At 40.9% G+C, this 144,179-nt stretch overlaps 2 protein-coding genes across 3 annotated transcripts; one reads left to right on the forward strand and one right to left on the reverse strand.

Moving 5' to 3' along the window:
* Positions 1–33,752: 33,752 nt before the first annotated feature.
* Positions 33,753–91,223, reverse strand: proza (protein Z, vitamin K-dependent plasma glycoprotein a). Of its 2 annotated transcripts, XM_056249974.1 has the most exons (10): positions 91,205–91,223; positions 90,871–90,961; positions 77,151–77,320; positions 75,368–75,392; positions 74,650–74,763; positions 72,276–72,404; positions 68,242–68,357; positions 61,777–61,891; positions 60,557–60,882; positions 33,753–34,360 (listed from the first exon to the last, which is right to left on the reverse strand). In XM_056249974.1, exons 2-10 carry the CDS (start codon positions 90,944–90,946, stop codon positions 34,154–34,156), a joined length of 1,278 nt encoding a protein of 425 aa, XP_056105949.1. In that variant the 5' UTR covers positions 90,947–90,961; positions 91,205–91,223; the 3' UTR covers positions 33,753–34,153. The 2 variants fall into 2 exon arrangements, with proteins under 2 accessions (XP_056105949.1, XP_056105948.1); XM_056249973.1 differs by lacking the exon at positions 91,205–91,223 and having other exon boundaries at positions 90,871–91,030.
* On the forward strand, positions 53,508–56,134 carry LOC130084506 (uncharacterized). Its single transcript, XM_056249972.1, has 3 exons — positions 53,508–54,660; positions 54,832–55,148; positions 55,292–56,134. The coding sequence occupies exons 1-3, from the start codon at positions 53,843–53,845 to the stop codon at positions 55,660–55,662; spliced, it is 1,506 nt and encodes a 501-aa protein (XP_056105947.1). The 5' UTR covers positions 53,508–53,842; the 3' UTR covers positions 55,663–56,134.
* Positions 91,224–144,179: the final 52,956 nt, after the last annotated feature.

The following is a 144,179-nucleotide window of genomic DNA, read 5'->3' on the forward strand; positions in this document are numbered from 1 at the left end:
TGCTGTGATTCGGCGTGGGTCGACGTGCCCGTTACCGGGATTCTACTGTCTGCTTTCTGTCTTCCTTTTTTAGTGACTGAGAAAATCATAATCTGAGTGAGAGTTGGACGCGCTCTAGTGTGCGTGGGTGTGTATGTGTGTGTGTGCTGCAACAGCCTTAACTTCTGTTATTCTTCCTAGGCTCACCGTGTGTGTTTGTGATTAGTTTAGTTTCATTTAAGTGTGTGTAGGTGTATGCGTGTGTGAGTTATTCGTTTTGTTTATTTTTCGTTTTGTTTATTTTTTTCCTTTTGTGTAATTACGTGTGTCTTCCTTTTTGAATATCAGCTGGTCGTTTGTGACCCCGTTCATGTATATTTGTATATTTGGCTCCGTTAAGGTTGAATATTTTTAGGTTTGTATTAAACCCAGCTGTTTGTTTGTTCCTCCCCAGGGGCTGAGGAGCTTCGGCGGAAGGACCTTCTCTGCATGGTGGTGCTGCTGTGGGGTAACACTTTTGAAGTGCCGGTGTGTGACTTGAGCGCACGGTGACGTGTGAGTGTGTGGGTGCGTAGGATCGTGCTTTTGGGAAAGCCTATAAGTGGTCCTTCCGCCTGTAGCCCCAGCCTGGGTGAGTTGTTTTTTTTCTTTTTCTTTGGTTTGCCTTGTTGGTACGAACAACTGAGTTTTCTTGAAGTTCCTTCTACCCTTGTGGGTAGGGGACGGTGTTGTATGAGCCATTAGTGCTGCCCCCCTGAGATTTTTCTTCAAGTGTTATGTGTACATGTGCCGAGTACTCTGGTTTTTAAAAAGAGGAATTACTGTGTTTTTACAATTTTGTATGATAATAAAAGATTATTTGTAACCTGATTGTTCTTGCGTCTCTGACCTCCCTGACACACACGAACCTGTGCGGCCTAGTGTAACTACTGGGTATATTCCCTGATTAAGTCAGGGTGGCGTAGTCGACTATCACAAAATTATTTATCATCCTAAATTATTTATTAGAAACCCAGAAGCCGATCGGATCGCCACATCTGTAAAGCTGCTTTGAAACAATCCATTGTTAAAAGCACTATATAAATGAAGATGACTTGACTTGACTTGTGTAGCAAAAGAGTAGACAAGCTTTGGGACATACAGTACTGTCTACCGAGCCTGAGCTTCTTCACATCATGTCTTCCGAGCCTGAGCTTTTTTCTTACATTCACTATCTAAACCACCTAGGCTGGAGGGGCAGGTAGTGGAACAAGTTGAGAACTTCACATATTTGGGGACTGAGATTGATAGGCATATATCCTTTACTCACCATGTGAATAGCGTCTATAAGAAGGCTCAATAGTGCTACTTCTGTCTTACATTAAAACCCTTCAACCTTCGCAAAAGAAATAAGCACTATTGAGCCTTCTTATAGACGCTATTCACATGGTGAGTAAAGGATATATGCCTATCAATCTCAGTCCCCAAATATGTGAAGTTCTCAACTTGTTCCACTACCTGCCCCTCCAGCCTAGGTGGTTTAGATAGTGAATGTAATAAAAAAGCTCAGGCTCGGAAGACATGATGTGAAGAAGCTCAGGCTCGGTAGACAGTACTGTATGTCCCAAAGCTTGTCTACTCTTTTGCTACACAAGTCAAGTCAAGTCATCTTCATTTATATAGTGCTTTTAACAATGGATTGTTAAAAGCCCCATATCTTGATAGCAGTGTATCATTTTCTTGTTGAATCAGTTATGACCTTTAATAATGCATCCTGATTGAATTTTCTTTCTGCTGAAAACAAGAAAAAATTATCCAGAGTAATCAAACAGGCATCTAAAATTATTGGGGCCCCCCAGATTCAACTTGTAGATCTCTATAACTGTGCAGTAAAGAGGAAAGCAGTCTCCATTGTTACTGACCCCTCTCATCCTCTGTACCCCTCTTCAGTTACTGCCATCAGGTTGCCGCTTTAAAAGCTCCTTTGGCCAAAATGAAAGCTTACAGGAACTCTTTTATTCCTACTGCAATTTCTACTTTAAATGAGACCAAAAAGTTGTATTAGTATATTTTATACTATTTAAGCCTTTATTTATATATTTATAAGGTACTTTCTTTGGATTAATCCTTTGTTAAAAGCGCTACAATAATGAAGATGACTCAGTTTTGTTTTGTGATGTGTGTGTGATTGTACTGTATATATGTGAGCCTTTTAACCTAAGACAAATTTCTATCACTGGTTGATAGATAATAAAGTTTTTTAATTTGAATTTGAAAATGTACAAAACTGTATAGAAACCTTTATATTGTCTTGATGGCTTTTTATTATTTGGAAAGGAGGATCGAAAACCTCACAAAAATGTAGTGCCTGGACGAAATCACGATGACTTATTCATTATAAGCTTCAGAATGCTTTTAACCCATTGGACTCATTCATGTAAATCACAGGCCTAGCGCCGATGAGTCTGGATCAAATTGCCCCATTGTCACTTTAGCGGCATGGTAGAGGCTAAACAGAAACACCTCCCAACTCTGTCGTGAGCTTCAAAAAGATCTTAATCAACTCAACTCCCCTCCCACGGCAGACAAGAAGGCCAGGTGACGGATGGAAATCTGAGAGACTCCCCAATATACATACACAAACATTCTTTCCATTTAACTACATTTAATATAAGTCATTCCAAAATGTATATGATATATTCCTGTGTGTATTCCTCACCTTGTCTGGAACTCATCTTGTCTGGAACCCATCTAGTCTTGAACTCATCTAGTCTGGAACTCATCTTGTCTGGAACTCACCTTGTCTGGAACCCATCTAGTCTTGAACTCATCTAGTCTGGAACTCACCTTGTCTGGAACTCACCTTGTCTGGAACCCATCTAGTCTGGAACTCACCTTGTCTGGAACTCACCTTGTCTGGAACCCATCTAGTCTTGAACTCATCTAGTCTGGAACTCACCTTGTCTGGAACTCACCTTGTCTGGAACTCACCTTGTCTGGAACTCAACTTGTCTGGAACCCATCTAGTCTTGAACTCATCTAGTCTGGAACTCATCTAGTCTGGAACTCATCTAGTCTGGAACTCATGTCTGGAACTCATCTAGTCTGGAACTCACCGTCTGGAACTCATCTAGTCTGGAACTCATCTAGTCTGGAACTCACCTTGTCTGTAACTCATCTAGTCTGGAACTCATCTTGTCTGGAACTCACCTTGTCTGGAACTCATCTAGTCTGGAACTCATCTAGTCTGGAACCCACCTTGTCTGGAACTCATCTAGTCTGGAACTCATCTAGTCTGGAACTCACCTTGTCTGGAACTCATCTAGTCTTGAACTCATCTAGTCTGGAACTCACCTTGTCTCTAACTCATCTAGTCTGGAACTCATCTTGTCTGGAACTCATCTCGTCTGGATCTCATCTAGTCTGGAACTCATCTAGTCTTGAACTCATCTAGTCTTGAACTCATCTAGTCTGGAACTCACCTTGTCTGGAACTCATCTAGTCTGGAACCCATCTAGTCTTGAACTCATCTAGTCTGGAACTCACCTTGTCTGGAACTCATCTAGTCTGGAACTCATCTAGTCTGGAACTCATCTAGTCTTGAACTCATCTAATCTGGAACTCACCTTGTCTGGAACCCACCTTGTCTGGAACTCATCTAGTCTGGAACTCATCTAGTCTGGAACACCTGGTGCTCCTGCATTCCCCTCCACTTCATGTTCAATGCTGTTGAAATGGACTCCAACTGTTTTCTCCCACTGCAGTGCGGCCCAGTGCAACTGTTGCCATCCTCGGGCTTATCACTTTACTACTGTATGTAGAACACAAACATCACTTAACCAAACCTCATTCCAGAGGTCATTAGTGTGTATATGATTTATAATTTAGTATATGATTTTATAATTTGCATTAGATGTTGTTGAACTGAGGTCTGTTAAAAATAACGAATAAATAATCATACAGTTTATTTGTTGAATTCAGAAGAAGGTATTTCACTTTATTAATTTCAGAGGAACAATAGTTTAGTTACTGTTGCCTTTTTAATAAAATTCCTTGTCTCTTCCTTGTGTGAATAATAATATGGTAATACAGGCTCTACAAGTTACAGATAACTCACAAATGATTAAAGGTGCAGTGTGTATTTTTTAGCGACATCTAGCGGTTCGGTTGCGAGTTGCACTTAGGGCTCAGCCCACTGCTCACCCCTCCCTTTCGAAGAAGCTACGGTGGCCAAAACGGGACAAACATATCGTCGTCTGAGACAGCAGAGAATAGCCAGAGTAAGCCAAGAGTGTGTAACATTGTCACTGTTTCTGTACCACAGTCCATTATAAACCACATCATGGATAAAGTTTACAAAGTCATAGTCAGGTGAGGATCAAGGGTATTAACCCTCTGGGGTCGGCAAACGCGCCGGCGCGTTTTGCTGGATTTTTTTCACATAGCAGCAACTTAGACTTAAAATACTTCGTCATTTTTGGTCATATAAATAAAATAAATACATGATTATAAACTATAGAGGGTCTTCTTTTATTTGTGTACACTCACATTATCATCACAACCTTGTGTTTTTGTAAAATAAATAAAATAAACAGGGTGCGCTTTCAGCTCACTCTGTCTCCGCAAAAATCTTTCTGAAACAAGTCTGGAAAATCAACTGTAACTCAGCTAATACTTATCACACAAACATGAAACATACATCTAAATAAAGCTTTAAATTTCTACTTTTAAATAAAACAATTCACATTTAAAAGAAATATTCTCATGCAATGTAATCTGTATGAAACTAAAGAGAAGTACAGTTTCTCCTGTCTCACCTAATTATCGCTAATGTGTTCACAACCACTCGCAGAGCGCGCTATTCATAAGATAATGTGTGAGGTGATCTATGCAAAATAGATAAACACCCCCAGGCAAATGCCTAACAAGCAGAAAGTTTCATCATTAGATTCATTCACTTTCCTGCGCATTTGGAAGATGGCACGGTACACCGGCGAGGAAGCTCTTCCTGGATAGTGACGACGAGTTCACATTTTCCTCAGAAGAAGAGCGTGACTGATGACGAACGTTTGAATTTTGAAGAGCGACTTGATCCAGCCGTGGATACAATTTCGGATGAGTAAGTCTTTTAAACTTACATTAGTTGACAAGCTATTTTGTAGGCTACATATATTACTGGTTGGACTATTTGTATTTGTATATTACTGGATGGCCAGACTTGCCATCCAGTATTCAGAGAATTGAAATGTAAAATATGTCTTAATAGGCAGGTTTTAGTTACGTTTAAATTGTCTAGGCTATATGCTGTATATGTAAAATTATGTTTAAACTGTCTAGCCTATATGCTGTATGCTGTATGATATGTAAAATTATATTTAAAAAAAATATTATGTAGGCCTTTGTTTAGATTATACTTTTGACTATAGTGTTTATGCTGACTCATTTCACTATAGTGTTTATGCTGCCTCATTATCATCAGCGAAGCGTGTGCTCCCAAAATATCTGTTGTAAATGTGCTGAAATGTGTAAATATGCCCAGTTGATTACGTGCGCAAATGTGTTAGGTGTGCTATCTCCGGTAATGGCCCATTGACACGCGTCTACCATTATTGACATCAGTTATTCATATAGGCTAATGGTACTATACTTTGAAATATTTATGTAATAATAGTTTTCAACTTTTTTTTTTAAAGGAATGTTGTTGCATCACTACCTTCACCTGCAACTCGTAGGGAGCGCAGCAACACAGGCGGAAATCAGAAAGAGTAAGTACATACAGTATTTACCCACTATTTTACAGATGTTAGTTCAATTTTGTTTATATTAGTGATAATACAATATGTATGTGCCTGTGTGGCTTTGCAAAAAATGTGTTGTTGTTGTTATGCATGCACAATATTACAGTTATTACTGCTAGTTATTGGTAATGTTAATATAAAAGAGCTTATTTTCTGTTGTTTTATCAACATCGGTTGATAATCGGTTATGCACGTGCTGGAATATTACTTTTTTCAACCTTCATTAATATTATTATTTTTATAGGAATATGGTAGCATCCCTCTCACCTTCACCTGCAACTCGCAGTAGGAGGGCACGCGGCAGGTGTTCAGTTTTGAGAACAATTGAAAATGATACTAAGTACACTTTTTTCCTTTCTTTCAGATATTAGTATAATTCTGTTTACATATTCCATACAAAAATCATGCGTCTGTATGGATTGACAAAAAAAAAGTTTTGTCAATGCCTGGGCAATATTACTTTTAGTGTTTGAAATATTTTTTTTGTGTAATAAACATGCTCACAATTGTTTGTTTGTTTTACAGCTACAAAGATGATGGTGATCATCAGACACCTGTTGCAAAGAGGGCTAAGACAAACATTCAGACAAGCAACAAGCAGTCCACTCTGTCATGGGAAACAGAGACTGACATTGATATGGTTCCACATACTCTGAGATTCCTGCCTGCACAGGAACCTGGACCACAACTGAGACCTGCTGACACACACACTCCTCAGAATCTCTTCAAAAGGTTTTTTTCTGAGAATGCAGTGTCAACTCAAACCAATGCTCAGGCTGCTGGTGCAATTGCAAAGGGCCGCAAATATAAATGGACAGATGTCAGCATCAGTGAGATGTTCCGCTACATTGGGCTGCTGTTTAACATGACCATGGTGAAGGTGAGCTCTATCAGGGACTACTGGCGGCAAGACAGTCTTTTCTCTTCGCCTGTTGACTTCAAAGTTTACAAAGCTTTTGTGCAATACTATGTGAGTGAGTAGGCTATACACATAGGTGGATGAATGGGCTCATACAAGCATCTATCTTCAGTAAGACTCTCGTCTCACTCTGTGTGTACTGAACACTTTAACTATTTTTATTTCATCTTGCACTCTCTGTTTGCACTTTTCGCCCAAATGTTTCTTTTGATCTGTCTTTTGTAAATAAATCCAGCCTTGTTGAGCAGAAGAGACTTCTTCCTTTTTTCCCCCCTTTTTTTTTTGACGTACAGACCTAACATTTTTGAACGGTAGTGTAGGTCTAAAGTTTTTAAGTAAAGTTTTTATGTAAAGAAAATGTATAACCAGATTACTACTTTTAACTTAAACTTGATTTTGTGAATAAACTACAAACAATACATTCAATCATTAAGTCTCCTCACATTCATTCTCTATAGTTCCCTCTGTCACATTTCTCATTGATATTCCCAGGGGAGGGTCTTTGTCTCTTCAGGTGTGAATCACTGCATTATTAATGATGTTTCACCCCTCCCACGCATACAGCCATTCGGACACTAAAAGTGTGTTACAAAAGTTAAATGGCTATATTGTTTTGTATGAGTTAGTGCTCAGGACAATTTTCACACCATTTTGAAGAAAAAACTCTAGGCTACAAGATGTAGCTCTGAAAAGTCTTGTGAACCAATGTTTACTATGTGTTATATGGTATTATTTCAGTGACTTGACATTTAGTTTAAAAAAAAAAATTATGCATAAACATTGTTTTCTCATAAATACAAACATGTACATACATGCTGCTCACATATTACTGTAGCCCTGTTTGTGCTGAATACAGTGTAATCCGACATTAGCCATTACAATGTTTTAAAACAACTGAAAAAAGCAGAAATGTCAAGGCATGTCAAAACTTATCCAGGGACCCAAAACCCCCTCAGACCCCAGATGGTTAATTCATTTTTTATTCGTTTCAGCTATGAAAATGTCCTCTCTCCCTCACAGTTGGATACAGGTAATGTGAGAAAAAGCCTGAGAGCAACAAAAATGTTGGGGAAGGTTGTCTGCAGTCCATTCCTCAGCACAACCTGCAATTGGTTTGCAGGTGTCTTATATTGCTCACTGCTGACAAAAGACCTAAACTGGATCAGCTCATCAGCTAAAGCAGAATCCATGTCAGTTGGATATGAAGATGAGAGAGCATTGGCCCGTTTGCGGAGATCAGTGTCATCACAGTCCATGTCAAACAAGACACCAAAACGACTATTTATGTCTCTGTATGCATCCAGCCGTTTGTTCAGTCCTGACAGCAAAATGTCAATAATCGGATTGAACGTCTCAACTTGGAACTTTTTACTTCCCGTGAGAAGCACTTCATTGTCCACTGTCTCATCATCAAAGGCTCTTCTTTTACTCACGCGGTGAGTCTCAAACACCTCCGGGTGTCTCAAAGTCAGCAAATTGCCCTCTTAGTGATGCAACATTGTACAGCGATTCCAAAAGGTGCACAGCGGTCATTAAGTCCATATCCCTCTTTTGGAAGCCGTTGCTTGTAAGCTTAAATCGATGCAGCACAGTGTCCCAAAATATGGTCATGAGCGCAGTCTCCAGCTTCCCAAGCTTGCTACACAGCCCAGCCGCCTCGCGGCTTGTTTCCTGTCGCTCTTCGTTGTCAGAGGCTAACATCTGTAAAGCCCCTGTTATTTCAGCATAATTTTAATGCAGAGCTTTTGTGGAATCTCCTGTGCTGCTCCATCTTGTACAGGAGAGGGATTTTAGCGTCAGTGTGATGCCGACAGTGAACACCTTATTCCATCGATGGGTGGAAGCAGAGCAAAAAGCATATAGAGCTTAAAGTAAGTAAAAAAACTGGCTTGCTCCTCGACAGCTATTTTAGACACAATTCACACCAACCAAATTTAAAGAATGTGCCGCACATGGAATGTAATGAATGAGTGTGTTTTTTTTCTTGAGTTGAGCTTGCAAACCATTATATTTCCCTGACATGTTTGATGCGTTGTCATATGCTTGGCCACGGCAGTTGGAGAGATCCAGCCCCAAATCTCTGACCATCTTCATCACACAGTCGGCCAGACTTGACCCAGTGTGGCTGTGAATGGGTTCAAATGCGATAAATCACTCAACTACTTTTCCATTCTCACTTACAAAGCGGAACACAAAAGTTAGTTGGTCCACGTGACACATGTCAAGTGTAGAGTCTACATTAACAGAGAAATATTTTGCTCGCTGTAGTTCTGTAGCTATAACTTGCTTTGTTTTGTCACCCATTAAGCCAATAAATTCATCACAGATAGTTGATGACAATTATGAAGTCTTACCACGACCTTTCTGACCATACTTTAAATGCTCCATTAAAAATAGATAAAATTGTGCGAGCAGCTCGAGGATTCCCAGGTAATTACCATTATGTGGGGATCCCAATAGTTCATCATCTCTGCGGAAAGGAAGCCCCCTTTCACCCAGAAATTTAATGACGGCAACTATACGCTTCAATACATCCTTCCAGTACTGTCCTTCTTCTTCAATTTGTCTCCCAAGAGAAGCATCCGCACTTGAGAAAGAGTAAAAAAGTATCCAATGAAAAAACTACTCAAGTTATTGGTTACTTATCATATATAGGCCTATATATATATATATATATATATATAAAACATGTTATTATTTATATTTATATATATGTATATATATAAAACATGTTATTATTTAGATATTGCTTTTATTTAAATGACTGTTATCATTTAGGCTATCTTTACCACAAAAACAGAAGAGACAAGCATTATTTCTGGCATCTGTATCCCAAAAATCATTGCCTGTCCTTTGGTTTGTATAATAGTAACTTATACAACTACAGTTGGATTATTAAATCACTGTCGAAATAAAGTAAATCTGCAGAGTTTTGCATTCAAAGGCATGTGGGAAAAATTGACACAGAGAAGAAAGAGTTAAAACTCTTCACATGTGCTCGCTCTCATGACAGCTACTGAACACGGCCACTTCATCCAATGCTCATGAATGATGTTCTTAAATCTTCCTGTTACGACTGATATGAGTGTGAAACCGCTTCCGACGATTCAGTGCATGCAGGAAACTGAACAAATCATTCAAACTGATTCGCGAACCGATTTAGACAGATCTGCCAACTTGTTTGATTATGTCTTTGAACAGAATCGACTCAAAAGAGTGATTCATTTGTGAATTGAGCATCGTTCATGCCCAGAAAAAAAAAGATACAGCGCGCTTGGTATAAACTACGCATTTAACAACAACAAATTACATTAAAGTAAAATGACGAGAGGAACCTCGCCCTACGTAACGAAGTAAAAGTACAGTTTTTTCATTTGAAAGGTACTCGAGTTAAACTAAGTAAAAGTACCCACCTTTAAATCAACTCTTAAAAGAAAAAAAATCCCATTACATTTAGCATTACATTTTTAATTGCAGCTGCTTCTTTCTCTTCCTTCTCCTTTTCCCCCTCTTGGCAGCCCCACTGGGCTTTTGGTTGCTGTCCACTTTTTTTAATCTTAACTCGTTCTTAAAAAACTGACCTTGAATCAGTACGATTAACCTGCTATGCCCGCCCACCTTTATCATTAGCCAATCTAAACAGTGCATGCGGCCTGCTTCCAATCATCACCTGTCCAGCCATCAACTGACATATAAAACAGTGTCAGTTGAACAAGAATCACGATACTTAATTTTTTGTAAACAACTGTTTTTTTCATTCTGATTGGATAATTATCAAGAGAGAGACCAAGCCTTGTGTATAATATTTTTATGTAATGAAAAAAGAAAAGAAAAAAAAACTCAGGTCACGGAGGGCCCCTCTCTGCGCAAGGGCCCCTGGGCACATGCCCAGATTGCCCATATGGTAAATCTGGCCCTGCAGGTAGCAATCACAGTTGGTGTGAAGGTGAAGTGAAAATCGCTTCTTTTTAGCAGCACCCTCCACCTTGACTTCAAAATCCCGAACGTGTTCTCAACTCCCACCCGTAGTGAGCTCAGGTAGGCATTAAAAGATTCTTGTTCAGGGGTCAAATGTGCAGAATTTATGTATTCTTTCAAGAGACAGTCAAGGAGGGGGTACGCAGGGTCCCCAACTATCAAAAGCCTAGTGTCTTGTCCCTCGATGTTCTTCACACCCTAAAAATAAGTAGTAGTATTATTTAATAAATAGTCTTATTTAATTAATATTCCGTTTAAAAAGGAAAGCTGTCACAACCCTCACCTTTGGTAGCAGATTGGATCTTTGGAAGAGGTCAGACTGGCGTAGAACATTGGCATCATGACCACTGTCTGGCATTTTACAGCTGATGCTCCAAAAACTATACAGAAGAAGTGTGTGTGTGTGTGTGTATATATATAAATCCACTTAAAGTATGCACATAGTTAATATAATTGTCTACATAAATGCAGTTTTTAAAACTAGCATGATATGTTATTAATCTTAATTATTAAACATTTTATTTACTTATTTAAAAAAAAACATTTCAAATAATTCACGATAAAATTTATTTTGCTTACCATACTTTGTGATCTACAACAGCTTGCAAAACGTAAGAAGGCCAGCCTTTACAGTTAACAAAATCTTTGTATCCGTCTGAAGGTGGAATGATGGGAATATGTGTTCCGTCTATAATTCCCATTATTTGAGGTATGTTGTGCATCTCCTCAAACCTCTTGGAGATCTCCAGTGCTTTCTCCTCATTTGGCACCTGGATCAGCTGTTTTATCTGACCTCTCACCATGCCTTTGCAAAACATGTAGATGAATTTCTTCACTGTGCTTTTATCCAACCATTGTTAAAAGCGCTATATAAATGAAGATGACTTGACTTGACTTGGACGCTTAATTGATTGAAGATGACACGCTATTCCGCACAGCTGCCGAGTTTATACAGGACGATTGCGACTCGCATTGTCAATGGTATTGGTGCCCTCACTGTAACTTCATCGGGTGCCATGTACCCCTCTACCATTAAACATAAGGTCATAAATGACTGTCGTGTCATCCTAAAATTTTCCTTCCACTCCTCGTCCATGAAGTGGTGTAAGACAACGTTGTCCCACCAGTCCTTGCTTCAGACTTTCATCCACAAACGCCTTGTTCTGGGCTCTGGCATGGGCATTTTAATTGCTTGATAAATACATGCAGCACGGCACAAAACACCACGCGGCTAATGTTAATTCTGAGTTTTAAAACCAAAAAAAGAAGCAATGGTAAGAGGGTGACTGCTGTGTGCATCGTGGAACCACGGGAATCGTCAAGTGCACTGTGCATAACTGCGCATGTCTAAAGATCGAATCAGATTGAAAGTTTGTGACATGTAAACGCGCACATCAACCCATTACTTTTTGTGTCGTCCATGTAAACACCATGTTCGGATTCATTAATCAGATTGATTTTAATCAGATTAAACCATGTAAACGCAGCTAGTGTACAAAAAGAGCCTGAGGAATGTCTTCTTTTACGCACGCCTGTACCCCATTAAGTCCGAATGCCATTACAGTGGCTCCATCATAACACAGTGCCACTAACTTTGTTTTGCAATCGTAGCTGCCCAACACTTCAAGTACTGAAGCTGCTAGATCATGAGCTCGTTTTTTTTCCTGTGACATCCTCAAACTTTAAAAATCTTTCTTTTACTCCGATGTCAGTAACATACCAGAGTACAAATGACAGCTGTGCAGTGTTGCTGCAATCAGTGGTCTCATCCACCATAACTGCGACAAACTTGGTGTTGTTAATCTCTTTTTTGATGAAATCATTTAGGAGATTCACCCGTTGTAAAACCCAAAAGACTTCGGAGTGGCTACAGAAAAAAAGAGACTGCAACCGGCCCATGCGAAAACAAGGATAAACATCGGCAGGGCTTTTGAAAGGTGGCGTGAACTCTGTGTTTTGAAGGGGTTTAAAACCGACGCAGAGACGGCTTTTTTCTGCTGGACAGGTAAGACATTTCAATAGTTCAATTACGTAATGGTAGCACACCTGTTCACTTAATTCACACAGTTACGAAGTTTCCTTTGTTGTGCCTTTCTCGTTTTGCTATTATGGTAAATATGAATTATTTTGTGCTAGCTATGAGAGGAAGCAAATCACCTCTACTCCAAGAAAACCAAACCCTCCTCCTCCGTTGTCAAGTATTGGAGCTGAATCAGATCGGTAAAGTGAAATTTTTCCTGTCGTAAGATGTTAGTGGAAGATTTATATTATGTAAAACATGTTTATGCATAAAAGGGATTCAGTTCATACACTGTTTATTTCATAGCAATATGATTGTTATTTGTCATTTGTTACTCGTACAGAGAAACCGATTTTTCTGTGCCCGGAGTTGGTTTTTTGGAAAAAGATCATGATGAAGAAGAGGCATTGCAAGCAAGGTTTGTACATTATTGTCACAAGGTGACGAACCAGCAGCGGAACTATATATTCCACGGAGGAATGTTTCCGCCCGGAGCGCTTTCGACGCAACACCCAGCCAGCCTGGTATGCGTCGCTGCCATGGCAACAGCAGCCGCTGATGACAGAGTGACAGCAGGTGCGGCGCATCAAGGGGCTGTTTGATGATTGGGACACACAGCGCTTTGAAACAGATAAAAACCAAGCTTTGGGAGATCAAGAGGGGATAGTTCAGTGCAGTGTTCTGTGTTCGGTGTTCGGGTGCTGTGTCCTGACTTTGTTCCGTCGAGGAAGGCTGAGAGTTTCTGTGGGACAAATTGACTGGTGAGATCGACCCGCGGAAGGGAGTCCGCTACGAAAGATTGGGTGGTGTGGAACAGAGAAGCAGAGGAGAAGTCGCCTTGGAGATATCAAGTCCCCTTCTTGGGTAGAGATAAGTGCAAACCTTTTACTGGCCGTCTGGTATGTGATTTATACACCAAGATACTGTATATGAAGAGAAGCGATCTAGGAACAGGAGTCTAGACACCGTAATGAGAAGACAGCTGTTGTGATGCCTGATTGAGGTCGCTATATATTCTTCCGTCTTACTGTCCCTGCTGTTCAGAACAAGGAGGTGGGCTGTGGCCTTATATTTCACAGAGTGGTTGAGAGTGACGTGAGTTGATGCTGTGCCCCACCGTGTGTGTTTGAAGTGAAGTTACTGCATGCTTACTATACCGAATTCTGTCACGTGCCCATCAGCCTTGCCCTGTGTTGCAGTTTGGAGTTGCTGAGGAAGAGATTAAGTGACGGTGGAATTTCAAAGCTTGCTGTGTTCTGATTCATCATTTATGCTGTTCTGAAGAGAGGATGAAATCCAGTTATCTGCTGTTCTGAATGTCCCCCATCTAAAGCTGCTGCATTCTGTTCCATCATCACTGTTGTGGAGAGCGGAGGAAACCCAGGTATCTGTTGTTCTGAGTGTTGTACAGTCCAAGCCTGCTGTGTTCTGATTCATCATTGATACTGTTCTGGAGAACGGAGGAAAACCAGTTCATCTGCTGTTCTGAGTGTCCCCCAGCTAAAGCCGCTTGCATACTGTCCCATCCTCACTGTCGTGGAGAGCGGAGAAAACCCAGGTATCTGTTGTTCTGAGTGTTGTACATTCCAAGCCTGCTGTGTTCTGATTCATCATTGATGCTGTCCTGGAGAACGGAGGAAATCCAGTTATCTGCTGTTCTGAGTGTCCCCCAGCTAAAGCCGCTTGCATACTGATCCATCCTCACTGTCGTGGAGAGCGGAGAAATTCCAGTTATCTGTTGTTCGGAGTGTTGTACATTCCAAGCTTGCTGTGGTTTGATTCATCATTGATGCTGTCCTGGAGAACGGAGGAAATCCAGTTATCTGTTGTTCTAAGTGTCGTACATTCCAAGCCGGCTGTGTACTGATTCATCATTGATGCTGTCTTGGAGAACGGAGGAAAACCAGTTATCTGCTGTTCTGCGTGTCCCCCAGCTAAAGCCGCTTGCATACTGTTCCATCCTCACTGTCGTGGAGAGCGGAGAAAACCCAGGTATCTGTTGTTCTGAGTGTTGTACATTCCAAGCCTGCTGTGTTCTGATTCATCATTGACGCTGTCCTGGAGAACGGAGGAAATCCAGTTATCTGCTGTTCTGAGTGTCCCCCATCTAAAGCCGCTTGCATTCTGTGTCATCAACACTGCCGTGGGCTTTCCGTATCCCCTGTATAGGGAAGAACCAACCGTACTCGAAGTACCCACCTGCTGTCTAGTCGACGCCCCTTTCACAGCCGTAAGCTTCCTGCATCCCCTGTATAGGGAAGAACCAACCGTACTCGAAGTACCCACCTGCTGTCTAGTCGACGCCCCTTTCACAGCCGTAAGCTTCTGCATCCCCTGTATAGGGAAGAACCAACCGTACTCGAAGTACCCACCTGCTGTCTAGTCGACGCCCCTTTCACAGCCGTAAGCTTCCTGCATCCCCTGTATAGGGAAGAACCAATCGTACTCGAAGTACCCACCTGCTGTCTAGTCGACGCCCCTTCACAGCCGTAAGCTTTCTGCATCCCCTGTATAGGGAAGAACCAACCGTACTCGAAGTACCCACCTGCTGTCTAGTCGACGCCCCTTTCACAGCCGTAAGCTTCCTGCATCCCCTGTATAGGGAAGAACCAACCGTACTCGAAGTACCCACCTGCTGTCTAGTCGACGCCCCTTTCACAGCCGTAAGCTTCTGCATCCCCTGTATAGGGAAGAACCAACCGTACTCGAAGTACCCACCTGCTGTCTAGTCGATGCCCCTTTCACAGCCGTAAGCTTCCTGCATCCCCTGTATAGGGAAGAACCCAACCGTACTCGAAGTACCCACCTGCTGTCTAGTCGACGCCCCTTCACAGCCGTAAGCTTTCTGCATCCCCTGTATAGGGAAGAACCAACCGCACTCGAAGTACCCACCTGCTGTCTAGTCGACGCCCCTTTCACAGCCGTAAGCTTCCTGCATCCCCTGCATAGGGAAGAACCAACCGTACTCGAAGTACCCACCTACTGTCTAGTCGACGCCCCTTTCACAGCCGTGAGCTTTCTGCATCCCCTGTATAGGGAAGAACCAACCGTACCCGAAGTACCCACCTGCTGTCTAGTCGACGCCCCTCTTCACCGCTGTAAACTTCTGTACTTGGGAGATCGAGAAGAGTACAGTCCGCTCAGAGCCCGAGAAGGATAAGCCGTGCTTAGAGTACTTACCTGCTGGTCAAATCCGCGTCCCCTCCATAGCCGAGAGCCTCGGCACCCGAAGAGTCTGAGGGGTTGAGTGGACCGAGTCCCCGCCTGTTGTCCAGCCGACGTCCCGGCGGCCACTGGATGCTGGGGAGGAAGGAGGAGTTTTAATTAGGATATACAAATTCTTTTAATCAATAAAGCCTGTTACATTTTACTTTTCTTGTCCGCCTGGTTTCTGGTTTGCTCCTCAGTGGTACATTCTAAAGGGAGGGGGTAGATCCAGTCGACTCTCCCGACCTGTGACATTATCACTAGTAGTTACATAGTTTCTTTTTTTCTGATATAATATAAGTGTGTTTGTCTTCAGTGTATTCTGATGTGATGCATTCAGCCTGTGCCCCTGATGTAATCAACATGTGTGTCTGTAAACTGAATGTCCCAAACAGTCAATACACACAGGATAGTCCATCTATTCTTTCCATTGTACGGTCTCCAATAGGAAGTCCTGTCTTTAATTTGATAATATTACATTATTATTACCAAATGTAAGGTCTTTTCACACATACCGTAACTTGGATTAAAAACTAGACTGAAGGCTACGCTACATGACCATCTTTCAATAAGCATTCTTCCTTTGAACTTTGATCCAGTACATGAGTTTTACGTATTCGAAGCAAGAATTAGTGATCCACTCCATAAGTGCTCCGCTGAATTCAAGAAATCTAACAAGTGTCATGTTATTGTTTCATTACAGCTTTACATCTATGATAATTAGCGAGAAGTCATTGCAAATTGATGACAATCAAGCTAATGACCTGAAGAACACTGTGTAAGTAAAAATGTAGTTTATGGTACTATATATATTTAGCAGTTAGTTATTTAGGTTTACCCATACTCAGTCAATCCTGTCTATTCATCTTTTACAAAGTATAGATTGGGATAATGAAATGGTTACGCTGTCAAAATATGGGGATGAGTATAATGTTGATGACAGTTCAGATGAGGAACATCTTTATGTTTGCGGTATGTTCTTTTTATTGTTTATGAATTTAAAACAAAAAAGTGACACATTTATTTCAGTTCTGATACAGGAAATGCTAAAACGTTTGATTACATTTCAGAATGAGTGGTTCACAAAGTATTCCTTTCACCATTGGTGAGTTCCCTGTGATTGGGCTTGATGAAACTGTGCATGACGGAGTGGATTGTACCGAGTCTGTTGATGAGGCCTTCACTGAGCAGGAACATATTCTTCGTGAAGATGACCTTGTGGGGAAGCATGCTTCTAGTGTCTATGATGACCATTTGAAACTGCTTGCACATGTTCTTCAGTTTCCATTGAATGCGTGTACTTTGTACTTTTAAAGAACACAGCCTAAATATAAAATGTGATGCTTCTCCACCCTTCACAATGAAAGGATGAAAGTAGTTTAATGAATTTAGGATAGATGTTTGACAGTTTTAAGTTAAAACACAGTTCTGTTCCAGAGGTCACAATGTTTGGACATGGAATTTGCAACCAAAATTCAAGTATGGCATGCAAGGAGGGGCTTTCATGCTGGCAAGCAACATCTTGCTGTCTGGCAACAACTATGCAAAGATAAAACTTCTTTTCCAGTTCATGAACATGTGCGTAGTTGCCAAAAACACATTTTACAGTATTCAAGATGCATGCTTCATAAATGCTGTAGAGGAATTCTGGACAATTAAGAGAGCTGAGGTGATTCAGCGCCGTCAGTCCAAAGATGAGGATGTGGTCCTAGGTACGTCTTAACCTCTGCGGACAGTTTTTGCATTGTTGATACATTTCAATCTCAATTTTCCTTTTTATTCACTTAATCATGTGTTTGTAAACTGCTTACTAAAGTGTGTGGATGAATGTTGCGTGCCTCTACTCCTGCTTCCAGGACACTGTGCTGCACTTATACAACTATGGACAATGACTCAAAGGACATAGTTCATGTGGTAACAATAGATAAAAGAGAGAACCAGAGAAACTCTATTATCATGGAGAAAGAGGCTTTTACTCAGACTGTTGACCAGCTTTATAAAGAACTGAAGCTGAAGGAGGTACAGAATGTACACAGGCAGATTGTGCTTTGACGGGTAAGCAATGTCTACCATTTGTAATAGATTACGCTATTAAATGGTTTAAACCTGGCGTGTCCAAACTAACCCAACTGGTTGAAAGAAGAGTTTGAGAATGTGCAGGCCAAGTTAGCAAATGACTATATCAGCCTTGTGGAACATGAGATATTCAAAAGCACAATGAGCAAAGCGTTATCAGAAGCAGAGGGACGAGCTAGAGATGCCTACTCAAAGTACCAGTGTGCTCAAGAGAGCGCATCAAAACTACATGAGGAAATCGAAGCACAGAAGAAAGAGTTGGATACTATTAGGGCCACTCCTGGAGGGCCACTGTCCTGCAGAGCTTATCTGCAACCACACTTCTGAACCAGCTTATACAGATCTAACTAGGCACACTAGAAACATACCATGAACTGTTCCATGAACTGTCAGCAATGCTAAATTATAATAATAATAATAATAATTTAGCATTACTGACAGTATTTGTGTTTTGTAGGGTCTGGTGTGCTTCATCGTGTGATTAATAAACACACATGGACCTTTGGACAATGTCACCATGGCAGTGTGAGGCTGACCACAATAAGGACTGGAGGAAACCTGTCTCCGTTGCACACGAGGCCTTGTCCAGGATTGCTCTTGATGCAAGATGGCTCAAAGGAACTGACAAGTATCTTAGATTCAGGAAATTATGTACTAATATGTCTAAGTTTATCTATTATGAACTTTATCTTGTGTTCACAGCTATTTACACTTATTGTTAAAGGTCAATAGATAATGTATGTTTGTGTTTTATATGTAACTGTCACAAGGTGACAAATCTAGCGGAACTAATTTCCGCTAGGAGTGTGTTTCCCCCCGGGACGATTTCACCGGCACACCGTGCTGGTTTGCTTGTTGTCAGTTGCCATGACAGCGGCAGCTGATTAGCTAAGCGGTACCAGGTGCGGGTGTTTGGTGTGGGGATCTGTGATTGGGAAACACGGCCCAGAGAGGCAGTTAAAAGGAAAAGGAAAAGGCATTCGAGGGTGGTACTCCCCCGGGAGAGATCGATTCCTTTGGCTGTGGCTTGGGTTTGCTGGGATCTTTGGAGCGGCTGTGAGGATCTGACTGGAAAGGGGTGCAACGGTGATTGAGGGAGTGCAAGCTGGAACGTGAATTGGATGTGAAGTGAGTGAATTGTGGAGATTGAGTCAAGATTGGAGAATGCCATCACTCGAGGGAGAAAGATAAGTAATGAGACACCGGATCCGTGTGAATGCATGTCTTGCACTGAATTGGATAAGGAATTGTGAAGTGTATTGACCACAAATATAATTACCACTAAGAGTGTGAACTGATTCATCTTTGAACCCCTGATATCTTCTTCGGAGTGTGAAAGAGTTTTGAAGACGCTGTGTTCCATGCGGTGCGAAATCCTCTGCATCTCATCAGCTTCTGAGTGTTGATTCAGCGCAACAGTGGAGGGATTGAACATTGGGTGAGTGCTGGCCTTATTGCACTAAGATTTGAGAGTGGATTGCGGTGCCTGAATTGAAGTGTCACACAGTATTGGACTTGACGTGAAGTTGCAGTGTGTGGATATACATGTTTATTTAACCGCCAGTGTTCTCCAGTTCACATTCTCGCCAGTGTTTGCGGAACGAAGCCCTCAGGTTGGATGTGTATGTTCCACTTCGGCCACCAGGTCCTGTGATATGGGAGAGGAGTGTGATTGTCCTGTTTAACTTGTCCTGTCTATTTAAATAGAACGTTCCTCTGCCACCGCCTTCTTGTGTGCTGCCTGTTCGGAGGAAAGACACACCCCAGCCTTCGTGTCGCCGTGGGAACCACCCAGCCCAGCCGTAAGCCTGATTCCCCATTATACGAAAGGATCATGTTTGTTCTTGTATCAAATGCTCCGTCTATTTAAGATTCTTCTGCCACTGCCTTCTTGGGTGTTGCCTGTTCGGAGGAGAGACACACCCCAGCCCTAGTGCCTGTGTGGAGCAACCCAGTCCAGCCGTAAGCCGATTCTCCATTATACGAAAGGATCCTGTTCGTTCTTGTATCAAAGGCTTTGCCTATTTAAATAGAAGATTCTTCTGCCTCGGCCTTCTTGTGTGTTGCCTGTCAGAGGAGAGACACACCCCAGCAGCAGCGCTGCTTGTCCCGAACCACCCGCTCCAGCCGTAAGTCCATACTTCACCGAAATAGAATTGAACCTGCACACTTGTCTCTGTCCTGGATTATACAGGGTACCCTTGTCTCTGGCTGGAGCCGTCAAGGGCGGAAAGGCACTCGGGGGACCTCACACCTGCTGCTCAGTGACGCCAACGGGGGAGAGCACCCTACACGGAGGAGACCTGCCTACCCGACTACCTACCTGACCGGCAGCGAGTCCTCCTCCTGGACTCCATCGCCCCCTGTGCCGATCACCTGCCGAATAGCTGACGCTTGGGAAAAACTTACCTGCTACCCACCTGTCCTGTGGAGAGAGTCCCCTCCTGGCCCGTGGTCCCGGCCCTGGTCTGCCCGGACCGTTGTCCGCCTGTATTACGCCGAAAAGAGCCTCCTCACCACGTTACTTACCTGCACGCCAGACGGGCGTTCGGCTCCCTCCTCTGTGGCTGCCAGTAACCCGGGCCTTCTCTGCCCATCATAGCACTGAGTCTGCTTTGCTTAAAGTATTAAATGACATTTTGCTTGCAGCGGATAGTGGAAAAAATTCAGTTCTGCTGCTTCTTGATCTTACAGCTGCATTTGATACAGTTGATCATGATATTCTTCTCTGCCGGTTAGAAAATTTGTTTGGTATTCGTGGTATCGTTTTGCAGTGGTTTAATTCATATCTTAGAGACAGGTTTTTTTCTGTTGAGTTGGGTAAGTTTTCTTCGTCTGTTGCTCCTATTATCTGTGGAGTGCCTCAAGGATCCATTTTAGGGCCTCTCCTTTTTAATTTATATATGCGACCTTTGGGAGACATTATTAGGAGACATAAAGTTGCATTTCATCTATATGCTGATGATACCCAGCTGTACATACCTTTGAAAGCTGGCGATACCATTCAACCCTTATTGGCCTGCCTAGGGGACATTAAAAATTGGCTTTCCAACAACTTTCTTAGACTTAATGAAAATAAAACGGAAGTAATCGTCTTTGGCCCCTCTAAGTCAAGAAGTTGTCTTGTAAATGAGCTCGGCAACCACTTCCCCTCAGTCTCCTCCCAGGTCAGGAATCTTGGTGTCATTATGGACTCTGAACTCTGTTTAACTAAACAAATTAATGCAGTTGTCAAAAACAGTTTTTATCAGTTACGGATAATTTCGAGACTGAAATCATTTTTAAGTCTTAATGATCTGGAGAAAGTCATTCATGCTTTTATTACTTCACGTCTCGACTACTGCAATTCATTATACTTGGGTCTTCCTCAGTCATCCATTGCACGCTTACAGATGGTACAAAATGCTGCTGCTAGGTTGTTGACTGGGGCAAAGAAAACAGATCACATTACACCGGTTTTGGCCTCTCTTCATTGGCTTCCTGTCTATTTCAGAATTCAATTTAAAATTTTGTTGTTTGTTTATAAAGCTCTCAATGGTCAAGCTCCGTCTTATCTCTCAGATCATCTTATTCCCTTTTCATCCTCCAGATCATTAAGATCTTCTGATAGAGCTCTCTTAGTTGTCCCTCGTTCACGCCTAAAGACAAAGGGTGATAGGGCTTTTTCTATTGCGGCCCCCCGACTCTGGAACCAACTACCAATGGACATTCGTCTTGCAACGTCTATCACAACCTTTAAAATGAAGTTGAAAACTTATTTTTATTCCCAGGCATTTTAAATTTTTTATGTTTCATTGTTTATTGTATCGTATGTGTTGTTTATTTCATTTTATTCTTTGACTTTGTTCAGCGCTTTGGTCAGCTTTGCTGTGATAAATGTGCTATATAAATAAATTTTACTTACTTACTCACTTACTTCTCCTCCCTGGAAAGAGAGACGAAGCCCGTATTAAGACTTTTAATTCTTGCTTTTATTTAAATAAAGATGGTTACTTTTAGAAAATCTTCTTGTCTGTCTGGTCTCTGGTACGCTCCTCGAGGTGGTCCTGGGTTTGAGGGGTGGGCGCAGTCTGGCTTGGCTCCCCCCGACCTGTGACATAACTCCAGGACCACTGCTGATCTAGAGTCATTTCAAAATCACATGTTGATGTACACCAGCAGGAGATTTGCATCTTCGCCACACGTTTATGAGGCTCGACCCTTACTTGCTGCGCTGGACGACAATCATCACGATCAGCGTCCAGTATTGGTGAATGCAGAGGGCAACAAAATGTGAGTAAACTTCAATGGTAAAATGTCTATTGCCATTGTCTAATACCATGCCAATATGATCTTTTGATTTAACTCTACCTTCATGTCTTAGGTACAGGAGGCTGTACAATAACAAATCTAAAAGGTGGTGTGTTTATGCATTAAAAACAACCAAAGGCTACATGCACATCCCAGAACTGCAGGTCTATTGTTAGGAAAAGACTAGATTCTGCGTCAGGTTTGTCTAGGAGGACATTGAAGCCGGATGACCCCAGAGCCCTGGGCAACTGACCCGCCGCTCCTCCTCCACCAATTGCAGCGTAAGCTCAACCTCACAGAGGAGATGCAAGTATAGCCCTACTCGCACGGGATTAGTATTATCCGGGGACCTCGTGTGAATTTGAAATCACCCCCCACATACGGGATAAGCGAAGCCTGTGATTTTACTCGAATTTACTGACTTATCTCCCGGATATGATGTCAATAGCCTATTGCTTGGAAATGTCTTGTCGTTATTATAGGTCTAGCTGTATGATATATCATAAACAGAAGAAAGTTCATTACCGCATGTCATCCATCTCCATCTAATCATTCTTTTTGTTATCGCTCTTCTGATGGTTTTCATCTTTCTCTTTCTGCAAATTGTATAGTTGTATGGTGTATAGCGATATGACCCAGCACACAAAATACAATCAAAACACTCTCAAAATACAAAAAATAAAAAAGCGCACAGGAAACAAAACCCTTGAAAAAAAATTGTAAACGACCCCGCCAAATCACAGAGATGCCGATTCACACGGGACTGATTTCATCACAGGACCTCGGTGTTCGGGGAAATATGGTCGGTCATTTGCGGGGGAATTTTTACTTTACAAATTACAGACAGGGCCGATTCGCACAGGATTAAGATCTCAGACAACCTCCGCAATTATTACAAATTACTAGAGCTCACCAGGTGATACTTATCCCGTGCGAATGGGGTTTATGACATAATTACTTACATTGCTTGTAATGTGTTTGCTGCAGAGGTCCAATATTTACTGTGTTAATGTTGTCTTTCTTTCAGGATCTCGCATGATTTACTCAGCATGATTTACTCACCCATTACAAAACACAGTTTTCAAGGTAAACATGACTAATATGACATTCATTTTTATTATGTAATATCATTGTGTTTTTAGTTATACAAATATACTTTTTTACCCCTCAATTTGTTCATGAGGCCATTATAACTGTCATGAATATATTTCTTGACCTCAACTACAGTGGTACAAAATGAATTTGTCATTAAAATGTTATAATGGCCTCATAACAGCCAATGTCAAAACCAGCCGTCTGACAGTTTAATGTAATGTTAACCCATAAAGCTAAGTGCTTTCTTAAGTCTGATAATTAATCTGCTATGTCATGTTTATGACATATTTATGACAGGTTGTGTTGTCCTGGTAATGTCTAGTTGTCATGACAAAGATACTGCAGGTTATGATGTATTAGTTTATGTCAAGTTGTCATAAAGACATCTCAAACAATGTCAAATTTGCATTAAAAATGTCATAATTGAGCGAATGACACTTAATGACAGTTGTCATAAACATGCTTAAAACCTCCTTCATATTCATGATGTGTCATGTCATGATTATGAAAGTGTCATGTTAATCTTATGCACACCCCTTCAAGTAAAGTGTTACCATTTTAATAGTATTATAGTATTTAACATTATTATGTATTAATATTGAGGTCAAAAGAAATGTAACTAAAAATAAATAAATAAAAGTTGACTTCATCTTCAAGTTAACTTCTTTGGACTCAACGGGGACCAGCCCAAGAACCCAAACGAACGCTTCAGCGCACGCCTGGCAAAATCATCAGGAATCTCCCACATCTGGACTGGTTCAGATGCAGGAGATGATGAATATATATCATCCCATATGATTGGAAACCGATAGAAACAGATTAGGGTTAAAAGAGTCTATCATGTGGACAACCCGTTCACGCATGATTATATAAAACAACCTCAGTCAGGGTTATTTCCCTTATTTCAATGCTCTTAACAACACATCTGAAAGTTGTTTTTTACACATTTTTCAAAGAGATTTTCAGATGTCCACTTGACTGGACAGTATACGTTTTTGGTTTTAACTAAAGAAATACAGTAATAACACAGCAATACTGTGTGTATTTAACAAACCAATTAATAAAATGATATAGAATCATGTGAAAACTATCAAATACATACAAAAAATATATAATACAACTTAAATTATTGCAAAAGCCATTGCGTTTGTTCCTGTTCCACCAGCAGACGGAGAAGACCTTCATATAAGCTGAACGCTCAAGGTTTATTCATGGTGAATGGATCATCTTACCGAAATCTCTATCATGTCTCGTGAAATCACTTAATCAGAGGAAAGACGTCAATGAAACAGCTTGTGAACGATGTCACAAAATGTTTCAGTTAGCAAGAAAAATTAATATTATGCTCAATTATACCATATTATACACCATATTACATATTCATTATAATTTGTACTCTTCTTCAATATTTAATGTGTTATTGGAATAAATCTGTCAAGTTTTTTAATGTTTTTTTTTTGCACAGCCAAGATTTAAATGTTTAAACGAATTGGAGAAGAAACATGAGTATGTAATTATATAGGTAGTATAATAATTTCATTATAATAAAAACTTCCACGTGTTTAATTTAAGTGTTTGTATACAAATCAGTTATTTGAACCTTAAGTACTCTAATAAATTAATGTCAAGTAATGTCTCTAAGCGTGTGATGCTCTGTGGGTTGTGGGAAAAAGCCGAACATGAATACACTTCTTCAAACCTTTAGTGTGTGAGTGAACAGGCTGTCTTTAGATGAGGTGGACATGTGACACACACACACACACACACACACACTAAAGCTCTTCCTGTGAGTCTGTTGCCAGGACACTTCAATGGGGAATGTGGATGTTCATTCTGAGTGCAGAAAGGAGTCGTTTTAGAAAAGACAAGGGTTTACCCTTTTGAAACAAAGTGTGATTTGAGAAGTCACAGTCAAACCATGCGTAGCAACACCAAAGGACACACACTGCATGTATTCTGGAGCACAGCCATGCATGATGTTAAAGCCGTAAGCAACCCTTGCCTTTCTGTTGCTGTGATGAAGATCAAACACAAGAGTTTATGTGTGTTAACCAGGACTGAGAGTGACCACATCGGCACGTTTATTAATCGCTATGAGTTGACCAACATAATGCATCAACATCACAGGAAGAAAGAAAGAAAGACATGCTGGATTGAGAGACATTTCTAGGAAGATACAACTGAACCATTAACCGTTTTCCCACATTGTTTCATTTTTGATCAAATGTACATATTATCAGTAAAATAATAATGTTTTTTGGTTGAGATTAGCTCATGGAGGACTTGTTATCCTCTCAGTGACAGAAGCTTTTACTCAATATCGACCCGATCTGCTTGTAAAGTCATTACGCCAGAACTGATGCAGAAAATTAAATCAGAATATCAGATCAAATGCTCTTCCTGAAACCTGATAATATACGAGTGGATTGTGATGTTTCTCAAGTGTTCACTGTAAACAGAATGAGAATATGAATGCACTTTGACAATAAATACCACAATATAATCCAATGTTTGAATGCATTCAATTTCATTTTATATATAATGTAGAAAACGGTGTAAAATAAAAATATATACAGCAAAAAGGTAACTCACTTGATTAAAAAACATACATATGTGACAATTTATTTCATGCCTTATGTCATGTATACTATTTTTTATACATTACATGAAGCATGAATTATTGTCACATATACTGTATGTACACATTTACAATTTTAGAGATACAATTTTAAGCTTGAATTTTGAAAATATATTTTGAAAATGTATTTCAATATATTCAACTGTTTTTATTACAGTTTTGTTTATATTTTTCCTCAGGCTCAGTCCAGTTCTCCTCTGGCCAACGAGCAAACAGCGTATGATTATGATTCAGGCAGCATTACAGGTCAGAGGTCAGATTGGATAAGATTCAATTTTAAGTAGTAATTCAAAACTTGCAGCTGTTTCATTAGAATTAAATAATATAATATGAATTTAAGTGATCAATCTGTAACAAAGTTCAAGTTCAGGGAAGGAGGAGGTGAACATTAAATGTAACTTTAATTGTAAAATAAACAAACTACAAAACAGCAGGTAAAATGTCCTTTAAGCTCTCGACCGCTTCATAACATTAATACAACATTAATACAACAGCTCACCTATGAACGTGATTTCTGTCTGAGTCCCGTCAGATTCCTTGAAGACGATAATCCCATGATCCCACACTCGTCCACAGCGTCATCATGCTACGCCTTTATAAGTGTTCAGGAAAAAAGACCCCTAGCGGTGAAACTTACATACTGTGCCTTTAAGTTGGCTATACACAGCGTGTTTTCTTTCAATTTTTTTACCATCTTTTTATGTCATCGCATTAAAGCACAGCTGGTAAAATGTGCTAGGCCTGCAGAAAACACTGGTCGAATAAAACAATAGAAACCATCACAGAAGTTCTGAGGGTTTCCACTAAAAATACCAGTAAACATTACAAACCATCAAGCCTGACTAATAAAACCATCACCAAATGGTTTCAGCAGCATGTAGAGGCAGAATCGGGCTACTTGTAGGCCTAAACTGTTTCTGCATGTTGATGTTTTGTCCCGTGGTTTAAAAGTTTGACAAATAATTGTAATTCACTGAAATACATGTATTCAAATATTATACATTCTACCAATGATAAAACTGTGAGATTATGAATTTTGTGAGAAAGAGGCCTTTGATCTCCTTTACGGTTTATGATTACTAGAGATTTTCAAGATGAAATTGTGTATAATGCATAACAGTGACTGTAAAATATGTATTTTAGGGAGTGGCATGTGTTGAGTTTTGATATTATAGGGTCACTGGGCTTGTTTTGAGCTGTTTTCCATTGGCCTTTGAGCTGGTTTTGTTACACAGATCTGACACCATTATTCCATTAGGATTTAATGGTTTTAACATGCCACCAATAGAAGGCATCAATTTACCAGTAGAGACCCATAGGAACCATTACAATTCCCATTATAACCATTAAAAATTCTACAAGGGTTTCTATTGTTTTTTCTCAGCAAGGCGGGAGAGAAAACTGCTAACATGTACAAGTGGAAAACGTCTAGGTTACGACTGTAACCTCTGTTCCCTGAGAACAGGGAACGACACACTGCGTCGATGACGGTATTGGGGAACGCCTCAATGTGAACCGTTGTCTGAAAAGCTATCCAATCACGGCAATCGAATTTGACCAGCGACAGCCTATGACGTCACTACTAGTGCGACCCGGAAGAATAAAAGGGGCGCCTAGAGAACATGTCATCCTCTTCGTCTTCAGGGACTGTTCAGCAGGCATCCCCGAGGCATGGCTAACGACGCAGTGTCTCGTTCCCTGTTCTCAGGTAACAGAGGTTACAGTCGTATCCTAGACGTTCCCTTTCGAAAGGGAACTCGCACTGCGTCGATGACGCTATTGGAGAACAAGGGGAGTGCATGCCAATAATGGTTCATGACAAAAACGTCAGAACTGGCAGTTTCAACCTGAAATGCCAAGAACACACTCCTGCTTCGGGTCACATACAGGCAGTGACATTATTCCCTACAGTCACTGCCCAAGCTATAAGCCTCTAAGAGGCCTCTAAATAACGGAAGGCCTACCAAGGCCACTCGAAGCTAGAGCGCTATCGACCCTTTAAACAAGGGGACTGCAATTATCAAAAGTGTCAGCCCATGGCATGCTTAGGCTCTAAGGGAGTGTACTCAAACTAGTCCCAATGGGAGGGGTACTAAAAAGAGCCCCAGTGGTGCAGGGTGAATAGACTAGAGCTGTGGGTAGCCAAAAAAACACTAAGCCCAAGGAAAATGGAGGCCTCAGCAATGAGGCCAACAACATTTTCACTTTATGACTTGAAACTAATTCAAGGGGCCTATATAACCAACCTAAAGACTAGCTGGGAAATTCTAGCTACAATATGCAGTTCTGAAAGCAGAGACCTCAGCATTACAGCTTCCAACTCTCTCTTCCCAGAGAGAGACAGGTCTGATAATGCCCAGAATATACCTGCATGGGAGGCTTACCCATGCTGCTATTTATTCTGCCCTTAACATCCACTAGCATTATCGCCTAATGCAAAGGCTGGCCTAGGCTACACAACTCTTGTAGAAAGAGGAGGCCATTACTAGGGAAAAAACTAGACCATACAGAGATAAGCTGTAGATGATCTAAACCTAAAAGAGCCTACGCTCAGATACTGAGGGAATCGGGACGAAAAAGTTTCTAGCAGATCGTCTCCAACAAACTACTAGTACACATGCCTAAGGCAGATATTAAGGCAGCCCTCGTGGGGATGGCACTTGAATATCCTATGTCTGAAGTTCAAAGCTATAGTCTCATAACAACCCTCTGAAGTGAAAGGAGACCTGCTATACAAATACAAGGTGGCTATCCAGGTGGCCCGATGAGGGCCGATGCTTGGCTGGTCTATCTGGAGCTTATACAAAGTGGTGGCCTCAGGAGACAACCCGAAATGGGAGGAAGCCATCCCACGCTGAACAAAACCTGTTTGAAGCTCACGTGCATGGTGGCCTCACTAGAGATTCCTCTATGAGTTCCTCTTCCTCCAAGAAGCCAACCTGTACATTTCACTGGGTGACCAAGATTGGCTCCAGATTCGTGGCCACCATCGACCTACCAATCGAGGCAGTGGTTTTTCTGGTGGCCCGGAGAGCCAGATCTGTGGTGCGGCGCAGCTCGTCCACTGCGTCAGGGGGGAGAGACCCTGCCCCTGGTCCAAATCCTTCAGCAGGTCGGCTTGGTGTGCCTGTAACACAGACATCGTGTGTAAGGCAGCCCCAGCCTGACCCGCCGCCGCATATGCAGACGGCAGAAGGCTCACAGGAGCTGGGGAGTTATGGCCAGAAAAGAACCGCTCATCCAGCCTGCCACGAACGGCTCCTTCCTTCACGTGCTCCCACGGCAGCTGAAGCTTCGCTGAAGCGCGCTCCATAACACCCAACAGCTCATCATACGCGGGGCAGGGAGGCTGTGAGGGTTACGGTTGTACCTCTTCTTCACACTCATCAGCATCTCCTGCTCTCTTGGGCTGGGTGCCAGCAGAGCACTAGCTGCTGGATCAGAGGATGTAAGAGATAACACATCCTCGTCCAGCAGCGCACCCTCGCGAACTTCTGACGGGCGTGAGAGAGAAACACTTCTCTCAAACTCATCAGCGAGCTCCATCTGGGAACCCCATGATCCAAATCTCCGCAGTGCCTCAGCACGAGCGGGACCCGACCACTGGCCCCAGATGCCTGTCCCTCTTTCCTTGAGAAGAGGGCCCGACGAGAGCGTAGTTTTCTAAGAGGAAAACTCTCTCATTCTGCACAACCAGGTCTCTCAAGAGCTGATCGTGCGTGCTCTTCGCCCAAACAATAAACGCACAAGTTGTGTGTCATCAGGTGTCAGAAACCTAAGACACGGATCCACACACTTCCTGAAATGCTTTTCACTTGCCATAAATGTTCTTACCTTTTTCAGGTGATTGAAAATCAGACAAGACAGTCCCTGAAGACAAAGAGGATGACATGTTCTCTAGGCGGCCCTTTTATACTTCTGGGTCGCACTAGTAGTGACGTCATAGGCTGTCGCCGATCAAATTCGATTGTCGTGATTGGATAGTTTTTCAGACACCGGTTCACGTGGAGGACGTTCCCCAATACCGTCATCGACGCAGTGCGAGTTCCCTTTCAAAAGGGAACCGTAAAGACTTTGAAATAAACAAACACATCTTTTGTGTCTTAATCATCTTTTCTGCATATATATATATATATATATATATATGCCACTGGCTATATATATATAATCATAGCATATACTGTAAATCAGTGTTTGGAAACCTTTGGGGTTTTTAATGCTTTAACATCACAACTCACCTGTTACGTCCTTTGGGAAGTTTATAGTGTTTTCTTGGGGGTTTGTGTTTCTCTTTTTGGTCTCTTTTGTCTCTCTTACTTTCACTTTCACAGGCTGTCGCTGATTGGCTGTATTACCTGTCAATCACTCGTAACGAGTTGAGTGGGTTTGCCTTGTGAGGCGGGATCCTCATCATCCTGATGCTTGACACCTGGAGAAGCCCTACCTCTTAACCTGCATGGTATATGGAGGTATATTACTATACCTCCATTTGCCATTGCATGTTTAAAACAATAATATCTTAATAAAAACCTAAAGTAATATTGCCAAACTATATATCATTTGAAAGCTTAAAATCTCTAGTTTTCATATTTCGTGGCTGTTATCTAAAATAAATTACAGAGGAGCAGTAATTTATCAATTTGCAACAAGAATATTTCATATTCATTAGGAGTTTAGGCCTTTATTTTGAAATAACAATAAACACGAAAAATCATGAAAGATAGGTAGAAACCTCAGTTTGTTTTCATGCCATGAGTTCAAAAGATAACACCAATTCCATTTTATGAGAAAAAAAGGTCTGAAAATGTTTTAAATATAAAGAAAAATGTATGGATTCTCGATTTCTGATTGGCTGCGAGCTATAACGCTATAACGTAGTCTTTTTATGCATTTATTAGAGGTTGAATTCAAATCAAATACTGCCAAACCACCCATACTACTTCTGAATAGGATGTCTACTTCATAAATTGTATGAAAATTATGGAAATACATGGTTCAGATCACTCAAAACACATATGAAAATGGAGGCGCCCTTATATGGGCAGTAATGGAGTCTAGTGAAAAAGTTGGGTACTGCGCCCAAATAAAATCTTACTGAAAGCTCATTTTTTTAGATATCAACCTAAAATTTGGAATACAACTTGTTCAGATTTTTGTCTTTAATTTTCTTGCAGTTTTAGAGTAAAATGTATTTTGTAATATATATATTTTATATAAAATATTAATACTTATATTTTTACATTACACAATTTCATAAACTCAAACTTATATAACTTTTTTTCTGTTTCATTTTTTATCATTTCTAGACTTCTACAATAATCTGGAAAATGTCTTCTTTAAAACAAGACCAGCCATAGGTCTATATTCCAAAGCATTCCTGAATTACAACCATTTAAGTTTGGATAGTGATTTTTATGTCTATGCAAAAAAAAGGGGGGTGACAGTTAACAGGTTAAGACGCATGCTAACACCAGGAAGAGAGAGAGAGAGATTTTTGTTTTTGCTTTGAGATGTTTTGTTTTCTCTCCGGTTGATTTAGTTCTGTTAAATGTTTGTTTTGTCTGTCATGTTACGCTTGCTTTTTGTTTTGAGTGCTCCCTGAAACTTCTCATTCGTGAACTCTGATTCTGTTAAACAGCTTTGCAAAGCTGGGTTAAGCGGGAAGGAGGAAGGGACTAGGTAAGATTGTCACGTGACATACATTTTGCACACTCAGTTTTCTTTTGTGTCTATATTCATTAGGTTAGGGATTTGTGCCACCCCCTGTATTTTTGTTTTCATTAGTCAGTATAGTTTATTTACGACGTCTCGGACGTTGAAGACTTTTTCTTTGATCTTTTGTTTTAGTTTAGGTTTAGATTGAAATGGTTTAGTTAGTTTCGTTTTGCTTATGTTATTGTCGTTTGTTTGGCACAAGTCCTGTTTTCCCTTTCTTCCTTTTTGCCTTGTTCACATGTAATATAAATTACTTTATCCTTATTAAATTACTTTTTATTCTATTTTGGCTGTGTCTCTCGTGATTCTCAATTCTTACAGTGTTCCATAGAGACGTTTGTCTGAACTGGTCTTGTGTTCCCCTTCTAACAATCCCAAGACGGATGAGAGCCAAAGAGGGGTCGTAACACACCTAATACATTAACTAAAAAAAAAAAAAAAAGATAGGTCCCTTTCTCAGGATAGTGTATTTCAAAGACAATAGAGTAAATTACAATAAGCTTTACAGATCTTTATTGGAAAGGTTTGTCATGCTTCAATAATTGCACATTCACCTGTGGGACAATCCTTAAGACACGAACAGTTTACAGGCGCTACACAATTAAAGGAAAATAATCATTCATTCAAATTAACTGTTTAATAGACATTTTTAACTAAACACCTTTAAATAGACTACAGCAACACTGTCAGAACCTCTAGTGATTTTGTTTAGTCGTCCGTTCAGAATCGTGCAGCTCTACCAGACTTCAGTTTTTATCTCTCTCTTTATTATTATTATATTTATGGCGAAGAGTCACTTATCCAAAGAATCACAGTAGTATCTATATGATAAAAAGCAGTCAAGGTTCCTCAACATCACTCGTTTACATATTTCTGAATGGCTGTCCCAAAGTCAAGCTTAAAAAAAAGAAAAGAAGAAAAAAGAGAAGGTACATGTATCAGTTCCCTTATTTATCCCATCTGCACTGTTCATGCTCGTTAGTTATGCAATGGTCGTATATTACTAATTGAGTGTTTTGGTACAAAAAACTAACTAACATAAGTGAGGGAAAATTAAATAGTTAAAAAAAAGAATGTCATGACCCATTCATACACATTCATTGTGTTATTGAGAAATATGTATCAGTGCATGTTATTTCAAAGAAAGCGAAGTGTCTGCCTCTGCTAATAAAACAGGAGAAGTTCAGGACCTGCACCACACTTCTGACCCGTTCTGCTGTACTTCATCATTTGCTGAATGGCTGAGCACACCATAAGTTATGTGGGTTGAACTTTATTTTACAGTATGTGTACTTGCAGTGTACTTAGCAAGAAAGCACTGAATAATATAAGCTAACTACATGGGTTAAGATTGGGTTCAGCGATTGGCTCAGGGTTAGTACCTAGTTTTTACCCAATTATTGTAATTACTTCATAAATATATAGGTATAAGTATAAGAAGTATATAGGGTTACACTTTTTTTTAAGGTGTCATTGTTACTGTGTAAATATATATTTAACAAGGGTCATTTTGACAAGGACATTTTTTTATCTTTCTTTTTTTTGTGTGTTCATCAAAGAGGTCCAAGACCCCATGGCTTTTGTTGCACTTGAACCACGAATACACACAATTATTTTTTATGGATTCAAGGTTTTGTGGTTGACATTTAAAAAAGTAACAAATCCTTCCCTCGCCGGTCAATTTGACCCCATAGGAATGACTGGAATGTGAGGAATGCTTCAGTACACAGAGAAAAACCTAAAAATGCTCAAAATTCAAACTAATAATACTAAAACTTTACCAAAAAATCATTTTATAATGTCTACATGTGTATCTGAATGCACTTTTCTGAAGAGAAACTGACTTTAGGACCCAGAAGAACAGCTCATATAGAGCTATAAGGCCATCTAGTGGCAAGAGTCATGAAATATCATGTTTTATTATTTATTTTCCACAAGAGGTCGGCAAAGACACTCAATGTAAGATATTTTGAACTGAATTAAAAGGGTTATGCATTAAATTGTGTTATTTTGAATTTGAAAGTTGCTTAAATTACTAAATTACTTTGTATTTATTATTTATTTATCAAATCTAGTAATTTAAAGGTAAATAAAATAAAAATTCTCCCAAAAAATTGCATAATAACATAGAAAAAATATTATCAAAATGAAATAAAATAAGCTTTCTAGACAAAAAAAAAAGAAAAAGAAAAAAGTAGGGCTTCGGGTCATTTTGACCCGCGAGTGAAAGATGCGTTACAGGACGCAAGGGAAGGATGAGGGTGAAGAACTGAGTAATATTAATTAACATGTACTTACTAGTTAGGATTAGGATGCATGTAATTATGCATAATTTACTGTTATTACTATGATAAGTACTACATATGTAACACGGACACTGTAAAATAAAGTGCTACCGTTACGTCTGTAAGTGTGAACACTGGTAATATGAACCCGGGTGAAGCGTGGTTTCTCTCTGGTTAGGCCGTCATGAAGGAGTTGAGCCATGGCAGGTAGCGGGACACTTTCTGCAGGACGTATCCGCTCTTGCAGTCGGCTCCCGAGGGCTGGGTGATGATGCCGGTGAGGAAGAACACCTCCCGGTACAGCGTGACCACAGGACTGCCGGATCCAAACACACAATCCGCTTTAGACCGAGGCAGCGTGCAGGCCATCTTATTGGTGACCTAGAGGCAAAGTAAACAAGTAAGTCATATACACTATAACAACTTTAAATGAGTTGGATTCCCCCCGTCACCCCCCTGGACTGTATATGTCAGTCCTCTGTTACACAGCTCTTACAAATACAATTCGTTTTCCAAATGTCCCTTTCTTACTGCTTGCTGTTGATCTTTGTTCTAAAGGTTTCATCTCTGAGATATTCATTATAGTTCATAATAATTCTCTGTCTGACAGTTTTGTCCACCGGCTGGGCAAAAGACCATGATATTGATATAGGAGAATATAGACAGTCTATATTATAAGAGATATACAATATATTAGATAAACAATATATATTCTATATTATAAGAGATATATATATATTAGTGCTGTCAAACGATTAAAATATTTAATCGCGATTAATCGCATTAATGCCATAGTTAACTCGCGATTAATCGCATTTAATCGCACATTTTTATCTATTCTAAATGTCTCTTGATTTCTTTTTGTCCCATTATTTTTTTCTCATTTTAATGCTCTTATCAACATGGAAAAGTGGATCGGCTTGCTTTGTGCAAATGTTTTTTATTGAAAACAATATTGGCATATACTGTTCAATTTCACACTAAAACATTATCACTTGGAGCAAATAATCTCTCACACAATATAACACTGTCCATCAATAAAAGGGTGAAATAAATACTGACGAGGTCCTGATATTGACGAGGGGGCGGAGAATTCGCATCAGCTGTGTGTGTGTGTGTGTGTGTGTGTGTGTGTGTGTGCTGGCCATCATCAAGTGGTATTCAGACTGGACGTGCTGCGATGATGATAGCTCAGTTCACAACGACAAAACACACAGATCACTTTGGTCTTGTCAATAGAACCATTTGGCAACTTTTTAAAAGTAAACTTTCCATTCAGAATCTTATTGGCATCCATTTCGGCGTCTCACGCTCGTCATCCACTCAAAACTGGACGTTTTGAACGTTCCTATAACATTCAGAAATAACGTTTTTATAACTTAATGGGAACGTTATGAAAACATTCTTATAACCTAAAATTGTTAGCTGGGGAAGAGGAGAGATTCGCGATTGCACTGAACACGTTTTAAGTGCAGGCATATTCTCTGAGTGAGCCCAGAGAAAATTCTTACAAGAGCAGCGTGTATCTGAGAGCGCGCGCGACTCGAGCAGAGAGATTCGTGCTCGGCACATTATATTCCGCGCGCGAGCAGAGAGATTCGCGCTCGCGCATCCGGCTCGCAAGCCCAAACAAGTGTGTGCAAGCGTGCCTGTTGTTTTGTTTCCGGTCTAGCTAGATCCGCTTGCGCTTTCAAAACGTCCTCGCGCGCCGCAAGCCATTGAAATGAAAGGGTTTCATAGCGCAGCGGCCCGCATGCCGTCCTGTTACAAAAGCATGTGAAAAAAAACGTACTCGGTTACTCACGTAACCTCGGTTCTCTCTAGAGAGGGAACGAGTACTGCGTAATAGCTTACGCTAGGGGAAAAACTCTTTTCCGCGAGATATTGAAGCCAAAAATTATCCTTAATTTTTTATTAATGTAAAACGCTTTGCAGCAGCAAGCAGACAGGCGAAACAGCTCGCGCGCCTATTGGTTGCTCTGCAGCAAATGCAGCAGCCTATCGAGAGAGACTCTGCGTGACGTAATGACCAATGGGGGCAATTCGCGCCCATATCGTCACGTCCCGCCAGAAGGGGCGTGGTCTCACCCTATAAATATGCTCGTTAGGCTGATACAAGCTGGTTTTTACGCAGGATACGCAGTACTCGTTCCCTCTCTAGAGAGAACCGAGGTTACGTTAGTAACCGAGTACGTTCTCTTACGAGAGTATCTCTCGTACTGCGTAATAGCTTACGCTAGGGGAACACAATGCAACACGCCGTGCGTACAGGGATCCAACACCAAAGTCCCGGGGGCCGAAGCCCAGGGCTCATGTAGTGCATAATCACCATAAACTCACATAGAGTGGAGGAAGAGAGGCTGGAAGCGTCATTCCCTATAAAAAAGCACCCAGCGGGGCTATCATATGACAATAAAACGCGCAGCCAGGGTGAAAGCTTTCAGCCTGATCTGGGTGGCCATACGTGTGTCAACACTCATGGGGCTGCAGTAAACTCAGCATCTGGGCCGCACAGCGGGGCAGATAGCACTGAATTTTAGACCGCCAAAAGCTTAGCTTGTAAGGCGGGTACCTCCAGGTTATAGTATTTTATAAATGTAGACGGCAAGGCCCAGCCCGCGGCCGTACAGATATCTTGCAGGGAAACCCCGCTCGACCATGCCCACGAAGAGGCCACGCCTCTCGTGGAGTGCGCCCTGACACCCAAGGGGCACTGTAGGCCCTTCGCAGAGTAAGCGAGCGCAATGGCATCCACTATCCATCTGGATAGGCTCTGTTTTGAGGCGGCGAGTCCCTTGGAGCGCCCGCCAAACAAAACAAAAAGCTGCTCCGTCTGTCTGAAAACAGACGAGCGTGACACATAAGCTCTCAATGCCCTGACGGGGCAAAGGAGACTCGCATCCTCCTCCTCACTGAGAACCGGAAGGGCGGACAGGGAAATTACCTGGGCCCTGAACGGTGTATTGAGGGATTTCGGGACATACCCGTGCTTTGGTTTGAGAATGACCTTCGAGTCATTAGGCCCAAACTCCATACACTACGCGCTTACTGAAAGCGCCTGTAAGTCCCCTATGCGCTTCACTGAAGCAAGAGCCATGAGAAACACTGTTTTGAACGACAGGTGTTTCATGTCCACCAGCTGGATTGGCTCGAACGGGGCGCCTTTCATGGCCTCCAGGACCGTGGAAAGGTCCCACGTCGGGACTGAAGGGGGCCTGGGAGGGTTCAGCCTCCGAGCTCCCCTAAGGAAACGCACGACTAAGTCGTTTTTCCCCAGCGACTGGCCAGACACCGGTTTTGCAAACGTTGCTATGGCCGCCACATATACTTTGAGCGTGGATGGGGTCCTGCCCTTATCCAGTAGCTCTTGAAGGAAGGAAAGTACTTCCGAAACCCCGCATTCCACAGGTGAAAAGCTCTGGGCTTGACACCATGCAGAGAAAACAGACCATTTCGAGGAGTAGAGCCGCCTGGTAGACGGAGCTCTAGCCTGCGCGATCGTGTTTAACACTCCTTCTGGGAGGCTAGCGGGTACCCGTTGATGGCCCATGCGTGCAGGGACCACAACTCCGGGCGAGGGTGCCAAATCGAGCCCTCCGCCTGAGAGAGGAGGTCTCTCCTCAATGGTACAGGCCATGGGGCAGTGCTGGTCAGCTGCATCAGGGCAGGGAACCACGTCTGGTTTGTCCAGAGCGGAGCTACGAGCAGCACTGGGCATCCGTTCTCCCTGATTCGTTCCAACACCTGAGGCAGGAGCGAGACAGGAGGAAAAGCATATAGGGGGCAGCGGGGCCAAACATGAGCCAGCGCGTCCTTGCTTTTCGAGAAAAACTCCGGGCAATGAGCGTTTTCGTGGGACGCGAATAGGTCCACCTGTGCTCTGCCGAACGTTTTCCACAGCAGCTGGACCGTCTGCGGGTGCAGCGACCATTCCCCTGCTGGAACATTGTTCCTGGACAGTCTGTCTGGTCCCACATTCAGGTGACCAGGCACGTGCGCTGCTCTCAGTGAGAGCAGGTTGTGCTGAGCCCAGACCAGGAGGCGTTCCGTCAGCCTGTGAAGGTTTCGTGACCTGACGCCGCCCTGGCGATTTATGTATGCCACCACTGACATGTTGTCCGACCGGACCAAGACGTGGTGGCCTGTTACCTGGGGACAAAAACGCCGTAGCGCTTTGTCGACTGCTTTCATCTCCAAGCAGTTTATGTGAAGGAGCTTTTCCCGTTCTGACCACCGGCCAGCTAGCGGTCTGCCCTCGAGCAGCGCTCCCCACCCCGAGGTGGAGGCGTCCGTAGACACCACCTTCACACTCGAAGCGGTCCCCAGACTCACACCTGACTGATACCAGTCGGTTATTTTCCAAGGTTCCAGAGCTGAAACACACTGAAGGTCGACCCTGAGGCGAAACAGACCCGCTGTCCATGCCCTGGGTGGAACCCGCGCTTTCAGCCACATCTGCAGTGGGCGCATGCGGAGCAAGCCCAACTGGAGTACAGAGGCTGCTGAGGCCATCAGCCCCAGCATTTTCTGAAACCTTTTGAGCGGAACTATCGCGCCGTGGCGGAAGGATTTCGCGCCGCGCTGAATATTTAGCCCGCGCTCTGGTGACAGGCGTGCTGTCATGGACAGCGAGTCCAACACGGTTCCCAGAAAGGAAATTTTCTGACTGGGAGACAGTGAGCTCTTCACCCAATTGACTGTGAGGCCCAGCTCCTCGAGGTGCTCGAGTAATGCGGCCCTGTGTTCTATGAGCTCCGATCGTGATCGAGCCAGAATCAGCCAATCGTCCAAGTAGTTCAGGACTCGCATGCCCTGAAGTCTCAGGGGTGCGAGCGCCGCGTCCATGCACTTCATAAATGTACGAGGTGCTAGGGACAGGCCGAACGGCAGGACTGTGTATTGATATGCCTGGCCCTCGAAGGCGAATCTCAAGAATCGCCTGTGATGGGACGCTATTTGTATTTGGAAATAGGCGTCTTTCAGATCTATCGACATAAACCAGTCCCCGTGGCGCACTTGCGCGAGGATTTTCCTGGTCGTAAGCATTCTGAACTGGCGTTTCACAAGCACTCTGTTCAGCTGTCGTAGATCTAAAATGGGTCTGAGACCCCCATCCTTTTTCGGTACCAGAAAATATCTGCTGTATAGGCCCCCTTCGCTCTGAGCCTGAGATAAAGGTTCTATAGCCCCTTTGCTCAGTAGTTTCGCTATCTCGGCACGAAGTAGATGAGACACTTCGTTTTTCACCGTAGTTTCGACACGCGCCGTATAACGGCGCTGGCGTCGAGCGAATTGTAGCGAATAGCCTCTCTTTATAGTGTTCAGCACCCATTCTGATACCCCGGGAAGCTTTGACCACGCATCTGCGTGAATAGCTAGAGGCAGAATGAAATCCGGGCTCCGGCCGCGACAAAACGGCAGCTCGAGAGCCCGGGCATACTGGGAACACAACACCGTGTTTACAGCGTTCGAGGCGGGCGGCCTGGCCGCGCTCAGCTTTTTTATGGCAGATTGTGCAGAAAAAGCGAGCGGGGGAGATCCCGTAGGAATCGGCGTGTCTGTGAGAAAATGTGGGCGCGGGGCTGCGGGCACATTTATTACACTGAAAACATTGTCAGTCATGGCCGACTGAATGTGTGTTGGTTTCGTTTTTACAGAAACCAAGGGACACGCAGCATGTAGTGTGAGCGGGCATGGTGACATGGGCGCGTTTACTACATTGTTTGCACAATCGACCTGAGTCGATTTTATTTGTGCTAGCCCTGCACCGTGGCGGGCTGTGTCTGGGTGTGGGAATGGGCACTGGGTGGGCATTCTTACAACACTCATAACACCATCGGCCGTGGCCGGATTGTTTGTGCGAGCCCTGCATTTTTGCGGGCTGTGTTTTGTGTGTAGAAATGAGCCCTGGGTTGTAGGCATTTTCAATACACTCATAACACCATCGGCTGTGGCCGGAATACCAGAAAATACACCATTTATGTGATTTATCTGGGTCGCCGTGGGAACAGCATTTGTGTGCAGGCAAGCGGGCATGGTACTGGCTTGCTTACTGCAAAATACACTGGAACAGTCACATTTTCTGGAACTGAACAAGCGAAAATTTCAGTGGAAGTCTGGCCACGGCGAGACTGAAACACCGTCGATTTCCTAGGAGGCTAGGAAGACTTGTGTTGGTTTCGTTTTACAGAAACCGTGGTAGTGTGTGTGGGCACTGGGTTGTGGGCACATTCACTACATTTAATGCACAATTGACATGCGTCGATTTCATTTGTGCGAGCCCTGTACCGTGGCGGGCTGTGTTTGTGTGTAGAAATGAACACTGGGCTGTGAGCATTTTATTACACTTATAACACCATCGGCTGTGGCCGGAAAACCAGAAATACAATGATTACATGATTTTTCTGGGTCGCCATGGAAACGGCCTTTATGTGCAGGCAAGCGGGCCGTGGTACCAGCTTGTTTGCTGCAAAATACACTGGAACAGTCGCATTTTCTGGAACTGAACGAGCGAAAAGTTTCGGTGGAAGTCTGGCCGCGGCGAGACTAAATTTTTATCTGCTGCGAGAGCCGGGATCGAACATGGGTCTCTCGCGTGAAAGCTTCAGGTTCTGCCACTGGGCCACAGGGAGAACTACACTAGCGCAAGCAGATAAGAGAGCGTCATCACAGTTTTGTGTGTGTCGCCGTTTGTATGCAGGTGTGCGTGTTATACAACAGGCTCATTGCTGCAATAATGACATTTTCAGCCGCTCAAACTAGGAGCTGAGAAATGTTTGAGAAATGGAGATTAGTCCGGCCTCGGCGGGGACTAAAACACACTCTTTTCTCATTTGCCGGTGACGCACGCCCATGGGGGGCGGGGTAGATTTCTTATAACGTAAAGAAAGCTAGCCGCGGTTTTTAGGGCTCGCGGTCTTGATGCTGGCCCGTTTCCTTGACGAGTCGCGGACAGAAGGCGGAGGTCCACAGAGCTCGCCTGTTGCGCGGGCACCTCCCAATCGAGGCCGATGCTTCCCACGGCCTGAGAGAGCAGACGCATCAGCTCAGTCTCAATGCCGGCTCTCTTACCAGTGGTCTGGCGGGAAACCCTAGCGGAGGGGAGATCCACGGAGCTCGCCCAATCCTCACTATCGGATGCCAGAAGAGAACACGCCTCGGTGGGTTCGTCAAACTCGTGGATGGACGCGGCGGCAGGCGGCGGCCGTTGTCCGTCAGTGAGCGACTCGAGCGAAGCCGGCGAAGCTGGCGGGCGAACCGGCGAGCTTTGGCGGGCTGGAGAAAGCTCGGGAGCGCGCTGGGCGCGGCGCTTCTTGCGGCGCGGCACCACGGCGGGCTGCGGTGAAGGCTCGGAAAATGATGCCAGGCGAGTCCTCAGAGTCACCATGGGCAAAAACTCGCAATGAGGGCATCCGCCGTCAGCGAGCGCGAGAGCCGCGTGATCCTCACCCAGGCAGGAAACACAGATGACGTGCCGGTCTCCATCGCTGAGCGGGGCGCGGCACGAGCCACAGGAAGGCATCTTTAAAAAGACGCAGCTCTTTTTGTGAGAGAAGTGTGAGTCGCGTCAAGTAAGCGAGCAAACACTCTCAACAGAGTAAATACACACAGAGTATGAAAGGATATAGAACGCCGGAAAGCGCAGCAGGTACGGCAGTTGAAGGCGGCGAGGCCAGCGACTCCAGAGCTCGTCCCGCTGAAAGGCTTGCTTCGACGGCGCGGCTTCTCACTCCGGATCCAGCGATGCGTGTGCTTCGCTGAAGAGGTAAAAATCAGCTTGTATCAGCCTAACGAGCATATTTATAGGGTGAGACCACGCCCCTTCTGGCGGGACGTGACGATATGGGCGCGAATTGCCCCCATTGGTCATTACGTCACGCAGAGTCTCTCTCGATAGGCTGCTGCATTTGCTGCAGAGCAACCAATAGGCGCGCGAGCTGTTTCGCCTATGTCTGCTTGCTGCTGCAAAGCGTTTTACATTAATAAAAAATTAAGGATAATTTTTGGCTTCAATATCTCGCGGAAAAGAGTTTTTCCCCTAGCGTAAGCTATTACGCAGTACGAGAGATACTCTCGTAAGAGAACTACAAAGTTTGCTAGGCCAAAAAGACCGTTAATCGCGCGATAAAAAAATTAACGCCGTTAAAATGGGTTTGCGTTAACGCCGTTAATAACGCGTTTAACTGACAGCCCTAATATATATATATATATATTCTATATTATAAGAGATATAGATATTCTATATTATAAGAGATATACAAGGAGAGCTGAAAAGCAGTTCAGGGTAAACTCCTCGTCTACTGTAGTACCTGATTACATCATGTTGCCGGATTTTTGGTGTGAGATTATTACTTCCTTCTGTTTTTGCACTTGGATTGAATTTTTTTGTTACCTTTTTGTGGATTGTGGACTCTTGGGATAAATATCTTTCTGGATCTCCTCTATTGTGTATTGCCTCCCGAGGGGAGTTGTTTGATTGAGTTAGACACACTCATCTAAAGCGCTGCCTAACACTGTTGCTGAGGTTTTGTTTTTCCCTCTGAAGTAAAGAGCCAAAGACTTTTGTGGTGTCATTGCATTCATATTCCTTTGCACTTGAGTCCAACCTCCTCCAGCATCCAGGACACACACACACACACACACACACACACACACACACACACACACACGAGTTTGATCCCCAGCTGGATAACAACATGTTACTCACAATGGCAGTAATGGCTTTCTAAAAAAGCGTCAGTACTGCTCTCATGCTGTGCTGTATATCCGCTCAGAAGCTCTTCCGGGTCTGTTTAACGGATTCGTTTAACCGTGAATTACTGTCTCTGGGAGGCTTTTGTCTTTCAAACACATTAAAATGCACAAATTCACATCATTTAATTTTTACATGCAATGCAGGGGCTCCCCAATATTTTATAGTAAAGTTAATTTCACTGTTCTGATTTCAGTTAATGGTCACATGACATGCAGGTAAACAAATACAATATCTATATTTTTAATCTTCTTTAGCAAGTATTTTATTTTGTTTGTTTTTATTTGTATTTATTTTTTATGATTTAATTAATAGCTTTTCATTAAACTCACGAACCCCAGTCGGGGATACCCTGACGTAATGTAATATTTAATGCACGTCATGTTGTTGATTACAAAGAATGGAATATTTTTTCTTTCTCATTGTATTTTTTTATCAATATTGTACATCATCCTTAGTTAGGACAAAAGCAATCGAAAAGTAGTCAGATTACCTAAAACGTGTAATGTAATGGATTGCCGTGAATGTACTGAAAGTGAGAGGAAATGAGACACATTCTCTCTGCTTGCAAGTGTGTCACTCACGAGAACCAGTTACTTATTAAATTATTAATTACATCTTCAACTGTGTAATTGGGTTACTCTCTCTGGAAAGTATTCACTTTTTCTAATCACTTCTTAAATCCCAAATCAACCTCGACCAGTTGAATAAAACACAGACATGAAACTGCTCTTTGAATTCTTTTAAATAAATAATATAAAATTGTATAAATTGTTCTTGAACTGACCAAAGTATTTAAAGGGAGAAAGTTGCATTAAAAACATACGTTTTAAGGTCAATTTGAGTGTTAAATCCACTATAGTTGTATATATTTTTTTGTTCATTTGTGTGGATCCCCATTAGCTATGCCGGAGAGCACAGACTAGTCCAGTGGTTCCCAACCTTTTTTTGTCTGAGACCCCCTTTTTCCCAAGAAAATATTTTAGGGCCCCCCTTCACATTTAATGATATTATCGCTCTTGTAAGCTTGCAGCAATGATGACAAAATGTGTTGTTTTTTTCAAACAAACGGTGTTTATGCACAAATAATAGCCTATAATATTGAAAATACAATAACAAAAACATCAGTAGGCCCTTTGTAATCTAAAAACGTAAGCCTAGGAGAAGCCTATAAATTGGCCCTATTTGAAATGCAAAAACAAAAATATTCACACTGGTGTGTAGCTAAAAAAAACAAAGAATATAGGCTATTACTAAATGACTGTTGTCTGGGGCCTCAATACTTGCATGTTATTTGTGAGGCTTTATCAATGTGAGGCTTTATTTTTTACGCTTTTGGCGCTATAGCGAGCGATAATAAACCTGCATTTATTAACAGAATAATGCGTGTTTCGGAAGAACATTGTAGCCGGAACTACATCTCTCTGTGTACGTCTATAACGAGTCATGCAGGTACTGGGCTACTCCGCCGCGGCAGCGATCCGAACCAGTGTGAAATAGTCCCAATGTAAACACTTATAATAGGTGTACCATAGTGGTTCAGGATAAGACAAAACAAAGGGATTCATGATGAACTCGCTCATATACATTTTGTACATTTTGAACAGAAAGAAGTTAAGGACTTTTATTAATGCGCTCATTGCTTAAACCTTTCAAAATATGACGCGACCCCCCACAGAGCTCGCTGAGGCCCCCTTGTGGGCCGCGACCCCCATGTTGGGAACCGATGGACTAGTCTCCCTGGGGTCCACACAACACATACAAACATACATTATTTAATATCACAAACGACATTAAAATACGGTCAATAACAAATCAGGGTCCAAAATCAATGTCTAAACAAACACAGGTCTAACACTTATAACACACCCAACTAACTGCTCCTATTAATATGATAATCCTTAGTGTGCTTTACCTGCCTTTTAAAATTTAATTTCTGTGTTATTCTAATGAATGACAATGGTAGAGAATCCCATGTTTTCATTGTCCTACAAACTACTGTACGTTTGAGGAAATTAGTCTTTGCTTTGGGGAGTGAAACTCTGCCTTGTGAAATATGTGTAATAATAATAATAATAATAAGTTTATTTTATATAGCGCCTTTCTCAAACCCAAGGTCGCTTTACATAATGGAAAGACAAGTATACACACCAGAAACAACCAAAACAATACAACAAAGACAAGTAATCTGTGTGAAGCTATGAGTTTGGTGTGGAAAAATGTTCCTTAAACAAAAAGGTCTTGAGATGAGCTTTAAAGAGGGAAAGTGAAGGACAGTCACGAAGAGATTGAGGGAGGCTGTTCCAGAGTTTGGGGGCCAAGACACTGAAGGATCTGCCACCCAGGGTGGAAAGTCTGGAGCGGGGGATAGCCAAGAGATTTTGGTCAGAGGATCTGAGTGAGCGTGATGGAGTGTGCGGGATCAGGAGGTCGCGGATGTAGGGGGGAGCAAGGTTATGGAGCGCTTTGAAGGTGAGTAGTAGTACTTTGTATTTGATCCGGGATGGAACTGGTAGCCAGTGGAGTTGGTAGAGAATGGGGGTGATGTGTGCTGATCGTCTGGTATGGGTGAGGAGTCTGGCTGCCGAGTTTTGAATATATTGTAACCTTTGAAGTGATTTCACAGGGAGACCAAGGAAAAGTGAGTTGCAGTAGTCTAGACGGGACATAATGAAGCAGTTAACCAAAGTGTGTGCATCACTAACAGAGAGGAAGGGTTTGAGGCGAGCAATGTTGCGGAGGTGAAAGAAGGCAGTCTTAGTGAGTGATTTGATATGAGGATCAAAGCTAAGGGTGGAGTCAAGCAAAATGCCAAGGTTTTTGACAACAGGGGTAGGGTGGGCAGATGAACCATCAATATTGAGAGTGAGACGGGGAGATTTAGAAAGGATGCTTTTAGGGCCAATCAGCAGAATTTCAGTTTTATCTGTATTGAGTTTAAGAAAATTGTTTTGCATCCATAATTTTAGGTCAGAGAGGCAGTCAGTGAGGGAGCACGGTGGTGAATCAGTTGGAGAGTGAGTGGTCAAATAGAGTTGGATGTCATCTGCATAACAGTGGAATTTAAGACCGTGGCTGCGTATGATCGGGCCAATAGGGAGGATGTATATGAGAAAGAGGAGGGGCCCAAGTACCGAACCCTGGGGGACACCACGGGTGACAGGGGACTTGGAAGACTGATGAGGACCAAGCGTCACAAACTGCTTTCTGTTGGAGAGGTAAGACTGGAACCAAATGAGGGCTGTACCAGAAACACCAATAGCAGACAGACGGGTGATTAGAACATTGTGGTTGATGGTATCGAAGGCAGCACTAAGGTCAAGGAGTATGAGAATGTTAAGTGAACCAGAGTCAGCAGACAGTAGAAGGTCGTTAACGATGCGCAGAAGGGCAGTCTCTGTACTGTGACAAGAACGGAAACCAGATTGAAAAGGCTCATACAGGTCATGGTGATTCAGAAAGGTGTGTAGTTGTGAGGCCACCACTCTTTCCAATACCTTGGCCAGGAAGGGGAGGTTGGAGATAGGGCGGTAGTTACATAGTGATGTGGGGTCACAGTCCGTTTTTTTGAGAATGGGTGTGACTGCAGCAGTCTTAAGGGCAGCAGGCACAACACAAGAGTTGAGGCAGGTGTTTACAATAAATGCAATGGGTTCAGATAAGGATGTGATGCAAGTTTTAAGTAGAGGGGTGGGGGCAGGGTCAAGCTGACACGATGTGGAGTTAGACTTATTTATAATGTCAGTGACAGTGAGGGAGTCTATAAGAGTGAAATGGGAAAGCTGAGGGCCCAGAGAGGAAGGAGAAGAAGAGTGAGAGATAGCATTTGGGTTGAAGCATTGGTAGATTTGGCTAATTTTGTCATCAAAGAAGTGTAAGAAGGCCTGGCACTGCTCAGGGGTCTTAGGACAGGCAGTGACAGGGGGTTTAATGAGTTTGTCCAAGGTCCTGAACAGGGTTTTAGGCCTGGACATAGAGGAGGTTATGAGTGATGAATAATAGTTTGAGCGGGCAGCATCGAGGGCATCCCTATACGTCTGAGTGTGTTCGGTGTAAAGCATGGAGTGGATTGTAAGGCCAGTTTTCTTATGTAGCCGTTCGAGACGGCGGCCAGCGGCCTTAAGTTGCCTGAGCTTAGGGGTGAACCAGGGGCATGTACGATTTGCTGGTACAAGTCTAGTCCTAACTGGCGCTAAGCTATCAAGCAGGCTGGTCAGGGTGCCATTGTACAGAGCAACCAAGTCATCCGCAGACGAGAGCTCGTCAAGGTCAGACAGTGGCGAGGCCTGTATAGAGGCAGCAAACATGCTGTGGTCTATTGACCCAATGTTACGACTTGTAATAGCTGTTTTCTCTGAGGAGGGAGGAGGAGTGATCATATGAAAGCGGCATTCAATGAGCTTATGGTCAGAAACACCAGAGATGGAACCAGAGACAGAGATGTCATTCAGACCAGTGGAGCAGAGCAGATCCAAAGTGTGGCCATGAGTGTGAGTTGGAAAGTCAACATGCTGTGTCAAACTAAAACAGTTCAATACAGAGTTAAACTCTGAGGTGTAAGAACAATTTATATCCACATGGATGTTAAAATCCCCTAACATAATCATAGCCGAACAAAGAGATGAAATAACAGTGAGAAGTTCATTCAATTCAGACAGAAAATGTACAGATGGTTTAGGGGGACGGTAGATCAGCAATAGTATAAGGGGTGGAGTAGAAACAACCTTCACAGCAATATATTCAAAGGATGTCACTTCAAATGGCCTAAGTTCTTTAACAGTCAGATCTGAGCGGTGCACTACAGCCAACCCACCCCCTCTCCCTACAGATCTAGGTTTGGATAAGTAGCAGTAGCCAGGGGGGGTCAGCATGTTTAAATTAATGCAGTCACTGGGTTGTTGCCAGGTCTCTGAGAGACAAAACAAGTCACATTTTTTGTCCACAATGATATCGTTTATTATGGCCGTTTTGTTTGTGATTGAGCGTGCATTTAGGTGGGCAATGTTAAAGTTCTGACATGATGACGAGGCAGGAGGAGGCAGCCTAGGAGGGCGACGAAGGTTGTCAAAGTTAATTCCCCTGATCTTTGGCTGATATCGTCGGCAACGATCGGGTGTGTAAACAGTTGGGATTTGAGCATCATGTCCAAAGATAAGAGTCGGTTGTCTTTTGAAGCGATGAACATAACGTGGACGCCGAATAATTCCAAGCGAACAGCAGTGTTTATACAGCGCCGGTTCTAGGGGGGCGTGGCAGCGATAAAGTTTGAGAGCAGCAGAGGTGTAAACTGGCTCCATTTCCAAGTTACAAAAAACACACAAGCACAGCATAAGGCGAGTTGCGAGGACATTAATCGAGCTGCCAGCGGGAAACATGACATCGACACAGTAAAGTTACCACAAGTGACACAGCAACACCACGCTAATACTACATGTTAGCCAACCAGGCTCACAACACAACCCAGTCCGCAATGTAATCAGCGCAGTTTAATACGCCAACCACTGAACAGATTGAGGACAACAAAGAGGCAAGCGGGTAGAAACACACTCACCTCTGTAGCAGTCACTGTGAGGGGAGATAGGAAGAGAGCTCATGCAGGGGAAGAGCAGGCGTGCCGGACAGTGGCAAACAGAACTGGAGGAGCAAGTTTGTAGCAAAGTTTGTAACATTAATCCACGGATTGATACGGCAGTGGCAAAGCAACAATGTTCCAGCGACAGTGCAGGAAGGATTCGGCCGACACCGGGAGGAGATGTGGTAATCCACACAGCCACCTACATAGAAGGTACAGTGGGGTAGCGCGAAGATCAGCAAACAGACAGAGCAGTGTGAGTTGGATGAGTGCCAGTGATGAGTTGGAAAGTCATCAGTATCCGCGCGATATCCAAAGTAAAATCCACAGGGAAATTACAATAATACAGTCCAGGCAAACGACAGTTCAGCAAGTTCAGTTCAGCAGTTCAGCAAGGAAGATGTCACAGTAGACGCGAAAACAAACAAACAACAACAAAAAGTTCAAGCGAGAAGCGGCAGCAAAGCGCGCACAGCGTACTCTCACCGGAAACCGGAAACTGAAACTGCATAACATGTCCTAATTCTCCCAGAAAGATATGAGTGTACGCCTCTAAATCGCATTTTAATTGATTGTACCGATCCAATGGGATTTTATACTGTAAAACCTTCCAGTCACCCAGTCTTCTTAACCAATTAAGATGCAGATGCATGCTGTTAATATGTGTGCCATATGGACATTGTAGAGCAAGTCTTGTTCTGTACTAGCTGGAGTTTACTTGAATCTTTTTTGGTGGCATTAGCCCGAATGATCTGGCAATAGTCCAGCTGTGAAAAGACAAGAGTACCTAACACCATTTTCATTATATCCGATGTAAAATGTTCACTGCATCGCCTTACTACAGCCAACACCTTACCCATTTAATCGACCGGGTTGTTAATATGGTTTGACCAAGACTATGTATTGTCAAGGGTGATACCCAATAACTTAGTTTCCTTCACTTGCTGAATAAGTGTTTTATTTATGTATAGTCTAAGCTCTCGTTCAAACCCTAAAGAATGCTTTGAACCAAAATACTATACTCTTGGTTTTAAATGTATTAAGTATCAGTTTGTTTTCTAAAATCCACTTTCCTATAGTGTCAAACTCCTCTTTCAAGATGGCAGTCAATTCAGCAGATTATACCGCTTATACTGTAATATCATCTGCATACATTGTTAATTTAGCACTTTTTAAAACGAGAGGCAAATCGTTAGTAAAGATTGAGTGGTCCTGAATAGCTTCCATTAAAAAATACTCTTTGCGATCTATTTACTAATTAACTTTCCATCCAAGCAACTGCTGAAGGTCTAAATCCATAACACTACAACTTGTCCAGAAGAAGCTTGTGATCAATAAGATCAAACGCTGCTGTAAAATCTAATGAGACCGCTCCACATATCATTTAATTATCCAAATCCCTGAACCAGTCGTCCGTCATCTGTGCTAGAGCTGTGCATGTGGAGTGTCCCTTTCTTAAGCTTCTGTTGTCAGATTATTTTCTGAGAAGTAACCTTGTATTTGATCAAATACTGCCGTCTCTAAGATCTTACCTTGTAAGCCTTGTAAGGCTTTGCATTTAATACATGACACATTGGAGCCGCAACATAATCTATGGAAATTCGAATCAATTTGTCATCTATATTATCTATCCCTGATTGTTTACCCTTACACATAGACTTTATTAACTTATTAACCATTTCTACTTCTAATTAACTGAACTCAAAAGACAATGTTTACGCCTCATATATTTTTTATGTTAAAAAATGGTCAAGTTGTTGACTGTTCCATATGATAATTCTTTCCTCGATTTATATACCTTGCTTGCTACCAAAATAATTATTCAAATAATTAGCAATTTCTTTGGGTTTTGTAATAAACATACCGCCACAGTCGATCAAAGTAGGTTGTGTAAATGTTTTCCCATTATACTATTTACTGTGTGCCAAAACTCTTTCCCATCATTAATTTTCCTATTTAACTGTAGCACATAATATTGTTTCTTTATCTTTTGATTAAGTTTTGTCGCATAATTCCTCAGTTTACAATTTTTCGGTCTATCAGTTATACTTCCAGTTTATTGTGCTGTTTTCTTAGCCTCATCTCTTTGAGTCATATAATCTTTTAATTCATTATCAATCCAGGATGGTCTATAATTCCTAATCATCATTTTCTTAATGGGGGTGTGATTATCAGTGACTTTTTTGAGAAATTGAAAAATTGTTCTATAGTCTGTACAGTATTAGAAGTAACTGAAATTAAATTACACAAAAAGTAAGAGATTACTTTTGCAAGGGAAAATGAATTAAACTACTGTAATTAATGACTTGTCTGCGTTCTAACAAGTGTTGGGTGTAATGCATTACTGTTTTATCAAATCAAACGTCATTAATAGCGGCTCTCTACCGTGATTTATCATATTATCATATCAGCATAACCATATCAGATCACCCTTTTTATGTGGACTCCAAAAGTGATAAAATATTAATATTAATTACGCATAATAATAATGTATTATTTTAGTGAACAGGAAAAGCCCTCACCCCCCTTCACATCACCACTGAATAAATTTTATGATGCTTGGATTATACAATTGTACTAATGTACGATTATAAGCAGGGTTTGAAATTAACTTTTTCACTCACCGGCAAATTTGGCTACAACATTTTTAAGTTACCGGCCATTCAGAACTTCTACTAGCCAATATATATATATATTATAAAATTTGGATTTCATACATTCATTTCTTATTTAAACTAAATCCTGTCATCCAGCTTCTCCTCTTTCATCCTCATCACCATTAACCCTCTGGGGTCCAAGGTGTTTTTGGGGTCCTTGAGATGTTTTGACATACTCTGACATTTGTGCTTTTTTCAGTTGCTTATAAACAAATTACTGGCAAAGGTGTAATTACACTCTATTTAGCACAAAAAGGGCTACCATAATATGTTATCAACATGTATGTACATGTTTGTATTTTTGAGAGAATATTGTTTATGTGTGGTTATTAGCAGAGCCGGACAGTAACGGAGTACATTTACTTGAGTACAGTACTTAAGTACAATTTTGAGGGATCTGTACTTTACTCGAGTATAATTTTTGGGGAGTACTCATGACTTTACTCAAGTACATTTGAGAGGTAAATATTGTACTCTTTACTCCGCTACATTTCTATCCATAACCGTGAGTAAAAAAAAAAAAAAAATTCTTCTAAAAAAATAAAATAAAATAAATCTCGGAAACCCTTAATTTGTTGTTTCCCTCTCAAACGTGATTGGATTGTGCAGGCGCCACTGATTGGGACAGCCTATCAGCAATCACCTTCAGCTTTCCGCCAAAATCAACTCCATGGTCAGATTTAGATTAGACAAGAGACGAACAATGGATGAAGACGCAGCAGGTCCATCCCGGGAATGTGTCAACCCGTGGCCCCACCTCGCCCGACTATTTCAATTTTCGGAACAATTGAATGATAGTTTTCGCTTCAAGTGTTTGCTGTGTTTACCCAAACAGAACTTCATCACTGCCTACAAAAATTCATCCTCCAACTTGCGGAAGCATGTCAAGGTACGTACATTAAAATAAACTTCCTTACATTTCTAAGCTAGATTCTACTAGCTACAAAAGTGCACTAAATGATTGGCTAGGTGCGATAATGCAGCTTTTTACATTCTCGGTTAGTTACGTAACGTTTGAGTAGTCGAAGCCACATGCACCCGCCAATTTGCCAGCTGTAGCTAGACATTCAGATGGCTAACTTTGGCCTGACAATAGCATAAGCCGAGGCAAGCTAATCGTGTAACATAGATAATCAACTGAGGTCCTTTCAGATTCATGTTTTGATGCCCCTGACAAATAGAGAGAGCATATTTTATTTAAATAAAATATTTAAATAATATATTTCCTAGTCTGAGCTCGAGTACGAAACGTCTTTTGTACCATACAGAGCGAATAACTAGAGGCAGGGGCTATTATTATTATTTTTTAAATAACAGTTCAGCTGGCCTAGACAGGATTACAATAGTGTTTGTAGAACTGTAACGTTACGTCTTAAATGCCTATTCAAGTGGGGGAACGCTCTTGAGTGTACTTATACCTGTCTTGTTATACCATACAAAATTGCTGTAACGTTAGCCTACAATTGTATTTAAATACATGAGAGATATGTTATCCAAAGTCTTGTATTTGCCTGACCTAATATTGCAGCACTTGTTAGAATGTCAGAAGCACCTAAATACTTTGCTGGTCCACGTAAATTAAAGTTAGTTGCACAAGTAAAACCGATTTAAAAAGTTAGTCTGGAGCCATTGGAAAATTATGAACAACCAGCACTTCATAAATAACCCTCTGGTCTTCTTCGGTCAAAAATGCACGCACAGACACACACACACACACACAAACATTATTGTGTTTGCTATTATTTTAGCATAATAGGTGTTCCTGATATCTGTTGCGATGCAACAATACATAAAATAATTACAGTTTGTATGTATATAGTTAAAATAATATTTATTATTAATATTACATTTATTCCTCTTTTTTAACCTTCAGTTTGATAATGATTGTTTGCTGTTATGTTATTTTATTATGTTTTTACTGTTAGATCATAATTGCTGTTCCCTTCTGAAGTTTTATTACCATTTATAGAATTAAACTGAATAAAATACCAATTAATTGCAAAATGTCTGTATAAAGTGTTTTGAATTATTACTATCCATCCCTTATTTTGTTAGAGTTTTTAATTATCAAATACTGACTAACAAAAATGCTTGCATTGTTGTGTTCCCTTTCTAACCAAATGTTATGGTTGGTTGTAATCACAATGCAAAACCTGATACTTATCTAACAGAAATATCTAAAAATATTAAAAAGTAGTCTTTTAGAATGTCTAAATATATATAAAAAATAAAAAAAACCAATAAAATGGAGAAATCATGTCTAAAAAAAAGGCGAATATTGCATTTATTAAACATTTTTTAAACTAAAATATATATCAATTCTAATGAAAAAAATAGCTCATAAAAATGTTATAATCATTGCATAGTAACATAGAAATCTTAAAAAAATTCTAAATAAGAATAAAAAAATATTATTGAACAAGAATATATATTACATTGGTTTTCCTGAAAAAAAAAAAAAAAAAGGCTTCGGTCACTTTAGAACGGGAAGAAGCCATGTGTGACCCCTAAACGAAGAGGACCAGAGGGTTAATAATACTGCTATGTAGACTACATGAGAGAACAGCCTGGGTATCTTTTCTAATATTTATTAGTTTATTATAGTGTCAACTGAAATATTATACTGTGTTTTACAGAGAAGGCATGAGACGCATCTGGAGGAATACTGTCAACTGACTTCAACAGCCTGCAAGAGGCCATCAGAAGGTGGAACAGGCTTCAAGGCGAAGCAACTGAAGCTGCTGGAGACCAAGCAGGTGTCTCAAAAGACGGTTGATCGGGCTATCCTCCGCTTCATCGTTCAAGGTCTCCAGCCCTTCTCCCTGGTTGAGAAACCATCCTTCCAAGACCTTATTGTAGAATTACAACCGAGTAGTGCCGTCATGTCCCGCACAACTGTGCGGCGCAAGATTGATTCAGCTACATCTAAAATGAAAGAACGTCTCAAGAACAAAATGAAAATGGTACCATACATTGCCACCACTACTGATTGTTGGACGGCCAGGAGAAGGAGCTTTATAGGTGTAACAGCCCACTGGCTCGATCCTTGCAGTTTTGAACGCCGTTCAGTTGCCCTTGCTTGCCGTCAACTAAGGGGCTCCCACACATTCAATGCCTTGGCAGCTGTTTTGACCGACATTCATGCAGAGTATGAAATAAGTCTAAAGGTTGTTAGAACTACAACAGACAACGGGTCGAATTTCGTCAAAGCGTTCCGTGTCTTTGGTCAGCAGGATGAGAATAACAATGAAGAGTTAGTTGCAGAAGGCACAATCGAAGAAGTAGTAGTAGGAGAAGATTGTGATGCATCTGATGGTGAAGAGGAGGTGGAATTCATCGATGTGGAAGCCATTCTGGAGGAAGATGATGGTCTTCAGTATCAGCTGCCGAAACATCATCGGTGTGCATGCCACACACTAAATTTAGTTTCCACAGTCGATGTTGATCGGGCTAATAAGACAGAAGCTTACAAGAAATTGTCCAGATCAGCCTTTTCTAAGTGCCAGGCACTCTGGAATAAAGCATCAAGGTCTCCTCAAAATGCAGAGCTTATAGAGGAACACTGTAAGCTTCACTTGGTACAGCCTAATTCAACTCGATGGAACTCCTCTTTCATGGCCGTGGAACGTGTGGTCAGAATCATTAGAGACCAAGGAGAGGGGTCTGTGAGAACGGTCTGTGCTGCACTCAATGTTCCAATGTAAGTAGCTTATGTTAATGTATAATTGTGTTCTTATTTTGTTAGAGTAATGCTTACCACATTATCTGCTGTAGGTACATAAACAAATAAATACATGTCCAGCATTGTACAGTGGTTCTGTTTACATTTTGTTGAAATATGTGTTTGTTTATTTTCTTCTGTTTCTATTAGGTACAGTCCGGCTGACATAGCCTTTTTAGGGGAATATGTCACCACCATGAGTCCAGTTGCGAAGTCCTTGAACATACTACAAGGAGAAGTCAACGTTCAGATGGGCTGGCTGCTCCCGACAATCACCACCCTCACAACCAAGCTTGAAAAGTCCAGACCGTCACTCAGATTTTGCAAGCCTCTTGTTGATGCTCTTCTTGAAGGTTTGAGGAAGCGGTTTGAGAGCATGATGTCAGAGCCAGAGCTAATTGCAGCAGCCATTCTCGTTCCAAGGTTCAAAACCTCCTGGACCAGCAATGACACAGTCCTACAGCTTGGTAAGGAAAATATTTTTTTTTGTTTGTTCGCTTGTTTTTTTCAAAAACCTTTACATCCAACAATGCTTCTATGCAGTTGTTTACTTAGAGTAATAATAACAAAAATATGAGTTTGTTGGTGTGATTCTGTGTTTCTAATCAAGGTCTTAGTTACATCAAGGAACATCTGCCAGAACACGATGAAGGTCTTCGGTCTCCTGATACCACATCAACCTCTTCTGATGAAGATGACTTCTTCACCAATGTCAAGCAGACGCATTCCCATGAGATAAGTAAGCAACTTGATGGATACCTATCCGCTACAGCTGAAGGAGTGAATACACTGGCCCCCTATCCAGCTGTGCGTAACCTCTCACTAAAGCTCAACACAGCCCTTCCAGCTTCAGCAGCGTGTGAACGGCTTTTTAGCATAGCAGGTTTGCTTTTCACCCCAAGAAGGGGATCAATTCATTCACAGAATTTTGAGAACCAACTTCTTCTCAAGTTGAACAAGGACTTCATGACATTTGATTGAATTGAAGTCCTGTACACACACACACACACACACACACACACACAGATTGTGATCAGCTGATTGCCTGATTTTCTTTAATCATTATTATTTTCTCTTCTTTGCTCTATGCTGCGTGTATAACACTGTCAGGTTCAGAGGTGTGTCACTCAGGACATTGCTATATTGCCTCCTTTGCTGGTTTAGGTTTATTGATTTCATTGATGAAACTCACATGTACACACAATTGTTAGCTGAAAGTTCTTTTCTGATATTACACATTAATGTAAGCCGAGCATTTGGTTTGATGTTCTTTAGTATGCGGTGTGTTTAACACAGTCAGGTTCAAATGTGGGTGCAAAAAATCCATTCAAGCTCTAGCAGAGGTTTGTCAGAGCGTTGCCATTGTGCTACTGCCTTGTGAGAAATGTTAAATAAAGCAACATGGTAAAAAGATGAAAATGACTTGATTTTACTTTCAATTCCTTTTACATTCTCCAAGGTATTAACATTTTTCATAACTCCATGTGTAGGACATTTCTGTACATAAATGTAAGCACTGTGGCAGTAGTAATGCAATATTTAGAAAATTTACTCTTGTACTCTTGATACTCAAGTACTTTTAAAAACAAGTACTTCCGTACTTTTACTTAAGTAGACATCTGACTGTAGTACTTTTACTTGTACTTGAGTAAAATTTAGCAAGGGGTATCTGTACTTTTACTCAAGTAACGAAGCTGTGTACTCTGTCCGCCTCTGGTTATTAGGGGTGTAACGGTACACAAAAATCACGGTTCGGTATGTACCTCGGTTTTAAAGTCACGGTTCGGTACGTTTTCGATACAGCAAAAAGAAAGAAATGCCAGAGAAATTTCTTATTTGTTAAAAGAAAAAAATATTTTTAAATAACTGAGTTTTCCTACATCTTGAAACTTTCAGGTTTATAAATGGGGTCAACTTTGAAGGATGAACAAATAATGTTTTGGTCATCACATTAAAAATAACATTTAAATATATATATATTTATTTATATATTATTTGAGTTTTGAAGAGCTGGAAAAAGATGTGTGAAGTACTTGAAAGCAGTTCACTATTCCAGCCAAACTGGTTACAGTTAGTGTTAGCCTACTATATTAAATCCATGGTGAATGTTGCTGGTCTGTGGACGTAAAGTATTACTAGTTCATTCACGGCACAATGTTTCTCCTGGTTTCCACGTCAGCGCTGTTTGATCTAGAGATCTACGGTTAATAACGGAGAAATGTGAATGCTTCTCACTAGATCTCGCAGTGCTGTTATTACTTCAGTGGCGAATTAAAATGTTTTCTTTACTGGATCTCTTAGCGCTGTGTTGTAACAGTGTCGCTTGATCGAGATCGGCTCGCGCTGCACAGATGTTGCTGGTCAAACGATCCGTGAAGCACAATATAATGAGTAGCGCAGTTTCGTTCAGCTTTCATTACGTTTGCCATTTGATGTTGCGCAACGTTGTGGTGATCGCGCCAGCGCGAATTTTGTCGGCAAGAAAAATGGTCCAAGGAATCGTTCGGTTTGTATGCGTACCGAACCGGAAGCCTCGAACCGAAACGGTTCAATACGAATACATGTACCGTTACACCCCTAGTGGTTATTGAAAAAACTAAAACTTAAAGTTTCTGAAATAAGGCCACAAAACACATACTAAATATCTGTCCACAAGACTTTTGACTAATGGATGTTGTCGCCTTGAGTTTTTTCTTCAAAATGATCTGAAAATCATCCTGCCTTATCATTCACATAAAACAATAGATTGGTTTAAATTTAAAAATGACACTTTTTGTTTGGAAAGGCAATATGCGCAGGGGTGTGACCTGCTGTGATTCACACCTGAGAAGACAATGGGCCCGCATAATGAGCGCATAATGGGGCTGCATACTAATGACCCTTTCATTCAGGTGTGTCACTGAGCCACAAGAATGTAATGATAATATATATATATATATTAAGGGGTGGAACGGTACATGTATTCGTATCGAACCGAAACGGTACGGGGGTCACGGTTCGGTGCACGAATTTACACGGAGAATACACGGTATAAAAATAAATAAAACTCACGTGCAAATTAATTAATGTAATGCGGAACTACTGTTAGATACGCGGGTTCTTTAGGGACACATAATCTGTACCATCGTTGGATTCAAACGTTCAAACGTTGGCTTTATACGCGCGTCCTATTCGCTTTGGACTAGCGTCGAACTAGACGCGAATTTGACGCTCTCGCAGAGAGAGAGAGAGAGAGAGAGAGAGAGAGAGAGAGAGAGAGAGAGAGAGAACAGTGGAAACATAAAAAACATACTCCGTCATTTTGTTCATCATTAAACCTGCAAAGTGTTTACTTATATTTGTGTACACTCGCAATAAAACACAACATTGTGCTTTTGTCACACTGTAAACTCTTGTCAAACTGTAACCTACAACTGTCACCCAACCAAAATCTCACACACACACACACTGTTTTAAAAGCAAAACATATTTATCCGACTCTATTTCAAAACAGTCTGTGGGTCCCATCTTTTGGACATTCATCATATTGCATTGGTTTCCATTTCTTGTCCTCGGAGCACTAATCTCACACATTCTACATTGATTAAAAAAAGAAAATCGAATGTGTTTTTAATGGTAGTATTATTTTATACAGAAATCAATTATTTATAATTCAGAAGAGAATAATGTTACATTGTCAATTAATAATGTTAATTAAAATTAAGGAAAACAAATATATTGATCTGAAATATAGCAAAATAATTTTAAATTAATAGTACAATTACCAAACATATCGCAAGGTCTTTTTGTCTTTTTATTAATTTAATTAATAACATAAATATATAAAACTATTGTCAGTGCACTACAAATAAACTGGTTCTATGCCTTTATTAATAAAACTTATTTAAAAAATACAATGCCTTCTGCATTTTTGTTTTGCTTTTCCCTCCATTGTACCGAAATCGTACCGAACCGTGATGTCTGAACCGAGGTATGAACCGAACCGTGACTTCTGTGTACCGTTCCACCCCTACTATATATATATATATATGCCTATATAATACAAAATTGATTCACAGTTCCAATTATTTATTTATTTTTCAAATTGTGCTTGCAAATTGTATAATATCAAATGTAAACATTTCTAGTAATTGTGCAGTTAATTCTCATACTGTTTTTACAGAAAAATTGGGAATATATCCCAAATGTGTCACTAATAAAACACAATACAAATAATTTAAAGAGGAGGCTTATATTGAGCTTTTAAGATTTACCTAAGATTTATTTATATGTAGCCTACATATATTTTTGCTATTTTAATAAAAAGGTTACAATTACAACAACAATTAAAATTGTAACTATATTTCAAATGTAATCTTTCTTTGTATATACTAAAGTATACATTTTATCATACATATTTCACAGTTGCGGATTAATTAGTTTGTTCGATTGTAGGCTATATTCAAACACTAAAATAACATCTTAGCAAACAAGCTTATTTGATGTGGCAGTATTTTACAGTAAAAACGACATCTTGTCTTTCATATGTAACATATCGTTTTTATGATTAGGACATATAAATGTTAATTTGCAGTTTAATACGTTGCTTATACAAAAATATTTTATTTCAACATATTTCAGTCGATTTTTACTCATCTCAGTATTGGAATATAGTTAGGTAAAAGCTGTTCATTCATTCACACACAAAAATGCGATTTATATTCAAACAGTCTTTTTGTTTACAGACACTATTCCATATCGCGATTAGCACAAAGCACTTGAAAATAAAGAATGTACCTATTCCTCAGCTGGATCCGTTGCTCCTCCAAATGAAACTACCTGCACTTCTGAGGTAATTTTTTTTCCAGGATTATTATTAAGATAGTATTATTCCTCACAGCGTCGTAAATATGAGTCTCTTTCGGTGGGTTATCCAGCTGATGTGGGCGTGGATCGCCTCAGAGCATTTTGTGTTTGAATAGAGCGCGCACTCCGTGGGCGTGGTCAAATTAACTTTAATGAGCTGAGACGAGAACGACTATCATCTCTCTCTTTTCGTACAGATTACATAAAATGAGAAAATTTGTTTTTTTATATAAATTACTTCATTTAAAAGAAGATAATTCAGGCTTCATGCCTGTGTGCCTGTATACCTGTTTGACTGAGTATTTGCAGAGTTACAGTTCATTTTTCGGACGCGTTTCAGGATGGACTTCACTGACAGAGAGAACGCAGAACGTGCATCATGATTATTTTTCTTTATTAGGCGAAAAGCATAACACTTTGTTTTTATTGTGAGGTTCCACAAAAAAAATACAAACTTAACAGGATCGAAAGATGTACAACACTTATATGTAAGATCAAAATCAACAGAGTAATTTGAGTCTCTTTTGCACTGATAAGGAAAAAAGTGAGCTGGTATCGCCGGCGAGACCGCCGACCCCAGAGGGTTAATGTGTTTTAGGTGGACAGATCAATACTGTACCAAAGAACATCAAAAACATGTAGGATGTTGGAAAATAAAAATGTCTTTTCTGTTCACCGAATGCTTTTTAATCTCCGCTATTGCTTCAATGCAAATGAACAAGTGCGCCGTTATTTGTTGCGTAGTGACGAGTGTGTTCGAGTAAGCCAGATATGTGCAGATTCTGTGCAAATACACTGTATTTAATATATGATGACTCAAATCTGCGCAGATTTGTCTTACACAAACTTCCCCAGCGAAGTGAGTACATATAATAAGTATCACGCCAAATGGGCTTGTGATTTGACAGCGTTACCCGCCACTGTTAATTTTTACCCACACTGTTAATTTTAAACCCTGATTATAAGAGAACAATTTGTGAAATGAGAAACCCTGCAACTCCATAAAATCCTGACGTATCCCCACACAAACCTGTCCGGAGTGGCGCTGGGAGCAGACCGGCAGCTTGTCGTAGGACAGGTGGTTCAGCCAGAGGTTCCCCTCGAAGCCGGTGTCCCCGGAGACGTCCTTCCAGCCGGTGACGACCCCCATGAGGTCTCCGGCCGTGAGCACGCTGTCGGAGAAGTCCCGCTCCGGGAGGCACGCTGGGAGAACCAGCTTCTTGAAGACGATCCTCTCCCTCAGCTCCAACACGGCCAGGTCGTTCTCCGGCCGGCCCTCGATGTACAGCGGGTGGATGTGCACCTGCTTCACGTGGAGAGTCTGCTCTCCGGCTTCAAACGAGCTCAGGCGCTTTCCTGCAGATTACAGAACGGACATTAAAGGGGCAGTCTGTAAGAATAGGTCATCAAGAAGGACATCGAAATAGGTATTTCCAATTCAAAATATGGGAGATCGTGGTTTCTCCCGCCTCCTCGGACTCAACGCTCCTCACACGGGTCGCCAGTTTGAGCTCACGCAACAGGAACGAGCGCAATACACAATGAAAATAGCCAACGTGCAGAATCACAGACCAAAACAATAACACACATTCCAGCCTGGACACGCACATTTCACAGTAAAATAACCGGATGTATAAGTGTTTTTTAGAGAAACGAGTGTGTGATCTTAGCATGTTTCCTCAATACATGAAAACATATAATGGTATTTTTATGCTTTAGTAGAGTAAAAAAATTGCATACAGCACCTTTAAGGCCTTGTAAGAATCCCGCACAGATAAGATTTTTATTTTTTACTTTATTGGAATGGTAAGAAACTTGCTATGTGAACACACACAAAAACGTCAAACGTCAAAAACGAATTTCCTCTAGTGGAAGCGTTCGGTACTGCAGCCGAACAACATCTCACTGAAAGCTCATTTTTTGAGATATCAGCCTCAAATTTGGAACTTGTTTAGATTTATGGCTTTGATTTTCTTGCAGTTTTAGAGTAAAACTGTATATATTTTAAAGAATTGTGCGATAACTTTATTTTTCTGTCTGGATCATCTCAGTGAGGGTTTACGCATGTACTGTATGGAGAATTTAGCGTTTCAGGCGTTTTCCAAAAGCTTCTCATCCACACTAAAACGTCAGTAAACGCCTGAAAACGCCAGTGTGGACGGAGAGCGTTTATAAACGGAAACAACGTTTTCAAATGTATCCGGATTAATGTAGACATAGACGCCTTCGTATGTGTGAATGTAAACTCACCCACGGACACCTGGAAATCACTGTACTTTCTCACACACTGGGCTGAGGTGAGGACCAGATTCTCCCTGAACACGACCCCGCTGCAGAAACCACTCGACCCCTGACGCAGCATCGCCTTCACAGACACACAACATCTTATGAGTGACAGCCGCATGTAAATGTGCAGTAAAGTATTGTTTTGTGTGCGTACAGAAAATGGGTGAATACTATAGTGATAAAGAGCCTTTTCTGTAAAGGGCTCCCAACTCTGGAACATGTTGCTAAGTGAGTTTAAAGCAGTACGTGAAATTAAGTCTTTTACATTGAAGGTAAAGCGGTGGTTTAAAATAAATCAGAACTGTACGCATATTTACATTTAATAAACGTTTGTTTTAATTAGTTATTCATGCCAGGGTTGGAAGTATCCTTAAAATAGGTACAGGTCAAATGACCTAGAATAGGTAGGTATGTGTGTGTATGTGTATAAATAACATGATGCATCAGTTTTATTCTATGATTAGTATTTTTTTATTTTTTAGAAAAGGGCACCTTTCTAGGGCATGAGACGTAAATTAGCTTATGCTATACTCTCAATGTGCAATACATATTTTCCAGTTTTCGACTGGAATCATGTTTTTGGTACTGTCCCTGTATAAATAAACCTATAAATAAACAACTGAAAGATGAAGGCTGTGATATTAATGTTGTCCACTAGAGGGAGCCACAGGATAATATTTTTTTTTTAACTTCATTGGAATGGTACGAAAAAATCATGGACATGATTCGAACAGGTTAAATGGTCCTGAATAAAATAGTCGCACTTGTGCTCCTCGTGGTCAAAAATGAGCGCATTGGAAATGAATAGGAGTGGAATTTTGGTACTGCAGCTAAACAAACTCTTACTAAAAGCTAATTTTTTTAGATATCAACCTTAAATTTGGAACATGACTTGTTTAGATTTATGGCTTTGATTTTCTCAGTTTTAGAGTAAAACTTGATTTTGAAAATATAGATTTCATTTAAAAAAAAAATATAGTATTTTTGTGCATTTTTCATAACAATAAACATAAAATTCTGTAACTTTTTTTAAGTTTACTTTTTTCACTTCAGCAATAATCTGCCAAGTTTCGTCTTTAAAAAGAGATCAAACTTCAGTCTGTTTCTCTAAAGCATTCAAGATTTACCACAATTTTATGTTGGAAATTAAATTTTCAGGTCTATGCTCAAAAAGTGAATAAATGGATTATAAATACAGCGTCAATATAATGTAGTACTATAAAATCCCCTAAAAATACAAAATATTGAATCAAAAACATTATCAAACTAAAATATAGTCATTTATTTAATAAAAAAAAAAAAAAAAATCCAACACGCGAAGAGCACCTAATCCTAATTGACCTTTTTTTTTTTTTTATACAACAGAAATGAACCATCACTGAACTTACTTAAGCTGGACTGTGACGCTATTTTCTTCTGGAAACAAACTTTGTTGCATTATTTTCCTGTTATCACTGTAAAGCTGCTTTTTTAAATATCGGTTTCCATCCCTTTGAACAGATACAGGGCTCCAGACTAACTTTTTGCCTTGGTTGCACTGGTGCGCCTAACTTTTTTATTTAGGTGCACCAGCACAAAATTTAGGTGCACTCAAATTTTTCCTTGTCTCGCGTCGCCTTTAACGCTACAATTTCAAGGTCACCTTTTTATCAGCTCCATATAAATTCATATATATTATGTAAATGCTTTTAAACCAGAATAAGGTGTAGTTTTTTTTTTATTATCATTTGAAGCACAATTATACTGTAGCCTATATAAAAATTAGTGCTGGGCAAGTTAACGCGTTATTATCGCGTTAACGCATTTATTAATTAATGCCGACAATTTTTTTATCGCGCGTTAACGCAGTTTTTTTTTTTATTATTATTTTGAAAGTCCGTTGCTCACTGGCTCTGAATACACATAGGCCTACAGTCAAACCATGATCACAGGAGGGGTGCGATGTTGGTCAGCCAGCAAATAACCCACCCAAACAAGCAGTGGAGAGGCTTTGGCAGGTTCTCTCAGGTGAACAGAAAGGGAGACAGCGCTCCGCGAGTGAATGACAGGCGCTCTATGGATAGTAACCATGGCAACGGCTTCTGTGCGCTACGCAGCTGTAGCCTTTTTAACTTAAATTAAAATTATACATAACTTTACCTGATAGGCCTGCGTTTAGTTTAGCGGGGATGCTCTGCCATGTGAATTCTCTCCTGTTGATGTCCTGATAACTATTTAGATTCTGGAAACTCACAAACAGCGAGCCGAGGATCAGTCTCTCTTCCAATAATTTGTGCTGCGCGTCGTGTACAAAAAGTTAGACTATTCAACTTCGGGAACGCGCGGGCGCGTGCGTGAGGCGAGCATGACCGCAACAGTTTCACAGGAACGCACCCGCTTGTCGCTGCACCTGTGCTCGACCACTTCACCTCACTCTAGGCTGATTTATACTTCTGCGTCGGACCTACGCCGGAGCCTCTACACTATAGACTACGCGTTGGTTTCCATTTATATCTGCGTCGTTGTCCGCGTTGACGTGCAATTACACATGCAGAGGGAGAGTGTGAAACCCGGGGAACGGTTCTAGCAATCACAGCGCTTGCGGTACGCGTAGAATTGACGTTACATTTTGCACGTCAGGGTACGCACGCTACACAGCTATGGCGTGAGTTCGACGCAGAAGTATAAATTGGGCTTTACCTCTGTTTAATGTAATCTTACGTGGGAAACCATGGCATGCCATGACCAAACCTAAGCTGCTATCAGAGAAGTAACGTTGGTCGACTTATATCTGTAGTAGTGATCATGACCCTTTGACTACATAGACTGTTTCTGCTGCTCCCTGATACAAAATACCTGTTCAGAAAAAAACAAGAAAACTTGACTCGTTTTAACAAGCTAGATAAAAGGTAATGCAGTAGCAAATAGCTTTGTTTAAAATTGATACTGTGTAAAGGGAATACTGCTGGTATAAAAGCACCTTATTTGTTTAAAGTTTTTGCAAACCACATGTTATTGCACTTTTGTAGCAGTACATTTAAATCAAAAGTGCGCAATACACTACTTTAGAATTTATTATTCAATTTTGCGCGTAACAATGCGATTAATCGCAAGAAAATCATGCGATTAATCGCGATTAAATTTTTTAATCGTTGCCCAGCACTAATAAAAATATAAATCAAGTTTTCAAGTTAGGGCAGGGTATTGACACAAATTTCACAATTCGATTCAAGATTGATTATTCTGGATATCAGGTACAATACATGGCAAATTTTCTCAAGGAAAACAAATCTCAACTAATGCTGTAAACTGGGAGTCAGTTGTTGCCAACTATGCTTCATTAGCCTACTATAATATTGAAGGTAAAAATTACCTGATCTGTACACAAACACTTCAATTACACTTTTATCTATTTTTATAATAATAAAGTTATATGAAATTATAAAAATTTTCAAATGGTGGCTGCATAAAAACTTGCCAGATTTTTTCAAACAACATGCATTAAATATTGAAAAACATTAAAAATTATAATGAATATGTAATATGGTGCATATATTAGACACAATGCTCCTCTAGAGTTAATTTTTCTAGCTAGCTAACGAGTTTATGGTCACTGGATATGTTTTTTCTGAGGTAAATGTGACGTTCCATTACATTGTTTGCAAGCGTTTTACTGACGTCTTTTCCACGGTTGAAAGAAACACTGATTGAGCGATTCCATGTGAAAGATACGGATTTCGATAAGTTGTACTCTATCTTTTAACACACTTTCAGATGCTCGTTCATGTTTATTTCGCGCTGTAACTGGTATTATTAAGGCGGAAAAGAAGATCATGTGCGCGCCGCGCTGCTGCTTCTCTTGAGCTGAGCTGAGCCAGAGCGATCTCACGCCACAGCGTCAAAACACTATTTATGTTTTTGAATTTTGTAAGAAAATGGACCTAATTTGAAATCTGAGACTTTTGTTTCATATCAATAGAAACAAGCACAAAGATTATTGCGATTTATTGGATGGGATGCTCGCTACAATGTTCCATTCATTCATCAACTGAAAACAGCATAGCCCAACGGTTCGTAAAAATGAGAATCGATTAAAATCGAGAAATCAATATTTTTTACCTAGCCCTAGTTCAAGTAGCCTACATTTTTAAAAGTTTCTTCGTCGTCTGATTTCTTGCGTTTATTTAGCTGATGCTGCTGATTGCCGTAACTGATTCTCTGGTGCTCAAGTCGCAATTTATTTCAATCACACAGCAGCACGGAGCATTTTAGTCCTACAGGACTATCTGAACCACAGCCAATCAGAGGCAAAGACCCGCCCAATCTCTATCTCTGATTGGTTTAGACCACGATATGATCCAACCATGCGTGCAAGGAGAACAAAAGACTCGTTTGTGGAGAGGCAGCGGATGCAATCATGCGAGAACGTTAGGTGCACTGGTGCGACCTAGGAAAAATTGTCGTCGCACCCTTACAAAATTGGTCGCACTCTAGAGCCCTGAGATATAAATGCCTAGATCTAGTTCATTTGTGTAACTATGGTGTACTGACAGTATAGTTTTATATAAGTTGTGTAAATAGAAATCTGTGAAATGCCTATAGATCATTAAATGTTTAATTAACTTAATTAAACCCAATAAAACATATTTTTCTCAAGTTGTCGCACACAATTAAATATGATGCTGTCCATTTGAAATGAAGAGACAATTTTATTTATTTTTAACTGTGATATATTATAAAATTTCTATAAAAGACATTGACTGTTGTGGTATGAATAATAAAACAAACACTTATGCGTTAAACTGCAGGTATATTTAGAAATAAATTATAAAAATGAAAAGGGCCTTATGATAAATGCTTCCGATAAATAAAAGTTGAGCTGCAAATTATCTTCACATTCATTTGAAATTGTCCTGTGACATCCTATGACATGCGATTCATCTCGATTTAAATGTTGAATATGAGTCCATGCATATTACTATCAAACCCTGATTTTCAGTGAAGATTCAAGAAGCATTTGTATGTAAAAACCTCATCATAATATACATTTCAGTTGCATCTCTAATCCTCCACATGTGCCGCTTGGGGCTATATTTGATTTATAGTATTTATTTGTACTATTGCTTGTAATTTTACTATTTGTTCTTATTTTATTACTGACCTGACTGTTTACTTGTTTTTAATCATGTTTTTAATCAATATTAGTTAGGTTAGTGTGTTTTTGCTGTAGTGTAGAAATCTGAACAGAGGATTGTGATATTTCATGGGCAGTGTTGAGGGAAACACATGACTAACACACTGGCGGATGAAGACTGGTGGAGGATGAAGAGGAGTGTGTAGAGGAGGATGAAGAGTAGTGGATTAAAACACTGGAGGATGAAGAGGAGTGTGTAGAGGAGGATGAAGAGTAGAGGAGGATGAAGAAGAGTGTGTAGAGGAGGATGAAGAGTAGTGGATTAAAACACTGAAGGATGAAGAGTAGTGGATGATGAAGAGGAGTGTGTAGAGGAGGATGAAGAGTAGAGGAGTGTGTAGAGGAGGATGAAGAGTAGAGGAGTGTGCAGAGGAGTGTGTTAAAACACTGGAGGATGAAGAGTAGTGGATTAAAACACTGGAGGATGAAGAGTAGAGGAGTGTGTAGAGGAGTGTGTTAAAACACTGGAGGATGAAGAGTAGAGGAGGATGAAGAGTAGAGGAGTGTGTAGAGGAGGATGAAGAGGAGTGTGTAGAGGAGTGTGTGTAGAGGAGGATGAAGAGGAGTGTGTAGAGGAGTGTGTAGAGGAGGATGAAGAGTAGTGGATTAAAACACTGGAGGATGAAGAGTAGTGGAGGATGAAGAGGAGTGTGTAGAGGAGGATGAAGAGTAGAGGAGGACGAAGAAGAGTGTGTAGAGGAGGATGAAGAGTAGTGGATTAAAACACTGAAGGATGAAGAGTAGTGGAGGATGAAGAGGAGTGTGTAGAGGAGGATGAAGAGTAGAGGAGTGTGTAGAGGAGGATGAAGAGTAGAGGAGTGTGCAGAGGAGTGTGTTAAAACACTGGAGGATGAAGAGTAGAGGAGTGTGTAGAGGAGTGTGTAGAGGAGGATGAAGAGGAGTGTGTAGAGGAGTGTGTGTAGAGGAGGATGAAGAGGAGGATGAAGAGTAGTGGATTAAAACACTGGAGGATGAAGAGTAGTGGAGGATGAAGAGGAGTGTGTAGAGGAGGATGAAGAGTAGAGGAGGATGAAGAAGAGTGTGTAGAGGAGGATGAAGAGTAGTGGATTAAAACACTGAAGGATGAAGAGTAGTGGAGGATGAAGAGGAGTGTGTAGAGGAGGATGAAGAGTAGAGGAGTGTGTAGAGGAGGATGAAGAGTAGAGGAGTGTGCAGAGGAGTGTGTAGAGGAGGATGAAGAGGAGTGTGTAGAGGAGTGTGTGTATAGATGAGTGTGTGTAGAGGAGTGTGTTCACCTGCCAGGGACACTCCTCCGGGCTGCATGCGAGTCCTTCATACTCTGACTTTATGTTGGCGGACTGACGTCGGTCCCACTGGCTCGAGCTGCTCAACTTCCCACACGGGAACAACACTGAAGAGAGAAGTGAACGTTTACTTACAGGTGAGTTTGTATTGCTTGTCATTACTGGTACATGGCTTTTTTGGAGTCTGGAGTCACACCGTCTCCTACACATGTGAGACCGGATAATCATGTGTAAGATGCTGTGAGCAGGAACTGAACACACTTTTCCCACACCCTGATCACACACACCCCATTCTGTGTTCATGCCACGGTACAGGTGTTTGGTTATGCTTTATTTCGATAGACACTCTACTAACTAAAAGTAACTTTGCAACTACATGTCCACTACCTCTCATTAGAGCATTAGTAGACCAGTTATTCAGTGCTTTAAAAAAAATAAAATAAAAAAAAATACACAATGCCAATGAAACATGCTTTATTGAAACTATATAAAGTTCTTTACTTTAGCTCTGACTATTTATATATTTATTACATGGCTTGGTTGAACTCTAATGTATAATGCGGTCTGTTATTTCTTGATAACACACCGTTGCCATGAAAAACAGAGCGTTGCCATGGCCACAGTTCTGTTCAATCTGGAGAATAAACTCCTTTAAATCAATAAACTCCTTTTTAAATCAATATTTTGTGTCAATTTATTGATTTATTTGGTAGGTAGCCATGTAATAAGCATGTGTGTGAGGTATGAGCTGTGACTGTGACAGTAGGGACTCACCCGTCAATGGTTGTGTGTGAGGTATGAGCTGTGACTGTGGCGGGTATAGGGGACTCACCCATCAGTGGTTGTGTGTGAGGAATGAGCTGTGACTGTGATGGTAGGGACTCACCCGTCAGTGGTTGTGTGTGAGGTATGAGCTGTGACTGTGTCGGGTATAGGGGACTCACCCATCAGTGGTTGTGTGTGAGGAATGAGCTGTGACTGTGACGGTAGGGACTCACCCGTCTGTGGTTGTGTGTGAGGAATGAGCTGTGACTGTGACAGTAGGGACTCACCCATCAGTGGTTGTGTGTGAGGTATGAGCTGTGACTGTGACGGTAGGGACTCACCCGTCAGTGGTTATGTGTGAGGAATGAGCTGTGACTGTGACGGTAGGGACTCACCCGTCTGTGGTTGTGTGTGAGGAATGAGCTGTGACTGTGACGGTAGGGACTCACCCGTCAGTGGTTGTGTGTGAGGTATGAGCTGTGACTGTGTCGGGTATAGGGGACTCACCCATCAGTGGTTGTGTGTGAGGAATGAGCTGTGACTGTGACGGTAGGGACTCACCCGTCTGTGGTTGTGTGTGAGGAATGAGCTGTGACTGTGACAGTAGGGACTCACCCATCAGTGGTTGTGTGTGAGGTATGAGCTGTGACTGTGACGGGTATAGGAGACTCACCCATCAGTGGTTGTGTGTGAGGTATGAGCTGTGACTGTGACGGTAGGGACTCACCCGTCAGTGGTTATGTGTGAGGAATGAGCTGTGACTGTGACGGTAGGGACTCACCCGTCAGTGGTTGTGTGTGAGGAATGAGCTGTGACTGTGACAGTAGGGACTCACCCGTCAGTGGTTGTGTGTGAGGTATGAGCTGTGACTGTGTCGGGTATAGGGGACTCACCCATCAGTGGTTGTGTGTGAGGAATGAGCTGTGACTATGACGGTAGGGACTCACCCGTCAGTGGTTGTGTGTGAGGTATGAGCTGTGACTGTGTCGGGTATAGGGGACTCACCCATCAGTGGTTGTGTGTGAGGAATGAGCTGTGACTGTGACGGTAGGGACTCACCCATCAGTGGTTGTGTGTGAGGAATGAGCTGTGACTATGACGGTAGGGACTCACCCATCAGTGGTTGTGTGTGAGGAATGAGCTGTGACTATGACGGTAGGGACTCACCCGTCAGTGGTTGTGTGTGAGGTATGAGCTGTGACTGTGACGGTAGGGACTCACCCATCAGTGGTTGTGTGTGAGGAATGAGCTGTGACTATGACGGTAGGGACTCACCCATCAGTGGTTGTGTGTGAGGAATGAGCTGTGACTATGACGGTAGGGACTCACCCATCAGTGGTTGTGTGTGAGGAATGAGCTGTGACTATGACGGTAGGGACTCACCCGTCAGTGGTTGTGTGTGAGGAATGAGCTGTGACTGTGACGGTAGGGACTCACCCATCAGTGGTTGTGTGTGAGGAATGAGCTGTGACTATGACGGTAGGGACTCACCCATCAGTGGTTGTGTGTGAGGAATGAGCTGTGACTATGACGGTAGGGACTCACCCATCAGTGGTTGTGTGTGAGGAATGAGCTGTGACTATGACGGTAGGGACTCACCCATCAGTGGTTGTGTGTGAGGTATGAGCTGTGACTGTGTCGGGTATAGGGGACTCACCCATCAGTGGTTGTGTGTGAGGAATGAGCTGTGACTGTGACGGTAGGGACTCACCCATCAGTGGTTGTGTGTGAGGAATGAGCTGTGACTATGACGGTAGGGACTCACCCATCAGTGGTTGTGTGTGAGGAATGAGCTGTGACTATGACGGTAGGGACTCACCCGTCAGTGGTTGTGTGTGAGGTATGAGCTGTGACTGTGTCGGGTATAGGGGACTCACCCATCAGTGGTTGTGTGTGAGGAATGAGCTGTGACTGTGACGGTAGGGACTCACCCATCAGTGGTTGTGTGTGAGGAATGAGCTGTGACTATGACGGTAGGGACTCACCCATCAGTGGTTGTGTGTGAGGAATGAGCTGTGACTATGACGGTAGGGACTCACCCATCAGTGGTTGTGTGTGAGGAATGAGCTGTGACTATGACGGTAGGGACTCACCCGTCAGTGGTTGTGTGTGAGGTATGAGCTGTGACTGTGACGGTAGGGACTCACCCATCAGTGGTTGTGTGTGAGGAATGAGCTGTGACTATGACGGTAGGGACTCACCCATCAGTGGTTGTGTGTGAGGAATGAGCTGTGACTATGACGGTAGGGACTCACCCATCAGTGGTTGTGTGTGAGGAATGAGCTGTGACTATGACGGTAGGGACTCACCCGTCAGTGGTTGTGTGTGAGGAATGAGCTGTGACTGTGACGGTAGGGACTCACCCATCAGTGGTTGTGTGTGAGGAATGAGCTGTGACTATGACGGTAGGGACTCACCCATCAGTGGTTGTGTGTGAGGAATGAGCTGTGACTATGACGGTAGGGACTCACCCATCAGTGGTTGTGTGTGAGGAATGAGCTGTGACTATGACGGTAGGGACTCACCCGTCAGTGGTTGTGTGTGAGGTATGAGCTGTGACTGTGTCGGGTATAGGGGACTCACCCATCAGTGGTTGTGTGTGAGGAATGAGCTGTGACTATGACGGTAGGGACTCACCCGTCAGTGGTTGTGTGTGAGGTATGAGCTGTGACTGTGACGGGTATAGGGGACTCACCCGTCAGTGGTTGTGTGTGAGGTATGAGCTGTGACTGTGACGGGTATAGGGGACTCACCCGTCTGTGGTTGTGTGTGAGGTATGAGCTGTGACTGTGACGGGTATAGGGGACTCACCCGTCAGTGGTTGTGTGTGAGGTATGAGCTGTGACTATGGCGGGTATAGGGGACTCACCCGTCAGTGGTTGTGTGTGAGGTATGAGCTGTGACGGTAGGGACTCACCCGTCAGTGGTTGTGTGTGAGGTATGAGCTGTGACTGTGACGGGTATAGGGGACTCACCCGTCAGTGGTTGTGTGTGAGGTATGAGCTGTGACTGTGACGGGTATAGGGGACTCACCCGTCTGTGGTTGTGTGTGAGGTATGAGCTGTGACTGTGACGGGTATAGGGGACTCACCCGTCAGTGGTTGTGTGTGAGGTATGAGCTGTGACTGTGACGGGTATAGGGGACTCACCCGTCTGTGGTTGTGTGTGAGGTATGAGCTGTGACTATGGCGGGTATAGGGGACTCACCCGTCAGTGGTTGTGTGTGAGGTATGAGCTGTGATGGTAGCGTAGGGACTCACCCGCCGGCTCGCACTTCTCCTTCTGCTTGAGTCTCCAGCCGTAAGCACACGAGCACTCGTACGACTGATAGCCCGGCTTGCAGAACTGACTGCAGCCTTTGCTCTTGTCTATCACACACAGCGTCTTATCTGTAGATGTGACAACACTCAATGAGTTACGTGACGATCGGGTCATAACAGCATCATGTAATAAAGACAATTCAGAAATATAACAGAAATTCTGAAATTTTACAGAAATACAGTTGTCAAATCTTAGGAGTTTTAAGGTAGAACTGTTGCGTGCATCATTTTGTTAAAGAGGTCATGAAATGCATTTCCAGATCTCTCTATTGTTTCTGGATGTTATGTTATTAGAACTGTTCGACACGCTGAAGCTCGGGTCGCCAGTGCACTTTTTATTTTACTCGCCAGAATTTAAACATGGAATGTAAAAATAAAAATTCTATATAAATATAATATAAAAGATACATTTCAAACTTTACTAAAGACAAGTAAACAGCCTGTAATAAAATAAGCACAAATAAACAAACTACAAGCAATAGCACAAGATTAGGGACTGAAATTGAATAAAGTAATCAAATGTAAAATAACTATAGGGCTGCCTAAGAGGTTTGGTCCACTAAGATTTTATTATCACTTGAAACATGTAAGTAGCATCAACTTTACAAGTCCTCTCGCTCTAATGCTAACCTAGATAAATATGCGCTGTTATTAGCGCGCTACATTGTTTAAAATTAATACATTTTTATCTAACTGGGATTTTTTATATGTACATTTCTGCAATACATAACTTAGACACAGTTCCCTCTGATAACAGATCACACTAATGTAGAAACATGCATTTTCTGTAAAGCTGCTTTGAAACGATGTGTATTGTGAAAAGCGCTATACAAATAAACATGAATTGAATTGTTTGTGTGCAGAGCTCTCACTGCATGACATACGGCGCGATCTCTTGCATTTAAATTAAAATAATCTGTCACTTCTGGTCATACAGATAAGAGTAATGCAAACTGTAAAGGGTCTACTTTTATTTCTGTAAACTCACTATAACAACAAAACGTTGTGCTTTTGTAAAATAATGAAAACAGTCAGGATGTGCTTTCTGCCGTCTCGGTTTCTGTGAACTCGAGTGTCAACAGTGACCAACATTTTCAATAAAACATCAACATCTAAACCTCTGTTAATTCTCAATAAGAGCTTCTGTAGACGTCTGATAGAGATAAAGTCAGTCTGGTCAGTAATAAGTGAAGCTGGTAATGCTGTTTGTGGAGTTGTTTAATCCTCCTCTGCTGAGATCTTCACAGATTTAATGACTTCTTCTCTTCAGTGGATTTCATCTAAGACTGTGACTGAATTCAGCTGTAGTTCTCAGCTGTGTTTCTCTTTCCTTCAGTGATTCTGCTCATTATCATCAAGTGTCACCACTAAGGGTCTGTTTAATACGACGCCGTTTTCAACTAAAAATTTAAAACTTTTTTTGCCGTTCATTTACACGACAACAGTGTTTTGGGGGACTGAAAATGCAAACTTTTGAGAACAGTCTCCGTGTAAACAACAGAAACGTGAATCTCTGAAGACGATGACATCATGCACATGCGTATTACGTGTTCAGTCTTCAGTGTTTCATCGCCATCTAGTGGCCTGGCAGCAGAATACAGCGTTTTCAGCCGTTTTCGCGGATCCGTGTGAATGGCGTCGTCTGTATGCGGAAAACTCAAAGGAAAAACTTCTCGTTTTAAGCATATCGCTGTTGTGTAAACGTACCCTAATGCTCAATCATCACTTAAGCAGTGTTAAAGAGATAATTAAGTGATTAATTAAGACTCTATAGAGGGGGACCATATGTACATGTGTTGATTTTAGTGTTGATTTGCTGTGTAGAACTCAAACGGAGGGAAGAATGCATATGGAGATGAGGATATTCATAGTAAAACTAGGCGCTGAAAGCACTATATATGGTTATTTCGGGAGGAGATGGGGTGAGGATGCATGCATGTATGACCAATCTTCCGCTGATAAGGATTTCTAAAGGCAATTTTGTGCAGGTTTTGGCATACGTACTTTAAGAATTATATTGACGCACAGTTTTATACACGAGGCCCCAGAATGGTGGAAATCAAAATGGTAATGTGTAAATGTCCTTATGTGTGAGTACATTTTGATTTTCCACTTCATGACCCCTTTAATGTGTACTTTTAAAAAGAGTTCAACATGCTCAAAAGCATCTCTTGTAAATATGCAGTGCAGTGAACAAATATTTAGGCTAATGCAGAGATGCATTGTTTTTATTTTTTGTGTATTAGATTTTTCTGGAAAGCAGACATAAACATGAATGAAGTGTTTCTAAAACATCATGGGTTGAGCTACATACCGGTCTCGCAGTGGATTCCTGCAAAGCCTGATTTGCAGATGCAGTCATAACCGCCCACACTATCTGAACACATGGCTCCGTTTTTGCACGGATGGTCCGCACACTGGTCACCATCTAGTGTGCAAGACATCATGAGGGATAACACACATGATACACAGAAAACATTATATATCCTGTAATGTATACAAACCAGACTACAGCATATCTTAAGCATTACTAAATGGTTCTTTGTAAGATTGATTATGACTGGTCAATCGCAGCATTTTCATGTTCAATACTGTTTTATGATATAATCATAACTATATAATCAACTGCTGTCCCAAGAAAGCCAACATCCTTCGGTAACCTTCATTTTACAGTGTCCTTGTTACACGTTACTTGAACTTACTATAGTAATAAAGAGTAAATTAAGCATAAATACATCCAAACCCTAATCCTATGTGCCAAAATCCCACTTGTCTATATTCGCTTCATTGGGCTTGTCTTCAGTCCAGCTCTAATCAAACACAGCTGAACCAGCTCTTCACGCTCTTCAGGATCGCTGGGAAAGCACAGGTGAGCTGAAGGAGCTTGGAAATACACTTGTCCAGGACAGGGTTGAAGACCTGCCATGGCTATCGATGTTTTTGAATTTTGGAAAGACAACTGACACCAGACTTCCTCACATGACCATCATTCATTTTTACACAAGTTTGTTTCTGCAGCATTCACAACTTACCGATGTAGACCGACCAGAAGATATCCTGTAAAGAAACAAACACAATCCATTTAGGTCTATGATTACAAGTGGAACTGTGAATATTAGCAAGAATACTAAATATCCCAATAATATTTCCTGGGATTTTGCCTATAACGATAATAATTGGTCCCTTGGTTTGGGCCTGTCATGAACGGCCGATTCCTGAAGCTTTTCATATTCGTCTTATTCTGTGCGGTGCTCGGAAATGTACAGATTTATTGGGTCACTGAATCACTGATCTGTTTAAGACACGGACTCGTTCAGTAATAAAGCACCGCTCGCACAGGCAAAACAGCTCTGCTGTGGTTACCAACCGTTTTTGTTTGACAAAACAAAGCAAAAGCAGAACATATTGACAATATTGGGCAATAAAAACAGCAACTCAAAACGACCAATTATTGTTTATTGTATATCACAAGCATGCTAATACGTGTGTGATACATTATACAGTCAAACCAAAAATTATTCAGACACCAGAAATAATTTATATTGTTTTACTAGTGTGTGCAGGACACTATAGTTCATTTATGTAAGTGAGGAGAGGAAAATAAAGTAAACTGTGACATATTATACCCAAAAACTCTTCATACAGAGACTACCAGTAAAATCTATACAAATTTGGGACCATAAATTATCCAGACACTTTGGGGCTGTTTACACCTGGTCACTTCATGCGTTTTCTGTGATCGGATGGCTATCCGATCGTGAAAAGACCAGTTGTAAATGCTCTCCGAAATGCATTCGAGACGGATTTGAATCCGATCGCTCAAACCACTTCAGGAGGTGGTCTGGGCCGCTTTCCAGACGAAACTGGACAAGTGTAAATGCATCTGGTTGTTGAAACCACATATGTAAATTTTACTCCACCCAAAAATGCCCAAAAATAAACGTGTGAGAGCGTGTTATATATCAAGCCAACGCACTGCAAACTATCACAAATCAAAGTGAAAGTCAGTCGCAGACGCTTCATTGAAAGTAAAGAAACGAAATGATCTTACCAGGGCTGTTGCCGCTCTCTCTTATTGCCGTCTTTGATTTTGAAATTAGCTGATGATCAATAAAATGCAGCTCATCTGTGCACTCCATTAAATCTGCATATAGCGTGGGAATTGAAGATCGGATTTATATCCGTTTTGCAAAAACACATTTATGTGACCAGGTGTAAATGGAATCGTTTTGATAAATCAGATAGCTATCCGATCTGAGAAAACGCATCAAGTGGCCAGGTGTAAACAGCCCCTTTGATCTGACCATGTTTTGCTGAAGTGTTTTTTCTTTAATTGCGAATGCAACGTTTTTACACACAGACTGAACAACATGAAGCATTGCTTGATCACTGGTTGAGCTAAACTGGTATTATCTAATTGTGTAGTTCAATTCAACAGCTGACAGATATTCAACATAATTCATGTGTGAGAGTCTAACAGAAGGACGGACAAAACCAGTGAAATATCAACTGATTTCATAACTCTGAGTTCTGCTCATATTTATTACCATTTTATAAACTATAGTGAATAAACTGTGATAATGTGAGAAATGTTGAAGGTGTCTGAATAAATGAAGGTTTGACAATTTGATACTGGACGGGTGGGGAAGGCTAGATCTCTCCGTGAATCTCTGCTCTCTCTCAAGGTGCGTTTCTGTGTGTTTCTTCAAAAGCGAGTGACGTCAGCTCGCACATTGTTAAACAATAGCTATCAGTTTTAAGGTAGATGACATCGCACAGCCCTACTGTGGACGGGTGATGGATCGACAGACTCACCGTGCGATAGTTGTCCTGGAAGACTTCTCTGGCCTCCTCGTAATCGCAGACCTCCTCTAGACACTCCCTCTCGAGGCTGGCGGGGAGTTTGGTCTCTTCGTCACCGGCGTTGCTTCTCTTCTGCCGGGAAATCACATTCAGCGCATCCCACTTCTCCAAGAACAGAGGGGCTGGAATACATACAAGGACAGCTGAGAAAACTACATTCTGCAATCTGCAAACACATATGAAAATGATTTCCTACAGTATGAATGGTAGACACTGAGAAATAGATAAAAATTATATTTATAGTGGTCAATTGATATATATATCATCACAGGGCCCATATGTGTGGCCGATGTGTCTGACGCAGGACCTTTATTTTGTCAGCGTGCGCACAGATTTATTAGGATTACAGAATCAAGAAGTTGCATTTTCTGCTTTTAGCATCTTTAAATGATATAGTGTGATATACAGTGGCCATCGGACACCCCGCCAATAACTAAGATATTGGCTATCAAAAAAAGTTAAATAAATAAATCATTATTGGTCGACTTCATGATATTTCAACTGAAATATCCAACCATGGTTTCTGGTTATGACCATCGAACACCTGCACATGTCTGAGAATCCACGGCTACCTCACGAAACATCACTTTAACATGTACCGGTACATGTCATACACATTTACACATGCTTTGGAGAGCATCTAATATTCATTGTTTATATTTCTTGATTTGCTTTATGAAACTAGTGGTGCTGTTAGACTACGCTCGTGAGTTCGGTGAAGTATCGAGGAAACAGGTTTACGCAGGATCACCCGAGAGAAAGACAACAAAAGAGAAAAACGAAAAATTCTGTTTATAGATTTTAAAACAATTAAATATATATAATGAGCGAGTGGGTAGTTGACGTGACGTGGCTTTTTCACCGTCACAGAAGATAAAAAATAATTCATTTCACATTTTCATCATTTAGAATACTGTAAATGGTTAAACATTTTCCTGTTTTACATGAATTTGTTATTTTAATACCAGAGTTATTTTTTATTTTTTTACAACTTTGAGCCAAATCTCAAAATTGTCCTATGGTGTGACGGGAGACAACATTATTTCATAAATATTAACTTTTATAAATAAAGAAAATAATGTTTAAAAATCTTAATGGACACTCCTGGCATATTTGTGCAAGTGTCTATTTCACTAAGTGGCCGATCATTTTCCTATACATAGCCTACATTTCTAAAAGTATGGGAATTTCATAAAGTTTGTCACAGAAATGCAATAACCTGATATTATGTTGGGCAATATCATGGCCAACTAAATTTAGTTGAAAGACCCCAATCAAGGTCATGTGACTGAAGACCCCTATGAAGCCCATGAGCAGTGCACATATTAAGTATTTCTCTCAGAATTGTTCAAATATTTAACTATGTTTTCAGACCACTGAAGTTGTTAAGTTTTTTTGTCCTTTCGTGTGACACCCCTAAATTAAATTTTTTAATTCAAATTTGTATTTTTAACAGCAGGACTATGTAATATTATGCAAATGTATCATGCCAATTGCTAATGACAGTTAAGCTAGCATTAGCATGGTTATTAACATGCCACAAAAGCTCAAATGTCCTTTGGTGTGACAGGAAATGTCCTTTGGTGTGACACTCTGGCCTGTCACACTATAGGACACAGATGTCACACAATAGGACAAGACCTCCTTAAGAAGCTATTAAAACAAATAGATAAAGTTTGTTAACATACTTTTCATTATTTTTTGACCAGTTTTGATGATTTTAAATTCAATAATGACTTACATTTTAATGTTTATTGCCATTTTTTGGACATTACATAAAATGTTCTGAAGTGTTACTAAAACAACTATAATGTATAATGTAACAACTATAAACAAATATAAAGTACATAAATACAGTGCTACTACTTTATAATACTACTTAACTTTTTTTAGAACAGAAAGAACTGAGGGAGAGATGAGTGCAAAAGAGAGGACCAGACAGTATAGAGAGCGAATTAAAAAGGATCCACAGAGAAAGGAGGCGATCCTAAGAGAACGACGGAGAAAGTAAATCAAACTGAAACTAGATTATTATTCTGTAATAACAAGCTTATTATGTAACTATTGTTGAACCTGAACCTGAACCTCACACAGGTCTATTCTGATACTGACCAATGTGTTTTATAAGAAATTGACAAGTAAGTTATTACATTTGTAGGGAAAACACAGTAGGTCATGAGTCCATAATTGAGTATACATAACATTAATTTCTCTGTTGATCCATTCATCTATATTCTATCATTATTTCAAACAGATATCATGAAAAGAAGGCTCTCTGGGAATTGGATACATTCAACATTAAAGCACTAGGAAGGAAGAGACAAACTAAACTTATGCAATGTTTTTAGGGATTTTATTTTCATGTCAGAAGCCATGTTTCCATCCACTTGTCAATCGAATTATCTGAACTTCGGTAAAAAACCTCATGCGAATAAAGCTGGTGAAAGTGTGTTTCCATCAAACGGCTTTAAAGCGGATTAAAACCTGTGCGTAATGACGACACATGCTGTTTTACGATCAAATTGGTATATCGAATTGATTTGAGACATTTTCCATTAATTTTCTCACCGAAGTGCACAACATTCAAGCAAACATTTGCGAACAAAGTTTTGCTAGACAAAATGGATCGCGCCATAATAACGTTTCCATCCACGTTTATCGCATAATCGATCAAGATAAAATCCGATGAGACCGAACGCATTTCATTTGAGTCGATATTCATGAAATTCAATCGAATTTTACTGTTTCCATCAGGCATTTTTCATTCGATATCACTTAATGCGGATAAAAACGTGTGGATGGAAACATAGCTAGTGTTTCCTTATTGATGGATCTATAAGTATCAAAGTTACTTTTGGTGTGATATGTTTTGCACAGTTTATATTGCTGAAAAATAAAAACAAATGTCCTCCTTTATAATTGTTACAATAAACACTATATATTCTGACTCTTTTTATTCAATGACTATCTTTGTCCTTTGGTGTGACGTTTTGTCCTATGGTGTGACAAACATAAAACAACAGAAAAATATACTTATTTTAAAATATCTTTTTAAAAAAGAGTCAAGTTTGCCATTAGGAGAGTTTCAATAATATCTCCTCTTAGATGGGTACAATTTCAAACAGTTTTGTAAGGTTGGCGAAATTTTTTATTGACATTCGTAGGGAAAAGTTGATCAAGTTCATCTATTCATGGTGAAAATTATTTTAATTTGTACTTTCATGTAAAATAAATATCACTTTCATAAAAAAATGTTTTAATAATGTGAACAATTCTCTCAATTATTTTTTATATGTTATTTAATATAATTTCTTAATACTTTTTAAATGTCACACCATAGGACACATTTACAGTAGTGTTGAGTGAAAACGTGAAAAAAATATGTGAAGCCATTGACAAAATGAGTGACCACTACTATTTTCTGAAACTGCAGTTTTCATACTCCATAAATATATGTATTTTTCTTAAAAAGTTATGTTTTCCAAAAAAAGTACTTTTTCTTGGCCATTTGTCAACTACCCGAGTACATCATGGATCTTTCAACCCGTGTTTTTATCCTGAATCACTACGGTACACTTGGGGTTATTTTAGACTGGTTCGGGTCAGAGTATCAGTGCCTGTGTGTAATGTTCTTCTGCAAGACACAGTTCGGTTTATTAACCGCTAGAGCGCCAAGAGTTACATAGAGTACCTTTAAAAGCTAGATATTAAAATACTCTACTGGCCAACATTTGATGCCGTTTTTCAAAATCGAGTTTATCAGCAATGGCCAGCAGGACACAGAAAACATGGGCCAATTGTAATAAAGCTGCTCCACAATAGGGATGCTGTCAGAATCATAATAAAACCCAACTCCAGGGTTATGATCTCTGGAAGAACTGACTTTGAAATTAACTATCCCTATTTCTTTACTGACTATTTACTTGTCTTCAATAATCGACTTTCATCACATAAATGTAGACTTGAAGTCGTTCAGCCCCTGGTGTATAGTAGCATATTATAAAACGGTGTGTAATATAACAACATATTCAGTATATTTGATTACAGTATATTTATTAAATTCATAAATGGATGCTGCCTTATTGGGACATTACTTGTTCCTGTTCCTAAAGCCCTCCTCTACCCCACCCAATAAACACTTTTATTGTGTTTTTTGATAATTATGGTTAATATGCTGTTAAATCAGTGCATTTTATTGACGTTCAGCTATGGAACATAGGGGATGGGACCTTAGTAAAGCTTTTGATGTGAAGCAATAACTTGTTTTAATGATTTATTGCTTGTTCAAGTAAATGCAACAATATATAAATTGTGAATGTTTAGTCTACTTGTCTTTTAAGTTGCCCATAGTTAAATATTTAAGTTAATTCGATGGGAAGACCACATTAGGTGAACTTGATATAACTCTTTCTTTCATTGAGTAAAACTTGTTCTAAGACACTTATTTAGGGTTACAGTGATTAAGTAAGAGATGATGATCGGGACACGCATTCACAGGCCGACCGGTATCCGTTCTTGCCATTCATTGAAGTTTGAGCAAGAATTATCGTGTTTTTTTCACTGATGTTAGAGTTTATCTTAAAGACTGTGGCCTATCCACCTTTCCCTGTAAACAAGCCGATGCACTTGTTAGATCTATGAATGCATACGCATTTCAAAAACTGGCTACCCCATAACCATCAAAATGTCACCTAGAAGCATTAAAGTATTAACAATTTACTTTTAGAGGGACATTAATAACCCCAAAAGCTCAGATGAGTCTTTCCACAGCATATTACGGACGTGACTTATATTACTACAGTAATATTTGTCTAATGTTGCTTTGGCCAAAAATTTTCCTACATTAACAGGAACATTATAGTGCTTTCAGTCATTTTGACAGCAAATATTGTATTTTCCTGCATTCCAGTAAACAATGCTGATAGAGTTTAGAAGTGAAAGGGGAGATAAAATTACATTAAGCACTCGTGTGAAAACCGACCGGGAAAGAGACGTGAATGAGGATTTGGCGGGAAAACGAGATTCTTAGTGCATTTCGTTAAATTAAAGCAGGAAATCAGACCACAAAAGCAGTTTCTGTGTCTTTTTCATATTGATAAGCTGAAAGCAAAGCAGAACAATAATCAGGAACAACAGAATAAAGAAAACTTTGGCCACATATTCTTTTGATACCAATGTTACAATAAAATACCAAACCTTACATTATTTTTCCAACAGATAAAAATAGGCCTAGAGCATGACGGAAAATTCACAGCTCATTCAATCTCACTGACGGATCAGAATCATTTGCATTATTATATTATAGAGTTATTTGCAGCCTTATTATTTTCAATTATTTGTTTCAGTCCTTTTGAATTTGGCAATTCCCAAATCCAGAAATGCCCTCTATATTTTACTGTTTTTTAAAAACTGCTTACACACAATTCCTGAAACTCATTTTTTTGAATAGGTCTAACACTAGTATTCATATACAGAAACTGAATAAAGTAATCAAATGGAAAATAACACTGGGTAGTATTTTAGTCCTGAATAAATTAAATACATAGGCTATTAATCCTGATTCATTTAACTTAAAGCTATCTTTTGCTGTTTTGACAACAAAATTAATGACACACACATTTGGCTGCCGTCACTTTAAGAGCTAGTGCACGGATCCTGTGTTCATTATACTGGCATGCGTTTTTTGCTTATTAAAGACAAAAGCGACTATGTTTAGAGTATACTCACGAAGACCGCAATATAATCCGCGAAAAATAACTTTTGTTACTGGCCAGCTGTTTTTGAGGCGGATTTTCTATGAATGTGCGCTTAGAAAATATTCTCTCAGAGAGCGCGCGAGCACTAATTAGTTTAAAATCGCTTGAATGTTTAAACTGGTAAGACTTAAAAAGACGTGCAAATGGTAAACTTCAGTCACGATGCACTGCTGGCCCGATTGTGCAAGTGAATATTCCGTCATGTCCCGACTCCTAAACGCGAGTGTGTATTATCGCCGCAGCGCTTGATGCTTGCCTTGCGCAACACATTTTGAGAGAAGAGATAGAAGACGCGCGGCACCGCTGAACACTCACGCTGTTTGTGAAATTGCGTCTGGAAGAAAGTTGTTAAAAGAATGATTTGATTTTATAATCTGTGTGGATTACGATTGTGGGAATTTCCCGCATTATAAATGGGAGACCTGCGGGAATGATTAGAATTATGCGCAATACCCGCACCGAAATTCGAGCCCTGGTCTACTACAGTATCGCATCAGGGAGTGCATTGTAGTCTCCCCGAGGAAAAATTTGATTCGTTTGTTGCCATAGGAGAGGAAGAATTTTCTAAACTCGTTAATTCATCTAAATCGACAACTTGTATGTTAGACCCTATACCGACTAAGCTACTGAAAGAGATGCTTCCAGAGGTCATAGATCCTCTTCTTAATATCATTTATTCATCTTTGTCTCTAGGATACGTACCAAAAACCTTTAAGCTGGCTATGATTAAACCGCTTGTTAAAAAAGCGCAACTTTATCATACAAAATTAGTCAATTACAGGCCGATCTCGAATCTGCCTTTTCTGTCAAAGATATTAGAAAAAGCAGTATCCTCACATCTGTGCTGCTTTCTTGAAAGAAATGATATCTGCGAGGATTTTCAGTCAGGATTTAGACCGTACCATAGTACCGAGACACCTCTCATCAGTCACAAATGATTGCTCTTATCATCCGATCGCGGTTGTATCTCGCTATTAGTGTTACTTGATCTTAGTGCTGCATTTGATACTATTGACCACAACATTCTTTTAAATAGAATAGAAAATTAAGTTGGCATTAGTGGAATTGCATTAGCATGGTTTAAATCATACTTATCTGACCGTTATCAGTTTGTAGCAGTAAATGAAGAGATGTCTTATCGATCACAAGTTCAGTATGGTGTACCACAAGGCTCAGTACTAGGACCGCTGCTGTTCACTCTGTACTAGGGCTGAAACGATTCATCGAGTTACTCGATTACAAAAATTTCTCGAGGCAAAAACTCTGCCTCGAAGCCTCGTTAAATTCCTATGACGCGCACTATACGCGCAGGGATCTATACTATAGCGCGTGATACATTTTGAATTTAGTTGGCGCGATGGCGGAGAGTAAAGATGTCCATAAACGGCAGAGAATGTCTAAAGTTTGGGATCATTACATACTTAAAAAGGAAGAGAACAAGGTGCAATGTGTCTACTGCAAAGTAGACCTGGCATACCACAACAGTAGTCCTACGATTCAATGATTCAGCATCTGAACCGAAAACATCCACTCCATGCTGTTTCACCAGGTGTCGCTGAAACAAGGTAAACTAATGGTGTTCCCACCGAACGCGGATAGAGCGTCAAATACGCGTTTATCGCGTCTAGTTAGATGCTTGAACATTCGCTCGAGTTCAAATTTTTCAACTTGCGCGGAAGACGTTTACGGCAAACGCGTAGCCCAATTCGCGTCAGTCGCGACGCCCGGCGCGAATGATGCGTCTATTCGCGTCTCTGCATTGACTTTGTATGTAATCTACTCGCGCAAATAATTAAATTTGCGTTCGGTGTGAACACATCATAAGCCTATACATTGATGTTCGCTGATTTTAATCCCATACTGTATTTGTAGCGATGTCGTGATGCGGTTTGACTAGATATGATGTTTAGCTTTGATGTTTTTAAGTAGTAAACGTATTCACGTTCAATTGCAAGAGAGTAGGCTATAGCCTAGCCTAAAAAAAGAACCCCTTCACACACACGCACGCACGCACCCTCGTCTCTCTCACGCGCCAGTCAGATCAATTGCAACAATGCATCACATATGCTTAAACTTTTATGTAGCCACGCAACAATAATTTCAGCATGCATTCACTGTATACACCGCGACGTGATGAGGAACAAATATTGTATTGCAGTCTTTGCGAGACCTTGTTTGTATGTCACGTCTTCCAAATAGTTACAGACAACAACAAAAAATGCAATTCCCCAGCCTGCTTCTCCAAATCCACTCGTACTTTTGGGGAAGACATTTTAATCGGCTACCAAAGTAATTGAGCATAGAACATTGTTGGCACTTATACTAAATGGGTAAAAATTGCAATAAATAGGCTTAGTTTTGGAGCAAAATGATGGAGTTGGAATAAATACCAGGTTTTTTTTATTTTTTATAAATAAAAGCCAAATGCTTGATCATTTTACAGCCACATCATTTTCGTTATGCATTATTTGTTTTGGTTGTTTAAAAACACACAAAAAATGTTTTATCCGATTACTCGATTAATCGATCGATTAAGTGCTAGATTATTCGATTACAAAAAGAATCGATAGCTGCAGCCCTACTCTGTACATGCTACCATTAGGAGATATCATTAGGAAACATGGAATTAGCTTTCACTGTTATGCCAATGATACTCAGCTGTATATTTCTTCAAAACCTAACGAAACTTACCAATTCACAAAATTAACGGAATGCATAGCTGATATAAAAATTGGATGACTAGTAATTTCCTACTACTTAATTCTGAAAAAAACAGAGATTCTAATTATTGGACAAAAAACGTCCTCACGTAATAACCTAGAATACTGTCTAACACTTGATGGCTTCTCTGTCAAGTCTTCGTCGTCAGTTAGGAACCTGGGTGTGCTCTTTGATACCAATCTTTCATTTGAAAGTCACATGTCTAGTATCTGTAAAACCGCATTTTTCCATCTTAAAAATATATCTAAATTACGCAATATGCTCTCATTGACAAATGCGGAACAATTAGTTCATGTGTTCATGACATCAAGACTAGATTATTGTAATGCTCTACTGGGTGGTTGCCCTGCATGCTTAATAAACAAACTACAGCTAGTTCAAAACGCAGCAGCTCGAGTTCTTACCAGAACCAGGAAGTATGACCATATTAGCCCGGTTCTGTCAACACTGCATTGGCTCCCTATTAAACATCGTATAAATTTCTAAATATTGCTGATTACTTACAAAGCACTAAATGGTTTAGCTCCGCAGTACTTGAGTGAGCTCAACACATTATAGTCCTTCACGTCTTTTGCGATCTCAAAGTTCCGGCCAGTTGATAATACCTAGAATATCAAAATCGACTGCTGGCGGTAGATCCTTTTCCTATTTAGCACCAAAACTCTGGAACAGTCTTCCTACCATTGTCCGGGAAGCAGACACACTCTGTCAGTTCAAAGCTAGACTAAAAACACATCTCTTTGACCTAGCATACACATAATACATTATAGACTTCGATAATTCAATGTTAGGCTGCATAGATTAGGTCAGCCGGAACTGGGAACACTTCCCTTAAATCCAGATGTACTCGGATGTCAACGATTAATCGATGATCGATTAATTGTCGATAACACGTTTAATCGATAAACCTTATCGATCATCGATTAAGCAGGTTCATGCGCGTGCGTGCTGCTCAACCACGAAACATGTAAGCGAGCGCGCCGGAGTTATGTTTGGGACTATTTTACACCTTCATCATGACTATAAGTTTGCGTGTGCATTCGCTGCCTTTTGTTTTGTGCAAATGTAAGTTGTAATAGTTTATTTTGTGTGCGCCTATCTATATCTGATTTATCTCATATTGGATGCATTTGGTTAAGAATTGACGCAGCATGATCTTTAGCGCGCGCAGCTCAAATGGCAATGCACGACTAATAACGACTATTGGGACTGTCATATTATATAACATTATAAAGAGAACAATATTGTAATAAAACATTGTGAATTATTTGGGTTTAGTTGCCGTGTCGCGTTGTTCCAGGAAGAGCACGTCCACAACATGAGTCATTCTGAATGGCACGTAACTTAGTTCAAGTTCACTTGTGCATTCACGTCATTTTGTGCAGATATTATTTGTAATATTATGTTTATTTTGTATATATCTGATTAATCTCATAGGATGCGTTTCTTTGAGTTAAATAACGTGCTAGCAAAGTGCTCAACGGTTAAGTTATTCATTCAGCGCGCGCCGCTCAAGCAGAATGCACGACTAATAACGAGGATTAATTTGGGACTGTCATATTACATAACATGAGAACACTATTTTATTAAATCGGTGTGAATTCATTGGGTTTAGTTGCCGTTTTAAGTGCGTTGTTCCAGGAAGAGCACGCGTCCACAAGTCACACATTCTGACAAGCGCATCTGAGGCGGCGTTGGTGTTGATTATTAAATATTTAATTTAATTCAGAGCCTGAATTTCGTTTTGGAAAATGGGGGGGAAATCCCCCCTTAGATGATTCTCATGGGGGGGATTTTTTTTTTGAGGGGGAGAAGGGCGGGGGGCATTTTTTCCAAACAAAAATTACATTTATCTTGCCTAAATGTTTGCGCTCATTGCATTTTTACAATGGGGTAATATTGTTGTTAAGAATTTACACAACACAAGGAAGCTTGATTTAAACTGTTTAATTAAATTGAAAAAAGTAGCACAAATAAATACAATAGAATAAAGATACAAATAAAGACAAATAAAGAGAAAAGTTTTTCAATGGGTCTAACTTCATATAGGCCTACAGAAACTGAATAAAGTAATCAAATGGAAAATAACACTGGGTAGTATTTTAGTCCTGAATAAATTAAATATATATAGGCTATTAATCCTGATTCCTTTAACTTAAAGCTATATTTTGTTGTTTTGACAACTAAATTAATGAGCTAGTGCACGGATCCTGTGTTCATTATACTGGCATGCGTTTTATGCTTATTAAAAGACAAAACCGACTATGTTTAGAGTATACTCACGAAGACCGAAATTGACACAATTTTGCGTGTTAAAGCAATATAATCCGCGAAAAATAACTTTTGTTACTGGCCAGCTGTTTTTGAGGCGGATTTTCTATGAATGTGCGCATAGAAAATCATCTCAGAGAGCGCGCGAGCACTGATTAGTTTAAAATCGCTTGAATGTTTAAACTGGTAAGACTTAAAAAGACGTGCAAATGGTAAACTTCAGTCACGATGCACTGCTGGCCCGATTGTGCAAGTGAATATTCCGTCATGTCCCGACTCCTAAACGCGAGTGTGTATTATCGCCGCACCGCTTGATGCTTGCCTTGCACAACACATTTTGAGAGAAGAGATAGAAGACGCGGCACGCTGAACACTCACGCTGTTTGTGAAATTGCGCCTGGCAGATAGTTGTTAAAAGAATGATTTGATTTTATAATCTGTGTGGATTACGATTGCGGGAATTTCCTGCATTATAAATGGGAGACCTGTGGGAATTATTAGAATTATGCGCAATACCCGCAATCCCGCGCCGAAATTCGAGCCCTGAAATTTAATTATCAATCACATCGAAACATTTTACAATCCTACTAGCCCTTTATTTAGATTAAAACCATTTGGTGAGGAACATAGCGGTTTGAGCAGCATTTGCAGACGCTGTCATGCTGTTGGCCATATGCACTGCAGCAGACGCATATTGCAGTATTAAGGCTAACGATTAATCGATTAATTGATCGTTAATTTAAACGACGATCGATCATGGGAATTTGTGAAAATTGACATCCCTACTCGTTACATCATAAGAAGAATGGCATCTACGCTAATTTTAGTGTCTTTGTTTATCCCAAGGTTTTCCCGCAGCCTGCCGGATTCAGGCTGTTTCCAGATCTGACGAAGGAGCTTCGCCTGGACCCGATGACAACGCAGTGCTGAAGTGTCAACTAGCCTCTCCCTATGGAGGATCCCTATTCCACTCTACAGATAAAGCGTTGTGGAAATGAGGGTTCGCGTACCCCGAAGTGATAAAATAAAATTCTGTATCAAAATTTATAGGCAAGACAAGTAGTTTGTTTAGGCATGTTTGTAGGGAATTACAAACCTGCACACATATATTCAAACGCACATAACTATAGAATCAATTCTTAATGCGCATGTGAACGCCATCAGCGTTTATCACAGGTTCGCGTTTAAAGTCTGTTTAGAGAGAACGGTGTCGTCTTAGCGGCCCCTAATTTTAATAACAAATGATCATTTCACCGGAAGTGAATCAATCAAAACTAACTTTAGCTGGAAAATAACATTATTCAAGAACCGCTATAAAACCAAACCAATCTGTGTTACCTTAAATTATATTAAGTTTATCTCTGTAAAGCTGCTTTGAAACAATCTACATTGTTAAAAGCGCTATATAAATGAGGATGACTTGACTTTTATATCTGACTCCATATCTGACCCCATTTTATATCTGACCCCATTTTATCACGACCTCGAATTTAGGTTAGATTGCCAATTGGTTATTGGTCAATTATATAATAGTTTAGCAATACATTGATTGTTCTAGTGATTGTCCCGTTCAGATTAGGAAGCTATGTTGCTCTGAAGTCCTAACGCCTTGTTTAACGCGGGTCTCACGGTCACAAGCTCGCCATCTTAGGTCACCAAACAGAGGTAACTGCTATATACCCGAGATCGGTCACATTTTCGCTACTATTTTTCTGCCTGCTCGACTCCTGGTCATGGCTGAGGCAAGGAAAAAGTTTAAAACTGCTTCTGAGGCGGCAAAAAAGAGAAAACGCAAGAGGGATCGTGCTCGAGCAAAAACAAGAGTCGATCTTGGAAACGAGTTTGCTCGTTGGCGCAGGTTGAAAGAAGAAGTCTGATGTAACCTAGTCTTATGATTAATTTACAAATAACCCACATGATAATGCAGAAAATAAAGAGGGGTGCGCACAGATAGTAAGCTTTCACATTGTCTTTTAAGTCTAGTAATTTACATTCATATAGCAGAGGCTTTTATCCAAAGCGGCTTAAAAAGTGAGAAAAACAACGAAACTATTCATCCTCATAAAGAGAAAATAATACAAAGATACAAAGTTTCAACAGTTTTTTAGAAACACACACATAGTGTGAGCAATGTTCATATTAAGTGTTTACGTAATGCTGTTTGTCACAGAAACGATACTGACCATGCTGAAAATAATTTATCACATTCATCATGACAAATATTAGAGAAAAATAAGGAAATATTATGTATGCCAGCATCTTGCGCATCAAAACAAACATGTGCCGCCCACTAGATCCAGTGAGGCGGAGCTCCCATTTGGCGCTGCAGCGAAGCCCCGCCCACTAGATCCACCGAGGCGGAGCTGGAGCTCTAGCTCCTCCCATTTGGCTCTGCATCGAGCACCATCCAACATTTAATGAAAACCAAATGACGCAGTAGTGATTTAAGAGTTCCCCTCAAATCTCTATCCCAAACACTGCCAAAAGTGAAACTTTCTGCTAATTTGGCAGAGTTGTATAACTAAATATAAAAGGCACTCCTTTTGTTCAAGTGTATCAATACAATATATCAAACAACAACAAAAAAACAATGTGCAGCAACAGTACAGTAGCGGGATAAACACTGCGTTGCCAACCCGAGCAGCGAGATGATCACGTGTTACTGTTACTTTTCTCATCGCTCTTCATGATAAGCCAATCGCCTTTCACGACGAATCGTTTGATTTAAACATGTTATACGGGCTCTAGGGAAGATTTTCACTGGTATTTTAGGATCCAGTTTTTGTTAAACGATTTATACGTTGAAGTGACCAAAATGTCTCAGAAAAAGACAAAAGGAACGCGGCCCATGGAGACACGAAGACCAATGTTTTAAGTGTTTAACAGACTCCAAAAGCTTTAAATGTAGTAAAATATTCTTTTACCTGTTCTTTTATGCAACCCTGCCGTCACGAAGCCAAATAAAACTGCGAATGAAAGAAATCTTCCGAGATGAGCCATGATGCTGGTGGACGCCTGTGGGAAAGAGGGATAAACCATGGGATAAACGAATGAACAGCGCTGAATTCAGCAGTGGCCGTTCGTTTGTTTGTTTACTAACGAACGGACAGAACCGTTATTCCAAACACTGTACTAAACGCTCAGTTTACAATCGGGAAGAACATTACATTAATAAACAGTGGTTAGCTTTAACCTCAAAATGCGATGTCGGTTACTCTTTCATTTAGCTTTTATTTATAATATTAGATAATTCCTCACCCGCTCAGCTGGTGACGCAGATATAGCAAACGTATATCAAAGGACACAGCGTGACCTCTGACCTTTGCTGTTAATCTGCTGTCCAGTCCACTGAGTTTATACCATAGACAGTAAAAGAAGGTTTATAATCTGCATCAGACCGACATCAGCACATCTACTGTTGTTTAGCACAGACCACTCCTGCGTTTATGTGTATAACCCACACGAGGGTGCAAATGCACTAGCAATGGTCGTTTTCCGTCAGAGTTGCTTGAATATAATAAATGAATAGTTCATTTTCATCTAAAATGTGGTGCTTTCATCGGTTTCACCGTTAAAACCATTAAGACCAAAAAGGGAAGACAAGACAAATAATAGAAATGTAACAAATATAATATTAGCAATTTAAAACGTAAATAAATGAAATAAAATGAAAGATAAAGTAATATGTAATGTCCCTACTCAGTAGTGTAAAAGAAGTATACCAAATTGTACTTAGTGTAAATGTTAAAATAAATGGTAACACTTTACAAAAAGGTTCATTGGTTAACATGAATGTATTATGAACTAACCATGAACAATACATTTGTTACAGTATATTGATTAATCTTTGTTAATATTAGTTAATGAAATGGCAGCTGTTCATTGTTTGTCCATGTTAGTTCACAGTGCATTAACTAATGTTAACAAAATACAACCTTTGATTTTAATAACGTATTAGTAAATTTTGAAATTAATATTAACTAAGATTAATAAATGCTGTAGAAGTAGTTCATCATTAGTTCATGTTAACTAAAGTAGTTAACTAATGTAAACTAATGAACCTTATTGTAAAGTGTTACCAAATAAATTAACACATTTATATATTAGCCTAATCGAAAATACCCTGTGATTGTACTTATTTCATACTTACTTTAATACACACATAACTTTGATCACTACACATTATGGTTATTTGCTGCTACAACTAGTTTTGAGGATGAGATGCACTTATGAAACACCACATACTGACTGATATTATTGACCCCTCTGTTTAGGGACACATTAGTCCATTTCTCTTTGTCAAATGTCTGTGAGATTTGTCCAGTTTATGTCTTATTCTTCACGTGTGTGTGGTGTTCAGCGTATTCTTCACGTGTGTGTGGTGTTCAGCCAGAGAGCGTCTCGCCTCTCAGTCAATGCTGACCCCTATGAGGGGATCTAGCGGGTAATTTATACTGCGGGGAGTTGGTTTGCTGCCATGGTTTGGGTCAACTCGTCCTCTTCTTCGGATAAAGCTGTCGTGCTTTGAACCTGGCCATCAATGACACAGTTTAAAACATGAACTTGGGCCACAGATGACTTGGGTGTTTAGTGAATGAAAACCCTTCCTATCACAAAAGCATTCTCATCCACTGTGGGTGCATTTATCCTGATTTGTGTCCCATCAAAGCAGCCGAGTGCCTCAGGAAAATTGGCAATGGCATGGAAGGTTTGCCTGTTTGTATTTTTGTGGAATACATAGTTGCGGATCCCTCTATTTGTATGCTATCGCCTACTAAGTGTTACTTTGTTCCAGTGGTTAAATAATATAATGCGATGCATACATAAAGGCTTGAGGAGAGAGAGCGCCGTTTCGGTCTGATTCGTGTTGAATATCAGGCGCTATCAAGTCTGCTATTATTCCCTCTCTTTTAAATATATAGCTGGAACATAGAGTCACGTTTAAACTAGGTTTGATGGTGCAATGCTGTTATATCGATCATCCACAGCAGAACAGACAAGAGCAACAAGCTAGCTCAACAGAACTTCTTTTATTATTTTTCTTTTCTTCTTCTTCTCAGTTCTTACCAACATCCAGTACAATGAATTGTGGACTACAGCGCCCTCTACTGGTTAAGCCGTAACTCAATACACAACATACTTCCCCTCTTGTTTAGGAATCTTACCAGGTAAAATAACAATTGTGCAAGACAATTGTGCAAGTCCCGACTCAGGTACTGGAACATTCAGCATTTGTGCAGGTCCCAGCACAGGTACCGGAACAGAACTGTCAATGGTGTCTGTTACCCTGTCAGGAACCAGAGAGAGATGAGTAGCGTTCCAGGTGCGTCCATCTTCCAGCACATACGCATTTGCACCAGCTCTCCGTACCACCCTTGTAGGTCTATGGAACTTTGACAGTCCTTTCTTGACATGGAAGGGTTTCCATACTCTAACTAGGCTTCCCTCCTTGATCTTTGGTACTTGTGCACCTCTCCTCACATCTGTGTAAGCTTTTGATGCATTTTGTTTAGAGATGACACGGTTGCGCAGTTGCTTCTCTGTCAGCAGAGTAGTTTTGCTTGTTTGACCGATGTTCACCTTTGTGCGCATTTTCCTGTTGAACATGAGTTCATATGGTGACACTCCTGTTGTACTGTGTGGAGTTGCACGGTACGTGAGCAAGAAGTCCTGTATGAATGATTTTTACATGGTTTCCTCTCCTGCTCGGCAGTAAGAAGTGTCTCTTTGAGAACGCGGTTCCAGCGTTCAATGGCTCCGTTTGCTTCTGGATAATACAAAGACACTTTCCTGTGTGTAATGTCCCTCACTGCCAGAAATTTTGCGAACTCGCTCGAGGTAAACTGTGTCCCATTATCACTAATGAGTTCTGTGGGATTGATAAAGTGGGCAAACAGAGCAGACAGGAAGTTGGTGACAGCAGTGGTTGTGAATGAGTGGGTAAAAGCCACCTCCGGCCACTTTGTATAATAGTTAATCAGTGTCACTGCATAGCGGCAGTCCCAGTTCGCTGACTCGAACGGTCCGACGATGTCCATTCCTACTTTCTGCCATGGACCGTCTGGCAGTGAAACTGGTTGAAGTGGAGCAGCATGCGTCTTAGCTCTTTTATCATTCATCTGGCAGGTCACACATGCACTAATGCTGTCCTGCACCCACATGTCCATGCCGGGCCACCAGTATAAGTCACGCAGCCTCTGCTTGGTGCACACAACACCCTGGTGAGTTTCATGTGCCAGGTCCACCAGCTGTTTTCTCAGGGCCACAGGCACTAGCCGTCAGTGAGGGCCCCTGTATATTGTCACATCTTGAACTGAGAGTTCATCTCTAGTAGCAAAGTAGGGTTTGAGCACTGCAGGTAGAGACTTTGCTGTTTTAGGCCACCCCTTTTTTATCTGTGCCCTGATGCCAGTAAGCTCTGGGCATGCCTCACATACGTGAAGCAAAGAAGTCTGGCTGACCACCGGGCAATACGCATCCCTGCGCGCCCAAGTCCTTTTGTGTGTAGCAGTGTGGTCAGAGCCTGGTGATCTGTACGCAGTGTAAATCTTGTCCCCCATAAGAAAGTCCTCCACTTCTCCGCTGCCCACACACAGGCCAAGGCCTCCTTCTCCACAATGGAATATTTCCGTTCAGCAGGGGTCAGTGAACGTGAGGCAAAAGCAACTGTGCACTCTGTGTTATCAGAGTGCATCTGTGTCAGTATAGCCCCCAGTCCATAATTCAAAGCTTCTGTGGACACAATTGTAGGAAGGCTGGGGTAAAAGACGGATAGTGCTGAACTGGTTACCAGTGTTGGGCAGTAGCGTCGCTACAAGTAGTGACGCTACTAGTTTAACTACATTTCTCAGTAGCGTGGTGACTTTTTTTCATTAAGTAGTGCGGTAGCCAGGCCCGCCGACAGGGGGGGACAAACGGGTCTGTTGTCCCGGGCCCAGGGTAGGGAGGGGGGCCCAGAACTGGGCCCTCATTAAATTATGGAATAATTGTTAAAAAAAAACAATGTGTTATCAGAGTGCATCTGTGTCAGTATAGCCCCCAGTCCATAATTCGAAGCTTCTGTGCACACAATTGTAGGAAGGCTGGGGTCAAAGACGGATAGCGCTGAACTGGTTACAATGCGAGTCTTGACTATGTCAAAGCTTGACTGTGCTGCTGCCGTCCACTGGAATGTGTCTTCACGCAGGCAGTCTTGCATGGGCTCCACCAGAGATGTATAGTTTGGCACACATGTTGCATATCATGCTGTGAGCCCCAGGAATGAGCGCAGTGTGGTGGCGTCGCTGGGCGCTGGAGCAGCTGTAATAGTCTTGAGGTGATCTTTGTCTGGCAGCAAACCCTGGGCTGAGATGGTGTGTCCAAGGAACCGTAGGCTGGTCTGGTTGAAGTGGCATTTTTCATTGTTAAGCTGGAGGCCAGCTTTCTTTAGCGCAGCAAGCACCATCTGCAGGTTACGATCATGCTCCTCCTTTTCTGTGCCATAGACTAAGACATCATCCAGATAGTTCTGGACCCCCTTGAGATCTTTCAGCACCAGAGACATCATCTTGGAGAACGCACTCAGGGCTGAACACAGTCCATATGGAAACCCGACGAAACCTGAAGAGCCCTTCGTGAGTTATAAATGCAATCATATCTAAGCTTTCCTCTGCCAGTAACACCTGATGATAAGCATTTGCCAAATCAATGGTGGAGAACACAGTGGCTCCCCGCATTTCAGAGAAGAGATCATCCATATGAGGAAGTGGGTGACTGTCCATCACTACAGCCTTGTTTGGTTCACGTAAGTCCACGCACATTCTCACAGAACCATTCTTTCGTCGTGTGACAACGATGGGTGATACCCATGGAGATGCGTCAATCCTCTCTATCACATCCATTTCTTCAATCTCTCCAATTCAGCAGAGACAGCTTGTTTAACAGAGAGTGGGAGTCTCCGCAGCTTTTGTTGAACCGGCTGGACGTCTTCCCTGACTTTTACACGGTGAATGAAACCTTTAGCAAGACCTAGCTTCTCCCTGGTCACTGATCTGGCTTTGATCTCTCTGATCTCTGTCACTGGGCCCGCAGGTGAGAGCACGATGTTGTTATCAATAGAAAGTCTCAGAGCCCTGAATAAGTCCATTCCCAGCAGATGCATGCACGACGTACAGTGTAGCGAGTACTGTAATGGTCGCATACTGCACTGTAGCTGGCAGGCAACCCAGCGCTGGAACATCAGATTTGGTGTAAGTCACTAACCTTTTTTCTGGCTCAGCAAGCGGCACACCCCTGAAGTGCGCTCTGTAGAGGTGCTCAGGAATGATTGACACAGCCGATCCCGTATCCACCACTAGCTCCACAGTACGGGAAGTTGCCTTTGCATTTATGGCTACTTGGCATGTCATTTTGTCATCTAGTTGTCCATTTTCTATCATTCGCACCGTATTAATTCCCAGAATAACCACTTCTCCTACCATGGCCGTGGTTTGCTTGGACTTACATACACGGGCAAAGTTGTCTGACCTTATTGCAGTTTCAGCAAGTCATTTTCCTTGAGTCCTGAGCATTTGCTAGGTGAGCTGCTGATCCACATCTAAAACAGCTTTGATCCTGTTTCAGTGCTGCTGCAGGCTCTGTGGAGAAACTGCTCTTTGCTCTGGTTCTGAATGGACGTTTCGGTCTCGCCTTCACCACGTGCACTGGAGCATGCGGCTCCGAAGCTAGAGTCTGGGCATGTCCAATGGCTGTTTCCACTTGACACGCCATCTTTACTGCTGCATCCAGAGTGAGATCTGCCTCAGTTTGTACTAACAGTCTCTCATGTATTTTTACACAGCTAGCATGCTCAATCATTTGGTCCCGTATCATTTAATCTGTGTTCCCAGCTAACCCGCACATTGTAGCTAACTCACGTAGCGCGCCCACATACTCGGCTAGTCTCATGCGGTCTCTGTACCCTTTGTCTGAACTTGTGTCGTTCCACCACGACATTTATTGCTGGACTGAAATGTGCACGCAGTGCCTTCACTGCTGAATCATAGGTTGTACCTATTTTTGTGTGTATAAAATACACGTTGGCCTTCGGTGCCCAGGCAGTGTAGGAGAATTGCACGTTTCCTCATGTCGGGCCAGTTGTCCCCCTCCACGTGAATAGCAAGCAGGTAATTTCCGAACATTTTCATCCACATATCGAACGGGATGGTAGGTTGTCCACTGCATGGCAGGAACAACGCAGGAAGAGGCACACCAGCAGTCGCCATCCTCGTCGCCAATTTGTTATATCGATCATCCACAGCAGAACAGACAAGAGCAACAAGCTAGCTCAACAGAACTTCTTTAATTATTTTTCTTTTCTTCTTCTTCTCAGTTCTTACCAACATCCAGTACAATGTATTGTGGACTACAGCGCCCTCTACTGGTTAAGCCGTAACTCAATACACAACAAATGCAAAAATATATAGCAGTGGGTAAGTTGCAACTCAGTGCTCCTTTATGTCACCACTAGGCTAAGTTGTAATTGGTTCAACCGGTGTAATGACATTCGGTTTTACTGGGCGGAGCTTATATGAATATTCATGAGATTCCTCCACATGCGCGTGAAAGTTTGAGTCTATGTTTAGTCGCTCCTCAAATCTCCACACCTCTAAAGGATTATTGAGAAAAGGTTTTAACGACAAACTAAGTGAAGCCTGAAATACAACTGTTTTGAATGTTGTTTTTTTATCCTGTGAGTTTTGTCTTGACTAACATTAACAGACATTCACAGTAAGTACAGCAGCAAACGTACTAAACTGACACAAGTCTACATTTATTTCACTTACTCTCCCTTGTGAACATTTGTACCTTGTGAGACTTTAAACTGTCTTTGTTTAGTTATATTTCAGTGAACCTAGAACGCTGCAACAACAAATAAACGTAACAAGTGTATCTGCATCCTAATGAACGGTTTGTAACTTACACTGGTGTGATTTTGTGACATCCTTAAGTCTCTTATTTGGCAAGTAACACATAGCCTTGGCACGTAACTAGGCCTTGGCACCCTGGACAAATAAAGACTGTCTCCATATTTGGGGGACGTCCCGATTTTTGGGCCTAATTTATTTGTCCCGATCGGGACCTCTCTTGTCCCGATTATTGAGTGCTACGCTGATCTGACTGATACAACAGCAACACGACACGTAAATTAGTTCAAATCTCCTAGAATCTAGAGCTGCGCATGCGAGACAGAACATAGCCTACTGTATGTGCATCAGCGCCAAACCGTGTAGCGCGGAGAGAGAGGGAGAGAGCGAGAGACCTTGCCTGCGAGATTATCCCCCATCTCCACCCCCCCCCCCCCCAACAAACCCGAAATCGCCAAAATATATGTCCCGCATTTTTCTTTTCGGAAGTTGGCAACCCTAAATGTACCCTAGTGTCCACTTTGTCCTGTGTATGCAGATATTTATCGCCACAAGCCAGGCACAAGTAATTTAAATATTCTGCGAAAGCAAATTTATCAAGGTAATATTATATATGTGGTCAAGACACCATCTATTAACCAAATTTAAAGCAAAAAAATTAATAAAAAATGAGACCTGATTCTTTTAGCAGTCATTGGAAAAAAAGATGCAAACGATCTCTCCCTGTTAAAATGGCTTCTGCAAACTGAACAGTTCAGTGAAACAAATTCTGATATAGTATATAGAGTGTTGTCACGGTACCAAAATTTCAGTATTCGGTACCGATACCAGTGAAAATCCACTGTTCTCTGTACCAAAGCAAAACACAAAAACATGCTAACTGAACAATATTAATAAAGAAACAATGGCATTCTTTATACTTATTTAAAATTGTGTTTTAAGTTTTTCCACAAGTAATAAATGAAAATAAATTACAAACCTAAAAAACACAACAATAAGCCATGACTGAATAAACACTCTTCTTATTTATAAACTTAAACATTTTTAAAAAAACAACAACAACAACAATGGCATAATTTAAGTATTTCAAGCCAAGGATTTGAAAACATTTGAGTAATTAAATAATTAGATAAATTACAAGCATTGAAAAGAACAATTATTTAAAAAAAAAAAAAAAAAAAAAGTTTCACTTAAAGTTTCACCCAAAACAATACTGGCCTACAGTAACAGTTATTCCTTAAGTTACTTTCTTTGCCATTTCCAGATTTTCTGAAAGAGACAGTATATCAACATGTTCTTGACTCAGTCTTGAGTGTATTGGGCTAACAATATACCCTGCTGTCCTGAACACGCTTGCAGATGCACAGATACTCCCAGGCAAACTCTGATAGTTGAGGTAGTGTACCCATGTTTGTTTTCCACCAGGAAAGGGGATCCTCCTCAGCACTGACCTCAGGCCTCTGACCGTACACCAAGAGTTCACCATTTAACTCGTCACTTGCAGAAAGATGTGCTTGACTTGAGGATCTTTTCCCCTTGTATGGTGGAAAGCAGTTGCTTCAGGTCATATTTGGGTGTTTTTGATGGCCTGACTTCTTGACTTGACTCTCCTCCAGACACCCGAGATGCACTTCCTTCATTGCCCATGTTCCTCACCTCATACTTAGCTTCACATCATCCTTAAGAGAAACAAAGCTGTTCTTAAATATGGGATCAAGGTAAGTTGCAGTGTTCAAAAGAAACTGCAGGTCATCATAGCGATGCTGAAGATACTCGTGTGTCTTTTCCTTCATCTCTTGGGTGAATGCAGTCACTTCGTTCATGACTGAGTTACACTCAAATATCTTCTCGAGTAATGGCAAGACTGAGGACAGGGTGGTTTGTTTTTCCCCACTAAGTGCATCAGTAAAAGGACTGAGTGGCTCAAGAACTGCTTTAATAGTTTCTGAAACTGTAATGTCTGAGTCTTTTGGCATTAGATACCATTTTTTCAGGACAGCACAGACAACCTCTGCTGCTCCAAGAAACGCTCCACTATATCGTATGAGGAATTTCAGCGAGTGGGTTCATCATCAATGAGTCTGTGGTCTGGAGAGGACAGATCTCTCTGTTTCACGGCCAGCTGGCGTGAAAGTTTTGGTGATCTTGTGAAGGCAGAAAGCCTTGACAGCGCTGCGGACACCCTGTTTATGTCTAATGCCTTATTTACAGCAAGGTGGAGTTTGTGTCCAAAACAAGGAATCCAGGTTTAGTCATCAAAGGATTTTTTGTTGTTTGTGGCATTGTCTGTTGTGATGCCTGACATTCTTACAATGTCCAACTTCCAGTCTTCAAGTTTTTCTTCAAAGGCCTCCTTCAAACTTCTGTGATCTGTGTTGAGACCACAACCAGGAGTGAATTCCCACATGTAGTAATGCACTGCAGAGTTACAGACATGGAAGTGTCTGCAGGTTTTTACAGAGGGGATTTTGAATATCTCTTTTTATTACTCCATTAATCAGAAAAAATCAGCCCTGTTTTTAGGTATATAAAATGTGTTTAAATCAGAATCTGAATGATATATAAACAAACCCCTCTGTAAATACCTTAAGAATATAGATAGGAATACAACTGGAAAGTTTGGTGTATGTAAGTGCTGCTGTAGTGGAGATTTCTGGCTCAGAGTATGAGAAAAAACCCTTTTGAGAAAACGGCCTTTGTAAAAATTCATACTTTTTTAGTGGAAACAACTATTTACAGACACAATATCTGAACAAATCATTAGCAACAACAATACAAACCACCTAAAACACATCAAAACTTATAACACAGCATTTATGGCCCTCAACTGAACAGAACCCCAGTAAAAAAACAGTGTACACACACAAACAGTCCCATGTAGGACTGCCACCCAGGCCTAGATACCATCTACAGCCTAATTTTCCATGCCTACTTGATATGTAGGCTCCTCATCCAGTTCCTGCTGATGCCTTTTCACTTTCTTAGCTTTGCTCAGACTCTTGCGCTTATGTTTTGCACTGGCAGTTGTAACAGCTTCAGCTTTCGAGATCCTGAGCAAATCAGTTTCTCTCATTGAATTGACCGTCACAACTGTGCTCTGAAGCCACAACTTCTCCATAACAGAAAGCATTGCAGAGGCACCTTCATTGAAGGTGGAGATGGCCATACTTGCTGCTGCCTCAAGCTTACTTTTCCCCACAGAGACCGTTTTTGGACACCGCGCCCATATAACAGAATTGAGGCACTCATTTGCATATTTGCATTCGCTGCAGCAGGCTTTCGCTAGACATGCGGAGGTACACTGGGATAAGTTTCTTCCCAACCTTTCGCGCTAGAAAGTTTCCAGCATGGTGTTTATGGCTACCAGGTGTTTCTCCTCTGCTTTCCTATACCAACACCAGGAGGGATTGCACCTTGTGTGCAAGGAGCTGTCATCAGTGGACATACAGTGGAGGAGACCTGCCCAGATTGCTGCCTTCATCTGATCTAGTGAACCCTGGTTATTAAATAAGCTCTCCTCTCCCGTGCTGCTGCTGGGGCATTTGGGTGAAGTGGCATCGGCACATGCAGTTCACCATCACGTCTCCTTAAGTCCTCTAATATTTCCTCATCTATGCCATCAACACATCCATGAATCATGGAAATGTTGTGTAAAACACAACAAAGCCACAAAGAATGCTGGACATTTTGAGCGCTGTACTGTAAAGTGCCTCCTGACCTATCCAAACACCTGAAGCGCATTTTCAGTATGCCGAATGTTCGTTCAATTACACTGCGTTTTTGTGTGTGTTTTCGATTAAACAGCATTTCAGGCCCTGTTCCTGGCATCAAAAATGGTGTCATCAGCCATGTCTTTAACGGATAGCCGTTGTCCCCTGAAAGCCACCCATCCAAGGGGGGATTCCCCTCGAAGATGCCAGTATAAATTAGTCCTGGCTCGAGCCAGGATAATTCGCAAAGACATGGGTGATTTTACTATTAGCATCGCAAATGACTTGTATGTTGATTGAATGGGTTCCCTTGCGGTTTATGTATATCAGTGCGTTTTTACTTTGCTTTTTCTTCTTATTTTTTAGTTACTATTGAGGGTTTATCACATAGATCAAATAACTTGTTTAACGAACTTGAGCAAACATTCTACCGTTTTTTTAGTTGTTTTATTCCCCAAAGCTGGCACTTTCTAATAATAATTCAAAATAAATAATAGAAAACCATTGTCTTTGATTTCACAAAAAACAAAAACAAAGATCATCTTAAGGGTTCTTATCTGCGAGGAATTTCTGTCCCTTGAAAAAAATTAAAGTTATGCAACCTGAAGGAGGAGAAAAAAAAATATTGAGTGCGCTGAAATATTTCACTCTTCTTTAGCATTGTCCATTCCGTCGGGAGAGAAAAAAAAACTTTTTAAACCATGCAAACTTTTGCTTGCTTCCCAATTCACCCTAAGACGTGAATGAAAATATCAGCCCTTACATTGAGCTTAAAACCAAATGGTTTCTCAATGAGTACTAGTTTTTGAGGTAGCCACCAAAGAAACATAAGTTCCCTCTACCCTCAAGTGACCTCCTTCTTCATGTCAGCTTTTCTTTATATGCCAAAACAGGTGAGCCTATTCAGCGCCCTCTAATGCCTTGTAGTGTTTCTACACCCTTCCATTCCAAAAAAAACTGTTACAGATATTTCACTCTGTTACAGCGTTTTTCTGGTGGGGCACGGAGCACATGGGTGCAGTCTATAGTACCAAGGACATGAGGGAACCCATACTTCACACAAAACGCCTGCTTCGCTTTTTCCTGGGTGTCAGGTGTGACGGGGAATTGGATGTATTCCCCAGCATGTCGGACTAGACCTGATGTAACTGCATGTATAGCCGAACTTATGGCAGATTGTGAAATGCTAAGGGGGTGCTGGAACGACCCAGACGCATAGAAATGCAATGCCGCTGTAACTGCAACGAGGAAGGCATAGGGACAGGGTGCATCAGTCCCCAGCTCATCTGCCAGGAGATGGCCGATATCGGTCACAGCCTGACAGGTCAGGCTAGCTTACGCCTACATTCCTCCTTACTGAGGGAGAGATAGGTCTGTCTTTTCCTTTCAGCTAATTATAACTTATTACGTGTTAATGTGACCACGGCCACGGAGAGCGCGCGCTATTCAAACGCAAATGTTGAGGCAAGCCATGAAAACGCCCACATCAGCTGGATAAAACATCCAGTTTAATAAGAATCTTGTTCTTTACCTCATCTTGCTGCGCTGTGAGGAATAATACTATCGTAATAATCCTGGAAAGGTTACCTCAGAAGTGCTGGTAGTTTCATTTCGAGGAGCAATGGATTCAGCGGATGAAGTAAGTTATTTATTCTCAAGTGCTTTGTTCTAATCGCGTTATTGAATAGTGTCTGTAAACTGAATAAAGACTGTTTAAATATGAATTGCGTGTCTGTGTGTGAGTGAATGAATGAATGGCACAGACGCGCGCGCGATGTTACTACAACATCTGTGCCGTTCATTCACTCTCGCTCCTGCATTATTTTACATGAACACATCCAAACTATATTACTATAGCCTACTGAGATCTGTTCTAATCGCGATATAGAATAGTATCTGTAAAACCAAAAAGACTGTTTAAATATGAATCGGGTGTCTGTGTGCGTGAATGAACAAACGCACAGATGCGCACTGTTACAGACGCAATATAAAAGACAATATTTCGTTGACTAGTTTTGGATAGATTATAAAGTTTTTACTATAAAATAAACATCAAATAAGCTTGTGTTAGACAGTTTCTGCTCATATGTTAAATATATAGTATGTTTTGTCAAAAATAAACTCATCAACTGTTATAGTGTTTGTTCCAATGCAAGCTTTATCAAAATAATGAATCCTTTGAAATATGTATGATAAAATGTATTGGCCTACTTTAAAAAATAATACTGATAACTAAGATGGAAAAAGAAAATTTTCTTTTCAAGATGTTTCCAACTCTAACTTTGAACCAATTCTATAGAATGGCCCGTATAACCTATTTGACCAGGATTTGTTTCCAGGTATGACTAAAAATGTGCTTTTGATCATATATATATATATATATATATATATATATAATCAAAATATAAATGAAAGTGTGTGTGTGTGTATGTATGTATGTATAGACATACACACACACACACAATATATATATATATATATATATATAATCAAAATATAAATGAAAGTGTGTGTGTGTGTGTGTGTGTGTATGTATGTATGTATGTATAGACATACACACACACACACACACATATATATATATATATATGCGTGTATATGTATATATACACACACACACACACACACATATGGTAGCCCTGTTTGTGCTAAATAGAGTGTAATTTCACCTGTGCCATTAATATGTTTATAAGCAACTGAAAAAAGCACAAATGTCAGGGCATGTCAAAACATCTCAAGGACCCCAGAAACACCTTAGACCCCAGAGGGTTAATGTAAATAAAGAAAATTAATAATTCAGCAGGCACTTGTCAAATTGTGAGTCAAAGTCTTTTACTGTCATACTGTATCTTGTCTTCATGTACATGATGGAAAACACTCATGGTTGAGATGTCCCCTTAATAAACCCACAGCAGGTCAAGTCAGAGACTTGTGAGACTGTGTGCGGTCAACAGTCTAACATGAATAGAAGTAACACTGCGTTAAATTACCTTGTAGTCTTAAGCAACGAAGTGTTCCTCAACTTCCAGTTTTCCCACTTGTTGCATAAGCACTTGTAGGTTGTTGTAGTACTGTAGTGCCACATTGTCTCCGATGCAGGGTCTATAAAACAGGACTATGGCACTGAGAAGATCCTCATCCATCAGCTTCAGATCTGTCAAACATGCAAGAAGCCAAAATGTGTGTAAGCTTGTTTCCACCACAGAATAAAAGATAATTGCGACTTTATTTCTCAGAATTGCAAGATATAAAGTCAGAATTGTAAGATATAAACTTGCAATTGTGAGAGAAAGATTTGCAATTACCTTTCTTATTCCGTGGCGGAATCAAGCTTCCATACAAATGTGTGCATTGCAAGCGTAATGTGTTTGCATACTAAAATGACAAGAAAAAACTAAATGAGTTTATTTAATTTCAGAATGCATTAAACTACTCTCCCTTAAAAAACAAACAAAAAAAACGGCACAAAACGGGGTAAAATGTTTTTGATTTGAATCCCATTTTCCTCCATTTCCATACATTTAGGGACTTTGGTGATACAAAATCCAGGAAATAATGAAGTTGTTTATAATGCTAAATTCTGCCAAAAAGAATAATAGGCTACTAAACTATGTATAAGAAAAAATATGTCTTACTTTATTTATTGTTTAATAGCCAAGACTTGAGAGAATCATTTTATAAAGTCAAACATTTTCGCTAAAAATTTTCACATTTTGTGTGTGAATAAAATTTAAATAATGTGAGACACAATTTCCACTGTTAAACAAACTTTTATTTCAAACTAACCGTTAAATCTGACATTAGTCAGAGACACATCCACCAAACCGCAGGTACACAAGATTATTTGTTACACAAGATGCAAAATTTAATCACAATCTCACAAACATAAAAACAAACATTTAACTTAATATAAAGAGATTTTTTTATTGTCCTCCATCTATCAATTGAATCCCATCTCTCCATATACTAACTATCCACTCTTCTATACTGTCCTTTCTCCTCTTCTCACATGAAAAAAAACAAACACATGCTTCCTGTACTCATTCGCCATGATAAACTCCTGGCAGATATTTTCCTTGCTGACTTTATCCAGCATTTCTTTGTGAATGTGACAGACTGCTACATTGTTAATGCGAATCTGTAACATTGTGCTTCTCAGCCAGGTCTTCAACCTCCTCAGAGCACTGAAGTTCTTCTCTGCTTCCGCAGAGGCAGTAGGAACAACCATAAGTAGTCGAATAAGTTCTTCAACTTGGTTGAAAAGTCCACGGACTTCAGGCAACTGATTCCTCAGAATAGTAGCGACCTCTGAAGTGGTTGTGTATGAGTATTGGAGCTTAAACATATTCAGCTGCACTTTCAGTGACATTTCATTTAATTCAAGATACTGCTCCACCACAGCAGTGTCTACATCCCCAGTTAGGAGGGCTTCCTCCAGCTTCGTCAGTGTTTTCAGACTACCCTGATCAAACCTCGCCTTCAGCTGGATGTCCACAGTATCCAGCACCTTGAAGAAATCAGCTCTGTAGTGTTCTTCTGGGGTTGTAGGTGTGTGTGCACTAGTGACATTACCAATGAAGCGTTTAGGTGGACGGCGGATGTGGGGCATGGTTATGGGCTCAATATTTAGCTTGGTAATTATCTGTGTTGCGTGGCTGTATATCTACTGGAACTTCTCCTCAGTTCTCTTTGCCCTAAGGGTGGTCCTTGCACAATCTGCTGCAGAGAGCATACCAGACACTGTTTCTGTTCGCTTCTGCAGTGTGCAATTAAGGCACTCGACTCTTGGATTACTTCAGTGGCCATCATGAGCCCTAAAACTGTGGTACCTTTTCCAAACCTCTCCAGCAGCCCTCTTGCTGTCACACCAGTGTTTGAGGCATCTGTTTGGGCTATGTCCTCTAAGCTGAGTACCACGGACTCGTACTGACGTAGCACAGACCAGATTGCTGGAGTCCTGGTTGTCCATCTTGTTTGACACAAGGGTTGCAGGTTGCTAACTGTCCCAGATGCTGCAGCTGCAATATTCACAAATTTTGTTTTGTATTTGCCTGACATTTTGTACAGACAGCCAAGCTTGTGGACCCAATCCAGGGCATCAGATGTCAGTGATGACGCTGTACAAGCAGCCTGGGTGACCAGATTTGCACAGTGGGCGCCACAGTGTACATACAAAGCCAGTGGCTGAGTTGTTGCTCGGGGATGTTGTTGCTCAGGGACGTTGTTGCTCGGGGACGTTGTTGCTCGGGGACATTGTTGCTCGGTGAGGTCGGTTGCCGACATGGCAGACGAATGGAAGCCATGAGCGGGGTCTATCAAGGAGAGAGAGATAAGTTATATTCTGAGTTAGATTATGACATTATTGACGATTCTCGAAACTGTTTCAAAAACCTATGATGTGAAACTGACTGCTTAAGGGAAGTTGTCGTTGCAGTGAGTGGCCTAGATTTCCCCATTGTCACGATCAGGATTATCTCGATGAACGATGGATGAAACGCCGCGCTGAAGCCTTACCTTTGTGAGTGAAGTGTTTCACAGTATTTGATAGTATTTATTCACGTGTGTTTCCCTGTGTGGATTGTATTGAACAAGAGTGTGGATAATGCATTGCTGAAGCAGCGGTGGTAGCAACCTACCTCCATTCTCTCTGTCTGAGCCCCGAAGAGAACAGTTACGCTGGTGAGCAACTTACCTCCATTCTCTCTGCCTGAGCCCCGAAGAGAACAGTTACGCTGGTGAGCAACTTACCTCCATTCTCTCTGCCTGAGCCCCGAAGAGAACAGTTACGCTGGTGAGCAACCTACCTCCATTCTCTCTGCCTGAGCCCAGAAGAGAACAGTTACGCTGGTGAGCAACTTACCTCCATTCTCTCTGCCTGAACCCCGAAGAGAACAGTTACGCTGGTGAGCAACTTACTTCCATTCTCTCTGCCTGAGCCTCGAAGAGAACAGTTATGCTGGTGAGCAACTTACCTCCATTCTCTCTGCCTGAGCCCCGAAGAGAACAGTTACGCTGGTGAGAAACTTACCTCCATTCTCTCTGCCTGAACCCCGAAGAGAACAGTTACGCTGGTGAGCAACTTACTTCCATTCTCTCTGCCTGAGCCTCGAAGAGAACAGTTATGCTGGTGAGCAACCTACCTCCATTCTCTCTGCCTGAGCCCCGAAGAGAACAGTTACGCTGGTGAGCAACTTACCTCCATTCTCTCTGCCTGAGCCCCGAAGAGAACAGTTACGCTGGTGAGCAACTTACCTCCATTCTCTCTGCCTGAGCTTCGAAGAGAACAGTTACGCTGGTGAGCAACTTACCTCCATTCTCTCTGCCTGAGCCCCGAAGAGAACAGTTACGCTGGTGAGCAACTTACCTCCATTCTCTCTGCCTGAACCCTCGAAGAGAACAGTTACGCTGGTGAGCAACTTACTTCCATTCTCTCTGCCTGAACCCCGAAGAGAACAGTTACGCTGGTGAGCAACTTACTTCCATTCTCTCTGCCTGAGCCTCGAAGAGAACAGTTATGCTGGTGAGCAACCTACCTCCATTCTCTCTGCCTGAGCCTCGAAGAGAACAGTTATGCTGGTGAGCAACCTACCTCCATTCTCTCTGCCTGAGCCTCGAAGAGAACAGTTATGCTGGTGAGCAACCTACCTCCATTCTCTCTGCCTGAGCCCTGAAGAGAACAGTTACGCTGGTGAGCAACTTACCTCCATTCTCTCTGCCTGAGCCCCGAAGAGAACAGTTACGCTGGTGAGCAACTTACCTCCATTCTCTCTGCCTGAGCTTCGAAGAGAACAGTTACGCTGGTGAGCAACCTACCTCCATTCTCTCTGCCTGAGCCTCGAAGAGAACAGTTACGCTGGTGAGCAACCTACCTCCATTCTCTCTGCCTGAGCCTCGAAGAGAACAGTTACGCTGGTGAGCAACTTACCTCCATTCTCTCTGCCTGAGCCTCGAAGAGAACAGTTACGCTGGTGAGCAACCTACCTCCATTCTCTCTACCTGAACCCCGAAGAGAACAGTTACGCTGGTGAGCAACTTACCTCCATTCTCTCTGCCTGAGCCCCGAAGAGAACAGTTACGCTGATGAGCAACCTACCTCCATTCTCTCTGCCTGAGCCCCGAAGAGAACAGTTACGCTGGTGAACAACTTACCTCCATTCTCTCTGCCTGAGCCCCGAAGAGAACAGTTACGCTGGTGAGCAACTTACCTCCATTCTCTCTGCCTGAGCCCCGAAGAGAACAGTTACGCTGGTGAGCAACTTACCTCCATTCTCTCTGCCTGAACCCCGAAGAGAACAGTTACGCTGGTGAGCAACTTACTTCCATTCTCTCTGCCTGAGCCTCGAAGAGAACAGTTACGCTGGTGAGCAACCTACCTCCATTCTCTCTGCCTGAGCCTCGAAGAGAACAGTTACGCTGGTGAGCAACTTACCTCCATTCTCTCTGCCTGAACCCCGAAGAGAACAGTTACGCTGGTGAGCAACCTACCTCCATTCTCTCTGCCTGAGCCTCGAAGAGAACAGTTACGCTGGTGAGCAACTTACTTCCATTCTCTCTGCCTGAGCCTCGAAGAGAACAGTTACGCTGGTGAGCAACCTACCTCCATTCTCTCTGCCTGAGCCTCGAAGAGAACAGTTACGCTGGTGAGCAACTTACCTCCATTCTCTCTGCCTGAACCCCGAAGAGAACAGTTACGCTGGTGAGCAACTTACCTCCATTCTCTCTGCCTGAGCCCCGAAGAGAACAGTTACGCTGGTGAGCAACTTACTTCCATTCTCTCTGCCTGAGCCTCGAAGAGAACAGTTACGCTGGTGAGCAACTTACTTCCATTCTCTCTGCCTGAGCCTCGAAGAGAACAGTTACGCTGGTGAGCAACCTACCTCCATTCTCTCTGCCTGAGCCCCGAAGAGAACAGTTACGCTGGTGAGCAACTTACCTCCATTCTCTCTGCCTGAGCCTCGAAGAGAACAGTTACGCTGGTGAGCAACCTACCTCCATTCTCTCTGCCTGAGCCCCGAAGAGAACAGTTACGCTGGTGAGCAACCTACCTCCATTCGCTCTGCCTGAACCCCAAAGAGAACATTTACGCTGGTGAGCAACCTACCTCCATTCTCTCTCTGCCTGAGTCCCGCGGAATACGGCTATTTTGGCCGTCCTTCTGGTTGATACGAAGGAACTTGCCCACGGAGAGTTGTTCTACAATCAGAGTTTTAAATCAATTAAGAACTTTATACTGTACTTCACTGTTTTCTGTCTGTCTGTTGTGTACCTGCGGGGTCGGCTCCTCACGTGGGGTGCAAGTTAGGGGTGCGACCGGTGACATAGACAAAATTTTTTTGATTACCTTGACCTGAGCTAATTTACTGAATCAACCAACTCACATCTCCTTTCTTTTTTTTCATCCATGAAGATATTAAAGTCACTTGTTGCTGGCGTTTCATGACTGACTGCAATACTGGCTGCTTAGTAGAACTTTCAGTGCGCTTACACAATTAAAGGGACACTTAACCCATTTGAAAAAGCCCAGCAGTCACATTAGACATTTGCCTAAATTAAAATGTACTTGCATTTTTAATTCAGGCAAATGTCTAATGTGACTGCTGGGCTTTTTCAAAAGATGGATGAGGTGTTAGTCTCCAACTAGCTCTACCCTAAAAAAAAGCCTAGCAAAGGATGCATATCGACTTGAGGACAAAAATGCTCTCTATTCTATGTAATCCTGTAAATATCAATTATCTGTATATATTACATGAAATGTCTTTCTATGTTGTGAACATTGTTTGAATATTGTTTTATATAAATATATTCACATTGTTCAATTTGAAGCCTCGTACACACCGGGACGAATATCGGCTCGCGTTATTCGTCAGCGTTTTTCAACGCGTTTTTTGTGTTCACACCCAAGCGATTTTCGCTGACGATGAGCCGAGTGAACATGCAAATTCATTCCGACATTAGATGGCGCTTAATGTAAAACAGAAATACCCCGGTCCACAAAGTGGCGCTGCGCAACTACGCTTCTGACACTCGCTTGTCACTCAGAAGAAGAGAGCAAGTTTGTCGCGTTTGTCATATAGTTCTTTATTGTCGTTGGTGTCTCTTTATAAAGACACCAACAAGACCAGCAGCTCTACATTCATCTAGTCTTGCATCTTCCTCGTCATATTTCTTCCCAGCAGAGTGTAGAGGCTGTATATCTTCTTCGCCATTACGTGTGCACACTCACATTGGCTCCCATTGTTTAGTCACAAGGCGTTAAACGTCGGCGAACAGGCCTTTACTCACTCATTTTTTTACACCTAGCTGTTAGTGCTGCTCACCTACCTTTTTCTATGACAATTACCATACTTTACCCAAAATACTCAATCATTTATTTTATTAACAGTGTTAACAATGTAAATTGGATGATACAATAGTGCTTTATAAACAGGATAGTTCATAGGTTTTAAATTATCATACGACAACCAGATTCCAATTACCTTAAACAAATACATATTTAACATTCTACATAAGTGCATACATTGAGGAATGATTTAGTGACAGTATGAACACAACAGTTCATAGGAGAAACGTAAACATTTAACATGTTTTCAATAAAGCACAGATTTGTATCACAAAAGGGTTTGTGCAGCTTTTAAAGATAAATATTCAATTGCTTTCAAGGTACCTAAATCTCATAAATGTAAAATAATTTCCAGTCAGGGAAAAACAGGAATTAACTTCTCAAAACTTTTTTAAACACTTTTTACAAACCCTGACCAGTAGTGAACTACAATGCACTCGTCATTCTGTACAGCACAATAGCAGTAAAGTAAGGTGATGGTGCAGTCCTGTCACAAACTAATGACAGTCAGTCACAAACAGACAGTCAAATAGTCTGTTTTTTCTTTAATTGTTTGGGTGATTTCCTTGTCTCTGGGAATCCCCTGGATGTACATGTCTTCTTGTGTATAGACAACAAACTCACACCAGTCAAATCCAGAAATCAACATCTGTCCCTGGACCTGCCAAAAGTACGGATGAGATTTCCTTAGTGTGTGTGTGCCCTCACTGATCTTAATATATGGAGTGTCAACAAAACTTGCCACATTTCGGCATTTAATTTCAACAACCCCAAACACTGGCTCGCCCTTTGGATCATACACAATCCCATCTGGTGATGATCCCATCCAGGGTGCGTCAGGGTGGATCAGGAACACACAGGGATAGTGGTTCACCTCCTTCACTCTGCAGTACTCCTCTACAGCTGCTGGTTCCAAGTCTAGTCCCCTCCTCATGTCTGCAGTCTGATGACTAGGTTTGAGAAGTCTTTTCGCTAGATTTTCTGCAGAGCTCTGTCCCCTGGTGTGACAGACCTCTCTGATTTTGGAAGTGGTGATGCGGGGCCGCCTTAGTTGGTGCCACTCAATGCAGGAACTCTGCTTTTTTGTACTGTTCTCGATTTTGTATGCTGTCTCCAATGTTGTTGCAAACTAATTTAACTAATGCACAGATAATCATGAGTTTATCATGAAGAACTAAACCATTAATTAATTATTACTGCATCAGCAACTAATAAATAGTCTATATGATTAATAGATTACGTAATACATGAATTGCTATTAATTCAATGTGTCATTGTGTATTAATTCCTTAATAACATATTTTATTAACTAATAGTGTAAATTAATGTGTTCATTACCACAATTAGTCAAAGCTATGCACATCAATTTGATAAAATATGTTATTAAGGTATTAATACATGATGACACTTTTAATTAATAGCAATTCATATATTACTTAATCTATTAATCATATAGACTCTTTATTAGTTGCTGATGCAGTAATCATTAATTAATGGTTTAGTTCTTCATTAGTCATACATTAACTCATGATTATCTGTGCATTAGTTAAGTATGAATTAATGCATATTAGTGCACCCGTATTGTAAAGTGTTACCGAAAAATGTAACAAAAAAATTACATCATCAAAAGATGATTAAAAATTAAACACTAGTATTCATGCAACATTTTTTTTAAAGACAAAATTATTGCTAAATTATTACTAATCTCACTTTACTCATTTAAAATAACAAAGAACACAGAACGTGTGTAAAAAAAAAAAAAGTACACAATCAAGTTTCTGCGAATGCCATTACTTACACATTTAAATATGTGTAATGTTACATATTTTCATACCTGTGTTATGAATGGCACATCAAATAAATTATATTAAACATAGCCTTTAGCTGTACTTCATAGCATGATTCACAGAAACTCGATTTGACGAACAAGAACCTTTCTAATGAACTAACTTAGCCTGCGCTGAACCTGCAGGATAACTATCCCTTACGGTCAAACTGTGATGTTCATTCTTGCGTTGGTACATATTTGCATTAAACTTGACAAACTACAGATAACTATTTTTATTTTATAACTATTCTTTATCTGTTTCGTGTACAATCAGTTATCTTAAATTTTCGAAAACCCTACAGGTTGCCAGCTGTGTGTTATGGTTAAGCATTGTGACCTGAGGAATAGTATAGAGAATAACCTATATTAAGGTTTTATAAAAATAGCAATTTTAAAATTTAAACATAAGATGCATAGATTGTCACCTCATGTCACCTTGAATTGAATTGTAGTTCAGTTTGGAGACAATACTGGCACAGAAATTAATCTTCAACTTGCCCTCAAGAATTTTTGCCATAAAAAACAAAGAAAATTCTTGTAATGTTTTTAAATAAATTTTCAATGAATGCAGTATTTCAAATTAATATAAAGACTAGGCCTTTCAAATCCAATTTTGAAGTCAGATTAGCGCCATCTGTTGAGAGAAATAAAATAAAACATGTAATTTGATGGAGTAACCACAAGATGCCTGTCTAGCTGTCTATGGAGAGGCCTGTGAACGCTGAGATGGCTGCATATATGCTGAAATATATAAACCATTGTTGTAACGAGTTAAAATTGTAGAATATTTTAAAAACCATTTGTGTTGGGTGAGACTATACAAAGATGCCAAAATATGCTTACAAACAAATATGACCATGTTATAAGGAAAATACAAAGTAGGAGAAAGAGTAATCATTTATTTCTAACAAAAAACATCAAATTTCAATAACTCAAAAAAGTATCAAACAGGTAAGAATAAACAATAAGCCTAACAAAAACTCAATAAAAGTAAATGGTAAAAATAGATAAAAAAAAAAAGTAAAACATGTCAAGTGTGTGTGTGTGTGTGAGTGTGTGTGTTTTGCACAGTGGATGATTGGCACATTTAAAAAAATTGCTCAGTCATAGGCTCATTCAATTCCTTTGTTTGTGTATGTGTGAGTGACTTTATTTAAAAAAGTAAGTCGCTTTGGATAAAAGCATGGATTAAAAGAGTGTAAAAGCATGCTAAATTAAAGTATAGGCTGATCTGCATTGTAATGGATTTATTGATTTTTATTGGACAAATTAAAAAGCAAATACTCTGAATTATAGTATTTCCCATTTATTTCCAATCGGTGCGCACTTTTGTCCACGAAGGACCAGTTAAAGAGGTTTTCTTTTAACCACTTAACATTGTTGAATCGAGTCCAATTTTTGTGTGTGTGTTCAGGTGGAAAATTTAGGAAAAGTAGCCAAGTCGCTTAGATTAAGGAAACTATAAAAAAATAAAAAATAAAAAGATTTTGCCCACATTTGTCCCCAATGATGCTTGAGGGTTAAACATAGTGGTTTTCTTTGAAATAATTGTTTAATCACCATAATACATGATCAAATATGAATTTTATTCTGAAACTTTCAATTGTTCAAATCTGACCTATGTGTGCAAAATACTGGGCATGAAGACGAGCTTGTGTTTCCCTTATCACCCACAAACCAATGGGCTGGAGGAACAAGTGCAGACGTGCAACTTATTATCATTAAAATCATCATTATTATTGATTATTGATTATTGTTGTTGGAAACAAAGACAAAATAATTTAATTTAACACTTGATGTTATATACATGCATTGAAAATATTTATACAGCTTGCTATAAACTGACGTCTGAAAACAGGGTCCTGGGAAAACTGGTTAACAGTAAACCCAGTAAACCCAACACATGGAACCAGCGCTCGGATGCTTTGTTGTTCTGCCTCAGGACCAAAACCCCCTCCCAAAAAAAAAACAAATACTCCCCTTTTTATCTGATGTTTAGCAGAGAGACCCGCTATCCATCTGAAATCCCATCAAAGCATTACCAGGTTTAACAAAATTGTGCAAAGTATATTATTATCTCTGCAAATTCCTGAATTTGTGAATAAAGAGCTTCTCGATATTTGATTTCTTATGATGATAATGTATAGGTTGACAACAGCACCCAAGAAGTCATTGGAAAAGAGGAGGTATTCTCTGGACTTAAACAACCTGAAGAACTTTTAAAAGTTGAGAATCAGACAAAATTAAGCCCCTCAAGACTAAATAAAAGGGAGAATGAAAAAAAAGGGGAAAAAAACGCCAGGGCCCGTATTCATAAAGATTCTAAGAATCCTCTCAGAAAACTCTTAAAAGGATCTCCGGCTAGTTTGACAACTTAGTCTTATTGGGTTAGCGATACCATTTGCGCCACAAACATGATATAATAACACACCCGATGTTTTCGTTGTAGCGAGATATTTTAAAATAAAGTTTTTCCCTGTAAGTCGCCATTGTTGTTTTTACCCATTGCATTCTGGGCCGTGACGTAGACTGGTCCCAGCACCTACAAACACAAGGCGCGTTAACGTTATCAAGTTAAACTATTGTAATAAACCTCTGGTTAATTTATTTAAAGAGGTTTAGCTAAATTTTATGGAGGCCAGAGGGTACATCATACCACAAGCTTTATGGAAAAATATTACTTTATTGATACTTTCATTTAGAAAAATATCACCATTATATAAACAGCATTTGAAGTTCACAAACATTTACTCAGTACGCTCACTAGGACAAAACGGCGATACACAAGTGAAACTCCCAAAACGTCACTCCACTGCACTCTATTTGTTATCCTCAGGCCAGCACGGCACAATAGAAATCGTGGTCACACAGCAATCAATTCATCAAGTGGAAAGAAATCGGCACGTCCCCACTCCAGCGCACTAATTATAATGTCCATACAACCTCTAAAACTCAAAGTACACATACACACTCACACATGCACACCACACATGAAATAATTAAAATATAAAACACTTCCCCATTTCCATGAAACAAGACCCCATCCCGGGGTCTAGGGAAAGGAATCAGCCGTGCCGAGTCGTCCACAAAGAAAGCACCCGCTCTTCTCCGCGTTATTCTCGTCCCCGCAGTCACGGCAATTAATCACTGGTTCTGTCTTTAATTAGTCCTCTTTGGGCATCACAGCTCTTGTTAGGAATCACAATGTCTCTTTGGGCGTCGACGGCTTTTGAAACTGTTCATGGAACATATGGCCAGCGCTCCTAACCCCAGTCCCACTATAATATAACCACACAGATGCAATCGATCTAACTAGCTATCTTCGTTGCCGGACAAACCCTAACGGTCTCGAGCAACACAAAGCGTCCCCGTTTCCTTCCCGAGCGCGACAAGCCAGACACGTTCCTCCGGCTCTCTTCTCTCACTTTTCTTAAATGTCCTCACTCCAGGTGAGATCAATTATCCCTGCCTTCAGGCCATCAACGAAATGTGCTCCAGACAGGTTCAGATTAGAGGATGGATACCCGAACCGAGCCCGACGGGACCCGACGGGCTGGGCCGGGTTCGGACACATATTTTGAAATGACGTTCGGGTTCGGGTCGGGCTCGGTCACGTCGGCGCAATAAGGCATTGAACATTTGAAATTTAAAACAGCTTATTATAATGTTTAACTGGATGCAAATGTTTGTTTTTGTGATTAAAATAAATTTTAAATATTACCCCAAAATCCATCTTCATGTGTGCGGAAATTAGTTTATGTTGCTGTGACAACGCGCGACACGTGCGTGTATAATATTGCATATTTGGCTACATGTGGCTGGCAGCGCAACGATGGAAGACGTTAAAAAGAAGTTAGCCTCAGGACATTTTAAAACCAGCCTAAACATTGAAGGATGGATTACGTGAATAGATCCCATGTTACAGTTTTATTAGCCACACAGTTTTCGAGGAAAAATGGTAAGAGTGATTTTCATTTCAATAAGCTGCATTTGTGTTACGTTAATGTTTTGTTCTGTTAACTTGGGCAATTTTTGGTAGACCTAGCTTTGTTCATTTAATTTCAATTGGCTATTTGTTTGGGCCTCTTGTGCGCGCCTGTGTTAACATGCGCTTTGTTGGCCGTGTGCGGCGCACGCTGATGCGTTGCGCACATCTGTAATCTGCATTTCCGAATGCCTTCCAGTTGCTAAATAAAAGCGGGCTTTCTACACAAACAAACGTACGTGTCATTAGTGGGCTTTGAGAATTTTTATTTTTAACCGTGTCGGGCTCGGGTCGGGCTCGGACATAAATATCTTAATGCCTGTCGGGCTCGGGTCGGGTTCGGTTACTGCCCTGTCGGACGCGGGCCGGGCTCGGACAGAAAAATGCGGCCCGATCCGCACTCTAGTTCAGATGGGCCAAACAGAAAAACAAATCCCCAGCATTCATCACACTATTAACGTTACCTCAATTAGCGAGCAAAATGTCTGCCGTTCACCCTTTTCAGTTCGAGCCTGAACGTGTTGTAAATACAGAGGAAGGTTCACAGGATGCTAACATTAATCATCTCGTAGCCGTAGGTGAGGAGGAGCAGGGGGAGCAGGAGAAAAGAGTATGGCACACGCATTGGTGTGGCTGTGGCAATTGTTTACCAATGCTTACTGAAAGGGAGAGTGTTTGCTGTAAGGAACTCCACTTCATATCAGCAGCAGTCCAGGGTAAGGTAGCTATATTGATTAAGCATAACTATAGTGGCCTGAAGAATTTTGAAATAATCTACCACAGTAAATGCATATTATAGCCTAAGAACAGGAGACTTGTTTACAGATTTACCATGCATCATTGCCCATCCTAATTTTGAGGCAGTTTGTCTCAATCCAGATGTACTGTGGGCTGCCCTCGTCAGCCTCCATGACAGATAGAGCGCTGGTTTACCCAGCCGCGATGCAGTTACCGTATTTTCCGGACTATAAGTCGCACTTTTTTTCATACCTTGGCTGGTCCTGCGACTAATAGTCAGGTGCGACTTATATATCAAAATTACCAAGATTTACTCGTCACAGGATCGCTGACGGCCCCAGATTATTATTTGCGAGTTTTTAATGTATGTGGTATGACGTGAATGCATCATTTGCCGAAATTGGGGGTGACATTACCGTCTACAGCCACGAGAGAGCGCTCTATGCGCTCTAGACTACAGCTAGTTTTACCGCTGAAAAAATTAACTGAAAACAACTGATATTAACTGAAATATTAGACTGAACGCAAACAGTGGAATGTGGAATAAGATCGCGGGAGCTTGGTGAAATTGCTTTACCGATAACTGTTGGACTCGCTGTCTTATGTTATTTTATCCTATTCAGCCTCTCAGGTATGTTCTTTATGCTATTGTGTTGCTAACTGTTGATGTGTTACGTTAACAACATACCGGACACATATTCAGCCTGTTGTTCTTTGTGCTATTGTGTGTAGCTGAATAACTTAAATGCCTTCTGTTTTAATGAATTAAAGTCTGTTTAAAGTAACAACAGGTCGTTTTTTGCTCTCGGGCTCCCCCTACAGTTGGGAAACAGTATTGTCCTCTACTACTGTCGTAAACTGTCATCCTACATGCACGTGCATTTGTTGACAACCATGATAGCCCTGAACACTGTAGGAAGAGGTCACATGCAGGTGTTCTGCTTGCATCGCGTGTGAAATGTCTTCATCCCAGGTACAGTGGCATATATTTCAGCATGTCATATGAATATAATTTCATGGGGTTTTTTTTTTTTTCTAACGACAAATGATCGCGATGCTCACGTTTACAAGCCAGCGTCATTATAGTAGCCTAGTCTATTGGTTACCGTTTTACTGAATCTATATGATACTTCAATGCAATGTTTGAGTGGTTGATAATAACCATATATCGTCAATATTATAATATCAAGCTACCATAAATGAATCTGCAAATTTTACAAATCGATTTGCATTATAGCTTGAGGCAAGACAAATAAACCAATATCACAGACATGTTAGGTATCCTAAAATATGATTTTATTAATAATCTTCCTCCTTTCTTTGTACATGTTGAGTAGACTACACTTTTTAGGTCAAACATTTGCTATTTGCATTTCATCGATTGCAAAGTTCAAATCAGAACGAGAATACTAGCGATAGCTAACCATCAAAAACTAGAATATCGTTTACTAGCTACCAGATTGATAATTCGCTACTACTCTAGCGAATTAGAGAGGTTAGAGAGAGGCATTCTTTTTTCGATGGGGGGTTCGATGCTCCCTGCACACGCAAGGTCTCTCGCTCGCTTTCTCTCTCTGCCGTCCGCGCGCGTTGGAGCACAGTCTCTGTCTCGTGTGCGCGCTCGCTCTAGATTCCGGGAGATTTGAACTAATTTGCGGTATAACTTGTCGATCACGAGTGGCTCAACAGGTAGAGATCTATAGATAAACTCATCTTTCAGGCATTTGACCGACCGGGTTGACAATTTAGCGTGAGAAACCGGGGGTGTGAGCGTGTGAAACCAATCAAATGCGGGTGTCTCACGGCCAATGCGTGAGAGTTGGCAGCTCTGCAATGTTGATCCTCGTTCTGCCTTTAACGCGATCACTTTCTCTTTTTGCTTTGCTCCGATAAAACCTTTGCTTTCTTGTTTTTCTGTGCTGCTTCGGCCATGACTATAACATTTGGCTCGCAAGTCCGATTTTAAGGAAGTGGGGGTGGTGGTGGAAGTGACGTATATGCCGTAAAGCAGTCGAATTTTGTAGTTCTCTTTGTTCGCCGGTTACTACCCGAAACCCGAAGTTTAAAAGTACGATTAAAAACGCTACAGACCCCGTCAGGCTATGGCAGACGTGTCATTCAACCTATTGTAAGTCGATGTACCATCACAAGAGACTTGGAAATATATTATGAAGGCTGAAAAGTTACCTGTTGTTACTTTAAATAACTTTTTCTTGGTCATGGATTTTGTTAAATAAATTTCTAAATAAATGCGACTTATAGTCCAGTGCGACTTATATATGTTTTTTTCCTCGTCATGACGCATTTTTGGGCTGATGCGACTTATACTCCGGAGCGACTTATAGTCCGGAAAATACGGTACTAACAGGCAGGTCTAACATGAACATATTTGTTTAGAATTATATAACATTATTACATGGCTTGGCTGAATTCCAGGGTAGATTGCGGTGTGTTATTTCTTGATAACAGACCGCTGCGAAGTATAACAGACTGATGCCATGAAAAACAGAGCGTTGCTATGGACGCAGCAGGATTCTAACCAGAGACGGAACGGACTATTTTCTTTAGCGGACGCAATACAATCGTTTTTAAATCAAATTCCTTTTTGAATCAATATTTTGTGTCAAATTATTGATTTATTTGGTAGGTAGCCATGTAATAAGTGGGATAATGTATAGTGAGGCGGTTGTTATAGCGAATACAACCCCTTCAGGTTGATTCAAGATCCCTCCGCTTCGCGTCGGGCTCCCGCATCAGCCTCAGCCTGCTGGGGTTGTATTCGCTATAACAACCGCCTCGCTATACATTATCCCTTACTTAGTTTGGCCAACACTGAAAGTTTTTCCAGTAACCGATAAAGAATCTAGACAATAATACAGCGCAAACATTATTGGCTGGCATGTATTGGCTTGAGTCAAACCTTGATTCATCCTTTCAAAACATTTAGTGTAAAACTTTTGGCTTTAGGTCTTGCAGATATTCTTCCTATCGCCAGTTTACATGGTGGCTGCATGGCTGGCTGGAGAAAGAGTCCGCAGAATCATTCCCTCGTGTGCAGTGAACTAAATAAGAAATGTCTACCCCGAAACCAAGTGGAGCAGGATTTGAACATGCAGACAATCAGGGAGAAGTAGAGGAGGCATGAAGGAATTTTTAACTATGCATAGACTGAACTTGCAAAAAACAAACTGCTAAAAATAATTCAAAATTAAAGCAGCTGAGCATTTAAACTACAATGGTGTGTTCATTGTGTATTATCAGAGGTGTAAAAAGTGCACACTTCCCATACTCAAAGTAGAAGTTTCCTGTGAAATGAAGATAAATAATTTTCAAGACCAGAATTCCTTTGGGACCATCACAATTTATTCCCTATACAAAAGCAGGTGAGCTCTGCTTCAATAATATTGAAGCATTTAAGGTGTGTGTGTATTGTCAGCAGGTCCCCCTCCCTCCCAGGTCCACACAACCCTGCCTCCAACTAGCATACGTGGGGAATGACAGGCAGACAAGCCTCCCAGTATTACTACAATAAAGCACAGTTATGTACATATTTACAGATATTATACTCCAACATATTGATATACCAAGACAAACCAAATCAAACTGTTGAACACAGTTGTTATGTACATATTTACAGGTTTAGATATTTATAAATACAGGTTTGCTTTCCAACACCACTGATAACTGAATAAACAAACACATGTGCCAGAGATTCACAGCTATTTGAAGCGTGAATACTGAAATGATTGCAAAATGATCTGTGATCTTGACAGTGTCACCTGTGGAGCCATGATGTGTCTTTGGTTGAAACTCATGTCCACTGCCTGGTTTGGATCATAATCAGAGGAGAGAACATCTTCCATCATGGCAGTCATGTAGCTGTAGTCCTTTTCTGTCATCACAGGTTTTGCTCTGAAGGTCTTGTGGACCTTGCTCCAAGAGATTTTGAATTTGGGTTCACCCATGTTCTCCCCATCTTGATAAATAGCCTATTCAAAAACAAAAAGGGAAAATAACTAGTAAATAATCAGGTTATTGCATAACATTTTTTTCTGTGACAAACTTTATGAAATTCCTACACTTTTAGAACTGTATGTATAGGAAAAGTGATGGCCACTTAGTGAAATAGACACTTGCACAATTATGCCAGGAGTGTTCATTAAAGGATTAGTTCACTTTAAAAAAAACTTTTGCTCATAATTTACTCACCCCCATGTCATCCAAGATGTCCATGTCTTTCTTTCTTCAGTCGAAAAGAAATTAAGGTTTTTGATGAAAACATTCCAGGATTTTTCTCCATATAATGGACTTCAATGGTAGCCAAACGGTTCAAGGTCCAAAAGACAGTTTCAGTGCAAACTGCAAACTGTTCAAATGGTTTTAAATGACACCAGACGATGAATAAGGGTCTTATCAAGCGAAACGATCACTCATTTAAAAAAACAACAACAACGTTTAAGTTTTATAAGCTCACATGCTCGCCTTTCTCTGTTCTGTGTAACTCGTTCGAACTCGTTCATCAAAATGAACAAATCTTTTTCAGAGTCAATTCGTTCATTTCGGTCGTTAAATGAATCAAATGACTCGAAAAAAGATTTGTTCATTTTGATGAACGAGTTCGAACAGGAGAGTCACACAGAACAGAGAAAGGCGAGCAAGTGAGCTTATAAAACTTAAACGTTGTTATTTATTTTTTAAATGAGCGATCGTTTCGCTTGATAAGACCCTTATTCATCGTCTGGAATCGTTTAAAGCCCTTTGAACAGTTTGCAGGTTGCACTGAAACTGTCTTTTGGACCTTGGACCGTTTGGTGCCCAGTAAAGTGCATTATATGGAGAAAAATCCTGGAATGTTTTCATCAAAAACCTTAATTTCTTTTCAACTGAAGAAAGAAAGACATGGACAACTTGGATGACATGGGGGTGAGTAAATTATCACCAAAAGTTTTTTTAAAAGTGAACTACTCCTTTAAGATTTTTAAACATTATTTTCTTTATTTATAAAAGTAAATATTTATGAAATAATTTTGTCTACCGTCACACCATAGGACGATTTTGAGATTTGGCTCAAAGTTGTAAAAATAAATAAAAATAACTCTGGTATTAAAACAACAAATTCATGTAAAACAAGAAAATGTGTAACCATTTACAGTATTCTAAATGATGAAAATGTGAAATAAATAGTTTTTTATCTTCTGTGATGGTGAAAAAGCCACGTCACGTCAACTACCCAAACATAGGGCGCTCACGTTAAGCATTTTCTGGCGCGTAATGTGACGTTTGAGAACCTAAAACCCCGTTTCTCCTATTTGACACGACAACACATAACCACCGTTATCAGAAATCACCACTTTGGCCGGAGTTTTTAGAAATAATCGTTTTCTGTGATAAAAACGGGGTTTTAGTGTGAGAGGCCAAACCGCAGGGAAATATCTGCGTCTTCCCTTCGTGTAAATGGGGTCACATACTGATGTCACAGTGCAAAATACTGTGCAATGAGTTGGAATGATTACACTCACCTGTTCCTTGTTCACATTGTTGTTATGATCCAGGGCAGCAAGCATAGAGGCATGAACCATCACATCATATCCAAAATGCGTTCTCTTTGGGAGGTATTTCAGATACATGGAGTGATACACCTAAAACAAAATATAATTTGAAATGAGAACAATTACAATTGAATTACACTCGGCAATGGAAATCGAGCCAACTTATAATATCTAATGTCTATACTTGATCCTACCTCTAGTGTTGTTGTGTGGACGCACTCTGTTAAGTGATCAAAGTCTTTTAACCCTCTGGGGTCCAAGGTGTTTTTGGGGTCCTTGAGATGTTTTGACATACTCTGACATTTGTGCTTTTTTCAGTTGCTTATAAACATATTACTGGCAAAGGTGTAATTACACTCTATTTAGCACACACAGGGCTACCATAATGTGTTATCAACATGTATGTACATTTTTGTATTTTTGAGAGAATATTGTTTTATGCGTGGTTATTGAAAAAACTAAAACTTAAAGTTTCTGAAATAAGGCCACAAAACACATACTAAATATCTGTCCACAAGACTTTTGACTAATGGATGTTGTCGCCTAGAGTTTTTTCTTCAAAATGATCTGAAAATCATCCTGCCTTATCATTCACATAAAACAATAGATTGGTTTAAATTTAAAAATGACACCTTTTGTTTGGAAAGGCAATATGCGCAGGGGTGTGACCTGCTGTGATTCACACCTGAGAAGACAATGGGCCCGCATAATGAGCGCATAATGAGGCTGCATACTAATGACCCTTTCATTCAGGTGTGTCACTGAGCCACAAGAATGCAATGACAAAATATATATATATATATATATATATATATATATATGCCTATATAATACAAAATTGGTTCACAGTTCCAATTATTTATTTATTTTTCAAATTGTGCTTGCAAATTGTATAATATCAAATGTAAACATTTCTAGTAATTGTGCAGTTAATTATCATACTGTTTTTACAGAAAGTTTGGGAATGTATCCCAAATGTGTCACTAATAAAACACAATACAAATAATTTAAAGAGGAGGCTTATATTGAGCTTTTAAGATTTACCTAAGATTTATTTATATGTAGCCTACATATATTTTTGCTATTTTAATAAAAAGGTTACAATTACAACAACAATTAAAATTTTAACTATATTTCAAATGTAATCTTTCTTTGTATTATATACTAAAGTATACATTTTATCATACAGTTGCGGATTAATTAGTTTGAATATAGCTTACAATCGAACAAACACTATAAAAACATCTTAGCAACAAGCTTATTTGATGTGGCAGTATTTTACAGTAAAAACGACATCTTGTCTTTCATATGTAACATATCGTTTTTATGATTAGGACATATAAATGTTAATTTGCAGTTTAATACGTTGCTTATACAAAAATATTTTATTTCAACATATTTCAGTCGATTTTTACTCATCTCAGTATTGGAATATAGTTAGGTAAAAGCTGTTCATTCATTCACACACAAAAATGCGATTTATATTCAAACAGTCTTTTTGTTTACAGACACTATTCCATATCGCGATTAGCACAAAGCACTTGAAAATAAAGAATGTACCTATTTCCTCGGCTGGATCCGTTGCTCCTCCAAATGAAACTACCTGTAGCCTACTTCTGAGGTAATTTTTTCCAGGATTATTATTAAGATAGTACTATAGGCTATGTGCACAAGCGTAATTTCGAACTTCCGCTATTGTCAGAAGTCGGCATGTCAGTTTCCGGTTTACGGCTGTTCATCCGCATCCGCTATAAACGAACAAGATGAGTGCTGCTGTTGTACGAAAAAAAGAGTTGTTAAACACATCTAAGTTTCTAAGAACTGTAGGTGGATCTATCATCTAACGCCCGTTTCACACACACCCCGTTTGCAGTGCGTGTTGCGGTGCAGGAGCAACGCGCGCTATAGTACTTTCACATATGATGCGTTTGCAGTGAATAACTGATCCGCGGCAACACATACTTACTATTTTTATTTAAAATCCAGAAGTTGTGCTGCAACTTTTATTTCAAAAAAAGTTGTCAGCATTGCGATTCTCTTTGTACACACTCTTTAATGGATGTATGCACGTTTAAACACAATTTAAACAACGCAAGTTAGGGCTATTATTCCATGCATTACTTTTATTAAGTTGCTCAAGCAAGTGGTCAAATTTACTATATTAAAATGGCAAATATTTTAAATTAAAACTTAAAATTGGCAAAAACAGCCGACTCACATGCCTTTTCTTTTGCATTTAAATTGTAATAGCCTACAATAGATCTTGCATGTCACAATTTTGTTTTTCCACCTCCACGAATGAGACGAGTGTTGTTCATTATGTCGCCTTAATTTGTAGTTTTCCTTGATTTACCCCGGTTTTCACAGTCTTCAGATGACTGTGAAAAATAGTAGTACCGGTATATTAAATGCATTTATGGTGACATTACTACATTTTATTTAATGAAACGCATTTATGGTGAAATTACTACATTTTCAGGTCAATCTTTGTGCATTTTGACCACGAAACATGCGGTGTCACTTTAATGCAGCACAGCAGAAATAGATTCGGTGCAGAAACGATCGCTGCACTGCTGTTATACATGCCGCATCTGAAACGGTGTGAAAAGTGAAAGCCCTAACCTGTTAACATGGTGCGTTAGGAGCACTGCTGTGTGCCACTTTGCTCTGCTTCAAGTCGCTAACAGCCATTTGAGCTTCCAACGCTTCCCGAAAAACACCAACCTTCGTGCGCAGTGGCTGCACAAAATAGACATTTTGGGCGACGCGCGCAAAAAAACAAACAAAAAAACTAAGTATGTGTTTGTGGTACAGCCGCGGATCAGTTATTCACTGCAAACGCATCATATGTGAAAGTACTATAGCGCGCGTTGCTCCTGCACCGCAACACGCACTGCAAACGGGGTATGTGTGAAATGGGCGTTAGATGATAGATCCACCTACAGTTCTTAGAAACTTAGATGTGTTTAACAACTCTTTTTTTCGTACAACAGCAGCACTCATCTTGTTCGTTTATAGCGGTTGCGGATGAACAGCCGTAAACCGGAAACTGACATGCCGACTTCTGACAATAGCGGAAGTTCGAAATTACGCTTGTGCACATAGCCTATTATTCCTCACAGCATCGTAATATGAGTCTCTTTCGGTGGCTTATCCAGCTGATGTGGGCGTGGATCGCCTCAGAGCATTTGTGTTTGAATAGAGCGCGCGCTCCGTGGGCGTGGTCAAATTAACTTTAATGAGCTGAGACGAGAACGACTATCATCTCTCTCTTTTCGTACAGATTACATAAAATGAGAAAATTTTTTTTTTATATAAATTACTTCATTTAAAAGAAGATAATTCAGGCTTCATGCCTGTGTGCCTGTATACCTGTTTGACTGAGTATTTGCAGAGTTACAGATGATTTTTCGGACGCGTTTCAGAATGGACTTCACTGACAGAGAGAACGCAGAACGCGCATCATGTTTATTTTTCTTTATTAGGCGAAAAGCACAACACTTTGTTTTTATTATGAGGTTCCACAAAAAATACAAACTTAACAGGATCGAATGATGTACAACACTTATATGTAAGATCAAAATTAACAGAGTAATTTGAGTCTCTTTTGCACTGATAAGGAAAAAAGTGAGCTGGTATCGCCGGCGAGACCGCCGACCCCAGAGAGTTAAAAGCCGCTTGTCTGTCACAGTCTTCACAAGACTGTTGTGCGCAACAGATCCCGGCTTCAGCCACAGCTTTCCTCTTTGGACTGCCTCGTCGAGGGGCTTGTGTGGACATTTGTGGTAGTACCTGTTCCCAGGCCACTCATGACGGTTGGTAACATGGTGTACTATGGAGACCCACCTCTCTCTCAACAGTTCAGCATTACCCTCCATTACTCTCCACCAGTAAGCTGGTGTGTGGTGAGCGTTCTGGCGCACTATGGCTGCCGTCGCATCATCCAAGTGGATGCTGCACATTGGTGGTGGTTGAGGAGATTCCCCCTTCCATGTGAAGCGCTTTGAGTGCCTAGAAAAGCGCTATATAAATGTAATGAATTATTATTATTACCCTCACATGTTTGTGCACACCACCACAAATGATTTATGATGGATGTTATCCACTCTGCCAGGCCTTCACATTCCTTTGTCTTTGCTGCCTTCGCTAATTTTTTTGATAGGCCTTTGGCCACATGCCATGGGTCAAATTGATGATGTTTTTCAGGATTGTTTACCCTCATTTCTTTCACAATTTGAGGGTGGCGGTCAGTGGAGATGGTGCTCATCTTAACTCCATTCTCTTCAATTGTTTGTTGAGCATCTTTGAAACCCTTGATCTCCATTGTGTTGGAGCTTGACACTTGGGTGCAACTTACAACTTTAAAGTCCACCACCTTTTCAGTCAGTGCATCCATAAAGGTTTACGTACAGTATTTAGCTGAGTGACCAGGAGAGTCACACCGGCCATCTCCACAGAGCACAACTTCTTGCTGGTTCGTCATTGTGGTTAACACATTACTCTGCTCTTTATTTCATGTTTTTTCAATCACAGGAAACACGTACCTCTTCCTCAGTGTTGCATATGTATCAGCACTTATTGTCTTTAGGTTCATATTGTGACAGAAGCGCTCAAATTTTGCAAAATGGATCCCACTGAAGAAGACTGATGCTGATAAGAGCAGGTTTCCTATCCCTTTGCAGTGTTTTCCAGGAGGTTGACTTTGCCATCTGTAACTGCAGCCATTAATACATGTGAGTTCTAATGTCAATTGTGATCCATCATTGTGTAGCTCTCTCATTTCTTCCTGAACAATAAGGGAGCCACACTTTGAACAATGTCGAAGCAATTGCTGTAACTGCTCCTCAAAAACTAGAACATCTCTAGTGCTAATTCCTTCAACATGTGAATTAATTGAAGGTCGTGAGCCCTGTGTACTTTGAGAGGACTCTGATGCACTTGCAGTGTAATCCGTGTTACGTCCCAGGTCTAGGGTCCGAGAAAATAACATAAATAAATGTCGTTACACCTTGACTTCTTGTTTCTTTCTTTTTTTATTATTATTGTGAAACAAGTTGTTCAAACTGATATCAGCACAAGACAACAAAAAGGAAGCAAAATATTTTCAGGGTAGGGTCAAAGCCAAAATAACAAATAAAACTGAGACTACCTTGTTTTAGAAAAATTATTATCCTAACAAAAAAAAACGTTTAAACAAAAATACAAAAACTAAACTGACTCCCTTACTAGCCAAAAAACAGGAGAAAATATGTTCACAATAAAGAAAAAAATGGCACCCCAACCCCTACAGCTTCCGTGCTGGAGCGCAGTGATATTTACAACAAATATAATAACAAAACAAAAACACTCAGCCACGTTGAGTGTTTTAAAAGAAAACCGTGTACAGAAAACTTTACAAAAGAAATGGAGAAGAAAACTAATCGGGGGAAAATAAGGTAAAAGAAAAATAAATAACACAGTATTTATAAAAGTCACTACTCGAAGGTAATTCTCTTTCCACCAATAACAACAGTTTCAACAACAACGGCCGTTTCAATGACAGCGCAATTAAAAAAAGTCAACACAGACTTAATCGTCTTTCCCACAACAACAATAGGTTCAAAGACACGCAATAAACAACATTCCAATCTCTCTCTGCCAGATCCACGTTCCTTCCTTCTTTTTAAAGGACGCGCAGTTCCATCCCGACCAACCACGGGGCACGTTACCGACACGTTCAATTAGGGCGGTGCAACCTGCGGGAGTGACAGAGTAAGAGAGAGAGAAAAAGAGAGAGAGAGAGAGAGATACACACAGTACCCAACATGTCTCATCATAACACCCCCACCCATAAAAGTCAAAATCCCATTTTGACAAAAACATCAACAAAACTCCTCACACCCTAGAAAGTGCATCTGCGATAACATTTTCTGTACCCTTCTTGTGGCGTATGTCAATGTTAAACCCCTGGACCACCAAAGACCATCGTAATAACCTTTGATTGGAGTTGGCCATGCGCAGAAGGAAAACTAAGGGGTTATGGTCGGTGTAAACAGTTATAGGTAGCGAACTACCACCGACATAAACCTCAAAGTGCTGAAGTGCAAGAAGTAATGCTAAGGCCTCTTTTTCAATGGTGCTATAACGTTGCTGTGTTTTAGAAAACTTTTTTGAATAATAACACACAGGGTGATCTATTCTAGCTTCACTTTCTTGCAACAAAACCGCACCTGCTCCCAACCCACTGGCATCCACCTCGAGTTTGAATGGTCGTGAAAAGTCAGGGGCAGAGAGGACTGGGGCACTACACAGGAGATCTTTGGCAGCATTTAAGGCGACGTCACATTCATGACTCCAAATAAAAGCTTTGGTTCCACTCAATAAGTCTGTCAGAGGAGACACAACGGAGGAGAAATTTTTGCAGAATCCTCGGTAATATCCCACCATACCAAGAAAACGGCGCAACTCTCTTTTACACTTGGGCATGGGGAAATTTACAATCGCCTCAACTTTAGCATTAACAGGGCGTACCTGTCCTTGTCCGACCTGTTTCCCTAAGTAAGTGACCACTGCTTTTCCAAATTCACATTTTTTTAAATTCACAGTCAATGATGCTTTTGTTAAACGAGCAAACACTTCACGTAGTGTTTTCATGTGACCACTCCATGTGTGGGAATAAATAACCACATCATCCAGATATGCTTCGCAATTTTCCACACCAGACAATACCTTTTGCATCAACCTCTGAAAGGTTGCGGGAGCGTTTCGCATTCCAAAGGCCATTACGGTATATTGCAGGAAATTATATGGTGTTGCAAATGCGGAGATATCGGAGGCACGCTGTGTAAGTGGCACTTGCCAGTAACCCTTTAAGAGATCTAACTTGGTTACAAAGGAGGCGGCACCAACGCGATCTATACAATCCTCCATCCTAGGCAACGGGAAAGAGTCTGGTTTGGTGACACTGTTCACCTTTCTGTAATCGGTACAGAATCTTTTTGAACCATCAGGCTTCGGCACCAGAAGACATGGCGAACTCCAGGGACTCGAACTGGGTATGGCTAATCCATGTTTTAAAAGATAATCTACCTCATTCCTCATCTCTTCTCTCTTCGAGGGATTTGCATGATATGGATGCTGCTTAATTGGTGATGATTTTACAATTTCAATATCATGAAACAGAACGTTAGTCTGGCTGGGACTGTCGGAAAAGAGAGAAGAGAACTCATGAATCAACGAAACAATCTCCCAACGCTGGGACTGTGGAAGATAAGACAAGTGATGCTCTATATTTTGCAATAACTCAGAGTTGGACAGTTTAGCAGTAATGGCCATAGTCTCAGTGGCAACCAACTCGTCATCCTCAGAGTCGGCAGCAGGGGGCAAAGAAGTAACTGTCATTAACGGTGTCACAACGGCAGAGGATTTACCAGTTTCTCGATTCACATAAGCTTTAATCATGTTAACATGACAAACCCGGCTTTTTTTTCTACGCTCAGGAGTATGAATCAGATAATTTGTCTCACTTAATTTCCTTTCCACGACATAGGGCCCCGAAAACTTAGCTTGAAGTGCAGAGCCGGGAAGTGGAAGAAGAACGAGCACTAAATCTCCAGGCTGAAAACTTCGAGCCACAAATTTCTTATCAAAATGTTCTTTCATCTGTTTTTGTTTCGAAGTTAAATTTAATTTGGCAATTTCCAACACACGATTTAAGCGCTCACGCATCTTAGTCACATACTCACATACTGTCACAGGAGATTTTTTTTCCATTAACAACTGTTCTCTTAACAGTTTTAGAGGACCACGCACGGTATGTCCAAAAACTAACTCAGCCGGACTAAATCTTAAAGATTCCTGCACTGTCTCGCGAACAGCAAACATCAACATCGGCAGACCTTCATCCCAGTCCTTCCCAGTTTCCACGCAAAACGCACGCAGCATGGATTTAAGGGTCTGGTGGAAACGTTCGAGGGCACCCTGAGACTCGGGATGATAGGCGCTCGAAAGTTGATGTTTAACTGCCAGTTCACAAAGAACCTGGGAAAACAGTGTGGAAGTAAAATTAGAACCCTGATCGGTTTGAATAATTTTTGGTAAACCAAATGTAGAGCAAAATTTAATCAACTCTTTAACCACTGTTTTAGCCTTTAGGCTACGTATTGGAATGGCCTCTGGAAAACGTGTTACGGCACACATTATCGTGAGTAAATATTGATGACCTGATTTAGATTTTGGCAAAGGCCCCACACAATCAATAATGATGCGCTCAAATGGTTTGTCTATTACTGGGATCGGATGTAGAGGCGCGGGAGGAATGGTTTGCTTTGGCTTCCCGGCTAGCTGACAAACATGGCACGACCGACAGTGAGCTACAACATCAGATTTTAGACCAGGCCAGAAAAAACATCGAAAAACCCGATTATATGTTTTTCGAACTCCCAAATGACCAGAGAGGACATGGTCATGAGCGAGACTCAGTATTTGCGAACGGTAACCGGTGGGAACAACAACTTGACGAACACTGTCGCCATCTTCCCATTTTCTCATCAAAACGTCATTTTCAAAAAAATAAGTCACCTTTTTGCTAGGAACTTTTGTCTTGTCTGTCACAGCCGCAACACACGACGCTAACGACGGGTCAGATTTCTGCGCAGCAGCCAATGGCGACCGACCCATCTGTAAAGAGGCAAAATCACTGATCGAAGCTGTTGGTTCCAGATACAACTTCCCTGTCATCCTATCACCAGTAGATTGTAGACAAGCATCAGACATGTCCACCACATCTTCAAATTTACGGGCCTGGGCTCGTGTCACCACACATGAAGAGAACACAGCTGGAAATTGAGACGACACGTCATTTTTCTCCTTTATTATGGGAGGATTAATAACAATTGGGGAAGCGAAAACTGTACCCCCGGCTAAGTCGTTTCCCAAAATAAAATCGACTCCTTCCACGGGCAGTTCATTGCAGACTCCAACACACACAATACCTGTTATTATATCTGTTTGGAGATAGACGTTATGTAGGGGAACTTTTACACATCCTATTCCTATCCCTCGCAAAATTACATCAGAACCAGTGTATGTTTCAAGTGACAAAGGCAGAATGCCAGCTAGCATAAGACTCTGTGCGGCCCCCGTATCTCGTAACACAGATAGTGACTTGGGTATTTTCTCACTGCTACATGCCACCCACCCCTGTAACATAAACGGTTCAAATCGTGTAGCATTTTTATCAGATGACACATGTTCCAAAGTTTGTACCAAACCTACACCTTTAGGCTTAGTTGATGCATTTTTTTTCTTCCATGCTTCACAATCTGCAATTAGGTGGCCAGCATCAAGGCAATAGAAACAGACCCTGTTTTCCCCTGGACGGTACTGAGCACCAGCACCAGCACCCCTAAGACCTCCAAAAGATCCTCCTTTCACAGGTTTAAAAACACCCCCTGAGCCCTTCACCTGCCATTCAGCACCACGGACAGCGACCTTATCATATCGCATTACAGGAGAAAAAACTGTTCGGTGTGTCAACACAAACTCGTCAGCCAGAAAAGCAGCTGCTGAAAATGACATGACTTTTTGTTCATTCAAGTGTACAACTAAACTTTCAGAAACACAGCACTTAAAATCTTCCAATAAAATCAACTCCCTCAAAGCTTCGAAATTAGTAGTTTTATTTTTATTTATCTAAGGCCTTTGACACTGTGGATCATTCTTTACTTTTAAATAGATTGTCATCAATTGGACTAGACTTTGCGGCCTGTAGATGGTTTAAAAATTATCTGACTAATAGAACACAATGTGTTTCCACTGATTGTGTCAATTCAGGTTTTCTTGAGCTTTTGAAGGGTGTCCCACAGGGATCGATTTTAGGTCCTGTTCTTTTCTCGATTTACATCAATAATATTGGTTCAGCTATAAAAAATTGTCAACTTCACCTTTATGCTGATGATACAGTCATTTATGCTATTGCCCCTACAGCTGTCCAGGCCCATTTTGAGCTACAGTCTGCCTTTACAGCTATACAGAAGGTTTTGGTTGAATTGAAACTGGTAGTTAATGTAGGCAAAACCAAGTATATGCTTTTTTCGAAGCAACAACAAAAAATAGATGATAATTTAGGTTTTTCTACATTGGATGGTGCTTCAATTGATCGTGTTTATGTCTATAAATATTTGGGGATTTGGATTGATGACAGGCTCTCCTTTAAAACTCATGTTGATGAGTTGGTAAAGAAACTAAGAATTAGAGTGGGTTTCTTTTATAGAAATAAATCCTGTTTAACTCTAAATAATAGAAAACAAATAGTTGAATCTACGTTTTTACCTATCATTGATTATGGAGACACAATCTATATGCATGCCTCGGCTTCTGTTCTAAAACCTCTTGATGCTGTATATCATAGCGCTATTCGTTTTATCACAGGTGACAGGTTTAGTACCCATCATTGTATACTCTATCAGAAACTTAATTGGCTGCCTTTAAAATCTCGCAGAGAAATGCACTTTGCACTTTTTGTGTACAAGGCTCTTTTGCACAAACTACCACCTTATATTAATTCACTTTTAGCTGTTAGAAGGTCTGGTTATCAGACTAGAGCTTATGGATGGCTTCTACTTCAGATTCCAAAGATCTACTCTGAGTTGGGTAGATCTGCTTTTAATTTTTCTGCGCCTCACACTTGGAATGATTTACAATGTACTTTTAGACTGAATGATCTGATTCCTTTACGGGATTTTAGACGTTTGCTTAAGAATCATTTTATTACTGATTGTGTTTGTTTTTTGTGATTGTTTTTGTTGTCTTTTATTGTTCTCTTTTATTTGTTGTTTGCTGTATTTTATACTTTTGGCTGTATTTCTTTCTTTTTGTTTGACTACACAGGTCGTTGCTGTAAATGAGAACTCGTTCTCAGTCAACTTACCTGTATAAATAAATAAATATATTTGCTGCACACCACTTGTCAAAAAGAGCTTGTTTGTCTCTGGCAAATTCCACAAAGGTTTGTTTGTCCGCTTTCTTATGGGCTCTAAATCTTTGTCTATATGCCTCCGGCACTAACTCATAAGCACGAAGAACAGACTGCTTCACCACATCGTAATCAAGACTCTGTTCTACCGGCAGCGCAGAGCAAACCTCTTGTGCCTTGCCAGTTAGCTTACATTGCAGTAGAAGAGCCCACATCTCTTTCGGCCACTGCAAGGCAGCTGCAACACGTTCAAAAGCTGTAAAATAACTGTCCACTTCAGCTTCGCGAAAAGGAGGTACTAAGTTAATGTTTTTGCTCACATCAAACCCAGGCAACGAAATCGCCCGTGGAGCTGAAACGGGACTGGAGGAGACTGGCATAGGGGCAACAGCAGGTAAACGAGCAAATGAGGGAGAAACGGGTGAATTCTCCAGCGCGCTCCTAGTCGGGTGAAGCCGGCCGTGATCACGCTGAAACCGTTCCCTTTCCATCTCAAGCTCCAGTTCCCTTAGCCTAAGCCTTTTTGCCTCACTCTCCTCCCGTTTAATTTCCAATTCTACCTCTTTCGCTCTTAACATTAACATCGGGTCCGAATGGGGTGCAAACAAAGTACTACTCGGTGGCGCGAATATTGGATATTTAGACGGTACGGGCGAGAGTGGCGCAGACGCAGGTTTCTCGTCGACCTCCGTCGGCGTAAAACCCTTTTCCTCTATACCACTCATTCCCGACTCATCAGGCAATATCCGCTGCACAATCAATTCCTGGTGCAATACTTTTTTTACTTCCTTCTTAGAAGCAGAATGCGGTACCACAATTTTAAAAAATTCCGCAATTTTCAACAGATCGTCCTTACGACAGCGATTAAACTGTTCCGTGCTTGGAGATAGTGTAAAGGCGATCAAATCAAACTCCATATCAACACATTGTTCACTACCCAGCCACACCAAAAGGAAAGCAGTCAAACAAAGAATGAATTGGAATGACTTACCAATTGCGCAGCCACAAGAAGGGTCCTTGGATACATTTTTGTGAACGAGCCCCCAATTTATGTTACGTCCCAGGTCTAGGGTCCGAGAAAATAACATAAATAAATGTCGTTACACCTTGACTTCTTGTTTCTTTCTTTTTTTTATTATTATTGTGAAACAAGTTGTTCAAACTGATATCAGCACAAGACAACAAAAAGGAAGCAAAATATTTTCAGGGTAGGGTCAAAGCCAAAATAACAAACAAAACTGAGACTACCTTGTTTTAGAAAAATTATTATCCTAACAAAAAAAAACGTTTAAACAAAAATACAAAAACTAAACTGACTCCCTTACTAGCCAAAAAACAGGAGAAAATATGTTCACAATAAAGAAAAAAATGGCACCCCAACCCCTACAGCTTCCGTGCTGGAGCGCAGTGATATTTACAACAAATATAATAACAAAAGAAAAACACTCAGCCACGTTGAGTGTTTTAAAAGAAAACCGTGTACAGAAAACTTTACAAAAGAAATGGAGAAGAAAACTAATCGGGGGAAAATAAGGTAAAAGAAAAATAAATAACACAGTATTTATAAAAGTCACTACTCGAAGGTAATTCTCTTTCCACCAATAACAACAGTTTCAACAACAACGGCCGTTTCAATGACAGCGCAATTAAATAAAAGTCAACACAGACTTAATCGTCTTTCCCACAACAACAATAGGTTCAAAGACACGCAATAAACAACATTCCAATCTCTCTCTGCCAGATCCACGTTCCTTCCTTCTTTTTAAAGGACGCGCAGTTCCATCCCGACCAACCACGGGGCACGTTACCGACACGTTCAATTAGGGCGGTGCAACCTGCGGGAGTGACAGAGTAAGAGAGAGAGAAAAAGAGAGAGAGAGAGAGAGATACACACAGTACCCAACATGTCTCATCATAACATCCGGATCAAATAGACTATGCTGTGACTGAGACAGATCGCTAGGTTCATTATCTGATAAGAACAGATCTTGAGAGTTGTCATCCTCCACTACCTAACTAGTAACCACAACCATAGTAGTTACGTGCGTAACTACTATGGTCGGTCGCCACCTGGTAGTGTGCGTCAGCTGGCCACTGTACAGCTGCATCCAATTGGTATAGCCTGAAATCCGTCTGAGTCTCTGCATCAACTTTAATTGGAGAACACTGGACGCTTTTATCTTCCATTACAGCCTCGACAAGTGCATGGTTGTCTGGTTCGACACAGTCCATGATTTCCTCTGCACAAGTGGAGACACAAGCGCTAGTGCTACTTAGCATGCTATCCAGCGTCGCTTGCCTTAGCCGTTTCTGTTCACGATTTACCCTTGAAATACGTTTAGCATTCTTGTGAGGAAAAATCGTGGGGATTGCATTCGGTTTAAGTACTCGCCTGTAACCACGGACCCCCATGAGCTCGTTCATCAGCTGTCGGCGGTCAAAATCCTCAAATGAATCAGGGCTAAAGTGTCGAGAACAGAGTAATTGGGGAGTTTCACTCGCCCACAAGCATCTTCCCATTGTTTTCTTCTCTTTCAGAACTAGGAAAACAGTGGAAGGTCAAATCACCGCTCTCGTTTGTCTTCGAATGCGCATCACAACCAACAGCCACACAATGTGGCATTTATCTCTCTAGGTGGGTCCGATGATCAACTGTAGAAGAGTGTGTCGAACTCATAGACAGTAAAAGAAAATGCCCGCGAACGCTCGCCTCTGACGTGTTCCTTTTAGTTTAGCGCTCAGGACAATCATCAACAATCAACGGCCCATAGTACAAAAAAGCTGAAAAAAGTAGTGATCCCGCTTTTTTATTTTTCTTAATCATGAAAGCGTTTCAGGTATTTTTAACCAAGCGCCTTAATTAGGAGGGGTATTGACATCATATCTAAAAACTTTTACGTAGGAGTCTTAGCTTAAGAGCGATTCTATTTAAGTGGTGGTTTGAATGTTGGTTTTAATGTAACAAACATTGAATCAAAACCAAGAAGGACGAGAAAGCCCGACTGGACAGAGGAACAGTGTTTACTGTTAGCCCAGTTAGTGGATGAACACAAGGCCATCCTTAAAGGAAAATTCGGGCCGGGTGTCAATCTATAGCGTCTCATTAACTCACTGTCATCCATTGTCTGTGTGGCCACCAGGGGTCTAGAAGTAAATTCTCAATACTACTTAAATCAAGGACCCATAATTATAGAATAGTCAGGTCAAAAGAACTACCCGGTGGCACACAAGCCACCCTAATTAAAGGACGCAGATGGAAGCTGGTGTGTCAAAAAATTATACATTTATTTATTTCACAATAGTTCCATTATATAAACAATTCTAAAAGACAACGATAATACTTTATGAAACTTCTCTTAATCAAAACACCAAATGGTTAAGGGTGTGTACGGAGTTTCCCTCCTGAGACGTGTCTAAATATAAAGCACACCACACGTCACTCTTAATAAATTAAGAAGAATACACAGGTAACACAACCCAATTAAATATTTCACGTGATTCACAGCAACATCCCCCCTTCACTTCACGCACACCACTGCAGGCGTTTGTCTCTTTAGAAAACTACACATTACCCAAGTATTTCAATTAAAAGAACCTCACCATGTATATGAGTTGTCAGAGAGTGTCAAAAACAAAACAAAACGAACAAACATACAATGTAAAAGCTCAAACTCTCTCTCTCTCTTCACATGCCCCTAGGGCGTTCAGCAAACGGTCGTATAAATTATGGTAGGCAGTTTGTATAGCTAACACCAAAATAGGAAAAACAGTGACTGGACACTGTCCACTTTTTATGGACAGAATTTCTAGGCGCAGCCAGGGGCCGGAGGGTGTCAGGTTTGGGGACCACGCGATTTCGTCTCTGCTCTTTGCGGATGATGTTGTCGTGTTGGCCCCCTCACACCAGGACCTTCAGCATGCACTGGGACGGTTTGCAGCCGAGTGTGAAGCGGCTGGGATGAGAATCAGCGCCTCCAAATCCGAGGCCATGGTCCTCAGTCGGAAAAGGGCGGCTTGCTCACTTCAGGTTGGTGGAGAGATCCTTCCTCAAGTGGAAGAGTTTAAGTATCTTGGGGTTTTGTTGACGAGTGAGGGAAGGATGGAACGGGAGATTGACAGACGGATCGGTGCAGCTTCTGCAGTAATGCGGTCGATGTACCGGTCTGTTGTGGTGAAGAAAGAGCTGAGCCGTAAGGCAAAGCTCTCGAATTTACCGGTCAATCTACGTTCCTACTCTCATCCAAATGGTCATGAGCTTTGGGTCATGACCGAAAGGACAAGATCCCGGATACAGGCGGCCGAAATGAGCTTTCTCCGCAGGGTGGCTGGGCGATCCCTTAGAGATAGGGTGAGAAGCTCGGTCACTCGGGAGGAGCTCAGAGTAGAGCCGCTGCTCCTCCACATCGAGAGGGGTCAGCTGAGGTGGCTCGGGCATCTGTTTCGGATGCCTCCTGGACGCATTCCCGGGGAGGTGTTCCGGGCACGTCCCACTGGGAGGAGACCCCGGGGAAGACCTAGGACACGCTGGAGAGACTATGTCTCCCGGCTGGCCTGGGAACGCCTCGGTGTCCCCCCGGAAGAGCTGGAGGAAGTGTCCAGGGAGAGGGAAGTCTGGGCATCTCTGCTTAGACTGCTGCCCCCACGACCCGGCCCCGGATAAGCGGAAGAAGATGGTATGGTATGGTATGGTGACTGGACACACGTCCTATAACAATAATAAAATGTCATGAGATAGGTTTCTTTTGTAACAACATACAATCAATAGTTATAGGCATGGTCATACCTGAATAGCAAACAAATGTTTGCACAATGCGTCTTCACCACAATCGCACTGCGTTACCGTGACAGAATAGAATGCATCCTCACCACAATCTCACACTGTGTTTACTATGACAGAAGATACAAAATCAATATACCAAGCTTTTACGATCATTTACAACATTTCATAATCTAACTTGGTACCTGCAACAGTTTTTCCCAGAACAACCGCTTTGTCCACTGGCCAATCTCCAGCCTCAAGCAATGACCACCGCACTAGTTTGAACCATCGATCCTGGTGCTTTCATTCCCCACGCTGTACCGACACACTAAGCTGGAATGCTAACTTGGCTTGTCGCTCTGTGACTACGTCACACTAAATAGCCGGCTGAGCAATGACGCGCTCTGAGATGGTGTCTACTGGGTCCTAATGTCTTACCCCTTACATCTGCAACACATTTCTTCTCCCTCTTCGTCTTTCTGCCATTTTCTCCTCTGCTAAAGAAACTCTTAAGCCTCTTAAAAGTCCTTGTCCGTACTCCTAACAATTTTGACCTTAAGATACTTTCTGAATGACTTTTTTCTTTACTAGGATTTTTTCTTTAATTTAAGAGTATACGCCCACATTTCTAAGAATTTTCTTAGAATTTTGTCACTAGGAGCTACTCTTTTCAGTTTCATTAAGATTCTTTATGAATACAGGCCCAGATATATAGCACCGGTGATCTTGTCTGGAGAAAAAACATCTGTGAACAATAAAGGAAGGGGGCAAACTTGCTCCTGACTTTCTTTTACTGTGACTAAAATTGAAGGAAAATCTCCAAGTTCTGCCAAAGGTGAGCATCGACCATCTGAAGCCATGTATTGAGGAGATGCCCAGAGTACCCGACAAACTTATCTGTCAAACAAAATTACGTAACGATATACTGGTATGAGCACGTATGATTATCATATCGTGCAAATTTGCTTATTTACGATATTGAGATTAAAAAAAATAATAATTAGACAGATAATCTCACCTGCACATAAGCAACTTCGAACATTTACAATTATGCATTTGGCAGACGCTTTTATCCAAAGCGACTTACATTGCATTTCAAGGTACACATTTACATTCTTATCAGTTCTTGCTTTCCCTGGGAATCGAACCCATTTTTTAAGCTACTGGAAAGCCAATTCTACAAGCCTGCAATTCTTTCCACTTGACTGCTTAGACTCAACTTGCTTAATCCACACACCTACAGTGGAGAAAATGACAGAAACTCTATCTCTATTCTCAATCTCTAGACCCTTGTTGAAAAATTAAGTTAAAATTTGCAGTATGGGAATACTTTGGATATATAAAAAACAAACGCATGGTTGGGTATACGAACATCAGATGATGTAAAAGAGCTGGGAAAGTCTGTAAGATCTGTGGCAAAATTGTATGGTATATTGAGAGAAAGGACTTACAGAATATCTGAGGAGAGCAGCTGATGCATTCAATGGACTGTGTCCACATGGTTAAGTTGGATAAAGAGTAAAATTAGGGATAAGATAGGAAAAAATAGCGGGAAATTATCAATTTATAGTGGTGCCAATGTAAAACATACAGATGGATAGATGGGCGAAATATGGAAAATATTGAAATTATGCAAATAAAATTACAAGTGAATTATCAGCTTGCTGCAGTGAAATATGGGTTAAAATATCCAAAGACATGGGATGAATCTTCAAAGGCAGGAGCAGACTGGTTTTCAGCTTACATTAAAATAAACACAACCTTGTCCATTAGGAGCCCTATGGCCACAAGTTTTAATAAACACAATGTGGCAATGTTTATCAGAAAACTTGATGAAATAATGAAAACAACTGCAAACAGCCAGTGTGTGATTCCAACATGTGGCACTAAACAGGTTGGGGCGATGACATCAGGCGAAAGGCGTCCACTGGTCAGTCTTACATTTGCAGTCAATTGCACAATTCCTCCAATATTTGTGTTCCCACGCATTCGTTACCACTTTGTATGAGATGGGGCCGATAGGAAGTATTGGAAGTGGAAATAAATCATGATTGATGCAGGAGGAGGATTTTGTCATCTTTCTGAAGCACTTCTTTCTGGTGCAAAACACACTAAGGTCAACCCGGAGTAGAGTTGCTTCTTCTCCTAGATAACCATTGTTCACACTTGTCAATTACAGCCATTGACTTCTGCAAGAACAATGGAGTTGCGATGCTAATATTCCCCCCTCACTGTAGTCATAAACCCCAACCTCTCAACGGGAGTGTAAGTGATTGCTGGATGAGAATGAATCCAGGGAAGACCATGCAATATATGATATACCAGGTCTTGTGAGGATAACAGCCACACCAGAGAATATTCAAGATTGTTTCCACTACAGTGGGATTTGGCCGTACAATCCAGACATATTCGAGGATAGTGGGTTTACACCTTTACAAGTCAAGGCTCGTCTTGATCTAGCCGTCCACACTGGAAGAAGAGCAGCGTACTGACAAAGTGAAACAGAAAATAATCTTGCTTGAGAAAGGTCTGGGCAATTAACACGATAAGTCGGCTCGCACAAACCAACAACGCCCTAGGCTGTCTAAGAAAACATGATTTATAACATGTCACTTCTCATGTTTGAAACTAAACTATGCATTTTCTGACCAAAAAAATAGCTCCTCCAAAACAAGCTCAAGCTAAAAAAGCACTCCAGCTTTTCTCATACCCACCCAATCCTTTGTACCTATACAGCAGATCGTAAAGAGTCGACCTAGACCATTTCCGTTATCACAGAAGGGGACGAGCATGGGAACCGTCTCCAAAAGATGGTCCAGCATGGGCTCCGCAAAAGAAATCACTTGCTTGCAACACCACATTGAAACTTGGATCCACAAGAAACACGCCCTCCATTCTCACATAGGTCCTGGTGTAACACTTGCAAGCCAGTGCCCGGTTGCATAAAGCAATAATAATTTTCCCTTAAGAACGCCCTTAGGTTTCCCTTAAACTTAAGGGTGTTGCAAAAATAACCGTTAAGTGTTACTTAGCGGTTTCTTTAGGTGAAACGTCAAACACCGTAAGAATTTCCCTTAAATATCTATTTTACCCTTAAGTAATCTCTTAAAAAACGCTAAGTGTTGCATAAAGCCCCTTCGGGAGCAGGTTCAATCCATGTCTTCTACCGGCCGCTTTATAGGATAATCAAATTTAAATTGCTGCTTTTCACATATAAACATATAAAGCACATCTTATATAGTTAATGAAAGCTCAAACGTGTGTGCTTCACGCGCAATAACAACCTCATTGGTTCTTGCGCTTGCGCTCACGTTTGAGCTTTCAAAACAGCCTGAATCATACAGATTACTTTTATGTCTTTCAATAAATGGACAGAAATGATGAGCGAATATTAAAAATGTCTTTATTTGTGTCTAAAGATGAATGAAAGACTTATGGGTTTAGACCGACATGATTTTGAGTATGATGACAGGATTTTCAATATTTGAGTAAACTATATGAATTTAAAGCTGCAGTAGGGAGTTTTGAGAAAACGTTGACTTAGTCTGAAAATTTGAACAAGCACAACTTACAGGTCCCACCCCCTTGCTCTCTGCTGCGCTACAGCCCTCCCTCCACAGCGGAGCCTGTCGTGAACGCGCAGGCTAGTAAACAGGGCCACCGATAACGGCGGATAAAAAGTTATATGGCACATTCACTAATAGGGACTAAACGTCAACAATATGCTTTACATTGACTATGGCCTGCCCACACTTTGACTACAAACTTGGTCCTCAAATCATTATGTATTTTGCAATACATGTAACTTTATAACGTTGCACTCTTTCTATAAGTTATAAATAGCTAGTGTGGCAGTATGAGTTAGTATAATGAACTGGCGTTCCTTTGGCCACTCCCCGTGTGAAGCTCCGCCCTATAAATAGCGAGTAACCCTTCTGACACCCTCTCTTGCTCATTGGTGACAGGAAGTTGTGTTGTGCTTCCGGGCCTCGCTCTGTGTGTGCGTTGCTGTGCTAACAGGTAGGGTAGCGGCTTTGCTGTCTCCGTTCGAACATTGTTTCCTGCCGTCTTGGTTACTGGTACTATGTGGTTACTTGCGTTCGTAGATCTCCGGTCGGATGGACAAGCTTTCATCTCGTCGTTCAACTCATTGAACCACTGAACATACTGCATTATTAGTGCCGTGGGCACTCGTCGAGCTTTCTCCCTCGGGTATGTCTGAATGAAGGGTATGTATCTCAGATGACGTAGGATTAATTTATATTTTGTTTCTTATTAATTGGGGGTTAATGGTAATTTTTCTTTGTGTAGCTAACAGGAATGAGGCCGGTTTAGCCGGGGATCATCGCTAGCTGCACAGGACCGATTCGCTGGCTGCTGTTTTGCTTTTGCCTTTTTGCCTATGCGGCTAAATTGTGCATTTTGCCTATGTTTAATGTGCTGTTTTGTATATACTTCCGTGTTTTGTCTATGTCTCTGTCTGGCATATGTGCCGCTTTGCCCGAGCCACTGCCTCATTTGTGCAAACAACGTTACTGAGCAGGTATCAGCGATTGGAGTAGATCGCTGTACGCTCGACTTGCTATCACGGCCACTGGGTAGTTACGGCTGTCTGGCCAAAAGTATGTGCCGTTTGTTTCATGTGGGCCATTGCTTTTATGATATTTGAATATAGCTCAAGGGGTTGGGGCTTTTTTTAATTATAATTTTGTTGATTTAAGAAGTTTGGTTGTTTTGTTCTGTTTTTTTGTGTGTGTTTTGATTTCAATTTAAGTTAAAATTGTATTTCTTTCATTTGATTTCTTTTTTTTTGATTATTGGATGTATATATATATATATATAGTTTTCTTTATACTGCCGATTTATAACCATTGCTGGTTTTGGCAGTTATTGTTTATTTCGTGATAAGTTTCTTCTTTGTTTTGATTTCTCTGATTACTGAATTTATAAACATTTATCTATTTTGTTTATTTTTTTTTTTTTTTTTTTTTTTCTACTGCCTCTTTAGAGCCATTGTGGGTTCTGGCAGTTATTGTTTATATTTTGTGATAAGAAAAATATTGATTTTCTGTATTTTTTGTTCTTTTGGTGAATGTTTGTTGGAGTGTGTGCGTGTTTCATTTTCTCTTTTTTTTGTTACAGCTGAGAGCCGGTGGTGGTATTGGTGTCTGGGTGGTAGTGTCCCCGTCTGGAGTGCTGTTGACTTCCCTGTTTGCATTTGTGTTCACTGGGGTGTATTTGTGTGTTTACTGGGGGATTTTTCCTGGGATCTCTTGCTGCCTTTGACTCCTTTTCCTCCATCGGTAAGCCTCAGCAATTATAAGTTTCTTTCTTTTTTTCTTTTTTTGTGTTCTCTTCCCTGAGAGATGACTGTTTTAAATTGTTAAATTATTTATGCAATAAATGGTGCCCCTTCAAAATTGAACTTTGTCTTTGGCTGTATTGTATACGTACCTGTGTGTCCTTAGCTGTTAGATCTATAGAGC

This window comes from Rhinichthys klamathensis, unplaced genomic scaffold (assembly GCF_029890125.1).
Source record: "Rhinichthys klamathensis goyatoka isolate OS25496 unplaced genomic scaffold, OSU_Roscu_1.1 h1tg000065l_1, whole genome shotgun sequence".
Classification (NCBI taxonomy): Eukaryota; Metazoa; Chordata; class Actinopteri; order Cypriniformes; family Leuciscidae; genus Rhinichthys; species Rhinichthys klamathensis.

Coding starts and splice junctions, on each gene's coding strand:
- LOC130084506 (XM_056249972.1), top strand. CDS start 53,843: ATGTCCCGCACAACTGTGCGGCGCAAGATTGATTCAGCTACATCTAAA. Junction 54,661..54,831: donor GCTGCACTCAATGTTCCAAT/GTAAGTAGCTTA, acceptor TGTTTCTATTAG/GTACAGTCCGGCTGACATAG. Junction 55,149..55,291: donor TGACACAGTCCTACAGCTTG/GTAAGGAAAATA, acceptor TTTCTAATCAAG/GTCTTAGTTACATCAAGGAA.
- proza (XM_056249973.1), bottom strand. CDS start 90,985: ATGGTTTATCCCTCTTTCCCACAGGCGTCCACCAGCATCATGGCTCAT. Junction 61,892..68,241: donor CGGAGGAGTGTCCCTGGCAG/GTGAACACACTC, acceptor GTGTCTGTGAAG/GCGATGCTGCGTCAGGGGTC. Junction 60,883..61,776: donor TGATTTCCAGGTGTCCGTGG/GTGAGTTTACAT, acceptor TGTAATCTGCAG/GAAAGCGCCTGAGCTCGTTT.